Source organism: Sceloporus occidentalis, unplaced genomic scaffold (genome assembly GCF_023333645.1).
Source record: "Sceloporus occidentalis isolate IW3139 unplaced genomic scaffold, rSceOcc1.0.p SCAF_4, whole genome shotgun sequence".
Taxonomy (NCBI): domain Eukaryota; kingdom Metazoa; phylum Chordata; class Lepidosauria; order Squamata; family Phrynosomatidae; genus Sceloporus; species Sceloporus occidentalis.
Genome location: NW_028316984.1, coordinates 177,378,660 through 177,522,838, shown reverse-complemented (window position 1 = coordinate 177,522,838; position 144,179 = coordinate 177,378,660). Strand labels below are relative to the sequence as shown.

Here is a 144,179-nt window from a genome sequence, read left to right as displayed (position 1 = left end):
TATACCTGGGAGAGTGATTTACCTCAAACCAGGTCACACAATGTGTTAACTAGTTCAGTGTTATGTCCTCACTTGTAATGGCTCTCCAAAATTGCTGGTGGAGAAGGAGTCATTCACATCACCTACTACATGAGGCCCACATGTGACACTAATGTGGAGGGTGCAGGGTACCCTTATATACACTCACACACCCCTGAGCTATCCTGTTTCCTCACTGGGTTGGAATGGGTTATTTTCTCTGCACAGCCACCTGCAGTGATTATGATACACTTTTCTCCCCACTGGAGCAGTGGGGGACCCAGACTGTATGGGAGGTGAAAGGATTCTGATGGAATGTAGAGTTGTAGGGCATTTTTGAAAGGTAGCATGGTGTAGTGGTTTGAGTGTTGGGCTAGAACTCCAGGAGAACAGGTTTCAAATCCCTACTTAGACATGGAAACTCACTGGGTGACTCTCTCAACTGAACAAGAAGGCCACCCCCAATTCTGTGGGGTCCTGCTATAACTCTTCATTGCATTGTCACTTGCTGCAGGACTGGGACTGGGGATATCATCCTGCAGGGCCCCACTCACTAGTGCCATTCCATCACTTCAGAGAGTTGACTGGTGTTTAAGGTGGGTTTCAAGGGCAGGAGCAGGAAATGGAACATGACTACAATATTGTAACTATGCCTCTTATATAGGATCTTAGCCATTATTCATCATCCTCACTCAGATGCCCACTGAGCCCTGCTTGGCCCCACTGGCCTTTTCCATTTGTGGGCCTACATGAAATTAACCCTTTCAAAGGGTGCTCAACCTGAGGATAATGGAGCAGAGGACAGAATAGGGGAATTTCAGCACAGAATAAGTAAAGAGATAGTAGAGGAACACCTTGTTAACCTAAATGAATTTAAGTCTCCGGGACCAGATGAACTCCATCCAAGGGTATTAAAAGAACTGGCAAAAGTAATATCGGAGCCATTGGCAATCATATTTGAAAACTCCTGGAGAACAGGAGAGATCCCAGCCGACTGGCGAAGGGCAAACGTTGTCCCCATCTTCAAAAAGGGGAAAAAAGAGGATCCCAACAATTCTCGTCCAGTTAGTCTGACATCAGTTCTAGGAAAGATTCTGGAGCAGATCATTAAACAGAGAGTCTGTGAACATCTAGAAGGCAATGCCATAATCACAAAAAGTCAACATGGGTTTCAGAGAAACAAGTCATGCCAGACAAATCTAATCTCTTTCTTTGATAAAATTACCAGCTTGGTAGATGAAGGGAATGCTGTGGATATAGTATATCTTGATTTCAGTAAGGCCTTTGACAAGGTTTCCCATGACATTCTTGCAAACAAGCTTGTAAAATGTGGGCTAGACAAAGGAACTGTTAAATGGATCTGTAATTGGTTGACCGGCCGAACCCAAAGGGTGCTCAACAATGGCTCCTTTTCATCCTGGAGAGAAGTGACCAGTGGGGTCCCACAGGGCTCTGTCCTGGGCCCAGTGCTATTCAACATCTTTATCAATGACCTGGAGGACAGAATTGGGAGCATACTTATCAAATTTGCAGATGACACCAAATTAGGGGGAATAGCTAATACCCCAGAGGACAGGATCAAGATTCAAAATGACCTGAATAGTCTAGAAAGCTGGGCCAAAGCTAACAAAATGAAATTCAACACAGAGAAATGTAAGGTATTGCACTTAGGGCGGAAAAATAAAATGCACAAATATAGGATGGGTGACACCTGGCTGAATGAAACTACGTGTGAAAGGGATCTAGGAGTCCAAGTAGACCACAAGTTGAACATGAGTGAACAGTGTGATGCGGCAGCTAAAAAGGCCAATGCTATTTTAGGCTGCATCAATAGAAGTATAGTGTCTAGATCAAGAGAAGTAATAGTGCCACTGTATTCTGCTTTGGTCAGGCCCCACCTAGAATATTGTGTCCAGTTCTGGGCACCACAATTCAGAAAGGACATTGAGAAACTGGAGCGTGTCCAAAGGAGGGCGACAAAAATGGTGATGGGCCTGGAAACCATGCCCTATGAGGAACGACTTAGGGAGCTGGGGATGTTTAGCCTGGAGAAAAGAAGGTTAAGAGGTGATATGATAGCCCTGTTTAAATATTTGAAAGGATGTCATATTGAGGAGGGAGCAAGCTTGTTTTCTGCTGCTCCAGAGAACAGGACCCGGAACAATGGATGCAAGCTACAGGAAAAGAGATTCCACCTGAACATTAGGAGGAACTTCCTGACAGTAAGGGCTGTTCGACAGTGGAATGCACTCCCTCGGAGGGTGATAGAGTCTCCTTCCTTGGAGGTCTTTAAACAGAGGCTGGATGGCCATCTGTCAGGGATACTTTGATTTGGATTTCCTGCATGGCAGGGGGTTGGACTGGATGGCCCTAGTGGTCTCTTCCAACTCTACGATTCTATGATTCTATGATTCTAACCCAAAGGGGTCTTTGTTTCTGAAAGGAATTTGGCAGCTTTAATCCCATGACAGATGACATTTAGCCAATCCTCCTTTGGATCTGGTCACTCCCTAGGCTACCATTAAGTAACTGGAGCTGGTTTACCCTTTGAAAAATGCTTGCATTAATATTGCCTCGTGGTCTCTGAGCAAAGAGGTGAGGGAATAAACATTTGTGACCTACCACCATGCAATGAGTCAGTGAGGTCAACACTGACTAAGTACGACCAGAGTGATTTATTTACACCACAGTGCAATTTATAGGATGGCAAGGTGGGGGCAGGGGGAGAGAAGCATTAAGCATGTGGTGTACTGCAAACCTCTTACAGGCAACTGAGAGCATAACACTACCCAAGGAAATGAGGAAGCAAAGTGCCCCCAAAAAATGCAGCACAGAACAAATTGTACTACTGTCCATGAACAAGCATCTTTCCCAAGGTGAAGCTGCACTCATCTTCCCCCTCTATTTTGAAATATATCTCAAAATGTTTTGTTCAGTGCACATTATATTGTTATTATTTATAACTGCAGTTCTCTATTTATATAGAATTGTCAACATAAAAGGCATTTCACAAAGCACTTGCCAATCTTAGAGGTCTTCAGAATGGCCCTTTGGGAATGCTCATGCCTGCTTCTAAATGTTGCATGCCTCCACTTGTAATGCAATTGGGGAATCGTGACATACAGTGTATCAATATTACACTGTTATCACACTCTAACAGTAATCTCTCCATCCTATGGAATCTTGGGATTTCTAACTTGATGAGATACTTAGAATCATTTACTTTTTATATCCTGACTTTTTAGCACAACTGGAGCTATTACAACTTACAAAAGTTTATACATACATACAAGTAAAACTTGCAAAAATCACCCTGTTGTTAACATATAATTTTGTTTTCTAGAATATTAAAACCATGTAAACACACCAGATAAAAATAATAAAATCCATGGAATACCACACTATTCATAGCCCTTGCAGTCAGTTTCCAAAAGGTTACTGGAACAGAAAGCTTTTCACCTGTCAATGAATAGTACTAAGGTGAATTCATATTCCCCTGAAATAGAACAAGGGAGGGCTCTACCAGAGAATTCTAATTGCTTCACCAAACTATAAATCCTAAGATTTATAGGATGGCACCATGGCTGTTAAAGTGATATCAGACTGCTGTTAACTGTGCAATGTAGCAGTTTGTATAGTGTAGTATCACACTATAATGAAGTGGACAGGGTATGGAGAGAGTAACCTCCATACATCATCCTCCCCATGTAAATGCAAATTGTACTTGCACCAGTCTTGCTGAGCAAGGATGATATTTTACTGTTGAAGGCAAAATAAAAGATGGCATCTCTGTTAGTCCTGTGTACAGAACCTAGCCTGACTGGATGCTGAATCTCAGATCAACACAGGAGATGGGAAAATACGTGGGTACTGAATGGCACACACACAGTTTTGTTCTCCAGTACATTAATGTTTCTCCCTGCCTCCCATCAACACCTACATGAGCCACTTACCTCACTCTGCCCAACAGGGTCCAAGACATCTTGCTGCCTGAGGAAAAATAGAAAATGGGACACATACCACTACCACCATCCCAAGGCAAGGTGCACAATAATTCTGGCACATGGGAAATGATATCCTACAAATGCCTTTTTCCTTCCCTGACAATAAAAAAAGAGTTAAATCAGTGTCTTTTTATGACACCCACAATCCAGTGCCTGAAATGTTTGCTTTGGTCCACCTAAGGGTAGGGCTGTGATGGGGAGGGGGAGATTCCTGTCCTGGCCCTAGTCACTAGCCCTTAGCCCTTCCCACCTCCAGCCATACCCACTGGTGCCCCTTGTTTTCTGGAGAATAAACAATGGTGTTTGCAAGTGCCACACCCCTGACAAATGGTCATTCAGCCTCTGTTTAAGTATCTCCAGTGATGAAGAGTCTCTCATGCCTCCCAAGGCAATCCATTCCATTGCTGAACATTTCTGCAAAATCTACCTCTGTACCAATTCCACTCATTGGTTTTATTCCCAAACTCTGGGACAACAAATCTTCTCCATCTGTTGTGTGAAAGCCCTTTGGATATTTGAAGACCTTGTCTCCTTCAATCTTCCTGTCTCCAGGCTAAAGATGTATCAGCTTTTTTGGTCATTCTTCAGAGGTCTTTGGAGAGATCCATAATTTAGGGTATTTCAACACTTATTTGTTTGTTTGTTTCCTCCCACTTTTACCCCAGTTTGGTACACAAGGCAGCTTACAACTGATAAAGCAAAGTTTAAATTAACATCATACATAAGTTCTAAAGCCTAGAATTAAGACCAATAAAAAATCAAGAAAACAAAAATAAACAAAAGTCCAGCATACTGTACAAGCTCTGTTTCCCCTGAAAAATCATTTCTGAAAGGCCAGCCAGAATGCAAAGAGGTTTACTTGCTTGTACAAAGATAGTAAGGAAGAGGCCAGTCTAGCCTTTCTGGGAATGGTATTCCAGAGCCTGGGAGCAGCCACTGAGAAGGCCCACTCCCATGTTCCTTTCAAACATGCCTGTGATGGTAGTAGGACAGAGAGCAGGGTCTCCACAGAAAATCTCAAAACATGGGCAAGTCCATATGGGAAAATTTATTGTTAATTGCCCTTGAGTCAGCCCCACTTCAAGGTGACGCTGTGGTTTAGACCTCTCCAAGTCCACTATACTCCACTGCTTTGCTCCCTTATAGAATCACAAAGTTGGAAGAGACCATCCAGTCCTACCTCCTACCATGCAGGAATTCACAATCAAACCACCCCCAACAGATGGCCATCCAGCCTATGTTCAAAGACCTCCAAAAAGGTCTTTCACTGTTCTGCTTAAGTCTTGTAGATTCATGCCTGTGACTTCCATAATTGAGTCTAGCATCTGGTGTGTAGTCTTTTTCTTCAACCCTCCATCTTTCCTAGCGTTATTGTCTTTTCGAGTGAGTCATCCCTTCTCATGATGTGGCCAAAGTACTTAGTTTCATCATCTTGGCTTTCAGGTAGAGTTCTTGTTTGATCTGTTCTAGGACCCATTTGTTTGTCTTTTGGGCTGTCCATGGTATCCTCAGCACTCTTCTCCAGCACCACATCTCAAATCAGTTGATTTTTTTTCTTACCCACTTGTTCACAGTCCAGCTCTCACATCCATACATGGTGATGGAGGAATACTGTAGCTTGCACCATTCTAACTTTAGTACTCAGTGGTATGTCTTTACTCTGGGATCTTACCTAGTTTTTTCATGGCTGCCTTTCCCATTCCTTGTCTTCTGATTTCTTGACTGCAGTTGCCATTGATCACTGTTTTATCCTAGGTACAGGAACTCTTAAATTTTTTTCTATTTCTTCATTGTACCTGAACCTGATCTACATAAGGCTTTATAGGTCACCACCAGCCCAGAAATGTAAATGCCACTCCCTAAACTGCAGTCACTGCAGCTATTGGTGCTATATGCACAGGTCAAATAAAGCATCTTCCCTGGTCTTCTTGGAGGGAAGGCCAGATGATGGACAGTCTGCATGACATCAAACCAGTTCAACACCAAACCTTGAGTATGCCCCTCTTATTTAAATAGCTCACTGTTTTCTTTGGAATTTCCCAGAAGACCAGTAGCCCTCCATTGTAATGCCAGGCAGCTGTTTACAACATGTGCTGCTGTGCTGCCTGGTGTGGCTGCTATTGCAGCAAGTTGCTCACTCTAAGATCAAATGAGGGGGGCAGCCATGTGATCAATGCTGGTTGTCTCATTCCGACCTCAAAGCAAGTGGCTTTCTGCAGTTCCTCCACCAGGCACCACAGCAGGGCTGCCCCACTTTGCAATGGGAGTGCTGAGGTAACTGGTACATCAGGGCAGGTTTGGGGTCAGAAAACTCCAGGCTGCTTCCAGAGCATTCTGGCCCATGAAGACACCACCAAAGTGCTATAATTGTATTTTGTGAGAGGGCCCTTAGAAACTCTGGGACAAAGAGATGGGTTAAGGGATAATGGGCATGTATAGGAGAGACCCAGTGAGGGTTTCCCTGTGCTTATTCTGACCAAAATCCTGTCTCACAATCAACTAGTAAGGAGCATTTCATCTGGGTGTAGACAACTTAATGGAGGCAGATGGCTCAGTGAGAAATGTTAAGTCTTTTGGTCTCATTGGTCCCATCCACTTTTCCTCATGCCCCACACTCTGCTTAATTTCCCCCTCAAACAGGCATCACCTTTTTGATCCAGTCTTGCATCTTCCACAGTCTCATCTGTTTGCATCCTGAGCAACAAAAATGTTTCTGGAGGTATAAAGGATAAACAAATGCACTGCATGCCTAGCATTGAAATTTCTGCAAATTCATCAGTAGTCACTGAGATGTAGAGGTGCTGCCAGACCACCCATAAAATGGAGGGAAGTCTATAAATAAGAACTCTCCCTTCAGTAATTGAGAGAATATAGCTAGTTGGCTCTTGCCAAGCTACCACAGGGTGATATTTTATGGCCTGAAGATGCCATATGGGGTGAGGGGAGTGAGATGGCAATCAGATGAGATAACTTTCAGATTTATAACATCTTATTGCTGCTAGGTTTATGTCCTTTTTTTAAAAAAAAAGTCACATCTTAATTACAGGAGTCTTAATATTCTGTACAAAATGTTATGCTTATCCCTGAAAGGTGTTTATCCTTGTCAAGTTGGCCATTTCACATCTTAAAAATGATCTTGTTGTTCAAGCCAGCAGAGACTATAAATTCTGAACGTGCTGCTAGCTCAGTCAATCCAATTCCAAAATTCCATTTATCAGAAAGAGTCCATCCTTGTCACTGGGAATCCAGCCTGCAGCTAGGACATCAAAATATGAAGTCTGTCAGTGTGACAAGAAGGAGCCATTAGAAGTGCCTTCAGGATGTATGTATTTCTCAACTGATATATATTGCTTCTAGGAGAGCAATGAACTCTGCAGAACTGGGAGGATAAGGGCCCTAGGTCCTAGCCAAACAGTTAGGGGGAAAGGGGGGGGGGGGGGAGAGAGAGAAAGAATGCTCCATAAGTTAGTCTTCTGTCTGTAGGTACTTTGGAAGACATTGGTCTAATCTGCACCACAGAAATAAAGCAGGTTGACACTACCTTAACTGACATGGCTTACCCAGTATAAAACAGCTACATTAGTTCATCTATAACAAGGAGACCCAGAGCTTTCAGTCTTGTGGCTGAGCCACACATGTAGATGCACACACATGCATGCATGAATACAAAGTAACTCACATACATTAGCTATAGTGGAAAAGTGAGCAGGGCTACACCAGGTGTAGCTGAAGAGCTCATGTTTCTTCCAGGCTGAGCACATCAGGCAAACCTGAAATAGCTATAGAAAAGCCATTGTTCCATCTAGCTCACTATTTTTCTCATAAACTGGCTGCAGCTCTCCAAGGCTTCAGGGTGGAATCTTTTTCCAGCCTACCTGGAGATGCTGGGGATTGAACTTGGAATCTTCTGCATCCAAACCAGGTGCTCTTAGCATCATATTATGGCCCTTTCCAAAGAGGCTTTCTCAGCCAGAAGACCATTCCTTTCCTTGAGGAGGCACATAAGCCAAAATCTGGCTAAGTTCACTTAATGCACTCTGGTCTATTGTTGGAAGATCTCCTAGGTCTCCAAGAGTTCAGAAATGTTATTTTTAGGAGAACAACTCATGGAACTTCTCAATAGGATTGGTCCTATTATTAGATGGAAAATAGGAATTGTTTTAGGGTGTAATTACACTGCAGAATTAAAGCAGTTTGATACCACATTAACTACCATGACTTTATCCTGTGGAATCCTAGGATTTGTTTAGTATTCAGCCTGGTCTGTCAGAGGGCTCTGGTGCCTCACCAAAGTACAAATCTGAGGATACCACAGGACAGAGTTGTGGCAGTTGAAATGGTGTCAAACTGCTTTAGAGAGCAGTGTTAGCTCCTCTCCCCAGCCATTGCTCCTGCACCAAGTACCCAGTTCCTTCTGCTGGAAGGAAAACCTGTGCCCAGGATCCCATTCTGGGGCATGATGCTTATAGAACCTACATTCAACAAACAGTCCAGGTTTCTAAAAGCTTGCACAAGGAGACACTGAATACCTCCTTGTTCAAGCACAGGAGCTCAATCTCCTTGTCACTGCTGTCATTGCCACAATCTCATTTTCACTGCATCATGCCAGTGGTTCATCTCTCCTTTCCAAAGCTGACTTTTCAGGAGTGTGAGTGAAACACCCACAATGGCAGGAGCAATAGGAGAAGACTGTTTAGTGTACTGCCAGCATGCCATTGGGAGAATGAGGGCCATTATTGCCTCTATCACCACTGCACACCCTCCAACTGTCCTGATTTAGTAAGGCCAGGGCCAGTTAATTCTCTGCTGTCCCACTTTCTCAGCCCTGGTTTCTCTTTCCTCCAGCTTTCCTCTTTTTTCCTCCGCTTACTTCAATCACCTGGAACTGAATTCAAAAGTAGTTTGCATTCTGTTAACTCAGCAAGAGGGAAAGAAGAGGAGTGGATGGAGTCTTACCTGTTCCAGTAGGCTTGGGCTGTTTGTTTTTTCAAGCTTTCCTAAATACTGGTTTCCTAATCAGTGGAACACACTGCCTCAGAGTGTGGTAGAGTCCCCTTCTTTGGAGGTTTTTAAACAGAGGCTGGATGCCCATCTGTTGGGGGTGCTTTGATTGTGTATTCCTGCATGGCCAGAGGTTTGACTGGATGTCCATTGAGGTCTCTTTAAACACTATGACTCTATGATTCCATGAACTCAGCACATGCATGCTAATGATCCTCTGCTTAAATAGTAGTCTTTCTGTGTTCTTCTTCAATAGCAGCTTTCACCTCCCTGTTGCCTGGCTACACCCTTTGGACTACATGCTGATGTTTCTTGACTATGTGTATTCGAATTTTCATATGTGAAATGTTGGCAGGTATGCCTACTGCTCTTGACACACCTGATCTCAGGGCCTTCCATAATCTAGAGTAGCCATGCTGATGGGAATTCCCTCAGGCCAAATTTTGCATCCCTAGTTAAAGTCAAGTCAGTTCACTTTTGAGAGAATCCACAGCCCTGAAAAATCTGGAAACAAACCTTGGTTAATCCATGAAAGCTGCAGTAAATCTAGAAATGCCTGGCAAAGCTGGAAGTTCCTCATTGCATCTGAGCTTTTGGTAGATTTTAAGGTATTTTATGCCATTTGAACTAACCCTGGTAGAAGAGGCTGCAGCAGTTTGATGCTGCCTGAGCCTAGAGGGAAGAACAAGATTCTGCCCCCTCCTGTCCTCTTGCCTCCCACTGAATTAACTGATTAAATGCATTCTACTTTTGTACTTTGAACTCAGTTGGTAGCAATTTAGATAAGCTAAAGACAAATGGAGAATGTGAGAGGAGAGAAAAACTGGGACATTTTAAAAACAGCGGAAAGTGGGATACCAGAGGATCAATTTGGACCCTCCCTGTCAAATAAGAACAGTTGGATTGGTATGCCAACTTGGTATTAAATAAGTGCTATGCTCCGTATGTCTTTTTATTTGGAGCTTTCATAAGTTTTCAGCAGACTGAAGGGTTCCTCAGACTGCAGTTGGAAATGCTTTACAATTAAATATTTATTAATAAGAATTATAATAATAGCCTTCTAAAAATGCAGGACTAACGTATTTTAAAATGCAAAGCATTAAGAAAAGATGGATTCATAGCTTGGTTCCTGCATTTCCTCCATCAGAATGTGATACATTTTTAAAATAATGGTTGAAAGAAATATTTAATGTTTTTTTTTTTTTTAAAGAAAGTGTCAGATCCTGTTTAACAGATAGCTAGTGGTTTTGTTTTGAAAGTGAGGGGGAAGATGGCTCCATGAGATGTCACTGAACCAATAAATATATCTGTGAACTTTGTATCTATCCATAAAATAAAGACCATGTAAATCATGAACTAAGGAGACTACTGTAAAACAAATGGAAGTGAATTAGAACAAGGAGACAGGGGGAAATGACTGCACAGTATAATACATGTGCCTAGTCAAAAGGTCACAGCAATGTGGCACTTGCTGAGACAAGAATGGTCTAGAATGTATTCACATTTGACTCGTAAAGCCCAGTATTTCAGATTCCACTGGAACAGTGTCTGATCAAGTGGAGACTATATATCAATACTTCCCACCCACTCCCCACTCTTGGAAAGATTAATAGTGAAGCAAAGTTCTGTTTGATTTTTTTCCTGGTCATTTCAGTGCAAAAAGCTAAGCCATTCCAGGAAGATGAGTGAGACAAGGAAAATGGAGCAACGGCTTTAAATTTTAAGAGAAGGTAACTGGAGGTCCTTATAGGTCACTAAAACCCAATGAATCTAGTCTCCCTCTCTGCTTGATGTGCATGAGTCATAGGTGTGCAGAAGGTTGGTATCTATGAGTTATGCTTGCTTTATCGCCATGCTGTCAGCCTTTGGGAGAATTACATTATTTAAGTCATCTATAAATAACCAAGACTAAGTCGCCTTTATTGGGCAAGAGGTCAATAATGTTCTTTTCTAGCAGAATCCTTAGTTCACTATAGCAAAACAAGAAAATCTAAAACTCTTCTAAACTGCTGCAGTCTTAGTACAATAACAGCAACAATAATTTGATTTGGCAAAATGGAAAGCCAAAGATATGTAAGTGAATAAGGAGAAATATAGAGCAAGTGGGTGTCTCTAAATTATCTGGCATAAAGTGACATTCCAGAGGTGATGGAATATATTACTTGATCTCTACTTGTTTATTCAACAGTTAAAGATTAGCAACGCTTATTACTAGGAAACAGCAATGAAATAGCAATGGAAGCCTAAAATCTTGCAACAATTGCAACTTCCTGCCTCCAGGGCTGATTTCCCTTGACTGACTCCCAGCAGAAAGGTCTGGAAGGTGTTTTATTTTTTGCATAGAACTGGGTAACTGTAAAAGATCCCAATGACCAGCTAGTCCAGTGGTGGAGAACTGCACAACACAAGGGCTGTCGTACCTCCCAGTACCTGCCTGGTGGGCTGCACCACTGAGCTTTGGCATGCTTGAAGTGATATCCTGTCATTTCCAGTTGCCATTTTGGCCAACTTTCAGCTGATTTCTCCCTCTTTTTTGTGTGTTTTTGGGATGTTTGAGGGGCTTTTCAGGGTTAGTGGAAGAAAAACTCTGCATATTTAGGCAGTTATGGTCATTTAGGGACCAAAAACTTGCCCAAAAATCAGCCCCCAATTATTAAAAAAATATATTGGTGGGGAATGCAGCTGGAGTGGTCTTCTCAGGGGTCATAAGGACAACATTTAGGGGCCCCAAGGTCTGCATGTGACTCCCAGGCCACACTTTGCCCACCCCTCATCTAGTTTAATCCCCTACCAGTGCAGAAATCCACACATAAGGCACCCCTAAAAGATGATCATATAAAATTGGGTTTTAGTGAATGTGCAGGGTTTTGTCAATTCTCACTCAAAACACACTGAAAATTCTCACATACTCCTATTTTGAGCAATAGACTACAGACTGAACAAAATATTTGCTATGGACACAGGAAGACTATATTCAGCTTTATCCACAGTTTGCATGAGAATACAGTATCTATTGGTTTACTAGAGAAAAATGGTTAGAACACACAAAAAATGATTGGCTACTCACCTTCATCAGATATTTCACAAACACTTAAATTCAAGCTTGACCATCTGCAGTAGGAACAGGCAACTGTGGAAGTTTAGAGGGCTACATTGGCCCCTGAGGAGATCTTGAAAGGCTGTAATGTTGTACTCACATCTGTAAAAAGAAAGAAAAAAAGAGAAAAGAAAAGAGAAAATGGCATTTCTAGGCCATTTTATGCCCAGTAGAGGCCTTATCTTAACATCAGTAAGTGGAAAAAAATCACTTACTGTTCATCTTCTGTATCAGGAATAGCTCCTTCAAGATCTAAATTGGTCTGCACTCTCCCAAAACACAGTGGAAATACTCCATGGCCCCATAGAGGGCATTTGTGTGTGGAGGGGGGTTGAAGAATCTTGCACAGTTTTTCTTCTTCTTATACCTAAGCCCCAGGGAACTTCCAAAGATGGTCAAAATGCACACTCCAGAGAGCATTTGGGAGTATGTTTGGGAGTATGTCTCCCAATACAGGGAGAGGCGGGATACAAATAATAATAATAATAATTATAATTATAATTATAATTATAATTATTATTAAAAGAATATTTTTGGAAAACCCATGAGGGTCCTGGGCCCCCCAGAAACAGCCTCAGAGTGCCACATACAGGCAGTAGACCACACTTTGCCCACTCCTGGTCAACAGTAACAGCAGCTTTAATCAACTGCCACATAGTTTACATTGATGGTGGGAGGCAGTAGTAAGAAACAGTATATATCGATTGTATTGTATGATTCATGACTGAGTAAAAAAACCCACCACCTACTGAAATTCCAAACCTGATCTTTCCCCCATGATTTAAAGTTCTTGTACTGTATTAAAATACTTTGCATTTACAAAACGCTTATCATTAAAAGACCTTAAAATGCTTTGGATACCCTGGGATAAATGCCAGCATCAAAGGGATGCTTCAAGACATGTTTTGCAAATTCAGGGTGAAATCTTTTGCTGTTGACTTCAGTTCAGCAAGGATTTCATACTCAAACATTAAACTTGCAGTGGAGGAGGTGACAAATTTAGGAATCAGACAGAGGGCTAGCTGAATATAAGCTGACATCTAGTAATCATTGAAGAGGAGTACAGAGAGTCGTTTTCTGAGAGGAAAAAAGTTGTTCTCTTTTTAAGTATATATATTATGTAACAACCAAGATTACAGTCCTATTTCCTGAGGCTCTGTCAGATACTTCCAGGCAAACTGAGCCCTAAATGAAAATCTTAAGTATAGTGGCATCACTGAGAGCATGTAGGAAGAAAGTTTACAGTCTGCTGAGACAAAACTGTTACAAACAATTTTATTATGGATGTGCATGAAGCCTGAACAAGAAATACCATCTCTAGTTCTGTTTGCCTAATTGTGAACTCTGCAGAAAACCCATCTTTCTTTCTCTGAATCTTTGATTGTGTGCCAATTTCTTGACTATTCCTGTCAGTTTAAAAGTCACCCTGGATTGCCTATTTGTCCTTGGCCTTGTTTCCACTACATTTAAATCAGGATCTGGATTAAGCGTGCATGGTTCCCACTGAATCCGATTTTAGAAATCGATTCAGAAAGAGGGGGCATGCTTTTTGCCCATTTAAACCATGTCAAAGAGACACTGGTAAAATAGGGTTGTTTTTCGGATGAATCCATTTATTGGATTCAGCTCAAGTGGGAACCAGGCAGATTTGAATCTGCCCTGGTTCCCACTGGCAGCCCTGCCCCCGGAGGGGGGGGGGCAGCTGGCATGGCATGGCCTCTCCTGGCCCCGATGTCCCCGGCGCAGCCTCCTTACCAGTTTCATTGGCTGCTGACAGGCTTCCCTGCACCTTTTTAAAAATTTCCCACTGCCGGGGAAGCTAGAAGGAGGTTGCAGAGAAGCCGGAAGCCTTGCAACCTCCTTCCTTGATTTTTCCTGGCTTCTCTGCAACCTCCTTCATTTTATGACAGTAGCCACTTTAAATTTTCCAAAAATCAAAAAGTATCTGTGAAGATGGCTTACTGGAGACAATAAAATGACAGTATTTCAGTTCTCTTCCCTCTAAAAAAAAATCTTACCCCTGAAATGTGGCTGAAATAACTGTATCATTTAATTACTTATCCACTTGTTCCACTTGAATCCTGACTTTTCTCCAGCCCAATGTAAGAAAATGTGCATAGTTCTTCTTTCTTCATTTTATTTTCACAACTGTCCTGTAAGGCAGTTAGGCTGAAAGGGAGTAATGTAAGGTAATGCAAGGAGCACAGAGCTTAGAGAGGATATGAACTTTGGTCTTTCCACTTCTAGATCAGAATGATAACTATAGCTTTAAAACGGAAAGGAAAGGAAGCATAACAAGGGAATGATGCATGAATCCCCTTGCCTTGGTATTTCTCCTTTTGCTGTAAAGAAGAGCACAGAATATCTGTAAAAATACACTCTTGACATGGTGACTGTGGCCAACTCAATTGCAATATGTTGTGTTGTGTCAGCATCAGTATCTCCAAACATAGATCACACAGTAACTTGTAGCGAGGTAACACCTTCTGGCAGCTTGCATTACTAACAACTGGGAAACAGATGGGTCTTCCTTCTGGGCAACAAACAGAAGTGTAATTTATTTTCTAAATGGAACAGAAAGGCTTAATATTTCAGAGGCATCACAACAAGCAACTCTAATGATGACAGAATGCTAAGTCACAGTACTGGGTTGAAGATGACTAATACAAATGCATGAAGTTGCTCTTCATATTTCTTCCAAAGGTAGGGTGTAGTACCACTAATGGTTTCTAGTACTGTTGTGCTTCTGGGATTGTTGTGACTTTTTCAAGTAAAAATATTACAACAGCTGACACTGTGAATATTTGACTAAGGTTGACCTGGTTCATACTTCTGTGATCATATTCATGGTAGAAAAGATGTGTCCTTTGTTGAATTTTGACCATTGATCCAGGCTCCATAGATACGTTGCTGAAGAAGCACTTCTGTTAATATGGATTCTATATGTCTCCATGTTAGTGCAGGCAACAGAACAAGCAAGATGGAGCGTAGAGATTGGGGTGTATTTAATTAGCTTACAGGGCCAGAATACAAACTGGTAGAGGCCTAAACTACAATAGACACCTAATTTGGGGACATAATCTGAGAATGAATGCAATGAAGAACATATAGCACATGTGGTAAGATTTCAGTCTTGTGGGTCAACTTTATTTTAACTAAAAGCCTCCTGTGGTCTACCAACACAAAATACTATTTGAGAATGGGCACACAGAATCGCAGAACTAGGGGCCTTTAAGTACATGGTCAGCTGACCCTCACACAAAAAATAATTTCACTCACAAATCTACTCTAATTCTCACTCTATCAAGATTTTTTTTTTTATTTCAGCAACATAATTTAGGAATATGGGAAATAGCTTTTGTTGTTACCATTGTTAAACCATTGGCATCAGAAATTCTTGGATATGTGCCACAAATCTACTAGATATCTGCCAGCATTTGTGGCTCATAGCTGTCATGTTGGTGGGACACTGAACCCAGGAACTATAAAGGAGCTCTCCAAGGTACTGACCTATTCAACAACTTAAATAGAACTTTTAAAGTCAAAGTAAAGGACCAAGTAGATTCCTCACCTCACTCACATGGAAGAACTCAGCTGTCACTGTCTGCTAATACAGGCTAATGTTATTTGTCCCAACTCAAGTGTTTTTTTAAAAAAAATTGTAAGGACTTCAGTAGGGGTATACAGAATCATTCTGAACATTTTTACTAACCATCAAAACTATATTCTTCAGATGTTTCATTTGGGAAGAAGTTCCAAATTACCTAGATCATAGAAAGGTGGAGAAAAAAGGAACTCAAAAAACTCTATTGTTGTGTTATCTTAGCAACCATCTGTCCCCCCCCCCCCCCAATTCCTTTGCAGCTGTCTGAACACCTGCTGTAGAGGATTTCCTAGCTCTCTGGAGCAGATTTTGAGGAAATCTTGTGGTTGTAGAAAGCAGGAGGAAGAAGGAAAATCCCCTTCCTAGGTTGTTATCACACTGCATGATTAAAGCAGTTTGATTCCATTTTAGATACCTTAAATCCTATTTCAGGTGCTTCCATGCTTCAGAATCCCAGGATTTTTAGTTTTGTGGTCCTTAGAATTCTCTTCTGCTAGGCATCTCTAGTGCACTCTCTAGAACAATCACATTAGAGGTCTCTCGAAGCTAATTCTAAATACTGGAGCCATGTCAATTAAAATGGAATCAGTGTGGATACCCCCAGGTTCTATTGAAAGAAGCAGTTTTATCAGAAAATGGCACTTACCGGAATTTGGTGTGCTGCTTCCTCCTACACCCCTTCTCCAAACAGGCAATCAGCATTTGCAAGAAATTTGTCTTTTCCTATTATATCCCTAGTATTCCTAATAAACACATAGGAACAAATTTCAAAATATGTGTAACATTGGTTGGATCAGGATGAAGGTGTAACCTTGAGCAAGTCTCTTCTTTGTCCTATTAATGAAGGGTTTATCTGGGCTGGGCTTAAGGCAATCCACCCTTTTCATCCCCATTTCTTGGTGCTCTCATAAAGGGACACATGAATCTTAACTTCATCTGGGAATGCTGCCCTCACTCAGGTTCTTTCACTGCATCTCCCATCATCCCTGAATACAGGCCTCACTAGCTGAATTTGCAGTCGTGCAACAAGTAGGTAATCATGGTTTCTCCATGTCTGACAGCCTTAATGCTCTATTTGTAATTAGGGGATGATAGCAACCAAGGGATTTTGTAGCACATTTTAGACTAACTGAAAGAAAGATGGTAGTATGAGGTTTCATAGATTTGAATCTGCTTCCCCAGATGCATGGAATGGGTGTGTGTGAGAATAGCAACAGAAATGCAAAACATGTGGGCATGGAGGCGAGGTTATAAGTTCACTTTTAACTATGGTCACTGGGAGGCAAAGGCCGGATGTTGCCCAAAGCCAAGATAACCATATAAATGATGGTGGGAGTGTTGAAATGTAGTTTGGGTATCAGAAAGGAGATGTGATGATCTGGCCAAGAGAACTAGGGGGTTAGCTAGGGTTTTGTGTGTAGTGTGCCAGGAAATCATTGTCTCTGGTATCATACGTATTTCTGTACTAATCTTCCAGACTAACTCAGCTATGCATTTATTTATTTATTTATTTATTTATTTAGAGGCTTTCAGTCTTTGAATTCTACCAAAGGATTTGTGAAGGTGAGGAAATTAAGAATGTCAAACAGTCTTTCAAATTAAGAGTACATCAGTGAAAAGCAGAAATAAAAACAGATTTGCCTGAGAGGTGATTCACTAAACAATGTTTTCCCCTCCAGAAGAAACTAAAAAGAATTCTAAGAGCATAACTATCTGGTCTGGTATAATTGTTTAAACACATAAACAAAACAGCCAACTAACTGTTGCTGTTGTTCCTACCTAGTCCTCATTCACTCCGAAAAGACCACAACAACCTCAGGATGATTAATGAGAAGCTTGACAGATTCATAACAAAAGCAAACACTTGAACTGCAAAAGGCACAGAGGCGCAACATTTTCTATTTGTGTTCTCCTTGGGTGAAATGTTTTGGAACTGGCATGCATGACACTAAAATATTTATATGAGAAAATACACTGCCTGTTATCTTCCACAATCAGCTGCCAACTAAAGTAGAAAAGCTTCAGGCACTTCATGGTCCAATCCAGTTCACAATTAGCAAGATTTGGCTAAGTGACATGATCGTGAAATAACAAGTGTTGCAAGATGGAAGAGCAAGGCTGTCTTTTAGAGCAGCCTTCTTGGGGATTATAGTGTCTATAAATCACATTTTTAATATTAACTTTTCCATCCATCTTCTTCTTATCTTTGTACTCCAAGGCTTGTTTGCAGTGATAAAGCTCTAATCTAATAAAGGACAAGCTCCCACAGATTCAAGAAGGAAAGAATGTAGCTCAAATGTGAGAGCACATACTCTGCATGCAAAATACTTCAGGTCCAGTTGGTCTCATCAGATAGAGCTGGTAAAGTCGCTGCAGTCCTGGAGAGCTATTGCCAGTCCTGGTAACACAGTATTGGGCTAAATTGACCAGTTATCTGAACTAGTAAAAAAGCAATGTCCTGCTTTCCTAAATACCATACAGAATGCTTAGCAATAAGAACTTGGAAGTTACCTTTTTGACCCATTCACAAAAAAAATGCACCCACTGACCATCCTTGGTAGGATTCTGAGAGTTATAATTTGAAGAGTAACTTTCCTGCGGTCTGAGCATTCCCACTCCACAGAATCACAGTTTCTCCAGTTATCATCTTGACTTATTTCTCATGCAAACTTCACTGTCTCAGATTTGCTTCAGAAAAAAGTACAGTTTATTTAAATATTTGTCGTTATATGCAAATATGATTTTTAACCAAATGCCTGCAATGTGTGTGTGTGTTGGGTTTTTTTCCAAATGGAAAAGGCCATTTATTTTCTTAGGCTATCACATCTGTTCTTATTAAATTTTGCAATGATAAATATCAAAATATCTTTACCATTTCTTTTTAAGCATCATATTTACACATGAATTATTTTTTTCATTGAACACCTGCATGTGTACACGCAACCATACACTTTTATAGATTTAAGACTACAACACCAATATATGATTTTCCAACAATAGTTAACAGAAAAAGCTTAGCCCAAGGAATCACCTTATTTAGGACTGATCCTCAGTATATTTAGTTTTGATTTTCCATATTTGCTTCATTGTTTAATTTTGCACTATTTTGCTTAGGGTCAGAAAATGTCTAATATTGTAGAGTAGCCTGCCTCTCCCCAGTATGCTCATGCTGTCTGTCTGTCTGTCTGCCTGCCTGCCTGCCTGCCTGCCTGCCTGCCTGCCTGCCTGCCTGCCTGCCTGCCTGCCTGCCTGCCTGCCTGCCTGCCTGTCTATCTATCTATCTATCTATCTATCTATCTATCTATTGTATAGCTCTGTAAATTTTCCCACCAAAATGGAAATCGTAAGCAGAGGGTGGCGAAAGGGAGGAGAACAATCCCTGAATGTGTTTTGGAAGAAGCTTTTAAGTAGTCTCTAGAAAAGTCAAAATATTTCTGTTTACTAATGAAAGGTTTACCTAATCTGGTTATTTCATTTCATATATCCACATTGTCAATTTGGGATTTAAAAAAATGCTGGGAAATGTTGAACTCTCTTCATTTTTTATTTATTTATTTATTTATTTATTTATTTTTTGGTGGTATAGGAACCTATCCCTGTTCTTTCCACATTATTTCTGCCTCTGGCACCACATTTTCTGCTAAAGGTATAATGCCTAGGAACACAACTACTTTGTCAACTGAGGTAGACCTGTAGCTTCATGAAATTAATGCTATAGTCACAAAATACTGAACAACATCTAAAGAAATCATGGCTATAAAGGCACACAGATCCACCACACAGATGGCCATACCATGGGAATTCATATAACCTATTTAAATTTGATTTTCATGTTGCTTTTGCCCAGTGATTTGGAAAGAGGCTGGTGGCTGAACTGTACTCTCATTTTCTCCCTGCAAAGGCACACCTTGATATAGCAATACCATTGGCATAAGTACAAGGATGTGAATCATTTCACACATGCAGGGAAAAAGTGGGGATCATTTTGGCTTCTCTTTTCCTTGCCTCTGCTGCAACACAGGAAGCATGTCTTAACAAGTCTCACCATCTGTTCTGAAGCCATCTGTGGCTCCATGGGGAATATACCATTTCCCATATTTAGCTGCCAGGGAGAGCCAGTGTGGTATAATGGTTTAAGTATTGGATGCGGACTTTGGAAGTCCAGGGTTTGAATGCAGATTTGGCCATGGAAACCCACTATGTGGCCTTGGGCAAGACACACTTAGGCTCACAGAAAGGCAAAGACAAACCTCCTCCAAATAAATCTTGCCAAGAATGATCTGTAATAGGTCCTCCCTAGCATCATCCAAAGTTAGACTTAACTTGAAGAGACACAACAACAGTAACAAATACTGGCCAGGACCTAATGAGAACTCAACCTTTGGCATGCCCAGTGGGATTTCGAATGCATGTGAGGTTTTTTTCCTCTGACAGTCAGTGCTCTGTGTCATAATCTAGACTCTTCCAGAAGATTCCCTAAGTGAACACAGATGGCTTATTATGTGGTGACTTTTTAAGAAACACACAAACATAAGACTCTTTGAACGACAAGACATTCCTAACCACTGTAACCAATACTTACCTTCTCAGGGCCATACCATGAGGAAGGGCTCAAGCAGACGGGGCAGTAGGAGCTGCAAGAGGCTGCTCCCACCCCAATCACCCCAGGACCATACCAACCAGATTCCATGGTCCCGAGGGCACTATCTACCGCAGTCCTCAATGGACCACAAAAAGGAGTGGTAAGAAACCAGTTTTGGGATGCATTCAGTGGCCCCAGCACGGCCTCTGCGTGGCCTCTGAGCAATCCAGGGACATGTATCATGTCTACACCCCCAGATCAGCCTAACAGTAGCTGTCTGAGGCAACTGCTGCAGACAGCTGATTTGGCGTGTAAAAATGGGGGCAGGCAATTGTTAGTTATTTCATTTGTTATTTTACTGCCAGCAAGTGTTTGTGAGAAATGTTTGGGTATTGTCTGCTTATGTGCCCAAATAAGTACTTTTGCTGGAATCCTGTTCAACCCTTATGTTCTTTGTAAGTGGGCTTACGTTTGCAGGAATTAAAATTGGGCAGTTCCGTAATATCTCTACTTAGTAAAGGGTTGCTGTTACATTACTACAGTGGTCCCTTCCCTCATGCAGGGGATCTGGTCTGAAACCCCCCGCGTAAGGGAAATTCCGTTATGCTCAAGTCCCATTAAAGCCAATGGGGCTTGTGCTTGCGGCGGCGCAGCAGTGCCCACCATGGACACGCACCCCATTCCTCTTTTCAGAGCATGGTCTCGCTTCTTCCAGTGCAGCTTCCAGCATATGCGCCCGCGTAAGATGCGCCCACGTATGATGCGGGTGCACTGTATATACAGGAACCAGTGAAGTGACTGATGCTCATTGTTATTTTTAATTATTCTTTTTTTTCAAAACATCTCATAAAAAGAATTTTACAACAATCATGAAATAAACAATTTCATACTTGTCTCTATCCCTCCCCCCCTTATTTCACTTAACATCATTATTCCACCCCCACCCCTTATTACTTCTATATTTTGGGCGATGCAACCTTTCCTTTAATACATTCAGCCTGATTGCTACATCATCTAAACTAATTTACAATCATTATCTATTTACAGTCTATTTACAATCAATATCTTCATTAAGTTTATGCTTAATTATTATTTCCATTGTAATACCATCTCCTCTGCATATCACCCTTTTAATTCAATGTCTTTATCCACAATATTCATTGTTAATTTATTTGTTTTAATTAATTTTACTTGATTTAATTTACGACCATATCTCAGCACAATATCTCAACAGCAGATTCCATATATCTTCCTGTTCATTCATTGTCTTATCCTTAATCAATGTGGTCAATCTGTCCATTTCTATTATGTCTAAAGCTTTCTAAAGCCAATCATCGATTGAGGGGATCTCTGGTTGTTTTGCAAAAACTATTCTGGCCATTGTTTGTAGGTATAACTTTTAGATGATTTCACTCCTCCTTGTCTTCAACCATATTTAAGAGAAACAATTCCAGTTCCAATCTGATTTGAATTTGATAATTTATTGTATTATTTTGTGGATTTCTTACCAAAATCTTTTTGTTTTTCAACATATCCACCATATATAATATAGTGAACCACTTTTCGCCTCTACATTGCCAACAGTTCCCTTCTCCATTCTTATATATTTTGGCTAATTTAGATGGTGTCATATACCAACTATGGATCATCTTTGTCAAACTGAAACTTAAAGAGCCTTTCCCAAGGCTCTTTACCAACTCTCTAATTGTATATTATGCCCTATATTCTGAAACCATTTAATTATACACGATTTTATTCTTTCAGCTTCCAACTCAAGTTTTAAACATAGTTTATAAATTTTTGATATTAAACCTTTTTTATTTTCCATTATTAAATCATCTAATTCTGTTTTCACATTTGTAATTCCATTTAATTTAAGGTCCATTTTCACTCTTCCCATTAGCTGTCTGTAAGAGAACCACTGACAGTTTATTTTTTCACCTATCAATTCTTCTGCGCACTGACCAAATTCATTTTTTTAAAAACAGTTTTGAAATATTTTCTAATGGCTCCTCTATAAATGTCATCAGCATTGCACTGTACTGGTGCTCATTGGAACCAATGGGAAGAATGCACATTGGTCCCATTGTGCCTCAGGACACCAGCTAGGGAGTGCTGAAGTGCATTTGCAGATCCCAGTGCACAGTGGGACAATCTTGCTGATGTCCCATTATGCATTTTCCACAATTCAGCACTAGGGTTTCTTAGCACCTCTGCTACATAGCTGAGTATACGTAAAGTTACAGAATGTATGCTGTGATATATAGTTATTGCCTATATACTTTGAGTACTCTGTACCCTGACCTGGATTGGTAGGGCATCACTTGCTGCTTCTTTAGATTCACCCAACTGCCTTCCACTAGGCCTATGTCCTTTACAGATGGTTAGCTAAGCCTTTAGGTGCGCTAGTAGCAGTTATTATTATTATATTTATTTGTACCCTGCTTTTCCCCCAAAATTGAATTTCATAAACTAATTTTAAATGTTTGCAATGGTGTACTGTCTCTTCTGTGGACTAACTGATTGCGTTCAAGTTACCTTGTTTTAAGAGAAAATGATTCCAAAGTGTGTAATGAATTTTTTATATCTCCTTTTACGCTTTCTTCAAAGGATGAGCAAATACAAATAAACACAAGTATTAAAAACAGTCCTGATAGATCCTGCTGATGATGCTGTAGCTCAGCTGAGAGTTTCTGATGACTGTTATTAATTATTGAATCATTTCATATATTATTAAAGGTTTCCTTGCCATTTAAAATAACATAAAACTCTTTAAGAGGTAGAATCAATCAGTTACCACACTGCAGTTCTGCCTCCCACTCAAAAGCCCATGAGACAGGATTTGTATTTTGGTCTACTATTTTTTCTACATTCTAGCTGGTAAGCTGATGGTTAGTTCCAGCCATCTGGATGGACCCATGCAACTAGCTGTTTAATTGTGTGTCAGTGTGTAAAAATAAATTTAGTGGATTCAATTGGTCTGCTCTAGACAACTAAAAGAAGATTTGATCTATTGTTTCCCATACTTTTGTTCCTTTGGCCATTGCTCTTGCCTTCCAGTGATTTGCATCTGTTCAAGACCCAAATTTATAGGGCTCCTTGGCGTCTTACCATCTGATTTGTCCATTCTTGTTAGAGTTCAGGGGTGGAGCTGTGTTTTATCAGCAACAGGGATGCTTCCAAGATATTTCCATGCTTGTCTATGGTAGTGCTGCCTGAGGTTTAGCTCCTGAAGTTTAGATCCATCTACCCCATGCCACTCACTACCTTGATATTGCTCCTCATATCCAATGGCAAAGAGAGAATCAATGCTGCTATGTATCCAGCATGCTGGGTTCATTATACAGGTCTCACTTCAGCCTCTCTTATGAGATACAGTTGAAGCATCAGTGATTTAATTTCTCTTCCATTTATTTTTGAGAGCTCAGCCCTGACCAAAGAAGATCTTCTTGGATAATGTATAGTTGTACTGCTTCCATTGGAAAGCAAAATAAAGTCCTCAATCACTGAAGTCTGAAGATGAAACACAGAAATATGATTCTAACAGCTTTAATTACAGACATGACTTCTCTCTCTCTCTCTCTCTCTCTTATTGGTTCTTTCTCCAAGCCCAATCTACTCAGCAAAAATATGTGCATATTTTTTTTGCTTAACTACCAGTGCAAAATCTCCTCCTCCCTACATTATTTGTTTCTCTGAAATCCTGTTGCAGTGGCCTTCAGTTGTTCCAGACTCTGGAATTTTCTAAGCATGAGGTCCATTTTTATTTCTTTCCTTATATATTATTTCCCTACACATTGACTCTGTATTCATATCCCTGTTTTTCTCCCTTCCTCCCCTTTTCTATATTTTTCCTTTGCTCTCTTCCTTGGACTCTGTGTCACAACCCACCAGATTAAAAACAAAGACCTTTTGTGTTCTTCAAACGAGTTCCTTGCCTCTTCTGATACACAAGATTGCACATGTTCTAGTAAAATGTTTCTACTAGAGGTTGAAACTGAATGATAGAAGATTCAGTACAGATAAAGAGGATGATGGAATGAGTAACTACAAGAAATAGTGATGGCTGCCAACTTATAGAGCTTCATGGAGGATGGAGTTCTCAGTAGCTACTATTCATGATGTGACAGAGGCAATAGGCCACCCTGCCCACACTCTGATGTTGCTTGGCCACACGTGTACAATTTTTTGTGTTGGTGGTAATTTCAAAGGAAATCTAAACAGTAGCCTGTGTATTGCATTCAAAATCTGACATTCTTTATATAACAGGCTTCCTTTTTCAATTAATTCAAGAATAGAACTTTCTTTGGGAACACTTACGTAACATTACAAAATATCTTAAACTGTGGTTGAGAAAAATAGCCATACAGGCATCCAAAAGATAAAGAAGAAACATGTAAACTACACAGATGTAATGCAGTATACTTTTATCAAGCAATCGCACTTTACGATCTCATATTTTAAAAATATAAATGACCAGGCAGCCACAGTATTTGGGCAACTGTACTCAAGAGTCATTTTGCAATGTATTTCACATATCAATTCCTAACTCATCCCAAAAGGGGTATGCCTTTAGAGTTTTTTGTTTTGTTTTTCACTTTTTTCACATAATTCCAGAGCTCTGCTACTACAATTGAAGCAAACAACAACAAAAACAGAAAAAACCCCATAAATAAAGCCAATTAAGGAATAGTGAGGGGGAACGGGGAAGGAAGGGATACTGACACCATGTGACTCACAACTGCATAATTGCTCTGGGAGCAATGTTTCACCCCTGGGGACTTGTGCACTTGCCAAGTCATTAACAAGTTTCCCTTCTCAATGAATATGGACAGGTAGGGGAAAGAGCAGCTATGGTTCAGAGACATCATCATACAATGAGTATGGCCAATGTTGCTTCTTTCCTGGTACATTCACAGTTTAAAAGCCATGTGTAGTAACATCCTAGATGCACCTAATGTCCTTGGTATATATTTACACTTGCATCTGCTTAGCTTTCTACACAATACAACAGTTATTCCCAAGATGGTACTTTATAATAGCCATGCTGTCTGGAGATGATGGGACCAAACCATCTCGTGAATACAAATTAGAAGATGCTGATATAGATTAATTATTGTAGGTTGCATTTTTCTATAAAACTAATTTTTAAAAATGAAATATTTTATGCATGTTTTGCATGCTCCTGCTTTAATTTGAAAACAAGTGTGGGGTTAGTACTTAGGGCTAAAGAAGGTTTTCTTCCTGAGCCTTTTAAAAATTTTTTACTGTGACTACACAGTTACAACAATTTTGTACCATTTTGTCACATTCCCATGTCTAAAGAAACTGTTACCAGAAGAATGGATAGGAGTGAGAAATGAGCTGACACCATGCATCATACAGCATGCTTCATCATGCTTACAACAGCCAAGAAGTTTTCTAGCCATAGGTAGTGTGTATTCTTAACTTGAAAAGTAGACCTTTTATTCTGCTTAGCTAGGGACAGATAAGCACAGTTTAAATTGCCTTGCAAATGTCAGGTACTGACTCCCACTTACCTTATCCCCTGATGAAACTTGTTATAGTTGTCATATGTCCCATGAGAAGAATGTTGCCCATGCTCTCTGAAGGGATGAAGAGACCCTGTTCTCCCAGAGAAAGAAATTTGTTTCCCAGCCGGCAACTAGAGTGAAACCAGTATGAGATTTTAGCAAGAGTACATGCCTTAGTTTTTGCCTTGGGGAAAGGAAAAATTCTGCCTTCCCAAGTTTTGATTTTTTTTCTCTCCCCCCCCCTTTCCCCCCCTTTTGGCCAGCCTGCAGGAAAATAGTGTTTATCACATGGAGGTTTTTGCAGCTTTCTGCAGCTCAGTTCCGAGGTGACTATGGGTCCAACGATGCGAATTCACATTATAACGTGAATGTGTTATCAGACGCGATTCCTTTCTATGGGCGCTCCTTCTGTGGCGTTTCCGCAGTGAATCCAAAGTGACTCCGCATTTTGATGAATTCGGGAAAAAGTGAATTCACCGAATTCGCTTTCAAGCTCACTTCAATTTCACTCCGAATTGGTCTGGTGTGGAATGCAACTTTGCTTCTGCTCTGGTACACCACCTCAAACTCCCCAGGTTGGAAATTTCCCATGATGCATCACTGCAATTTCCTCCCCCCCATTTCCTTTCAGTGGTCCTTTCACTTTCAGGGCAACTCATTTTTTGTATGTGTGTATGTGCGTGAATGTGAATACACAGATATGTCTGTCTGTCTATCTATCTATCTATCTATCTATCTATCTATCTATCTATGTGTTGAAATTGCTGAAATGGAAGGGAAAATAAAAAAGGGGGATGAAGAAGACACATAAATATTCACGAGGTAAATATTCACGCAATCACGCAATTACACGAAACAAGGAACAAGAACTTGCGCCCCTTTTCACCCCAGAAATGTACAAGGTCATGATGCGTTCAGACCCCCACTGAGAATGTGCAAGGGTGCCAATTTGAATAGTTGAATCCCACCGGTGTGGTAATTCAATTTGCACTCACTCCGCTTTGCTTGAATCCGCATCACGTGACTTGCCTTGGATTCGATTCCCCCTCAATTCGGAAGGGCAATGGAAGGGCAACCAGGTGTGATAAAACATTCATGTTATAACGTGAATTCACATCGCTGAACCAGGAGTCACCCTGGATCTGAGCTGCAAAAACCACTGTGTGATAAACACCAATGCCTGAGACATTATTGGGCATCTAGAGCCATCATCAGCTGCAAGGAATTTCAGCTAAGTGGCATATGTATGATTTCTTTGCATTTCTTGGTCATTTCCTTCATTGATCTGACAGATGTGCATAATCAATCAATAAGCTGTATGTTATCTTGTTACACAAATGGCTTTGGCCTGTTACAGACAGCCAAAATAAAGCTGCTTCGAGTCACAGTGGAGGTATGGTGTTTCAATGATGCATGCGTCCTAAGAGTCCAGAAGTCACACCAAAGCCACACTCCAGCCCTAAGGACTGGAGCATGACTTTGGTGTAGCTTCTGGACTCTTAGGACGCATGCATCATTGAAACACCATATCTCCACTGTGACTCGAAGCAGCTTTATTTTGGCTGTCTGTAACAGGCCTTTGTTTCATTTTGAAAATCTCAGAATCTGGTTAGTTTCAGACTTGGATAGATCAGATCCCCAGAGTTGTGCAAACATGGGAATTGCAGTTTGGTAAGCCAGTTAGAATTCAGTGCTTAGAGCACCTTTATGTACTGGTAATAACTGAGGATGACTTCAGGTTTGGGTGAATTAGGAGGGTTTTATTTAGAAAAAATCAGCATGCCTTCACATACACATGATAGTAATTTAGATACACACAGCATTCATTGTTAACCAAAATGGAAATATGGAAACAGTTCAGCAGAATTTGAGGAGTTTAAAGAGGGCAATATTTACCTGTGCATAGTAGACCACAGAAAACAGGAGTGGCTCAGACTGAAGACTGAGGGCAACACAGTTTATACATGGAATGCAGCCTGGGACAACTGTATGCATACTCTATGCACAGAGGCTAGATTTTTGAGATCAATATTTGTACTTGAAATCTAGCCTCAAGAGGTCAACTATCTTGTGAGGGTACAAGGATTTGGTGCTGTTTCCCAGGAATCGACAATGGGATCCTGAACTGGTTGTGCTCAAGTCCTGGAAGAAATTGATCACACACCAAAACAAGATACTGAAGCACATAATCCCATCCCTGCAGAAAGGTAGTGCCATTGGTAGGACAGGGATGTGGCCACACTAAACGACAAAGAAAGAGTATCTTATGGTTCAGACGCTCATTCCTGCTGTTCTTCACACTGCTGTCTCATGCTGTGTTTTGGACAGTGAGATGACAACATGGTCAACAGGAGGAGAATGAGTTTTGTAACACAGACCAGAGACTTAAAGTTTTCCTTTTCTTAAAGAAGCTAAAACCATTTATTTAAATTTCTTCTGAGAAACAGAAAAGCATTTTAAAATGTAACAATAAAGATTTTCTTTCATTACTTTGCTTTTGGATACAACTCTGCCAGTTGTTTTCTAAAGCTCTGAAGCTCTCCTGTGCACTTTGTTGGCATTATCTTATAGTTTGGATGTGATGTGTGGGTTACTTGGCATGAGGTTGGCCACCATTTATTGATATAAGCAAACTGTACCCTCTCTCTCCATCTCTTCACCACCACATTACTCTGTTATCTGAAAAGACACTTTGAGACCTTCATTCTGTTGCAATTTTGTAAAAATGAAAACATTAGGAGTATTTAACAGTGCTTGCAGAGAAGCAAATAGCAGTCTTTTGTTGCTAAAGTGCCACCATGGTCTTGCCTCATTACAAACATAGAAGCAGAGCAAATGTAGAAAAGGAAAACAAGCTGAGTTTTTAGCAAGTGTGCTAATGAGGAAATTGCAGGGAAGGCTGCCTTGTGTGAATGGGGGTTGCGCCTGTAGAAGTTAAATTTATCTCCCGTTACAAATTGCTAGCAGACAGCCTGCAATGTTGATAGCTGGAGTCACAGTTTGCATGTCACTCTCTTTGTTCATATTAAACATATGAACAATGTTGTGGGAACCTCTTTATTTTTGATTGAAAATAAGTCCCATTCAGTTCAGTGGGTTTACTTCTCATAGTATGTACAGAAGTGCAGCTTCTGCCACATCATCCTAAATCCAAACCTGGACCAGTATTTAGAGGATAGCTGTCACTGCGGTCTCTCTGTAGCTTGTAATTTGCTTCTGTCTTGGGTTCCCATAGGCATACATTTGGCCACTGTGTGAAAGGAATGCTGGGCAAGATGGGTCTTTGATCTCACCCATTAAGGCTCTTGTTTTGTTTTTATGAGTTCAGTGTTCATATGCTTTTGGTTTTGGATCAAAGACATGGTGCCTGACTTCTATAATGTTTCCAATGCATAATCTTGAAAAATGGAGTGTGGGATTATTGAATTTCATCAGCCTGGCACACATTTTACTGAGTTGTGGAATCACTGATACTTCATCAATCCTCTGGAAAGGAATAATGACTGGCAAAGGCAACAGCATTGAAAAACTAGCCTTGCTTCAAATTTGATCTTGGTTCCACTGACATAACAGAGGAGTGATATATAGTCATTGTTCCCCTCAAAACTGTAATATCTATCTTCTGTCTGTCTCTCTCTGTCTAGATATCTAGTGATAAATCATCTATCTTTCCACCATCTTGAAGTGAATGATCCAAGTTCTGATCCTTTAAATAAAAAAGCTTTTTAGACCTTAAACTACATTCAGTCTGGCAAAAACTGTTGCTTGGGGTATACTGAGCTCCATTATGCCTTTTGAAAGAAAGAAACTGTCTGATTCAAATAAATGCTGGCAATATGATGCAGGCATTACTCCTTTTGAGTTAGATGTGTTACAACATACTAATGTTGTATTTTAAACATTATTTAGCATTTGTAGATGCATGTGGTGATTTAAATTACATTCTTGTGACATAGAATTTAACCAATGGTCAGTGTTGTTATATCCTGAGTACTTTTACTGCTACAAAAAGATTTATACTCCAAGGTTTGTAAGACTCACTGTCATTTGTTCAATGGGCAGAAGATCTTACTGTTTTAGCTGTCTATGAACATAGATTATGTAGATGTTAACTTCTAGAAAAGGTATTTTTAGAAATCAGCTAAGATCAATGTATATGCCTAGGTGTTCCTAATATCCTATGTATTTCCCTTCCCACCTCTCTCTCTCTCTCTCTCTCTCTCTCTCTCGCTCTCTTATTCTTTTCAGTTTCTTTCCTTTGAATTCAAACTTTTAAAATCTGGTATGTGTGCGTGTGTGTGTGCATACACATGCACACTCATACATAAATAAACATTTAAGGACTGAACTTCAGCCCTTCTGCCTAAAAAGCATGTGTTCTACCACTGAGCTATGCCCACATCTTGGAAAGAAACTGCTCACTATTTGATAAATTTAACTACACCTTTGAGACATTGTATAGTTAACACATTCAGTAGGGATGTGTGTGCATGTCAGTGCCGTCATGTCACCTGTTGACTTATGCTGACCCCATGAATTCTCATATGATTTTCTTAGGCAAGCAATACTCAGAGTGGTTTTGCCAGTTCCTTCCTCTAATATACAGCTTACAGTATCTGGTATTCCATAGTGGTCTCCCTTCCAAGTACTAACCAGGGCTGACCCTGCTTAGCTTCAAATATCAGCCAGGATCTACCCCTAGGATAATCTCATCAAATAACAAAATAAAACCAACCTCAAACACCCCTCATTCTTCTTGTTGTTACTGCTGTCTGGAAGCACCCCTGGTATAAGAATAAAACTAAAGGTTATCATCTTTCACCAGACTAGCAAGTAGACAGGATTGCAAAGATGAAAGCAATGAAGATGTCTAAAATGTTATACAGTACAAAGGGTGGCAATGAAAGAAGACAAATATTCACCACACTGTGTTTCGTAGAGGAGGGAGAGAAGAAATCCTATTGGTTAAATACAAAATTATTTTTAAGCAAATGACTTCAGCATGAGCTTAGAACAAAAGGCCATAGGCACAATGACCTGAGTTACAAACACTGATTGCAGTGCATAATGATTTTGAAAAAAGCAATGGAACTCCCCACCCCTTCCCTGCACTGCCACTTCTTTCCCACAAGTTTACCCTGTAACTCATAGCACTTAATAGATTGTGGCTGATGCAGCTAAAGTCTTTCTGAACCAGAGACTTGGCTTTTTAGGCTCTCTGGTGATTTCCTGAAGGTATTTCTGCACTTGGTCACAGAAATAATAAACTGCACTCTGTGTACAATCACTCTTCATTCTTGACAGAATGAGAGATAAACCTTTAGGCACTGTAAGTCAAAGACTATGGCTATGATGTTTTTCTTCTCCTTCTTCCAACATTCACTGTGACTTACCACACAGTTCTAGAAATTGAGCCTGCTAATATCAATAGACCTCCCTGATAAGTGTAAGATAAGTGACCATGAGACTACAGCAGTAATATGAAAAAGCTGTATACCCTCCCATGGTTAGCAGTTGTCCACCTCTTGTTTAGGACTCTGAAATGTTGCTTCTATGTGTATAAAAAGCACCAGCAGGAACAGGGCTAACTCTCCTGTTAAGAAGATTGAGAAAGCAGATTCTGAGTACTGATAATTTCAATGGCTATTATTGCCTTTTTTGTTGCCAAGAATGTGGAGAAAAGTTATAGGAAGGGGGGAATCTCAGAATCCTCCAACCAAAATGGCCACTGGGAGTTACAGTAAAAAAGGTAACTTTTTCAAAAGCTGGAGTTCAGTTTATATACTGTGCATCTTGATTTCCATAGTCATGGAGGAATGTCACTTGCAGCTCTGTCTCAGATAGAAAAATGGCTTAGATCAGCTGTGGCCAGGGGCCTTTTCTCAATAAAAGGAGCTATGGCTCTGGGGACAGGCCATCCCCTTTCCCTACACTGCTGAGTGTGGGGAAGGAGGAATGGCTTGCCATCCAGTGTGCAAATAGCAGACAGGCCCAATTTTGGCTCATTCTAGCTGTCCACATGCGACAAACCCCCATGCTAGCCTTGGGGTTTGGGGAAAATATGAGGGTTTCCTGTGACTTTGCCAACTCCAAGGCAAGGTTGGGTTAAAAGGAAAACCCTGCAGTCTCCCACCAGAAGTTGCTGTGCATTGTGCAAACAGGCAGCACCACCCCTGCAGACAAGCCCAAGGACAGAAACAAAGCAGACATAGGGTACAGAAACAGGGTTAAAATCCTGAACAACAGTTTTCTGCAATTTGTGTTCATGGACAAAGAGAATTACTATATTAATCAATGCAGATAAATAAAAGACAACAACAACAAAATGTAGAACAAGGGACCTCTTCCACAAAATTCAAGAAATCAAAGGAAATTTTAACCAAGAATGGGGGTGCTATATGACCAACATTTACAATTTTACAACAAAAAAGACATTTACCATTTATGGAATGAGAAATGCCAGATGTTCTGGGTTAAGGAAAGAAAGAGGCACTAGGGACCATATTGCAGACATATGTTGGATAATGAAGTGAACCAAAGAATGTCAAAAGGAAATCAGTCTGTGTTTTATAGGTTACAGCAAAGCCTTTGATTGTGTATATCATGAAAAACAATTTATTACTCTTAAAGAAAGAGGTGTGCCACAACATTTGATTGTCCTGATGCGTAACCTGTACTCAGGACAAAAAACTACCATCATGAAAGATATAGAAAAGCTAAATGGTTTCCAATTGGCAAGGAGGTCAAGCAAAGCTGTATTTTATTACTCTACCTGTTTACTTTGTTTTCAAAATGATCCTGCGCGATCCGGATTCATCCAGTAGTGAGTTCTCATGACTGAAGATACAGATCTCTGTGGCGCTGCGAAAAAGACATGGTAGTGATCCGGTGTCAAATGCACCAGATCAAGTGAGGTTTTTCTGGCAGCTCCCTCCCCCTCGCAAACTGCACCAAGTGTAATCAGGGGGAGTGTGAATGCCTATGAAATAACCTGGGTTCCACACCAGGTTATTTCATAGTGTGAATGACCCCTTCGATTCAGAGGAAGGAGGGATGAAAACTGGAGGAAGGAACATCAGCAATTTAAGGTATGGAGATGACACCATACTATTAGCAGAAAATAGCAGGGACTTGGATGTTTACTGCAGTCAAGTAGTCAGAAGAGATTAGAACTTGGAAAAGACAGCTATGAAGGAGCAAGACAAGATTGTGAAGTGTAAAGATGTATAATAGAATACTAAGGGTAGGATTGTCCATGCCATTGTATTTCCCTTTTCTATGTATGATTGTGAAAGCTGGACAGTAAAGAAAGCTGATAGGAAGAAAATCAACTCATTTGAAATGTGGTGCCAGAGAAGAGCCCTAGGGATACCATGGATTGCCCAAAAAGACAAACAAATGGGTCCTGGAGTAAATCAAGCCTGAACTCTCCCTTAAAAACCAAGGTGACTACACTGAGGCTATTGTACTTTGGAAATATCTTGAGGTGACATGATTCACTGGAAAAGATAATAATGCTGGGAAAGGTGGGAGGCAGTAGGGAAAGAGGAAGACCACATTCCAGATGAATTGATTCAGTCAAGGAAACCATAGTTGCCCTGAGTTTGCAAGACCTGAGCAAGGCTGTTGTTGGCCTGAGTTCTTGAAATTCTACTTTTCACTGGGCTGCTGCACATCAGAGCCAACTTGATGGCAAATAATAACGAGAAGAAGCAAATCACCACCCACTCATTAATAACATTTTCCACATTCATTGTTTATTATTATTATATATGCTGTATTTACATAAAAATTTATGCCCAAAAATTGACCCCAAAATCCTAGGTCAACTTATTTACGAATACGAGTCAGTATGATAATGTGATAGCAGTTCTTTCAGATTTCCCCATGCAGCTTCTTTCTGCCCTGAGCCAAGCAGGTAGATTCCTTTGTGATTGATTGATTGATTGATTGAGTGAGTGATTGACTGACTGACTGATTGCTGTTTCTTTAACAGTCCCTCTCCCACCCATGCACTTTGCTGTCTCAGGAGTGAAAGCTGAAACACTGAAGCCTCATATTGATTGCCACTTCCCTCTTGCTGCTCACATACACACACTGAAGGAGCCTCCAAGTTTCACACTCAGCCTATCCATGGGTGATGTCAAAATCCATAATTTTGGCCCCCCCAAAACTTGCTCTCAACTTATAGTTGAGTATATACGTACATATAAATGAGACTTAAATTAATTTTAATATGATACTGGCTACAATACTGGCTATGGAATATTACATCAACTATTTTCAAGTTGTGTGCCTTCAGGTCATTTCCAATTCATGGGAACTCTAAGGCAAACCTATCACGAGATTTTCTTGGCAAGATTTGTTCAAAGTGGGGTTGCCTTTGCCTCTTCTGTAGCTGCGAGTACATGACTTGTCCAAAGTCACCCAGTGTGTTTCCATGATCAACCTCCAGAGCCATTCAAAGACCTAGCTGACCTAATCTGAAAAATCAGTGTATAGCATCTTTGAGAGTCTACTTCCTCAGATGTCCAGTAATATAATAATAATAATAATATCCCACCTCTCCAATTTGATTGAGGCGGCTTCAATGCTACATTTAAACAGCATTAAAATACATTAAAATACAAAAAATACAAAATAATAATAATTAATACCATAAAAGCCCAAAGGCCAACCCACCCTTAAATTTAAAATGACAATTTCAGACAAATATTGATAAATAGGAAATAATAATAAATGTTCTTATAGTTCAACACTCATACAACTACACCACATTACATGTCATAGTAACTATAATCAGTGTATAAAAGTAAATATTATTTCTTTTGTCATTGACTATAAGTGCATTTTGCCAGTAAACCACAGGATTAATTTTGTTCGGAAGAAAAACTGGGGGCTTTCTGGAAAATTTGATCATATTGGAGAAGAGGGGTAGAAATAAATTCTATTATTTTATTATTATTAAAATTGCAAAAAAGGAAAAACATGGGGGGGGGGGGTGGGCATTACATGCAATCCACAAGCCAAACTTTGCCCACCCTAAATTAGAAGATGCATTTCAAATATTTTTACAGTGCTGCTCCCCCAAGTGGTGAAATGCATGTGTTTGTAACAGCACATGATTTTTCTCATCCACCTATGTTGCATTTAGCATTTTGCAGTGTGCGCGCATGTGTGTGCATGCATGTAATTGGCCACTCTCAATCCCAAAAAAACCCTGTGATAGGGTTCACCTTAATATTCCCATAAGTCAGAAACAACTTGAAGGCATACAAAAACAAACAACAAAATTGGCCACTGGAAAATAAACACAAGCTTTATGTACACAATCCCCTAAGGTTCAATTAATTTTGGCCCCTGAAACAAACTCAAACATAAGCATCTTTTCTCTTCCTTCTGTGCAGTAAGAATACCACAATAACAAACCATCTGCTTAACTATTTGCTAAAGAGCCCTTCACCTAATTCTTTGTACTCACCTGAAAAGTATATACTTCAGATAAGGTGCTGGTGGCAGCAAACCACTGAAGAGAAAAACTGAAGGTGGCTACTCAGACTGGTGAAGAAGCGCAGTAATCATTCCTAAAGGGAAAAGTGAGATTGTACTGACCACAGGGTAAGGCAAGGGCAAGGAATGTCATGAAACCAAATGTATGTAGTCTGCATCCCTTTCACACACACTGCATGGTTATAGCACTTTGATTACTCTCTCACTGCCATGATCTCATCCTATTGAAACCAGGGTTTGTACTTTAGGGAAGGGTGTGTAGGATTTTCTGCCAGAGAGCTTTATGCCTTACCAAGCTACAAACCCCAGGTTTCCAAAGGATGTTGCCATGGGTGGCATCATGAGCTGTTTTTATACTGCAAAATTAATGCAGTTTGGCACCATTTTAAGTGTCATGGCTCAGTACTATGCAGTTCTGGGATTTGTAGGCCTGTGAGATATTTAGCTCTCTGTTTCAGAGCATTCTGGTGCCCCAACTAGAATTCCCAGGATTCCATAAGGTGGACCCATGATAGTTAAAGCAGTGTCAAACTGCATTACATCTGCAATGTGACAGCAGCCATGTGCTACAATTGTGTGGTGTGTGTCAGAATGTCCCAGTGCCAGAATGTCAGACATTTTCATTGTCCATCTTGTTTCTTTAAGCTGCTTGCTGTTACACAGAACTGCAATCAAGAGTTTTAATTCTGACTGTTTCTCCCATCTAAATTCATTAAAGCAATGCTTGTCAGGCTATCTGATGTGGGGTGTGTGTGTGTGTGTGTGTGTCACAATTATTGTTGTTTTCCTAGTGCGCCAGAGACCAGCACCATATTTGTTCCCACTGACTACAATTGTTTCTTTCTTTCCTGGCAACTCACTAGGGATGGGCAGCTAATGCCTCAGGGGCCAAAACAAAGCAGCTTTCTATTAGGAAAAAAAAGACCCTTGTTATTCATTCACTAAAGGTGTGTTCACACATTGCACTGTACATATGTTGCACACAGTATGTATACTCATCAGGATGCTTGTGATAATCTCTGTAGCTATGTTCATTCCTGATTTCTAGCTCAGAATCCTGTTAAATCTGGAGTACAAATCAAAGGACGCAGAAACAGAATATAACACAATTGATTTGTGTGAACTGACGAAAGCTTGTAGCCTTGCAAAGACAATTGGACTGTGTCTTGTTTACAGGCAAGACATGATGTTTTAGCATGGCAAGTTGGTCTGTTGAGGATTCCCCAAACCCTGGAAGTTTCTGCCTCCATCGTGTCAGTGAGACAATAATTGCTGGGAGGCAGATACCCAGCAAGCGAAAAAAGAGGGGCCGATTGCTCACAAGGGGGCAATGAACGCATTTTACATTTCTGCTTTTGAACTGTCCATGCAACAAAACAGTAGCCCCCATAGTTTTGAATTCTATGTATTTGCAGGTGCATAGTTAAGTGAGAGGGGCACAATGAGAGCAGTGTCCTCAAATAAGAATTCTGTTCCTCATAACTTTTTTCTTCAGTTGGCCAAAATTTCTAGCATTACAGTCATTTAAAACTTCAGTTGAGCCTTTAGAAATATCTTCCAGCTGTCCCAGTTGAGCAAGGACATTCCCAGTTAATCCTTTGACATTCTACTTCTTCATAAGCTTTCATAGGACCTTATCACACTAGACGAATCCCACGCAGAAACGGGATTTAAAAGTAGAAAACCACTCAAATGCGGGATGTTTTCCAGATGTGTTTGTGCCAAAGAGCAATAACGCAAAAATAAAGTGAATGGAAAGTCAACAAAAACAACATCTCTTTATTCTCGGAAACTTCCCAAAAGTAAAAATGTGTTGTTTTTGTCGACTTTCCATTTGCTTTATTTTCGCATTATTGTTCTTTGGCACAAACACATCTGAAAAAATCCCGCATTTGTGGGTGTTTTCTACTTTTAAAATCCCATTTCTGCATGAGATTCATCTAGTGTGATAAGATCCAGAGACTTGGTCTACTTCCTCAGGAGCATGGAGGGAACTGTTGCCCAGGAAGGACATTTACAATTGGATTGAATGAACAGCCATAAAAATACACTTCATCAACATGCCCATAAGTAGCTTATGCTACAACTTTGTTCACTCAGTTTGGTAGTCTCAAAGATGCTACAAGATCCCTCTGCATATAGATATTGCAGACTAACACAGCCATTATATCCCTAACACCTGTTCACTTTATGTAACCATGCAAAGCAGAATCTCCTACAGCATGACTGGAGCACCTTTTTTTATTTTGTCCCTGAAAAGCTGCCGTAAGAAATTCAGGGGAGGGAAATTTTGAGAACCTAACTCTGAGGTGGAAATGGGAGATCTGAAAGAAGAAAATGGCTGTAGAGACCACAGAGAGAGTGTGTGAATATAAAAACATCAACTAGCTAAGGCAGTGGAGGATAAAACTGATGCTAATACTTTGACAAAGCATTCAGCAGTAGCAGCTTTGAGGTCAGAGAATCACAAGATGAGTCTTATTTCTAGCCCAGGGATGTGCAGGTCTTGAGATCCATTCTCTCCTATTTTTGTTGTATTTTGAATCTTAAAGAGTACACTCATCCAAATAGTTGATACTGGTTCCTTCTTGCTTTTTTCCCTTCTTTATTAAATACATTACTTTCAGTATTTTCTTTACATTAATTAGCATTTTTATTCCATTTAAACGTTTTAGAGATAACATTTTTACAAAACACTCAACATAACTGGACAATTTATATTTTAATCATTAAAATAAAATTAACAACATGTATAGAAATTGAACAGTCCTGTGGCTTACAGTACATTCTAGAAATTATCTCTGCATAAAGAAGCAACAGAAATTTTGTGAATATTTTTTTAAAATCCATTTACATCAAGTCCCCAAATTCTTACTTCTACTGTTTCTTGATCCAGACACTGGAATACAATAGCAATGTATAGCCACCCCCATGAATGATACATGTACACTAGAGTACATATAAATAACAGCACAAGTGTACAGATCAGCAGTCTGGTACATTGTACACAGATAGTATCTATGTTGAATGTACTGTAATGTGAAGTTAAGACCCTTAAGAATCTAATATACCATTTCCCTGTCAAGGGAGAATTTCAAAAGGTGGATTCTGTGATGATTTTTTTAAAAAAATAACAATATTTAGTATTTTTATACAGTGTATTTAAAGTATAACAACATCCAAAATCCACAAAACAGTGATACCTTTATTGGACCAAACAAAATGCACAAAATACACAATGAAAGCTTTCAAAGCTGGACTGGCGTCTTCATCAAGCAAAGATGTTAAAATCACACAGAAGAAAGCAAAATATGACGATGCTAGAGTCACAGGCCTACATTTTGTTCAAATGCTGTTGTTCATGGGCTATCCATGTAGGCAGAGGCCACTCCTTCCTTTCAGCCATGTAGACTCTTTTTAAAGTTAAATCCCAGTGTCATTATTGTTGTGCCAGGTTGTTTCCCTTAGGTGAACCTATCATGGGGTTTTTTTGGCAAGATTTGTTCAGAGGAGATTTGCCATTGCCTTCCCCTGAGGCTGAGAGTCTGTGACTTCCCCAAGGTGACCCAGTGGGTTTCATGGCTGAGATGGGAATCGAAGCCTTGTCTCCAGACTCCTAGTCCAATGCTCAAAGCAATTCACTGTGCTGACTCCCAGTACCAAAATATACAGTGGGATCCGAGCACAGTACAAGGTGTTGGTCATTACCTTTAAAGCCCTCCGTGGCTTGGGCCCAACCTACTTAAGGGATTGCCTCCTTCTGTACAATCCGCCCCGTACCCTCAGATCCTCTGGGAGGAATCTGTTGCATTCCACAAAGACCAGATTGACAACGACCTCCCAGAGGACTTTTTCCGCGATCGCTCTCACTTTATGGAATGGCCTGTCAGACGAGATCCGTCAAATTGCCAACCTAAAGAGCTTCAACAAACCTGTCAAGACGGATCTCTTCTGGCAGGCCTTCCCGGAATAGAACCCGGCCATGTAACGCTCCCCCCCACAGACATATACAAGTGAAGACTCTGCCCACCATTATTTTATTATTGTACTGTTTTTAGATTTTATCATTTGTAATTTTAATGCATAGAATTGTTTAATCCTTTTTTAAGGGGGGGAATTGTATATATTGTATTTTTTAGAAAGGTTGTACGCCGCTTTGATTGTGGTAACAAAAAGCGGGATATAAATTAAAGTATTATTATTATTATTATTATTATTATTATTATTATCTTGTTATCTGCTGGGGTTTGGTTCCAGGATCCCCAGCTGATAACAAAATCTGTGGATGCTCAAATCCCATTACATATAATGGCAGAGCAAAAAGGTGTCCCTTTTATAAAATGGAAAATCAGGGTTTGCCATTTGGAATTTAGACTTTTTTGGAATATTTTCAAGCTGTGGATACTTGAATCTGTGGATAAAAAAATCTGTGGATAAGGAGGGCTGACTGTACTTTCTTTCTAATTCAGGCTGCTTCTGTCCAATGCAAAACTACCCATATTTGAAGTATGCTAAGTACTTCACAAGCATTATGTCAATAATCTATATACGAATAGACTCTGCGTATTGCAGAACAGGATAGGGGTATGAATCCACAAGGATAATGGAGGCAGGTGTGAGGTGGTGGGGCTCCCTCTCCTTAACATGCTTCATGTGCAAACATGATTGCTACAGTGGCCTGCTGGACACCTATGGAAAAGGCACAGCACTTGCCTGCTCATGCTTCACCATAAATTATATAACTGGGCCCATACTACTTGTGGCACTAAAAGAATATATATATGTATCCATAGTAGCCATGTCTAGCCTTATTCTTTAAAGCCATAGAAGTTGGTAGCCATCAGGACCTTGGAAAAGTTACTTTTTGATTCCCAGATTCCCCAGCCAGCATGACAGTCATTGTGACTGAGAGATTCTGGGTACTATAAACCAAAACTTGTCCATACTCTGGCTATGAATATATCTGTCTGTGCTGAATCTTCACCATTCAGATGTAGGGAATGGCCCTGAGTTTTAGAACACGAGAAATTAAAATGTACTCCTTATACACTTCCACTGCTGCATAATTTTATACATATCTATCATACTTTCCTCTTTTTAATTTCCCCCCTGCAGCCCTACATTGTATCATAGCATAGAGTTGGAAGGGGCCACAGGGCAATCTAGTCTCAATCCCCTGCCTTCGAGGAATAAACTAAAGTACCCCAGAAGGATGCCCATCCTGAAGACCTCCAAAGATGGAGAATCCACCACCCTTTAAGGCAATCTATTCCACTGTCAGAAAAGCTCTTACAGTAAAGAAGTTCTTTCGAATGTATAGGTGGAATCGCCTTTCTTGTAATATGAATCCATTGGGGCAGCAGAAACCAAGCCTGCAGAAACCAAACCCCTTCAGATATTTAAAAAGTTGATTGTAACCTTTCCCTATTTCCTTATTCATCCTCTAATAGTACCCCATACTATCAGATGTCTACTTTGGTCTTGTAGTGTGTGTGTGTGTGTGTGTATACACACAGACACCCACAAGAAATGTGAGGATGTGGTGGGAGAAAATGGATTAGAAAGAAAATTGAAAGACGCATCCCTCAGCAAAAGAAAACCTTCATGGTCAGGGACAGTATCTCAAACGGAGGGGACAAAGAACAGGAGGCCACCACTATCTTCATCGTAAATACTCAAATGCTAGCGCCTGGCTACTGTTTGAAGCAGAAGCTTTGACTAGTTGGATTTTGGCCAGATCCAGCAAGGCAATTCCTATGTTGTGTCCAGTTCTGGGTGCCACAATTCAGAAAGAACATTGAGAAACTGGAGCGTGTCCAAAGGAGGGCGGCTAAAATGGTGAAGGGTCTGGAAACCTTGCCCTATGAAGAACGACTTAGGGAGCTGGGGATGTTTAGCCGGGAGAAAAGAAGGTTAAGAGGTGATATGATAGCCCTGTTTAAATATTTGAAGGGATGTCATATTGAGGAGGGAGCAAGCTTGTTTTCTGCTGCTCCAGAGAACAGGACCCGGAACAATGGATGCAAGCTACAGGAAAAGAGATTCCACCTGAACATTAGGAGGAACTTTCTGACAGTAAGGGCTGTTCGGCAGTGGAATGCACTTCCTCGGAAGGTGATAGAGTCTCCTTCCTTGGAGGTCTTTAAACAGAGGCTGGATGGCCATCTGTCAGGGATGCTTTGATTTGGATTTCCTGCATGGCAGAATGGGGTTGGACTGGATGGCCCTTGCAGTCTCTCCCAACTCTATGATTCTATGTCCTATCCATCTATCCTCTTGTAACTTGGGGAGTACCATAGTTAAGTAAAACGATCACTGAGCTGGAAGGGAACCTTTGCCAGCACCACCATCCCTCCAGCCAGCTCCTCCTCACTTTCTCCCTACAACAACCCTCTGAAGTAGGCCAGGCTGTGATCACCCTGTGAGTCTCTTAGCTCAACAGGAACCTTGCCCTGGATCTCCCAAGTCCCAGCAGAACCTTGAACCTGGAACAGCCAAATCCCGGCAGGACCACGAAGCCGGCTCTCCCAAGTCCCAGGCCGACCCTTGAACCCTTCCCTCCCTCTCCAGCAGGTGACCGATGGGAAAAGAAGAGGAGCCTCTGGCTCTGGCTGGGAATCCCCTTCGGGGGAGAAAGGCGGCATGTTAGAAAGCCCCGAAAGCAAGAAAGGGGACTAGGCGCAGCGGCGCGGAGTTTCCCAGCTCCAGAGTCCCAGCTTCTGGGGAAAGGCCCTCCCTGGAGGCGGGGGCTGGGTCTGGTGCCCCCCAAAGCCCCGCCGTCACCGGCTCGGGATGAGAAAGCTCTGCAGGAGCGGCGGGGAAGGAGCCCACTCCAGGGGCAGCTGCCTGGCGCCCCGTCCTCCTCCTCCTTCTTCCTCCTCCTCCATCCCTGGCTGCTGCCCACTCTCCGCCTGGAGTTCTCCTCCTTCCTCTGGGGCTCTCCCTGCCTCCTCCTCCTCCGAAAGAGCCTCTGCAGAGTGAGCGCCAGGAGGGCTCCTCTCCCTCTCCCTCCTCCAGCAAACACTTTGAGAGGCAAGGAAACCTCGGCGAGAGAGAGAGAGAGAGAGAGAGAGAGAGAGAGAGAGAGAGAGAGGCGCCCTTGCCGGCCCTCGCCCTCTTTGGGCTGGAGAAGAGTTCGTGCTTTGCTTGGGTCTTCTTCCTCCTCAAAGCCCAGAGCGGGAGGCTAAGCAGGGTGAGTTGGGACTTGGAGGGGAGACCGACACCAAAGACGCCCTATCGGCTCGTTTTTCAGAAGAAGGACCCTCGGGGCAGCAGAGAGAAGGGTTGTATTTTTTTGGGGGGGGGGTGTTTTTGTCCCCTCAGATATCCCCCTAAAAGCACCAGAGCTGCCCTCGGAAGCTAAGCAGGTCTCGGCCCCGGTTGGGACTTGGGTGGGAGGCCGCCCCCGGAGAGCAGGCGCCCTCGTCGGCTGCCTGGTTTCGGAAGACTCCCTCAGCAGCCCTCCTTGGCTGAAGAAAGCCCCGCGGAGCTCCGGGGCCCTCGCCATAGGACCCAGCCCTGGCCCTGCTGGCCCTTGCCTCCCTCCCTCCCTCCCTCTTGGGGCTTTGGGGCAGACCCTCCGGCGGGAGAGAAGGGGGCTTCCCGCCTGGAGGGCCTTGAGCCGCCCTTCCCCTCGGCGCCAGAGACTCGCTTTCTCCTCCCCCCCCCCGCCCTTTGGCTGGCCCTCCCTGTCCCTCTCTTTGCATCTTCCTCTTCTCCTCCTCCTCCCTTCTTCTCCTCTTCCTCTTCTACTCCCCCTCATTCTTCTTCGTCACTCTTCCTCTTCTTCCCCTCTTCCTACTCCTCCTCTTCTTCTTCCTCCTCCTCCTCGCCTCTTCTTCTCCTCCTCCTCTTCTTCTCCACTTTCTTCTTCTTCGTCTCTCCTCCTCTTCTTCCACCCCTTTTCCTCCTCCTCCTCTTTCCTCCCCTTCTTCTTCTTCGTCTCTCCTCCTCTTTCTCTCTTCCTCCTCTTCTCGCCGCCTTCTATTTGGGGCCAGCCTCCCCTACCCTCCTCCTCCTCCTCCCTGGGGCTCCGCGGCCACAGACTCCCAGCAGGAGCCCAGCACCGGCCTCGCCTCCCAAACTTTCCCCCCTTTTTTCGGGGGCCAGAAGAAGGAGAAGCAGCAGCAGAAGCAGCCCCTGCTCCCTTGGCGCCGGAGGGGAAAGAGGGCGCCCCAGGAAAGGGAGGGAGAGAGAAGACGACGACGCAGCCCCTCCGTCCCCAGGGTGAGGAAGCCAAGGCTCCAGATCAGAGAGAGAGAGAGAGAGCGCGAGGGGGCGGCGGAGGGGCTTCAGGGGGGACCAGACTCGGGAGACAGCAGGCTTTGCTTTGGGAGGTTTTTATCTGTACCGTATTGTCTCTTTTTTTTAAAAAAAATAATTGTAAGCTACTTTGTATTCCAATTTTGGGGGAAAGCGGGCTTTTAAAAATACTTATTATTATTATTATTATTATTTAAGCCCCACATTTCCAATTAGAGTAATTATATTTAGTGATATAATTATATTTCTGTTATTATTCTTATTATTGGGCGAGTCACACTCTCTCAGCCTCAGGGGAAGGCCCTGGCTGTAACCCACTCAGAAGCAACTTGCCCAGAAAAAAATCTCACGAGAGGGTCACACATCATCATCATCATCATCAACAACAACAACAAGAAGAAAGAAGCTAATGATTTTGTAGCAGCCCTCCTTTCTAGTATTGCTCTGAAACTGCCTCTGCAGCAGCAGCAGCAGCAATAATCCCCGGGCTCCTGGCTGGCTCTCTCTGAATGGCGCGCGGGCCCCCTCTGCAGCAGCAGCAGCAGCAGCATCCCTCCCTCCGCTCCATCCATCTATCCCTCCCCTCCATCCCTCCTTCCCTTCTGGTTCCAGCAGGAGACTCTCTCCAGTCGCCTCCAGTCCTGGGTGAGGAATAGGAGCCCTCGCTCTTTGCCCAATAGATAGAGTTTTATGGGGAGGGGGGGGCAGAGGTCTAGGGCATGGCAGATTTATTTTAGTTTTATTGTTTTTTGGGGGGGAGTTGGGGCATAGGGCTTTTTGGGGGGAGACGATGGTGCAGGTCCAGTAGGAAGTTTCCTTTTGCGTCAGGGCTGCCCCTAAGCTCCCTCCCACAGCAAAAGAGCCCCCCCCCCAAACTACTTGAGGCACCTCCTGCTTTCCCAGCCATCTTCACAACCCCCTTGAAGAGAAGAAGAAGCAGAAGAAGCAGCAGCAGCAGCAGCAAGGCAGCGCTTGGATTCTCATTCCTGCAGGAGGACTCCTTTCCCTGCTGTCAGTCTCTCCCTCTCTCTCTCTCTCTCTCTCTCTTTTTCTTATTTTATTTCTCTCTCTCTTTCTTCTCCCTCCCACCCAGCCTTTACTGTCCTGTGCTTTTCTGGAAAAAACATTCCCAGGGTTGGCCCATATAGCAAAGCACAGTGACCGTGATCCCAAATCCACACAAACAGGGACATTAAGCCAACCAAAATGCACATTATACACACTGCAAGCTTCCAAAGCTCCACTGGCTTCTTCATCAGGCTTCGGAACCTTGCGACATGTATAAGGTGCATTTCGGTTGGCCCCATAATGGTATCACTGTTTTGCAGGTTTTGGATGTTACCATCCTGTGCTTTTCTGAAGAGACATCCTTTCTAGCCCCGTCTTCTTCCCCTCCCTCCACCAGATCCCTTTGGGGCTTGCATCCCTTGGGAAGAAAAAGAGGGTTACGTGAGGGAGGCAGTTTTTAAGTCCCAAGGCCACCAAACCCCAGCACCGTCCAATCTCTTTCTTTCTTTTCTGATTCCCTGCAGTTGGCCAGGCTGCAAGGAGAAGACGTCCCCCTCTTCCCCCCAGAAGAGTGATGCTCATCCGAGAAGTCCTGCTGCTTCTCCAGTGCTGTTGGCCATCGCTGCTGCTGCACTGGACACTTCATCCCATATGGGGCTTCATTCAGGTAAAAATCACCCTTCTCCTTTTCTTTGGCCACAGAGCATGTTCACACCTGCCCTTTCCCATCCGGCACTAACTTCTGCGGAAACATAAATCCACCAGATAGTGATTCCTTTATTGGCCAACTGAAGTGCACAATATACTTGTGCAAGCTTTCGAAGCTTCACTGGCTTTTTCCTCAGGCAAGATGTTTACATACGAAACAGGATTAAAATTAGAGATGTTAGTAAGATGTTCTGCAGAAATCTGTGTACTTCATTTCTGGACTGGGAAGCAGACCAGAGAGTGAACCAAAGTTGGTGGTTTGTGTAGAGCAGAAATACATTACTGTTATTTGTGCAGCAAAGTACTGTTTGTTGAGAGGATAGTTAAAAATATCTCCTTAGGGTAATCAGCAGTCAAGTGAATGAACACCAAAGTTTGGAAAAGTTACTTTTTTGGATAGCAACCTGCAGAATCCCCAAGCTATATGATTACAATTATGATTGTGGCTTATCTTCTTCAGTTATCTCTTCTAAACAGGACAAATGGAAGTAGGGAGAGCTGCCCTTGTGTGTCAGAAGCAACTGCAGTATGCAGTGTTAGGATGATTTTACAGTAGGCCCTTGGTATGCGCTGGGGTTTGGTTCCCGGACCCCCTGTGGATACAAAAATCCACGGATGCTCAAGTCCCATTATATAGAATGGTATAGTAAGATGATGTTCCTTATATAAAATGGCAAAAACAAAATTTGCTTTTTGGAATTTATGTATTTTAAAAATATTTTCAAACTGTAGATGCTTGAATCTGTGGATAAAAAAATCCATGGATATGGAGGTGTGACTGTATTATTGTCAGTTACTATCATTGAGTGGTCACTTGGTCTGTCCTAAGCTTCAACTTAACTTTAGGTTTGCACAGACCTATCCTAGGCTGCACGTTCCTTGCCACTTGACCTCACTATCCGTGCCAAGTGAAGCTCCATGTCATGTATTTGATGAAGTACTGTACAGGGAAACTCCAGTCTATGAAACTTACACTATAATAAATCTTTTAGTTTTTAAATTGCCACAAAATCTCTGGACTGTCTTTTTAGAAGTTGTATGATTTTGATGACATCTGTTTAGATAGATAGATAGACAGACAGACAGACAGACAGACAGACAGACAGATAGATAGATAGATAGATAGGGCTTGTTTTGGGGTATGATCCCTCATTGTGTTTGGTGTTTTTCTGAAGTTAGTACAAACAGGATCAGAGCCGCTTGCTGTCCTTTGGGGTGTATCCAGGATCTTGGGTTCTCCGGTGATATAATTCTCCATCACTTCCACTGTAATTTAAGTTTTGTGTAGAACTAAGCTCCCTGCTTTCACTCTGTACTTTATATATCAGGTGAAGTCGGTCGTTTGTTACCAACATTAATGCCACGATAAATATGTTAGTCTTTAAGGCACAAGCCACACTGGACAGCTCCAGACTCAATATTTTTCAGTTAGTTTGGAGTTCAGTTTAGGCTAAGTGAATAGGATGTTTTTAGTTTGGAAAAGTGACAATCTGCAGCATGAAACCTCACCACATTTATTCACTAGTAAGCGTAATTGGTTTCAGTGACATGTTTAAGTAGGTATGCTTAGGTTTACTGCCTATGCGGGAATCTGAATGCAGGTTTCTGGAATTTAAAGTTGTGGATTTACAAAAATTTGCATGGGAGTATGTTTTATGGAACTGAATAGGATTTGCTTCCAGGTCCATAGAAATATACTGCAAAAGGTCCTTGTAAAGAAAGGAGAGTCGAACTATACACAGAGCCCACTGAAGAGACCACAAAATGTAAGACCAACAATGTAGAGCAACACAAATTTATGTCAATTGTTGAAAAACTTTGTCTGACACTTGGACTGTGAAGCAAGGGACCCTCTGGAGTAGTGGAAGGGCAATCTTCATTTCTTGTATTTTCATGGGATTTTTTTAAAAAAACCCTGAAAGATCTTGATTTTGCAAGCCACTGAATGGAATAATTTATTAATATGCTTTGCTATCTGTGGTCTAGAAAGGTTTTTGGAGTTCTTTGTTTAAACAGACTGTGTTTCAGAGATTGAAATGTTGTGGCTAGATATATAGAAACTCTTTTCTTTAATTATCTGTCTGTGTACTGCTGTTTCTTCTCTTGCACTTCTTGGTATATCTCCAATAGAATAGTCAGTGTGATTTAAAAGTTACATTCACCTTAGGGGACAAGCACTGATGTAATACGGCCAGGGCTTGTAGAGTTAAAGCACTGGGTCTTTTGAATTAGCAGGGATGATAGTCTCATCTGCCACATCTGCCCTCTCTCATACTCCTCTATTTCCTCTGAGTTTAGCTCCAATCTCCTGAATAGCTGAAGAGAAAATAGATTTCCCCAGTGATAATATATTGTTGTCAGATTTCCCTATTGTCATGCAATTTGTTTTCACTTGGCTTAGTCTAGAATGGCAACTGAGCCATTTATTTGCTTCACAAAAGACCCACTTCTGGAAGAGAGGAGAGGTGGAAGAAATAGTTTGTTGACAGTGATCAATGGTAGCTGTCTTAAGTTTTTAGAATACCTGTGAGTGCCTGTACTTCAGCATATGCCATTACACCACTGGGACAGGTTATTGGTTGAAGATCTTATGTCCATATTTCATAACAAAATTAATATTTGTCAAGTACCTGTCTATATAATGAAGGAGACACACAACTGTAACAAGAGCCTGCCCACCCACCCCCAAACCCTCAGCAAATATTTGGATTGCACATTACAGTTATGCTCCTTCCAAACAAATATTTCATTGATAGTTTACTTAGGTGTGAACAGCTTTGGGTCCATCCCAGGATAAAGGTGGGATAATATATATAGGTGTATATCTGTCTACCAACATTTTAGCCCTCAGAAATGTAACAAACCAATCCAGTTATTTTGGGGGGAGAGATAATATGATGCATGAACTCGATGCATTGATAATTGCAATTGATCATTGATTTGTGAAGTTTCAGCATGCCTGTGTGTGATTATTTTAGGGCCCCTCATGCACTTCACATTTGTACACAATATATTCATTTTCTTTCCCTTCCCCCTGAAAGGACCATCTTCCTCACTTAATCAAATGGTTTTCTAAATAGAACTGAGACACAATAACCATAGTAACAGTGCTGTAGTGGTTTGAGTATTGGACTAGGACTCTAGAAGACCAGGGTTCAAATCCCCGTTCAGTCATGGAAACCTGCTGAGTGGCCTTGGACAGGTTACACTAAAGGAAGGCAACGGCAAATCTCTGAATAAATTTTGCCAAGAAAACCCTAGGAAAGGGGATCACCATAAATTGGAGTCACATAACAACTTAAGTTGCTATGTGGAAAGCACATAACAACAAGAAATTGTGGTAAAGAGCAGTGGCTGCCCAGTTGTCAATGATTCTTGCCGTTTATGTGCTAAACAATTTGAATCTTTCTCAGTACATGTTTCACTGATCAACACTGTTGAACTTGATGCCTGTAAAATTCGATTTGTTAATTCTGTGCAGGAATTTCATTCTCCTTAAATATGCTGCCGGGGAAGCGGGTTTTCCAAGTCTCATGACTGTAGGTGGCATTGTGTGCAAAACACGGTCTCTCCAAATAGCCTCATTTTATTAGCAGTTTGGCACAGCATCTGATGTGACTATAAACCAGGCACCCACTGAGTACAGCCTGAGTCAGCATTGCCAGCTCTCTGGTTCTGATTTGCCATGTGGTTTGACCTTGATAGTTATGTCTGGTGATAGTTGAACAGACCCAGAAGCTGTAATTACACTGTTATCTTGTTTCAGTTGTAGTGATTTCAGTGGGATTTAGGTATACAGGAATACGCATATAGAAAGTAGGACAATGATCATCTAGCTCAAGCAGCCAAAGTAATAAAGACTAAATAACATGCATGCATCCTTTTGTGAGTTAATGTTTATAACTCAGGTCTTGAGAGAGTCCTTGATAACCTGAGTACTGCAAGTACCAAGAAAATGCTGTTCTTTCCTTTCTGATCTAAACTTGGCATATTCCACATTTTGTTGTTGATGCTGCTTGGCTTAACTTTTTGCCTCCCTTGCTTTAAGATCTGTCAGCTGTCCAACTGCAAAATTATTCTCTCATTCTGCCAGCTGACATGCTCTTGAATCCAAGTGCCTAAACTAGCTTGGGTAATTGAAACTGTGTATGTTAAAAGGCAAATGTAATTATGTGAAAAGAACTGCCTCTTTTTTTCAATTTTTTGGGGGAAACCAACACTTTCCAATCAATCAGCCAATCACCATGGCTTACATAAGCATCCTTTGAGCAAGTTTAGTAGGTTATAAATCTATGATACAGTATGTTAAATTAGTTAGTTGAATTACATCATTTTAAAATGCAGACATCTTCATTCATCAGTCCAGAGACTTTATTTTTTTAAAATTTGTTCCACAGATTTTCCAAATTCATAGGATTTATACGTCATAAGAATACAGAGGTGTATTCCTGGAAGATGAGCCCTAATAATAAAAGTGTTTTGGTCTTGCTTTTCATTAGACTTAATATTTCACATATCCTGGCCTTTTGATTAGCATGGCTCTCTGTTTCATTGCACTTGAGACTCTTAGGACCGAATAACCCCCAAATACAAATGGATTAAGCAAAAACTCATTTCTGCAGTGTTTTAATGATAACATACTCTAGTAGGAATGTAACTAAAAACGTACACCAGACTGTCACATAGAACTGTCAGAGTCCATACCGCACCATTTCTCATTCTATCTGATGTGAGGAAGTGGCAATAACTTTTTCCTCCCAGGGTACCAGGGACTGACATTAAGTTTGTGCCCTTTCTTGGAAACTTGCCATGGACCCATAGTCACACCATCTCTTTAGCATTTTAAAAGGAACACAGGCAAATGCCACAGCCCCTTTCAGCCAAAAATCAAATGTTTGGGGAACAGTGGTGTCACCACCACCCCTAGGGTGTCACATGGTGCAGATTGCACCCCACCACACCACCTAGTGATGCCCCTGAGTGTAGATTTGTAGTTTAACAGAATCATTTGAACTTTTTTTCCTGATTAAGGAACTTGAACTTGAACTTCTGTTGCAATTCATAAATTATGTAAATTAAGAGGACCATTTTCAGAGTACCATCTCTATAAAATCAGTCTTCTGCCAAGAATAATCCAGCATACTGTAGCCTAGAGTGCTGCACTAGGATTGGGAAGGTTTGGGTTCAAATTCTCATTTAATCATAAAGCATATGGAGCGACGGTTTGATGACACTCACGGTCTCTGAGCCACACATAGTTTTTAATTAACTACCCACACATTGGGATGAACGTCATGATGGTAAGAGCTATTCAACAGTGGAGTAGACTTGCTCAGAAAGTGTGGACTCTCCTTCTTTGAAGGTCTTTACATAGAGGTGGCATGGACTTCTCTTGGGAGTGCTTTAGTATTCCTGTATGGGAGAAGTTGGACTTCAGTCCCCTTTGCATTCTCTTGTAATTGTATGTCTGGAACTTTTGAGAAGAACAAAGAGCCTCCCAGTTGAATGGAAGGCTATTCAGCTGTCAAATGCCATACTACAAATGAGATACTACTTGCCACTGGACCAATTATTTTGTTGTCCCTGTTGTGTCCCTTCAAGTCACTTCCAGTTTATGACAACCCTAAGGCATGAGTTTTTTCATGGGGTTTTCTTGGAAAGATTTGTTCAGAGAGGGATTCCCTTTGCATTCCTCTGAGGCTGAGAGAGTGTGACTTGACCAAGATCACCCAGTCGATTTCCACAGCTGAGCTGGGATTTGAATCTTGGTCTCCAGAGTTGTAGTTCAGTATTCAAACCACTAATAAAATAATAAAACTTTTATTTGTATCCCGCTTTTCTGTGACGAGACAATCAAAGCGGCTCACAATACATTAAAATCCACATTTACAAAATTATGTCCCAAATCCCCCCCCCCTTAAAACAGGATTAAACATGTTACAATTAAAATATCTATTAAAAACACAGTAAAAATACGAGGACAGAGCGGTGGGCTAATACATGATGTGGGGGGCAGTCATTCTGTGGCCGGGCACTTTTATTCAGGAAAGGCCTGCCGGAAGAGATCCGTCTTGACAGCTTTTTTAAAGCTGTCTAAGCTGGCAATTTGACAGATCTCATCTGGCAGACCGTTCCATAGTATGGGAGCAATTGCAGAGAAGGCCCTCTGGGAGGTAGCAGTTAGTCTGGTTTTTAAAGGCTGCAATAGATTCCTCCCAGAGGACCTGAGGGTGCGGGGCGGATTATGTGGGAGTAGGCGATCCCTCAAATAGGCTCATGTTAACTTGCACTAGTATAACTTGGTAACTTTTCCAGCACATAGAAGACCTATAGTCCCTCCTCTGTTCTTTTCACCATTTGGTGTGATTGGGCTCGAACTTGGGTGATTACAAGTTCTGGCTCATAGGACACTTGGTAGGTGTTGCTACAGTCACTCTTTCTGTCAGCCTGACCTATCTCACAGATTTGTTGTGAGAATGAAGTGAAGTAGAATAGAGTTATATACATGGCCTTGAACTCAATGCAGAAAACTGAAAATAGAAATACAACTAGGAAATAAAAATGTACACTTTCCACATCTCAAAAAACAAAACAAAAAACACAAAACAAAACCCAACAACAACAACCCTACAGTGGAAATCAGAATATCGTAAATATCATTGCTTTGTTTCTCAGGGCCATGTACAACATTAAATAGCATTTGCACACATCTTTAAAAATTTGTGTATAGCAGCTGCTGAAGAGTGGGGCTGATGCTTATCTGGATAGCAGCAGAAAGGGTGGCTGATTCCTCCATTCATGAAAATTGCTCTTGTTTGTATCAGAAAAAAATCTCCTGTTGATACCAAAATAGCAGCTTCAAAGCACTAGTCTTCAGCAGGATTATATCAGCTATTGTTGGTGGGTGGTGGGTGAGGGTTAAGTTAATATTTTATGCAAAGATGCATTTAGCATTGCAGCTAGTTTGGCCTTCATACACAGCCAGGAGAGAGTATGTATAGTAGTTTGATAAATATGTCATTTTCACCAAGATTGAAAAGTAATGGTTACCTTTCCCTTAAGGACCAAGTTAGCCTTAATGGCACAGTTTAGCACTGAGGTAAAAGAATTAGAATCCCAATGTAGTTATGTTAGCCAACATTGCTTGCTGTTATTTGCAGCCATCAGTTGCTGCACACACATTGCCCTTCAATAAGTCAATCTGTTTTTGAATTATTTGTCCTGTCTTTTTGTCTAAATGTGTTAACGCCAAGCAAGTTTTAGACATCTCTGTGTGCTTTGGGGCATAGAAGCTTATTTACTAGCTCAGATTTTCTTTTGTTTACTTTTCTTTTGTTCCTTTACAAAAAAAAACCCCATAAGATAACAATAATGGAAAACTATCCTAAAATAATTACATATCACAAGAATGGCTTCAAATGCCACAGACTGTGTAGATGAGCTGTTAAAAGGATTTACCATAATTGTAAAGATGCTGAAATGGGTTGTCAAATTGTTATGGGATTTACTATTTCTGCAGAAAAGCTTTAAAAAAATAGCTGTTTTCCTCCACCCACCCATCCAAAAGGCACTGGAGGTTTAAAAACAAAACAAATAAAATCTAAGGGAAGTACAGGCCTGCTGTGTTAAAGACTTTGCCACACTCTTGCCTGAGCTACTGTGATGACCCACAGCTTGTAGGTCACTGCTGCCTGGAGTGTTTTCACTTTTGAAAAATGTGCCCTACTGCCCCAGCCATTTGCTGAACTGTTCCATTATTCTAAAATGTTTGAGAACATTCTAAATGTTAAAGACTTAATGTGTCAACACCAAGCCTTGGGGACAGTGGTATGGTGGAACCAAGTCTCACAGGTTGAGACTGGGACTTTTTAACTGTCAGGGATGATAACATAATCTGCCACTTCCTTCAGATATCTCTGTCTTCTCTGAGCATAGCTGCAGTTTCCACAATGACCGGGTAGTGGAGGAGAAGTCAAAGATATAGCCATGTTAGTCTGTAAAATCAGTATGTAAAGAGATCTTGTAGCACCTTTGAGATGAACTGAAAGAAAGAAGTTGGAAGCATGAGCTTTTGTAGAATTAAGCCCACTTTCTCAGATGGGTTTGGAATAGGATGGGGATTTTCTCATTAACAGTATACTGTTGTGAGATAACCTTTTCATAATGTAGAGTATTTAGTACTGACTTGTTGATGGGTAAGCAATTAAGACCCATTAACTTCACAAAAACTTATTACAGTACTGTGAAAATGAAAACTGCTTGAACTCATTTATAGAATCATAGAGGTGGAAGAGACTTCAAGGACTATTCAGTCCAGCCCCCTGCCATGTAGGAATATACAATGGAAACACACATCCACAGATAACCATCCATCTTGTTTGCTGACTTGCTCAGCAAACCTTGAACCTAATCCTGGGGGAAATAATACCTAGAAAAAGTCTTGGGCTGATGACTTTTACATTGTTTATGGACCTCTCTTTTCCATTCTTTTGCAATCTCCTGCCTTTCTAGCTGAAGCGCAACATGGTAACCTCCATTCCACACTTTCCCAGCAGAGTATTCTATTACCATCAGTTGACAGTAATAAATTGGAGATTATCCTGGATACTACTGTTCTTTGCTCTGTATGTATGTGTGTAAAATAAACACATATACAGTGTGCCCATGCTGTACACGGGATCACCATATGCGGATTCGAGGTCTCACAGATGGCAAGCCATAATACAATGAATGGGGCTTGAGTATACATATGATTTGCCTTATGCAGGGGGGTCCAGAACGGATACCCTGTGTAAGGCAAGGGCAGACTGTACATATTTAGATATGGATGAACATAGTGATACATGCACTGTTTGACTCTTTCTGGGGACATGGCTTTAAGAACTGCCATAGTGAGTGCCTGCATTTGAAAAAATTACCATTGCAACTTTGCTGAGGGACAGAAATACTATTGGTGAGGAAGAGTGAAGAGAAGTGAAGAGGCATGTAAACACAGAAAAGTGCCTTATAGTCAGTGAGACTGCTTATCCAACTAGCTCACATGGAGATGGTCTTGGGCAGAATCATCACCTCTTTTAACTGGAGATGGTCAATATTGGAACTAACCAGTACTGGAATGTTACCAAACTGGCTGCTGTCATTGAGCTATGGTTCCTTCCCTATGGGAGCACTACCACAGCAGTGATCAACTAGAAGGCTGCCTCTATGAAAGGTTTAAGTGAATAGTATATATAGGTATGAATGGCATTTGAGAATCATTGTGTATATTCAGGGTGGGCAAAGTGTGGCCTGCCAGACATTATTTGCCTGCAGCTCCAGCCTTCCTCATCACTGGTTACACTAGATGAGGTGGATAGAAGTTCAGCAACTTCAGTAACATCTGGAGGAGTACACTTTGCCCTCCCTGAAGGAATGGGGGATGTATGCAGAAAAGGTGTGGCAAATATACACTTCCCCAATCTGTGAATGCTGGCAAATCTCATGGCAATAATAATGGTAAAGATGCAGTAGGTTCAGCTCACAGAGAGAGAGAGAGAGAGAGAGAGAGACATATGTGTTGAACCAACAAAGTTGAGATGTCAGTGCAAGTGCTGTGGTTTTACTTATTGTATGTAAAAACCTAACCAAATTTTGTTCTCATAGATACAGATTATAACACCAGGTTTTGTTACATCCAGAGACGGATATAGGACCTATTGGTAGATACTAAACCTGTGAATTTATCTCGTGTAAAATTTGAATTATTATATCAAGGCCATTAATGTTCTTTAGTTGTATAGTTGTTCATTCCTGCATGGTGGGGGTCTATGATTCTGTAATTTCATGAATGTGGATTACTGAATAAGTGCTCCCATACACATATACTGTACAAAGACGCCAATCTATAAAGTCATCACATGGTTGTAGTTTGAGGGAGGGCATAATGAGGCCATTGCCCCCTAAGTAGGAATTCTGTGCTCTGATGCAATTTTCCTTCAGTCCCCCAATTTTTAGCACTGTAGTAATTTAATATTATAGTTGAACATTTAAAAATACAGTACCATTTAGGCATCCAAAGAAAAGGGGCAGACAAAGTTGCCAAGGCAATGTGAAGGCAGCAAATAGAAGAGTTCTAGGTGCAATCAATTTCCAACATCTCACTCTGCAAAACAAGAAATGTGGGAGATGATGGAAAATGTTATTCTTTTTGCAGGGAAGGGAGGAAATATTCACATTTTGCCCTCATAGCTACACTCCGGAGCTTTGTTGTTGTTGTTAACTGTCCTTGAGTTGACCCTGACTTATGGTCACCCCACAGATAAGAGATCTCCAATCCCCCCTATCATCAACTGCTCTGCTCAAGTCTTCTAGATTCATGCCCATGACCTCCATAATTGAGTCAAGCCATCTGGTGTGCAGTCTTTTTCTGCTACCTCCATCTTTCCTAGCATTATTGTCTTTTTGAGTGAGTCATGCCTTCTCATGATGTGGCCAAAGTACAGCCTCAGTATCGTCATCTTGGCTTCCAGGGAGAGTAAAGGCTTGATCTGTTCTAGGATCCATTTGGCCTGTTACAGGCCTGTTACAGACTGCCAAAATAAAGCTGCTTCGGGTCTCTTTGGAGGTATGCTATTTAAATGATGCATGGGTCCTAAGAGTCCGGAGGTCGCGCCAAAGCCACACTCCATTCCTAAGCACTGGAGTGCAGCTTTGGAGCATGGGAAAGCATGGGAAATAAGCAAGATGAACTCGAACTCCTAGTACAACAAAGCAAATATGATATAATAGGCATCACTGAAACCTGGTGGGATGAGTCTCATGATTGGAATGTGGAAATAGAGGGGTATAACCTTATTAAGAGAAATAGGCCAAACAGGAAAGGAGGAGGAATAGCACTATATGTCAGAGATATTTACACCAGTGAAGAGATCCTGGACATCAATCATGGAAGCCAGGTGGAGAGCATCTGGATAAAAATTAAAGGGGAGGGAAACAACAAGGATGTTACGGTGGGAGTCTACTACAGACCCCCAAGTCAGACTGAGGAATTGGATGATATCTTTCTAGAACAGATGACCACACAGTCAGAAAGGAGAGATGTAGTAGTGATGGGCGACTTCAACTATCCTGATATTTGCTGTAAGTCAAACTCAGCAAAATCCTCAAGGCCTAGGAAATTCCTCACTTGCCTGGAAGACAATTTCAAGGTCCAAAAGGTGGAAGAGGCAACAAGGGGGTCAGCTATTTTAGATCTGATCCTAACCAACAAGGATGACTTGGTTAATGGGGTGCAAGTGGTGGGATCCTTAGGTGGAAGTGACCATGTTCTCCTGGAGTTTGTAATACAGTGGAAAGGAGAAGCCAGGCATAGTCAGACACACATCCTAGACCAGGGGTAGGCAACCTTTTTGAGCCGGGGGCTGGGTTGCTGTCCCTCAGGCGACTGGGGGGCCGAAGCTGGGGGGTGGAGCTTCGACCCTCCGGGGCGGGGCCACGTGCCAGGGGTGGAGCTTCCACCCTCTGGGGTGGGGCCACATGCCGGGGGTGGAGCTTCCACCCTCCGGGGTGGGGCTGTGTGCTGGGGGGTGGAGCTTCCACCCTCCAGGGGCGGGGCCGCATGCCGGGGGCGGAGCTTCCACCCTCCGGGGGCCAGGCCTCCCCATTTTTGCTGGCCCCTGACGGGGCCCTAGGCCCCGTCAGAGACCAGCAAAAAAGCTGGGGGCTCCCAGGGCGGCAGGGGGCCCTGCAGGAGGGCTCCCAGGGTGGCAGGGGGCCTCTGCAGGGCCCCAGGGATGGCAGAGGGCCCTGCAGAGGCCCCCTGCCACCCTGGGAGCCCTAAAGCAGGGCCCCAGGGATGGCAGCGGGCCCCGCAGAGGCCCCCTGCCACCCTGGGAGCCCTAAAGCAGGGCCCCAGGGATGGCAGCGGGCCCCGCAGAGGCCCCCTGCTGCCCTGGGAGCCCTCCTGCAGGGCCCCAGGGATGGCAGAGGGCCCTGCAGAGGCCCCCTGCCACCCTGGTAGCCCTAAAGCAGGGCCCCAGGGATGGCAGAGGGCCCCGCAGAGGCCCCCTGCCACCCTGGGAGCCCTAAAGCAGGGCCCCAGGGATGGCAGCGGGCCCCGCAGAGGCCCCCTGCCGCCCTGGGAGCCCTAAAGCAGGGCCCCAAGGATGGCACCGGCCCCGCAGAGGCCCCCTGCCGCCCTGGGAGCCCTCCTGCAGGGCCCCAGGGATGGCAGAGGGCCCTGCAGAGGCCCCCTGCCACCCTGGGAGCCCTAAAGCAGGGCCCCAGGGATGGCAGCGGGCCCTGCAGAGGCCCCCTGCCACCCTGGGAGCCCTCCTGCAGGGCCCCAGGGATGGCAGAGGGCCCTGCAGAGGCCCCCTGCCACCCTGGGAGCCCTAAAGCAGGGCCCCAGGGATGGCAGAGGGCCCTGCAGAGGCCCCCTGCCGCCCTGGGAGCCCTCCTGCAGGGCCCCAGGGATGGCAGAGGGCCCTGCAGAGGCCCCCTGCCACCCTGGGAGCCCTAAAGCAGGGCCCCAGCGATGGCAGAGGGCCCCGCAGAGGCCCCCTGCCGCCCTGGGAGCCCTAAAGCAGGGCCCCAGGGATGGCAGCGGGCCCCGCAGAGGCCCCCTGCCGCCCTGGGAGCCCTCCTGCAGGGCCCCAGGGATGGCAGAGGGCCCTGCAGAGGCCCCCTGCCACCCTGGGAGCCCTAAAGCAGGGCCCCAGGGATGGCAGCGGGCCCCGCAGAGGCCCCCTGCCACCCTGGGAGCCCTCCTGCAGGGCCCCAGGGATGGCAGAGGGCCCTGCAGAGGTCCCCTGCCACCCTGGGAGCCCTAAAGCAGGGCCCCAGGGATGGCAGCGGGCCCCGCAGAGGCCCCCTGCCACCCTGGGAGCCCTCCTGCAGGGCCCCAGGGATGGCAGAGGGCCCTGCAGAGGTCCCCCGACACCCTGGGAGCCCTAAAGCAGGGCCCCAGGGATGGCAGCGGGCCCTGCAGAGGCCCCCTGACACCCTGGGAGCCCTAAAGCAGGGCCCCAGGGATGGCAGCGGGCCCCGCAGAGGCCCCCTGCCACCCTGGGAGCCCTCCTGCAGGGCCCCAGGGATGGCAGAGGGCCCCGCAGAGGCCCCCTGCCGCCCTGGGAGCTCTCCTGCAGGGCCCCAGGGATGGCAGCGGGCCCTGCAGAGGCCCCCTGCCGCCCTGGGAGCCCTCCTGCAGGGCCCCAGGGATGGCAGAGGGCCCTGCAGAGGCCCCCTGCCGCCCTGGGAGCCCTCCTGCAGGGCCCCAGGGATGGCAGCGGGCCCTGCAGAGGCCCCCTGCCACCCTGGGAGCCCTAAAGCAGGGCCCCAGGGATGGCAGAGGGCCCAGCAGAGGCCCCCTGCCACCCTGGGAGCCCTAAAGCAGGGCCCCAGGGATGGCAGTGGGCCCCGCAGAGGCCCCCTGCCACCCTGGGAGCCCTAAAGCAGGGCCCCAGGGATGGCAGCGGGCCCCACAGAGGCCCTCTGCCATCCCTGGGGCCCTGCAGGAGGGCTCCCAGGGTGGCAGGGGGCCCTGCAGAGGCCCCCTGCCACCCTGGAAGCCCTAAAGCAGGGCCCCAGGGATGGCAGAGGGCCCTGCAGAGGCCCCCTGCCGCCCTGGGAGCCCGCCTGGAGGGTCCCAGAGACGGCAGCGGGCCTCCCAGAGGCCCCCTGCCGCCCTGGGAGCCCTCCTGGAGGGTCCCAGAGATGGTAGCGGGCCTCCTAGAGGCCCGCCGCCATTGCTGCTGCTGCCGCGGCGGCCACTCTGGGCGCCGCCATTTTGGGCGGCAAAATGGCGGCGCCCATAGCCCCAGAGGCCGCTATGGGCGCCGGCATTTTTTCGCCCAAAATGGCGGCGAAGTCTCGCGCGACCTCAGGGAAGGTCGCGCGAGACTTCACCGCCATTTTGCCGCCCAAAATGGCGGCGCCCAGAGCGGCGGCAGGGGTCCTAGACTTTAGGAGAGCGAATTTCAGTAAACTTAGAGAAGTAAAAGATAAAGGAGTTCAGGATGGATGGGAGTTTCTCAAAAGAGAGATACTGAAGGCACAATTTCAAACAGTTCCAGTGAGAAAGAAAAACGGGAGGTGTCTCATGAAACGAGGATGGATGACTAAGGAACTTTCAACTGAGCTAAGTTTGAAACGGAACATGTATAAGAAATGGAAAAAGGGGGAAATCACAAAAAAGGAATTCAAAGAAATAGCAGGCATGTGTAGGGGTAAAGTCAGAAAAGCTAAAGCGCAGAATGAACTCAGGATTGCTAGAGAGGTTAAGAACAATAAAAAGGGCTTTTTTGGATATGTCCGCAGCAAGAGGAAGAAGAAGGAAACAGTAGGGCCACTGCGTGGAGAAGATGGCAAAATGCTAACAGGAGATAGAGAAAAGGCAGAATTTCTCAACACCTTCTTTGCCTCAGTCTTCTCAGAAAAGGCAAAGGGTGCTCAACCTGAGGATAATGGAGCAGAGGACAGAATAGGGGAATTTCAGCACAGAATAAGTAAAGAGATAGTAGAGGATCACCTTATTAATCTAAATGATTTTAAGTCTCCGGGACCAGATGAACTCCATCCAAGGGTATTAAAAGAACTGGCAAATGTAATATCGGAGCCATTGGCAATAATCTTTTAAAACTCCTGGAGAACAGGAGAGATCCCAGCCGACTGGAGGAGGGCAAACGTTGTCCCCATCTTCAAAAAGGGGAAAAAAGAGGATCCCAACAATTTTCGTCCAGTTAGTCTGACATCAATACCAGGAAAGATTCTGGAGCAGATCATTAAACAGAGAGTCTGTGAACATCTAGAAGGCAATGCCATAATCACAAAAAGTCAACATGGGTTTCAGAGAAACAAGTCATGCCAGACAAACCTAATCTCTTTCTTTGATAAAATTACCAGCTTGGTAGATGAAGGGAATGCTGTGGATATAGTATATCTTGATTTCAGTAAGGCCTTTGACAAGGTTTCCCATGACATTCTTGCAAACAAGCTTGTAAAATGTGGGCTAGACAAAGGAACTGTTAAATGGATCTGTAATTGGTTGACCGGCCGAACCCAAAGGGTGCTCAACAATGGCTCCTTTTCATCCTGGAGAGAAGTGACCAGTGGGGTCCCACAGGGCTCTGTCCTGGGCCCAGTGCTATTCAACATCTTTATCAATGACCTGGAGGACAGAATTGGGAGCATACTTATCAAATTTGCAGATGACACCAAATTAGGGGGAATAGCTAATACCCCAGAGGACAGGATCAAGATTCAAAATGACCTGAATAGTCTAGAAAGCTGGGCGAAAGCTAACAAAATGAAATTCAACACAGAGAAATGTAAGGTATTGCACTTAGGGCGGAAAAATAAAATGCACAGATATAGGATGGGTGACACCTGGCTGAATGAAACTACGTGTGAAAGGGATCTAGGAGTCCAAGTAGACCACAAGTTGAACATGAGTGAACAGTGTGATGCGGCAGCTAAAAAGGCCAATGCTATTTTAGGCTGCATCAATAGAAGTATAGTGTCTAGATCAAGAAAAGTAATAATGCCACTGTATTCTGCTTTGGTCAGGCCCCACCTAGAATATTGTGTCCAGTTCTGGGCACCACAATTCAGAAAGGACATTGAGAAACTGGAGCGTGTCCAAAGGAGGGCGACAAAAATGGTGAAGGGTCTGGAAACCATGCCCTATGAGGAACACCTTAGGGAGCTGGGGATGTTTAGCCTGGAGAAAAGAAGGTTAAGAGGTGATATGATAGCCCTGTTTAAATATTTGAAAGGATGTCATATTGAAGAGGGAGCAAGCTTGTTTTCTTCTGCTCCAGAGAACAGGACCCGGAACAATGGATGCAAGCTACAGGAAAAGAGATTCCACCTGAACATTAGGAGGAACTTCCTGACAGTAAGGGCTGTTCGACAGTGGAATGCACTCCCTCGGAGGGTGATAGAGTCTCCTTCCTTGGAGGTCTTTAAACAGAGGCTGGATGGCCATCTGTCAGGGATGCTTTGAATTGGATTTCCTGCATGGCAGGGGGTTGGACTGGATGGCCGTAGTGGTCTCTTCCAACTCTACGATTCTATGATTCTATGATTCTATCTCCTCTGTTGTAAACCGCTCGGATTCCCAGTGATTGGGCGGTATATAAATAAAACCTATTATTATTATTATTATTATTATTATTATATTGCAGCTTGTTTGTATTTAATTTTACCATGCATTTTAAATATATTATTTCAGCTGTTTGTAATATGTGATTTTAACTGTATGTTTGTATGCAGATGGTTGTCTAACGTGAACTCCTCAGGGTATATATTGAAATGGTGGTAATATTCACAGTGTATTCCAAAGTGTGTTAGTGAAGTGATGGCTCATATTTAGGAGTCTCTGTGTTGAAATCATAATTTGTATGGTTCATTAGTAACAAGAGCCAGTGGTTTGACCGCTGGACTAAGATTCTGGGATACTGGGTTCAAATCCCCAATCTGCCATGGAAACCCACTGGGTGACTTTAGGCAGGTCACGCTCTCTCAGCATCAGTTTTGCTGTGGATCCTATTCTGTCCTTCAGCTTCTCTAGAACTCATATCCTTGTGCTTAGAACTTTCCTTTGGGCTGCTGTTTGAGCTATCATCATCACCCACTACCTCCAGGATTTAGTTTAAAGTCCTCTTGATCAGACTTACCATACTACAACCAAAGACATTCTTCCCAGTCTTCACAAGGTAAAGCCCATCTGTATTTAGGGGATTAGACAAAACTGATCCTGGATAGTAGATTTATAAATTGCTTAGTGGCATTGTTGTCAGATTGACTCTTGAGTTATGGTAACTGTATCCTAGAATTTTCTTGGTAAGAAGTATCTGGAGGAGGTTTGCCATTGTCATCCTCTTGGACTGAGGATATGACTTGCCCAGGGTCACATCGTGGGTTTCCATGGTCAAATGGAAATTCATATTCTTGTCTCCCAGAATCTTAGTCCAGCACTCTGACTACTACATCACACTAGCTTTTCAGGATGTTACATAGGGTTGAACTCGGCCTCCCTTGAGTCAGTGTGACGTAGTGGTTTGAGCAGTGGACTATGACTCTGGAGACCAGGGTTTGCATCATAAGTCGGAAATTACTTGAAGGCACAAAATATGCTTGTAACATGTACCTTCAAAAAGGATGACAAGAAGAACTGTAAAACCTAAAAATAAAAATCCAATTTGCATCTTTCTACATGTTTCCTACATGATAGCTCCTAATTTCCCAACTGTTTTTTTATAAAGCAACTTGTGGTAGTGTGCCTTCAAGTTGCTTCTGACTTATGCATACCCTAAAGGGAAACTATCACAGGGTTTTCTGTATTTGAGAGTATGTGACTGACTTAAGGGCAGCTGGTGGGTTTCCATGGCTGAGCAGAAAATTGAACCCTGATCTTCAGAGCCATAGTCCAACACTCAAACCATTACACCACACTGGCTTTCAAAACAACTTATACTGGTTATTTTTATAGACATACTTTTAAAGTTTGTTTTAAGTGGTAGATTCATTGTTTATTAGTTCACATATTTCATTGACACCCTACTCTCTGGCTCATAGTTATACAATATACAACACCTACATGCACAAAAATAGGATGAGCAAGAAAATACAGACACAAGCATTTAATATTATAAGACTGATAAAATTACCAGGTTTAATGTTAATGCATTGTTATAGTTCAGCCAGAAAATCTTAGTCTTTTCATCATGACCGTCTACTGTTCAAAGTGAGGCAGATCTCTGAATTACTGATTTAGAAGTTCATGGGATAGGATGGTTCTGCTACCTATCTTGTTTCTTCCTCAGCCTGATGGAATAGCTGCTGGATAACAGGGAGAAGCAGTCTGATGCACCTGATTTTTTTTTTTTTCAGTTTACAAATTTCTAAGCAGTGTAGAATGAGACATTTAAAGTCATCTACACATCTCTATATTTACTGTGTTCACATTCCCTTGATAACTTTGTCTGCTCCTTTTCTCTGGATGTTTAAACTGTATTTCTAAATGTCTCAACTGGAGTTTTAAATTAATGCAACTTGGAGACTGAAGGGAAAAATTCATGGGGGCAGAATTCTTATTTGGGTCCAATATCCTCATTTCTCCCTCCCCTGTATTTACACTGCTCCTTCTTGCCCACTTCACAAAACATATTAATATATTGATACATTATTGAAGGCATTTAGTTTCCAAGTGGATTTAAACAAAAGAATTTTGGTATCAGAAAAATTAATGGAAAAAAATCAGTGTCCTTTATACTGACTGACAAGCGTGACAGTGATATCTAAACAACAAAGTCTTGGCATAGGCATGACCTTGTGTTAAAGCAGTCTTTTTTTTCTTTTGAAACAATAAACTGAATGAACACCAGTCACATATTAGTTTAGTAGATTATTAAAAAACAAAATGAGCTGTAAGCTTTGTGACACACCTATATTTAGCTGAATTTTTCATCAGTGGGCAAAACTATGTTGCCTTTTAATCTGCCAACCTGCAGCCAGCTTGTATAGACATTAGACAAAGAAAAGAGCAATTACACATCAAATGAGTCATCATGCTTCGTGAGAGCAGCACTTTTCCCCATGTTTCTCCTCCATATTTTCTAGTAATACCATATGTTCAGTTTTGTACAAAGAAACCCACAGAAAATCTTTTTCACTGTCAAAGAATGAACAGGAGCTTTTACTGCATGTTCAGAGGATGCATGTTTAGTATTTTGAAGTAACACTGAAATTTGGAAATTAAAGTTTTGGCCAGATTTCACTTTTTAAAATTTTAAATATAAGTACGGGATTTCAAAATTCTCACCAAGACCCAATCTGCACTGCAGCATTAAGGCAATTTTACACTACTTTAACTGCCATGGCTCAGCCTGGGATTTGTAATTATGTGAGATATTTAGCATTCTCTGTCAGAGAGCTCTAATGCTAAAACTACAAATCCCAGGATTCCTTATCATTGAGCTATAGCAGTCAAAGCAGTGCCAAACTGCATTATTTCTGCAGTGCAGATGCAGTTTTAGTAATATCCTTCAGTTCCGGTGTTTTCCCTTTTGATAAATTTTGCACCTTTTTTTAAAGTCCTTCATCAATTTCATCACCTTGGTGAAAAGCCTTTAGTTGTATTGCGTTCTGAGCTTTGCATTTATAAAGATATTATGTGGTGAGGCTTTAGATTATTACTTTTTTACTCTCTAAATGGACAGAGCAATGGCACTATATATATAGCACTATAAGTGAAGAGTTTCCATGGGCCTCAAGGTTTGGGCCTAGATGTAATCCCATTGCATTCTATGTGTGATTAAACCTATCAGCTTCATACATCCCGACATGTGTAATTGACTAGAATACTGAAATCTAAAACCTTGAGCATAATCTGTAGAAACAGGTTTCCAGTCAAAAATTTCAAATACAGTAATTTAAATCCCATTAATTCTCATTACATTGAGATGATCACTTTCGTATACTTGCAGTGGCTACTTTTTCTTTTCCTATGAGTAAGGAGTCTTGCAGAGCATTCCCTTGTTCAAGAGTAGGGCACCCTGCACAAATGGACATCTATGCCTGCTTTAGACTTGTTTGTCTGAAGACAGTGTAGCAAAGATGAGGGTGTTAATCTTCTTTTCGAAGACAACCTTCCACTTGCCCAGGTTTATGGACTGAATGTACAGGTTGCCTCTCCTTTATCTAGAATTCCAAAATCCCAAACACTTTACATGAGTGGCTGAGATGGTGACACCTTTGATTTCTGATGAGGTCAGTGTATGCAAATTTTGTTTCATAGCTAATTATTATTAAAAATACAGTTGGCCTTCCATATCCATAGATTCTTTATCCGTGGATTCAAGCATCCACGGTTTGAAAATATATTTATTTTTATGTATGAATTCCAAATAGCAAACCTTGATTTTGCCATTTTATATAAGAGATACCATTTCACTATGCCATTGTATTTAATGGTATTTTGGTATCCACAGATGGGGCCTGGAACCAAACCTTAGCAGATAACAAGGGCCCACCGTATTGTATAAAATTACCTTCGGACTATGTGTATAAGTTGTATATGAAACATAAACGAATTTTGTGTTTAGACATGGGTCCTATCTCCAATATATCTCATTATGTACATATATGGAAATACAGGTATTCCAGAATTCAAACAAACAAACAAACAAACAAAAACCAGAACTCCAAAACACCTTTGGTCCCAAGCATTTCAGATAAGGGAGACTCAACCTGAATTTATATCCCTGATTTTAGGGCAAATGCTTCATGAGACAGCCTATGGAAATTAATACATATACAGTGCGCCCGCATTATACGTGGCTTCTAGCGTATGCTGTGCCAGAAGAAGCCTCAGTGCGCCAGGAAGAAATAATGGGGCGCACCTGTGGTGTACCTCTCCCCGTGGCGTGCCACATGCACTAGCTTAAGCATATGCATTTTTTCCCTTATGTGGGGGAAGGGCGCACTGTAATATACCAAACAATGGCCCTCAACAGACCAGCAAAATACGCCGGTGTGAGGGCAGAATGGGGGCATGGTGACCGCTTGCTCCCCCTGTCGGCATCACACCACCAAACCAACCACACAACAGGTGGTGTCACGCTGCGTCTTTGGCACAGTATGTAAACAATGTGCCAAAGAGTCATGAAAAATCTGCGGCACCTATGGTGCCCTTTCCATGGTGCAAAAAGAAACTGCTTTTTGAGGCTTCTTTTTGTGCCACGGACATGCTGGGTTGGGAGCATGGTGTGTGGTTGCCGCATTCCCAACCCAGCACTTCCAGGGGTGCTGTGGCACCGCCTCTTAACAGCAGTCTGCCAAGCCCCAATGTTTCTTTAAAATTTGCAGCAGCAGTAATTGAAACATGAAGGAGAAAAAGACTGAGCAAAATTTAAAGTGTTTAAAAAATCTTCATATCTGCCACCAGTGAGTGACCAGATGCGACTTCTGCAGGAGGAAGTTCCAAAGATATGGCAACACCACTGGAAATGCTCTGTCTATGGGAGTTGCCTGTCTGATGATTATTTGTGATGAACCAGAAAGTAAAGCTCCTGAGCTTGAACTCAGGGTTCAGACAGGTTCAAGGAGATTCTGGTAGTCCTTCAAGTAAGCTGAATTCAAACCCTTAAATACTTTGAATGTCAAAACTACACTTTAAATTGAGCCCGGGCACGAACAAGCAACTGGCTGCAAGAACACAACATCCACAACATCTGAAGTTTCTAAACAATAATTTGCATTTCAGGAAACAAGTCTGGTTGTAATTAGAGCACAAGCAGCTGAAGTCACATAGATGTTTTTAGGGAAATAAAATAAAGGAAGTTAATTATATTTTAAATCAAAATAACTAATAATAAACAAGGTTCTGTTCTGGATTTTTCATAGTTGCCTTTGTTTATTTTTGTCAATGTATTTATAAACTGTTTTCCTGCTTTAAATATTTAAAGCAATCATACACGGCATTCCTACAACATTAACAAGCATTAACCCAATTCCTTTTGTTATATAAGCTGCTATCCTATTCATGCTTATATAGAAGCAACTCTCATTGAGCTCACTGAGAGAGATGAGTAAATATGCATTAAACAGGCAGTTCCTTAGTTAAACAGGGCAGGAACAAAACTGAAGAGAATGCAGCTAGACTAACAGAATGCTGTTACCTTCCCCGCTTTTCTCCATGGCAGATGCTCCACACACTGAAAATACTACACAGGAGTGAGACCCAATTTGCCATTGGGTCTGGCTCTGTGGTCATGATGTAGTCCTGTACATATTTGCTTGTTGCAATCCTACACATAATATTTCTTATTGATCCGGCTACAAATCTAGTGATTTGATTCCTTGGGACTTCCTAATCAACATCCGTGTTTAGTTTCCATGTTGCCTAAATTATCACAGTTTATCTCATATCAAGCAATTACACACTTGCATTAGAGAGATGATAAGGTCATTTTCACTCTTGGCTGTATTATTGTGTTGTGTTATTGTGTGACTTTTAGGTTATCAGATGTGGGGGACCAGCAATTATCCTTTTCCAGTATTTGTGCCCACTGACAAGCGTTGTTTCTATCTATCCAGGAAACGTATCAGGGACCGGCTTGAGTCCAAGGACTACCACTTTGAGTAGCACTAAACTAGATTAGTGTGGATCATGGATTGGCAAGCTCTGTAGTAAGCTTTTTATTTTAAGCCTTTGAGCTATTATGAAAGTTAACTGAGAAGAGTAATTAATTATTTTTATAACGATTCAGATTACTTACTTGCACTCTCCTTTGCCTGAAACGGATGAGTTATTTTAAAAGGAAATTTAAGAAAGTCTGCGTGGCAGATTTATTACTACATGGTTTGCAACACAGATATATGAGATAGCTCTTGTAACAATGAAAGACTGGCATTTGCCCATGAAATGTGTAAGTTATGTGAAAGGGAAATTTAAGAAACTCTGTGGCAACCAATTTTATTACTTATAGATATTTGCAACCTAGAGCTGATTTGATGAGATAAGTCTTATACTAATGCAAGGCTGCCATTCTTATTGCAACCATTAAAATATTTGAAGCAAACTGACAATTGATGTTTTTTGTGGGGGTTTTTGGGCTATGTGGCCATATTCTAGAAGAGTTTCTTCCTGACGTTTCACCAGCATCTGTGGCTGGCATCTTCTGAAGGTGCCAGCCACAGATGATGGCGAAAGGTCAAGAAGAAACTTCTAGATCATGGCCACATAGCCCAAAAAACCCACAAAAAACTATGTATGCCGGCCATGAAAGCCTTCGACCTGACAATTCACATGCTTGCTTCCTTTTCTGCTGTGATTTGTTCCTTCCTTCCTCACTTCAGTTTTACAGGTGGCTGCTCACCAGAGTTGCTCACCAGCATTTCCATCGTAACAAGACTTCAAACTGGGCTTGGAGGCAAACCTTGGTTAAAGAGACTCTGCTTTAGTGTCTACTCAACCTGTGGATCACCAAGCTGACTATCACCAAGTTAACTATATACAATTCCCCCCTCCCCCCACTGACCTGATAAAGCCTGTTTTCACTTTCTGTCTGAGACTGCAAAACCAGAGGCTTTGTCAAATACTTGTAGGCCACCTTACTTGATGAGTCAGTCACAATAGTGCCACTGTATTCTGCTTTGGTCAGGCCCCACCTAGAATATTGTGTCCAGTTCTGGGCGCCACAATTCAGAAAGGACATTGAGAAACTGGAGCGTGTCCAAAGGAGGGCGACAAAAATGGTGAAGGGTCTGGAAACCATGCCCTATGAGGAACGACTTAGGGAGCTGGGGATGTTTAGCCTGGAGAAAAGAAGGTTAAGAGGTGATATGATAGCCCTATTTAAATATTTGAAAGGATGTCATATTGAGGAGGGAACAAGCTTGTTTTCTGCTGCTCCAGAGAACAGGACCCGGAACAATGGATGCAAGCTACAGGAAAAGAGATTCCACCTGAACATTAGGAAGAACTTTCTTACAGTAAGGGCTGTTCGACAGTGGAATGCACTTCCTTGGAAGGTGATAGAGTCTCCTTCCTTGGAGGTCTTTAAACAGAGGCTGGATGGCCATCTGTCAGGGATGCTTTGATTTGGACTTCCTGCATGGCAGGGGGTTGGACTGGATGGCCCTAGTGGTCTCTTCCAACTCTACGATTCTATGATTCTATGAAGTTGTTTGGAACACTACTTGTGCCTTGCCAAAATAGGACTATTGTCACCAAAAAGAGACAAGGAGGATACAGATTTGCATGAGCTGATTTGTATGGATGGGTGTGAATTTAGATATAAGTACTTTGATTTAAATAGAAATGCACATATCTGGAAATCTGTGACCAGGTGTACCTGTTGGGTTGCTATCGTAGTGCTATGCTTCCTATTGATGGGGAACTTCAAAGCCCCTGCAGCCCATTCTTATGGTTCTTTATTTTTAAAATTAACTTGGGGTAGGCAGTCCTTCGGGTAGTAGATGCCTTCAAACAAAGGGCTGTCTTCTGAATGGTCATGAAATAAGGGGCTCTCCTAAACAAAATATGACACATGGCAACCATACAGGCTGTGTAGACATGCTTTAGTGTTAAACCCTTTGTGTAGATGAAACCTTTAACCCACTAGTTGAAAGTCTCAAGGAAATGGATTATTACTATTGTTGTTGTTGTTATCCTGAGGCAGGGTACAGCATGGATTAAAACACACAAAATCATTTAAATGCTATTAAAACACATAAACCTAGGACACATTAAAATAGTCATATCCTACCATATATAAATCTAAACTTTTATAACCAAAAATTGACCCCAAAATCCAAGGTTGTCTTATTTACTGGTCAGTATGGTAATGTGATAGCAGCTCTTTCAGATTTCCCATGCAGCTTCTTTCTGTCTTGAACCAGAGTCCTTAGTGATTGATTGATTGATTGACTGCTGTTTCTTTAACAGTCCCTCTCCCACCCAGGTGCTTCGCTGTCTCAGGAGTGAAGGCTGAAACACTGAAGCTTCATATTGATTGCTGCTTCCCTCTTGCTGCTCAAATACACACACTGAAGAAGCCTCCAAGTTTTACACTCGACCGATCCATGGGTCATGTCAAATTCCATAATTTTGGCCCCAAAACTTGCCCTTGACTTATACTTATAGTCGAGTATATACAGTAATTTAAAATTCATAGTTTAAAATCAGCTGGGTAGGCCTGCTAGAAGAGATAGGTCTTTAATACTCTTTTAAATGCAGACAGCCTATTTAGTTGTTGAATCTCTCCTGGCAGGTCATTCCACAGTCTAATGAAAATAGGTGACAGTTGCCGGTCTAGAAGGCGATCCCATAGGCAAATCATGGACCCAAACCATGTTGGGAACCAAACCATGATGGGCTTTAAAGATAATAACCAACACTTTTATTTTGCTCAGAAACTAACTGGCAGCCAGTGGAGTGATTTTAATATAGGTGTGATATGATCACTCCTAGATGTACCAGCAATCAATCAGGTTGCCATGTTTTGAACTAATGTGTCCTCGTGTTTTGGATGAGATTGAAGTGTATGTACTTAAGTTATTTATTTTATCCATATTTAGCAACATTATGTCAGCATTCAAGAAATCCTTCAAAGTTCTTGAAAACCTGTAATACTATTACTTTTTACAGTATTTTCCTTTAACCATAAGGGGAAGTTTGGCTTGGTTTGTGTGCATACACTTGATCTTTCTGATGTTTGGTAATAGCCTTTGACAAGCTATTTAAGGTACTTAAAGTTTTTTTTTTTACATCTTTGCAGTTCAGCTAAGCATAGCATTTTTCTAAAATAAATAATAATCTTTTCCCTCGGGTGTTTGAGGTACAAAATGCTATCTCCAAGGCATCAGACAAAGAATTCTTTACATTTCTGCATCTGGGCATGTGATGATCTACATTGTGATGTACATGGGGAGTGGTTTTGTTAGGCTTTCTTTCTTATTTTTTACTTGACTGGAGTGAGAGTTTATATGCCATGTATGTAATTTTGATGCTGTTAGCAAGGAGGTCACAAAAACAACACTGGTTCCTTCTCAAAGGATTAACATTATATAATAATCACATGAATGTTCAACTAAAAGGACCGTAGAAGTAACCATTAATACCACTCTTCACATATTCTGGGCTGAGTTCTTTGGAACTCAGTTAATTTCGTTTTAGACTCCTGTTAAGAAGAACTATTAATTTTTCATTTTAGCTGAGTAACACACTGATGTGCTGCTCACAGGACAAGTCATGTATGTGCATAAACAATTCAGTGATTGGTGCAATCCATAGTAAAATAAGTATACTTCTAGCCAACTCAAATTAATGGGAATTATAGCATGAACCTATGTATGTCAACACAGAAATAGGTTTCATTGAGTTCAGTTGGGTTGGCTCCTAAATAAGTGGGTATAAGATGACAGCCTTAAGTATTGAATTGTACAGTTAAGTTCTGTCTGTTTTAATGGAATTTAGAAACTTCTTTTCTGTCAAGCATCATGGGGTTCTTTCAGGAAAAATAGCAGAAAATTACTTGTCAATTGCTGGAGTCCTTGTGAAATCCATTTCTTCCCCAACTCTTAAGATTTGGGAAGGAGGCATTGGCTAAGATGCTTTTGATGAATGTGGCCTGTGGGGCTGCCACATGTGGCCCCTTTGATAGTGATCCCCAGATGAGAAACACGCTCATGGCAGACACCCAGTTCTTATTTGAGCTGCTGTTGCTTAGGTTTTGTTGTTGCTGCTTTTTTTTAACATATAAAGCCCTATATCCACCATCTTGAGGGAGAGGAAGGCAAGCCAGCTCCAACAGGCCTCCAGGGGACAGCAGATCCGCTTGACTTTTCCCCTTCCCACTGTCATTCCCTTCTCCTTTTGTGTCTTGTCTTTTTTAGATTGTAAGCCTGAGGGCAGGGAAATGTCTAATTAACAAACTGTAAACCACTCTGATAGGCTTGGCTGAAAAGCGGGGTATAAATAAATAAATAAATAAATAAATAAATAAATAAATAATTATTATTATTATTATTATTATATGGTTCAGGACCAGGTTATTTGAAATACTGCATTTTCCCTTATAAATCACCCTGGGCTTTGAGATCTGCTGGGGTTCTCTCTGTCCCAGGACTCTCACAGGTACATCTGGGTGTGACATTGGAAGAGAGCCTTCTCAGTTACTGTTCCCAGGTTCTGGAACTCATGTCCCAGAGATGTTAAACTAGCACCCCCCACCCCCACTTTTTTTTGTAAACAAGTAAAGATTTTTTTTTTTGTTTAGATTGGTAATTGATTGTATAAGGTCCGTCCCACCAGAATAATGTGCTGGATCTTGTTCATTGTTGTGGTGGTGTCTGTGTGCTTTAATGATACATGTTTTAATTTGTTTAAATTTTTTTATTGTTTAATCACATTTTAACTTTTATGTTTCTGGATTTTTAACAATAAGGTTTTTTAAGTGTTGTAAGCCACTAATAATAATAATATAGTTTATTTATACCTCTTGCCTCTCCCACGGATCGAGGTGGGATTACAACCTTAAAAGACACTTAGTACAATTTACAATCAATACAACAATAAAATACCAACACTGAATTTACCAAGAATTCCTATTAGTTCTCTAAAAATTACAATTTGTCCATTAGCCAATAGTCAGAGTCAAGGAAGAGCAGTCGTCATAACCTTTTTATATGGAATTCAGTGGATAAGCCCACTGGAAGAGATCCATTTTGAGTGCCTTCTTAAAGGCCTCTAGGGTAGTAATGAGACGGATCTCTTCCAGTAGGACATTCCATAATGACCGTGGCAGTGAATGCCTTATGTGAAGTTGTCAGTAGCCTGGTATTATAATATTCTAGCAAGAACTTCCCAGATGTTCTAAGAGTGCAGGGTGGATTATGTAGGGAGACGCGCTTTGAGTTCCAAACAAGGAAAAAGTCAGAATAGAAATAAATATAATCATAATTGGCATTACTTTAAAATTTCTTTATTCTTATAGAGAGGCAATAAAAGCAACGAGGAGATCCTTCTCGTCTGCTTGTATTGCATCTGCAAAGTCTCGTCCGGCAGAACTGTTTAGGGTGGTGAGAGAACTGACAGTGATGCCATCTACCCAGAACCCTCTACTTAACCCGACAACAGTCTGCTGTGATGCATTTAACAACTACTTTGCAGGTAAAATCTCTCAGATAAGAGCCCACCTGGACGCCAATGTTGAGGCAAAATCAACTGATGAGGTGTCTAGTCAATCCGTTTATGAGATTAGACTGGTTTAATTTGAGCTTGTGAGTACTGATGACGTGGACAAGATCCTTGGAAAGGTGAGGAAGACGACATGCCCTCTCGACCCCTGCCCATCATGGCTGGCCATCCAGGGGGGTGATGCCTTGATGGCATTTCTTAGACGTGTCATCAATGCATCCCTTAGGGAAGGTTGTGTACCATCTGCCTTAAAGGAAGCAGTTGTTAGACCGCTTCTGAAAAAACCTTCCCTGGACCCCCTGGACATGAAAAATTATAGGCCTGTTTCCCATCTGCCATTCTTGAGTAAGGTGATCGAGAGGGCTGTCGCTCTTCAGCTCCAAGTGGTCTTGGATGAAGCTGATTTTCTAGAGCCATTTCAAACGGGCTTCAGGACAGGATATGGGGTGGAGACTGCCATGGTCTCCTTAACTGATGACCTTCGTCTAAGCATCAACAGAGGAAGCGTGACCCTGCTGGTGCTATTAGACCTCTCAGTGGCATTTAACACAATAGACCACAACATCCTCTTGGATGAGAGAGTTAGGAATTGGAGGCACTGCTTTGCAGTGGTTCCGTTCCTTCCTCTCAGGTAGATTCCAGAGGGTGATGCTGGGGGACAGCTGCTCTTCAAAAACAGACCTTAATTGCGGTGCCCCTCAGGGCGCCATTCTGTCCCCGATGTTATTCAACATCTATATGAAGCCTCTGGGAGAAATCATCCATAGACATGGAGCGGGGTGTTATCAGTATGCTGATGACACCCAAATATACTTCTCCATGTCTCGGTCATCAGCAATGATGACAGATGACATTTCTCCCCTCAATCAATGTCTTGTGGCAATAATGGACTGGATGAGGGAAAACAAGCTCAAGCTGAACCCAGACAAAACGGAAGTACTTATGGTAGGGGTCCCCAAACCAGATATGGGGCCGCAACCTCCAGTCCTAGAGGGGTTCACGCTCCCCTCAAAGGACTGTGTGCAGCTTAGGGATGCTTCTTGACTCGTCGCTTCAGATGAGAAATCAGCTGAATGCAACGGTCAAGAGTGCCTGTTATCAGCTCCGGCTGATCCGTCAGCTGGGCCCTTTCCTGGAACGGGGTGACCTTGAAACTGTAGTACATGCACTGGTAACCTCAAGACTTGATTTTTGCAATGCACTCTACATGGGGCTACTCTTGTGTCTAGTCCGGAAACTTCAACTGGTGCAGAATATGGCAGCCAGAATGATTACAGGAACAACTAGGAGTGACCATATTACACCTATATTGAAATCACTCCACTGGCTGCCTATTTGTTTCTGGGCACAGTACAAGGTGTTGGTTATTACCTTTAAAGCCCTCCATGGCTTGGGCCCAACCTACTTAAGGTATTGTCTCCTTCCGTACAATCCGCCCCGTACCCGCAGATCCTCTGGGAGGAATTTGTTGCAGTCCACAAAGACCAGATTGACGACGACCTCCCAGAGGACTTTTTCCGCGATCGCTCCCACTTTATGGAATGGCCTGCCAGACGAGATCCGTCAAATTGCCAACCTAGAGAGCTTCAAGAAAGCTGTCAAGATGGATCTCTTCCGGCAGGCCTTCCCGGAATAGATCCCAGCCATGTAACGCTCACCCCACAGACATATACAAATTAAGACTCTGCCCACCATTATTTTATTATTGTAGTATTGTTTTTAGATTTTTATCGTCTGTAATTTTAATGGATGGAATTGTTTAATCCTTTTTAAGGGGGGGGGGGAGAATTGTATATATTGTATTTTTTAAAGGTTGTATGCCGCTTTGATTATGGAAACAAAAAGCGGGATATAAATTAAAGTTTTATTTATTTATTTTATTATTAAAATGCATTTAGTGGTACAATCTTTGGGGGTATAGGGAAATGCTTTATGGTTATCTATTTGTTGATGTTCTTATTCTGTTAAGACTATTTGTGATTTTAGAATTATTAATATATAAATATTAATTATATTGGCTTGCTCTTTAGTGTTTTAGTGATATTGTTAGCTACTCTGGGCTTGTGATGAAGTGCAGGATATAAATAAAAAATAAATATGACACAAATTGTCAGCACCATCAGTTCTGAAAGAGTTATTAGTTGTATGCCTTTATTTCTACAAACTGATTAATTTTCCACTTAGGCCCTGTCTGCATGGGTCAGATAAAACGTCATTGTCTTGGTGGAGAGTCCATATGACCTAAAGCCCAATCCCCAGTTCTGGTGCAACTCTGGACAACATCATATCCCCCCCCCCCCTTAAAATGCCCTTTTAAAACTGACATTTTGCTCTGGATCATTTAGGAAGATCCCCATTGCAATGCTGGGCAGCTGTTTACCATGTGCCCCACTGTGCCACTTGGCACAGCTGATGTTGTGGTGAGTCACTCACTCCGAGGTCAGAACGAAGTAGCTAGCCGTGTGATTAGGGTTGCCATAGCTGAGGACCTCCAAACCGGGACAAATGTAGGACAAGGTTCAAAAATGTAGGACCTTTTTTTTTTTTTTATTTCCTGGCCAGGAAATTAAAAAAAAAAAGGTCCCACATTTTTTAACCTTGTCCTCCTTCTCCTTCCCGGCTTGGGATGAAGCCTCGGGCTGCTCCCAGGCCGGGAAGGAGCGTGGGGGCCGCCTGCCATCACGGCCATCGCCGCGGTGGCAAGCGGCCTCCTCCTCGGCCTCGAAGAGGTCTTGGAGGACCCCACAGCCGGAGCTCCGACCACGGAGCCGCTTCCAGGGCCTCCAAAGGGGCCTGGGGAGAGCTTCTCCCAAGCCCCAGAGGCCTTGGAGGAGTGCTCCGCGATAGCGGAGCTGCTTCCAGGGCCTCCAAAGGGGCCTGGGGAGAGCTTCTCCCAAGCCCCAGAGGCCTTGGAGGAGTGCTCCGCGATTGCGGAGCCGCTTCCAAGGCCTACCTGGGGCCTGGGGAGAGCTTCTCCCAAGCCCCAGCCTCCAGGCCCTCGCTGGGAGGAGGGTGTCCCGGGGGCGGGGCCAAACTGGGGCAGGACCGTGTGGACCCACCCCAAACCGGTAAAGTCCCGCCCCCAGGTGGGATATGGCAAGCCTACATGTGATTGAGACTGGGTGCTTCCTTCTGTCTGAGTGAGCAACTTGCCATGGACATGGCCATGCCAGGCGGCACAGCGGGAAGCATGTGTGAACAGTCACCCAGTGTCACTGTGGAGGGTGACAGGTAATAGGGGAACATCAGGTCAGCTCTAGGGCTAGAATATTTTGAGCTGCTCCTGGCTTATTCTGGCCCATGTTGACCCACCTTTAGTTGCTTTGGAAATGTACCCAAATGGACCTTTGAAACATATTTTTAATACAGTGTACAGATTTTTTTTAGTACTTGATCTCATCACCATCAGACATTACAGAATTATATCTTCCTTTCTCTCTATATTTTCAGTCAACCTATGAGTTCCTACCTTAAACTCACTAAGTATGTAGAGAAATTAATGAGTTTAATATTGGTGTACTAAAGTTGTAATACTTAGTGTGTTTAATTCAAAGATATAGCTGTGTTAGTCTGTAGAATCCATATGTAGAGAGATCTTGCAGCACTTTTGAGACTAACTGAAAGAAAGAAATTGGCAGCATGAGGCAGCATTAGAGGAAGTAATGCATCTGAGGAAGTAGACTGAAGTCTACTAAAGTTCATGCTGCCCATTTCTTTCTATCAGTTAGACTTTCAGAGTTTTCAGTCAGAAAAGTAGCTTGTCAAAGCTCTGGGAAGTGTCACAAGCAGGCCCACAATATCCTAAGCAAGCTAAACGCTATTTAGGAAAGGGATGACTAGGAAACAAACATCCTGTAACTTTAAAGAGAAAAGAATAAAAATACTGGACAGGGGAAGAAAAATGTAGTAGCAACTTTGATTTATTTTAGGTTGAGCTTTAATGTATATCAACACATTTTTTCAGGTGCACTGACAGAGTGATATTGAAGCCACAGGCGATATTAAATTCCAAAACATCCTTTTTTATATTATTTATTTTATGGTTATTTGTGGAGGGGGGGCAGTAATTAGAGCAGGGATAGGCAATTGCTCCAAGTCCAGGGGCTTACCCTCTGCCAGATTTGGGTGGGCTATACCTTCCCACCATGTCATCTGTATATCTATTTCCTCTTCTTTTTAGGATACTGAAAATGTTCACTAGCATGCTCTTGGTGCATGGTTTAGGAGTTCTCCCTAGCTTGTTTTATACTTATTTCCCAATAAGCAGATGACCAAAAATCACTTCTGATGTTGGAAAAAGGCACCTTCTAGCATAGAGTAGCTCAAATGTATGGATTAAAGCTGGTGAAATGCCCCCCTTGATTTCCAGAGGACCGTTTTTCCAGTTTAAAAAATTGAGAGTCAGGGATGGACCATACCTGGGCATCTGTTTAGCTCCAGGCTATACTTTCTCCATTCTTGAGTTAGAGTGTTGGACTATGAAAAGCCCAAGTTACAATGCCCCGTTCACATGGCTTAATTATAGTACTATGATTCCACTTTAACTGTCGGGATTCAACCTATGGAATTCTGGGATTTGCAGTTTAGGAATGGGTATTTAGAATTTTCAGCCAGAGAGCTTTCATGTCTCACCGAACTGCAAACCCCAGGATTTCATAAGACGCAGCCATGGAAACTGAAGTGCAGTGATAGTGCTAGAATTAGGTAATGTGACAGGGTTCTTTCTGTGAGCCTCCAGCTTTCAGACAAACTACTTCAAAGTCACTTTATGCCCAGACTGGCTGACCCAGTCTGCAGTGTCTCTCGTGTGTCCTTGATTTGTGTTTTAACACTGAGATTGGTGGTCCCTATGTAGACTTGTCCGTAGCTGCACGGTATGCAATAAACTCCTGCAGGCTGTCCTCCTGTCCTTTGCTGAGCACAGCATTTGCTGGATTTTTTTGGTTTGTAGATCATTTGGAGGTTGTGCTTCCTCACCAGTTTCCCTATTCTGTCTGTCACAACCGCCAAAAGATCTACAAACCATGTAGATGTAGACTAGTCTACATAGGGACCACCAAACTCAGTGTTCAGACACAAATCAAGAAACACAAGAGACACAGCAGGCTGGGTCAGCCAGAAAAATCAGCAGTAGCAGAATATGTTATAAACTATCCTGGGCATAAAATGCTGTTTGAAAACACTGAAATTCTGGACCGTGCCAACAACTATCAGGTCAGAATGCACAGTGAAGCCACTGAAATCCAAAAACACCTAGACAATTTCAATAGGAAAGAAGAAATCCTTAAAGTAAACAAAGTTTGGCTACCAGTCCTGAAAAACACAACTATCAAGACCCAGCGAGGGCAAATGAAAGTCACCTAGGGTCAGGGAGGTTTCTCAGCAGACAATGGATCACTAATTAAATAAATACTCTGAGACCTTACCACTCAACAACAGACCAATACACCGATTAACATGTAAATCACTTTCTCTCAACCAAGAGTCACACAGTATATACTGTATACTCACTCCACTCTCTTTCATGCCAGCATTCTCTGAAGATGCCAGCCCAGATGCTGGCAAAACATCAGGAATAAACTCTTCCAGAACACAACCACATAGCCCAAAAAATCCACAAAACACTACAGATGCCGGGCGTGAAAGCCTTCAGCTTCACAAACTATAATTTGCTTAACATAAAACATGCTCTGAACCTGAGACTGCCCACAAACTTTGGTGCATTTTGTGGCCAACCAAGCAATATAAGGATGGTTTGCAAACCGCAGTTTGTGCTAATTGTGCTGTTGTATCTGAATCTCCAGGCCATTGGCAAACCACAGTTAATGGCATTACTGCAGTTGAAGAAGATACTGTAATATGGAGACTAGAAGGAATTTATTAATTTTTAAGCTGAGTCAGGAGTGGAAACAAAAGCATTCTGGAAGCTCATCATTTCCAGGATGTTAGGTCAGTGTTGTAACAGACAATTGGCATACAAAGGTTCCCATGCAGAATCTCCAGCATGTACATCAGGAATAAAGTGTGGTCATGAGCCCCACTTTTATGGCTCCTGAAGCTTCCCTTGTGACCCAAAGCCCCCCCAACCTAGCACCACCAGGCCTGCCTGGAAGAAGATAAGCCCTCCCTTCAGCCACCATCTTGAGGGAGAGAGAGGCAGGCTAGCTCCACCAGGCCTGCCTGGAAGAAGAAAAGACCTCCCTTCAGCCACCATCTTGAGGGAGAGAGATTGTATTGCATTTTTGTACTGTACACCGCTATGATCATTGCGGAATAGCGGTCTATAAATAAAAAATATTATTATTATTATTATTATTATTGATATTTTTTTTTAAATCCTCTCGATTTTGGGGCAGTTTTTCACTGCAAAAACAGCCAAATCAACTAAAAACTGCCTGCAAATGCAACATTTTAGTACCCTCACCACCCTGGATTCTCCTGACTCACCAAGCCCTTCACCAAACAAACAAAAAAACATTAGCCAAAATGGCATCCAGAAGTGATGCAATGTTACCTCTAGCATACCAAAATGTAATGTGCAGCCTGCCAGAAGGGTGCAAGGATGAAAACTGCCGCCTGATACCTATGCAGTTGCCCATCCCAATGTACATGCAAGACCAGGACCACACTGTAGAAATAAAGCAGTTTGACACCTCTTTAACTGTCCTGACACTATCCTGTAGAATTCTATGATTCTATCATTCTATAGTTTAGTGAAGCAACAGAGTACTCTGACAGACCATGCAGAATACCTCACCAAACTACAAATCCCAGGATTCCACAGGGTGGGGCCATGACAGTTGACGTGGTGTCAAACTGCTTTATTTCTGCACTATGGATACTTCCCAGGAAAGATCCCTCTTTGGCATCCATGAGATCAATGGCCTGTTACAGACTGCCAAAATAAAGCTGCTTCGGGTCTCTTTGGAGGTATGCTGTTTAAATGATGCATGCATCCTAAGAATCCAGAAGCTGCACCAAAAGCTGCACTCCGGTGCTTAGGAATGGAGTGTGGCTTTGGTGCGACCTCCAGACTCTTAGGACCCATGCATCATTTAAACAGCATACCTCCAAAGAGACCCGAAGCAGCTTTATTTTGGCAGTCTGTAACAGGCCAAAGTTAGTCTTTATTGGCTAGTTCTGAGCTAGATGGAGTCAGCTTTCCTTGTTCTAACTAGGGTGTGGGTTCTTAACAGTGGTTAATACAAACTTGAGTTTAGCTGACATGAGCAAATGTAATTAAATATGCTTGGAGAATGAAGATTAAAGCATGGTTCAAAAAGGGGGAAATTATTTTAAAGCAAAAAAGAAAAAGAAGAAAAGATTTGAACTATACTTCCAAATCCAAGAAAATTCAGACTACAGGTCAAGCCCCTTGATGGACTCTTCTTATAATTTAACTTCCATCCCAATAATTATTCTGTTATTGCATATTCTCACTGCCCACCTAATTTCCTACATAGCTCATTACTAGTGACAATGTCTTTGACAGTGTCAGGATATGCAAACAGCAGATTTGAGGCATAGTCCTATGCATAGGTGCACTATCTTTACTGCACTGACTAGTACAGTCAATCTGTATTTGATGGAAGGTGATGTCATCGTGTTTAATCGGCTTTATCCCAAGTGATCTAGATAAGTAAGATTCCACTTGTATACATACTTGTATAACTGACAGATAGGATTGCACCTGTAAATAAAAAGGTTCTTTCCTACAGTTTCTTCTAAATGGCAACCCTTCTCAACCAAGCCTGCTTTCAAAAAAGCAATTCCATTATATGTTCAACAAGGCAAATGAAATCTGAGCTGTACAGTGTGCTGTCCCACTCTGCAAAGGAAATAATCATGCATTCCAGTTCTTAAGCAAATAGGAATTGTAAAGGAATAAAATATCAGAGACTGGGGTATGCCTTTTCTCTTTACCCAGGACTGGAGTTCAGGCAGAGCTGGGGATTGTGAATATGTACACATTCAGGATTTGCAGCAAAGAGTGAGTGGTATGTCATCCAGATTTCCTTGTTTTAGTATAATTACACAACCTAGCTTTAGAGTAGAATTTTAATCTCTTTGGGGGAATCAAAGACTGGAGCACACCTCTTGATTTTACTTGGGAAGGAGGTTAAAGTACAAGAGGAGCAAATATATGTGTCCACGTTTTGAGTCCAGTGGTAGAGGGTTGATCTACAGTCCTTGCTTTGGGGTACACTCCAATAATTTTTTTTTTCTTTAAGCAGGAGGCTGTGTGTGAGGGAGTGTATGTGTTGTGTCTATCAAGAATTTCCCTCTCTTTTGAAACATAAAAAGTCAAAGGAAAAACTGCAACTATATGATGACTAGATTCATAACAATAAATGCAGCAAAATTGGGAAATTCTGCAATATAAAGTAGCTTAGACTCACTTTATAATGAAAACCAATTTCTCCCAATCAGTTCTAACCAAATCTGCAAGGAAACAATGCCATTAAGAAAGAAGAGGGAGTTGCAGTTGCCATATAAGATCATCTCTTTAAAAAACAGGTCCTTGATTATTATCTGATGCTACTTGTAAATGAGCCCTTCATAAAATGTTCGTCTGCTGCTCACAGTTTGCCTTGGAAAATACATTATGCGATTAGAAGTGTTACACTGAAGTTAGTCCAGGGGGGTGCGGTATTCATGAATCACAATTTTCACTCCATAACTGCCATTTTAAATTGTCCATTTGGGTAAAGGGCACAAGAACAAACTTAAAGCTTTCAGAAGGTGGCAGGATTAAAAGCATTTATGAATCATAACAGTAAATAAAAGTGACCAGAAAGAAGAGCCACCGCATCCACCATTATTTCTGTGGGGAAGATAATCGTGAGGCATAATTGTATGGTGCCGTAGTCACCATATTAATGGGAAATGGGGATTTTGTGGTGATTGGGGGCACCATCTCTGCTATCTAGTTTTAGAAGGTATGCCATCACTTATTTTTGGATGAATGAATAGCCTCTTTTCTAGTTTGCCCCTAAAGGGAACATAATAGGAAATAAGAGAATAAAGATAGGGTGGTCAAAGCTGTGGAGAACCATGAATATAGCCAAGAAGGTAAAGCTGTGGAGAGACATGAATATAACAAATATTGAATATAATCGCAGATGAAGATGGAAGGCCAGTGTGGAGATTTAGGCCATGTCTACACAAGCCAATTAAACTGGTATTCTCCTGCCTTCAACAAAACCTGCCTATATGATGCAGGGCTGAATCCCAAATTCAAGTGTGGACTGTCCTCCCCTATCCCTGTGCAAATCAGTTTTAAAAACACACCTTTTGTTCTGGATTTTGCAGGAAAATCTGAAGCACTCCACAGTGGTGCCAAACAGCTTTGTACACATGGGTCTCACTGTGTTGCCTGGTGGCATCACTGTTCATGTGAGTTGCTCTCTCTGAGGCCACAATGAGGCACCCAGCCTTATGCTCTATGCTGAGCCTCTAATTTCTGACCTCAAAGGGAGCAACCCATGCCATTGTCTACAGCATTGTACAGCACAGTGGGATGCATGTGTAGACAGCTGCTCCACATTGCTACAGAGTGCGGAGGTAATGGGGGGCAATCCGGACCAGTTCTGGAACCAGAATACTCTAGGAGCAGCCTAGAGTATTCTGGCTAGTGTTGACAACCCCTTGAGGTCAAGGAACACCACAAGCCCTGTCCCTAGACATTATCTGCCAAAAAATAAAATGCTATTTTTGGTATCAGGTACTTACGCTATTGATCGATGTTTTGAAACTGGAAATGTGGACTCAAAATAATTTCTGCTCTTTTTCCTTTGCAGATCACTCAGGGTGAACCTCAGAAAACATGCTCCAAGCCTGCAGCAAAAGTTACAGACAGTTGTCAACAGATCTGTCAATGTAGACCACCTCCATTACCACCCCCACCACCTCCTCCACCGCCGCCAAGGTTACTTGGAGTCTCATGTAAGTAAAGATTGCTAGAAAAATCCCCTGTATAAAATGAGTAGGTGGGAGCTGAATTCACTTAACCTGCATTTCTATAAAGGATAATGGGGAAATATTCTAACCAAAGATGAGATATGTTTGGCTCACTGAACAGGGATTGCTTCAGAAGAGCTGGACAAATTCCTTCTGTTCTAAACCATATGGTTCTTTTCTCAAATCAGCTCATTAACACTGAAACCCTAAAGTGGTTTCTTTCCTAATGTTGTTTTATGATTTGCATTAGCATGAATGAAATATCTGATGACTCAGACTAGCATTTAAATGGATTAGTGTTTTTCTCTAGATGCATTCTAACAAACTCACCTCCATGTATTGTATATATTCTACGTGATTGTGTTTTGGATTTCTGTCAAAGTAAAAAGGGCAATATTAGAATGAAGTTTGCTTCTATCATTTTAACTTTACCTTTGTATAAATAATGTAAGTACAGTAGTTAACATCTGCAGATGTGGAGTGCACAACTTCAGAACCTTGTTCGTGGCTGCTCTGCCACAAGGTATAGTAGATGACTATAATGTTACATGGTTGTGGTATCCTTCTACAGTGGTGGTGACAAGTTTTGGTGATATCTGGCACCCTTCAGTGCTAGGCACCTGTGGCCCTCCAAATATTTTTGGGTAGCAACTCACACATCCCAGCAAGGCCCCAGAGTGCAGTTATTCATTTTAATGCTATTTTGGGATCCCCTCCACCAGGGAAGTAGCCAAGGGGGGGTTCTTGGGGTCCGGACCCCCCCCCCCTTCCATTAGAAAAATGAATGGTGTGTGCTGCTGCGCCGCTGCACTCAAGCCCCATTATAATGGTGGCACTTAGTCTGGACCCCCCCCCCTTCCTAAAATCCTAGCTACGTCCCTGCCTCCACACACACATTTTGGAATCTAAAATGACACTTCTATCCAAATTCCGAGGTGAACTTCATTCAGTTCTGGCTTGGAAAAAAGGAGTCCATTCTAGAGATCTAGGTATGGGAGAGAGGGCAAAGGTAGTCTCTGGACCCTCACTATTACTCCTCCCATTATAAAAGGACACAAAAGTCATTGTTACCTAAGCCCCTTCCTTTCAATACCAATAGCTCCAGATGAACTTTCCTTAGAAGAGAATTCCAAACCTAGAGTGCCAATACAGAAAGACTCTGGCAGCCACTTGTCTGGTTTCTTGATAGTGTGGAATTTTGGAGAAAGGAATCAGTCATAACCAAGCTGGATTTTATAAGAGAAGACAGCCCTTTACTGTAAAATAGGAGTAAAGCTTTTCTTTCTTTTTTTATTGCTTATGTCTTTATGCCTTCCATTATGCAAGGTATAGTTAGCTATCCTATTTTTATTAGAATTCTCCTAAAAAGCCAACAGCATAATGCACAGAATCTTGAAGGTATTTCCTTCAGGGCTAGAAATTCTGAATGCTTACATTATATGCCAGAAGAAAAAGAGGAAGAAGAAAAAAGAAACACTCATTGTCTGAAGACTTTAAAAACATGAACTTTTCTTGACCGGAACACACTTCATTAGTCTCTACATAAAATAATAAATTGCCATGAATCTGATATGTGCAATGACGATCTTGAAAACCAAGGAGACAATATTTCATCCTCCCAGAACACTCAGATGCTCACCCTACAGTCCCCACATTTGAAGAAACAGTTTTCTAAGGGGGAATCCTGTGTGAAACTGCTAAACTAGAATGTATTACTAAATTCAGTTGTGTTGAATTCTGTATTACATGAGCATTAGATGGGAGTCATCTTTCCCACTACAGAAAATATCTTGTTCCTCTTTATGTGTCAGATTAGCATAAGAAAGACAGCATTGTTATCAGTGACAATTGTTTTGAATAGACCACTGTGTTCTTATCTCTGTACATTTTGCTCTGAATGCAAATATTGCTATGCTTTGCATTTTGGGCACCACTGTTTACAAACCTTAAGAGTGTGTGTGTGTGTGTGTGTGAGAGAGAGAGAGAGAGAGAGAGCGAGCAATTTGACTAGACTTAAATGGATTTGGAGGCCACTCTCTGGCCCCAAAGTCTTTGTTCGGCCTTCCTAGGCTTTGCTGGGTCCAGTCCCAATCTTTCCTCTCTGGGAGAGATACGGCATCTCAGGAGTATCAGCAGCTCTGTCAGTCTTTGAGCTATGGATGCATGTGGAGGCCAGACCAGTATTCTGTTGCACATGCTCACAGCCCAGCTGTACCTGTGGGTATGTTTCCCCTGCACTTGCATGGATGCCACCACTTCTGGACTCCATCACTGATGTATACAAATAGACCCCCTTTTTTTGAACTGTCCCAGTGCTGCAACCACCTTAATCCCATTGTGTATGTGTGCGTGCCTCTAGTTTTCCTGTTGACTTATGATGACTCCATGGATTTCATAGGGTTTTCTTAGGCAAGAAATACTCAAGAGGTGGTTTGCCAGTACCTTCCTCTGAAATATAGCCTACAGCACCTGGTATTCATTGGCGGTCTTGTTAGGGCATGGAAAGACATGCTGTGTCCACCACGACCACCTACAGAGTTGAACCACGTCAACAGGACCCCAGGGAGAAGGAATCTGAAGAGATGTCTGCAAAGGTATTCAGGCCAAGAAGGAAAATATTCCTTCACCACTGCAAACGGCCTTAAGCTCCCGGCTTGAGAAATAACGACAAGAGCACTTCAAGCTTTCACTCTACATGAGGGCTTTAATAAAATAAGTTACTTTACCAACCAAACAACCATAACAACAAAACAGAGACGCAGTTACTCTAACACCAACTGTCATAACTGACACACTCTCTCTCAGAAGGACTGACAGCATCAACATTCCATAATTCAAGTATCAACTGTCAACTGCCACTGAAACTGTAATAGGTTCTGCTACAGCTCTATCTTGTGGTCACATACATGTCATTTCCTAACAGGTCTCCCATCCAAGTACTAACCAGACAAGATCTGATGCCTTTAGACTATTTTTGCCTAATCCTATTTTATACTGAAGATAAAATGTCATTCACCTAGAGACTTGAATTCCCTTTCTTTAAAGCTGACAGATTTAATTGGTTAGTTACAACACTCAGTATAATAATAATAATAATAATAATAATAATAATAATAATAATAGGTTTTATTTATATACCGCCCAATCACTGGGAATCCGAGCGGTTTACAATAGAGGGGATAACAGACAGTTCCCTGCCCACAGGCTTACAATCTAAAAGACACGACACAAAAGGAGAAGGGAATGGTGAGGGTGGGAGGGAATCAGGTCCAGCATTCTTCTCTCCCTCTGAGGCCTGGACCAAGGCAGATGGACCGGAGGGAGGGCTCTTCTTCTTCAGGCTAGCCCCTGATGGAACTGGGCCAGCCTTTTCTCTCCCTCAGAGGCCAAAAGATGACAGTTAGGGAGGGAGGAGCCTCTTTCTTCAGGCTAGCCCCTGATGGAACTGGGCCAGCCTTCTCTCTCCCTCAGAGGCTGAAAGATGACAGTTAGGGAGGGAGGAGCCTCTTTCTTCAGGCTAAACCGATGGAACTGGGCCAGCCTTCTCTCTCCCTCAGAGGCCGAAAGATGACAGTTAGGGAGGGAGGAGCCTCTTTCTTCAGGCCAGCCCTTGATGGTACTGGGCCAGCCTTCTCTCTCCCTCAGAGGCCGAAAGTATTGTTTTGGGTTGTTGTTATTGTTTTTGCTAAGGCTCAGATGGCATGGATTTCTACCTTGCAATATCAATACAGTCAGTGAGGCTGTGAAGTGGTGGTAATGGTAGTGTTTATGTTGCTTATTTTCAACAGGACAAGAAGCAATTGAGGTTATGGTTAGTTAGTGGCAAAGGACTTTGGAGGGTCTCAGGGTCTAACTGCCCCATCTTTCCCTGGAGCACTAGAGTAAAATGTAGAAGTATTGCTCTCTTTCAGTTCTTGGCTTTTGGTGATGCTTCAATAATAGTGCTATCAGCAAGTCAGTCAAAGTCAGGTCACTGCTACACTGTAGCCCCATTGTTTGGGGTGGGGAGGAATGGTGGCTCTTTACTGCTCAGACTTCTCTGAGCGTGTCCAAAGGACGGTGACTAAAATGGTGAAAGGTCTGGAAACCATGCCCTATGAGGAACGACTTAGGGAGCTGGGGATGTTTAGCCTGGAGAAGAGAAGGTTAAGAGGTGATATGATAGCCCTGTTTAAATATTTGAAGGGATGTCATATTGATGAGGGAGCAAGCTTGTTTTCTCCTGCTCCAGAGACTAGGACCCAGAGCAATGGATGCAAGCTCCAGGAAAAGAGATTCCACCTCAACATTAGGAGGAACTTCCTGATAGTAAGGGCTGTTCGACAGTGGAACAAACTCCCTCGGAGTGTAGTGGAGTCTCCTTCCTTAGAGGCTAGATGGCCATCTGTTGGGGATGCTTTGATTTAGATTTCCTGCATGGCAGGGGGTTGGACTGGATGGCCCTTGCAGTCTCTTCCAACTCTACGATTGTATGATTATATGAGTACCATCCATGCTAGAGTTTGGGGGGAAATTATTTTCCTGGCCTACAGATCCCATAATCAACCCAAATTATATATTCCAAGATCTGAGTTACTTACTCCCTCCCTGACTGTCAAACATTTCACCATGAAGAAAGGTTAGCAGGGAGGAGAAGGAAATGGCTTTATCCCAACTGCTGATTGCACAATGTTCTCCAAATGAATTTCATCCAAAGAAGTTCTGGTAGCCATAGATTTGCCAGCTACTGCCATTCCACAGTAAGAAGCATACACTGTCCAGTGCAGATGGAAGTACATGTGCTATTCCTGACTGTATGGAAGCATTTATAGGTATTGATATATAGCTGTGCATAGCTATATATTTACACAGATCTATATATTTATATTTAAGCACTATTTGTCTAATGTTCCTAGAATTTCTGAGACTCACATGGCATGCCACAACTCTTATTTTCCATGTCCATTGTATAACTAATGCTATGTACATATTGTAAATGAGGAAACATGTGTTCTGCAGGAACAGCTTGTATACACTGTATTCATAGTGGCTGTCACCAGTAAGAATTACTTTTGATCTTAATTCACTCTGTCATCATCGAGGTCTGTGGCATATCTTCTCATTGTACACCGAGAGAGGAGCCTATTAGGTCAGATGTGCTGTCTAATAATGGAAGACCTTCATGGGAAAACATTTTGCTATTACAGAAAATTGCTAAGTTGCTAACACCTCTACAGTTCAGTCACTTGAACAGAGAGTTTGTGCCATTTATTTCTGGGCCATGGTGGCACAGTGGTTAAATGCCTGTACTACAGCCAGTCACTCACAAACCATAAGGTGGTGAGTTCAGTACCAGCCAGGGCTCAGGCTCGACTCAGGCTTGCATCCTTCCGAGGCCACTAAAATGAGTACCCAGATTGTTGGGGGCAATTAGCTTACAGTAAACTTGAGTATTCATTCTCTGAAGATGCCAGCCACAGATTCTGGCGAAACATCAGGAAGAACCTCTTCTAAAACATGGCCACATAGCCTGAAAAACCGACAAAAAATTATGGATGCTGGCCATGAAAGCCTTCGACTTCACATTTGTAAACCGCTTAGAGACAGCTTAGGTGATATGAAGCAATATACAAATGAAGCTGCTATCGCTATTGCCTTTTTGATACATTGTTCTGGGAATTTAATACTTACAGATATAAACTGTGCCTGCTTATGCTGAAGCTGTGCAACAATTAAATTTATGGCGTGTATACCCATGGTGCGCACACCGCACGCCACCACAAACACATGCCCCATTATTTTCAATGGGACATGAGCATATGTGGAATTCCCCTCATGCAGGGAGATCCAGAACGGATCCCCCACATAAGGGAAAGGCCCACTGTATTTAAAACATGCATTTTATTACATTTGCCCATTTTTTAACTTCAGTTTTCTCCCAAAATGGTGAGCCTATTGTTCTTACATACTATAAAAAGAAAGTCCACTCCTAACATTTAAATTACTGCAATGTGCTCTAAATGAGATTGCTGTTGAAAAGTGTTTGCAAATGACAGCTAGTATAAAAAGTGGTATTCAATTTTTTTTCAGGCATAGCAAGTCATTCCTGCATTCATTGAATTGGCTGCTAGTTTGATTCTTGTCAAGGATGCTAGTTCTTAGCTTGTTGTCTGTCTGCAAGTTGCCCCTGTCAGTAGGCTCAGGGAAAAGCAAATTGCTGCAGCCCCTCCTAGCTTGTGTATGTTCCTTTTCATTAATAATTTTTGCCATTATGACCACATTCTGATGTTGCTTCGTGACACATGTCCAAGCTTTCATCTGCAAAATGTTGGTCAGTATGCATCTGTCCTTTTTTGGATTGATCTTTTGTTTTTTCCTCCTTTTCTCTCAGTTTTCTTATTTTTGTGAGTTAGTGTGTGTGTGTGTGTGTGAAGGAATACTTGCAAAAATCTGCATCACACCACAGGGTGTAAAACCAGAAACAAAATTACAGCATTTGGCAAAGAGACTGTATATCTATATTTTTAAAAAACAGAAGTCAGTCAATTTACTTTCAGAAAGAAAACTTTCTAATGCCCTCCCCACAATGCCCCTGCTATTTATTTATTTAATCTTATTTTATTTTTTATTTTGGGGTCTGTTTCAGTTTGACAGCACTGTTCCCAGAGAGCAGAAGGTGCATCTACCCTTTTTCAGGTCGTATGTACAATAGCAATTTGTATATGGACATTTCTCTGACAAGTAGTGGTTTGAGTGGTTTGACAAGTAGTGGCTATGACTCTGGAGACCAGGTTTGATTCCTGCTCAGCCATGAAACCCATTGGATGACATTGGGCAAGTCACATGCTCTCAGCCTCAAAGGAAGACAATGTCCAACCTCCTCTAAACAAATCTTGTAAAAAAAAAACCATGATAGGTCCACCTTAGAGTTGCCCTAAGTTGGAAATAACTTGTGTGCCTTCACAGACACACACACACACACACACACACAGGATGGTGCTTGCTCATGCTGAGCATTGTGTGTGCTTTGCAGTTGTCACCCAATAAAAGTAATTATTGCTGATTAGTCTGTGAATTGATGTATTCATTCATTTATTTTTTCATTTATTAAAACATTTATTTGATTGATTGATTGATTGATTGTCTGCCTTTTTCCCAAAATGGGATTCAATGTGGATTCAAAGTATATACATGAGTATATACTTTGTATATTCTTTGTATGTACATTTTTAGCTTTCCATAGGCCTGTTAAATCAGCAGACGTGATCTTGCACTCTCAGTTAATACAATAAAACAATTCCTATCCAAAGGGGGTTACATCATCCGTTAAGGTTTCCTCATCTACAAGCTGTAACTCTGCTGTCTTGTTCTCCCCACAAGAAGGAAATTGTTTTTATCTCTGGAACTCAAGGTCCTTGAGTCTCAGCCACAATAATGAACACAATTTTTTACTCTATCCACTGCACAAATGCCAACTTTAAAAAAATCAGTAAAGCAGGAGTAACATAATATCTATTTGGCATCTGCTCAGCACATAGTGTACACTTCAGTTTGTGGAACTTGAAATGTTTATATGGACAGCTTCAAAGGAAGGTTAAATGGCACAGCCCTTTCAAGACAGTCATTATAACCATTTAATCTTGGGGAGGGGGGATATTTTGAGCTACATGTGGTTTTATTTTTACTTGTTTTGATTGGTCAGCCATTCTGAGTCCCACTTGTGGGAAAAATCATTGATTGGTTGGTTGATTGAAGCCTATTGATCAAGCCCTATGAGTTTCAATCTTGTTGTTGTTAACCAACTCATGGTGAACCTGTGAATGAGACAGCACCAGTCCTCAACTTTTCTGCTCAGGTCCTGCAATCCCAGAGCTGTGGCTTCCCTGATTGAGTCCATCCTGGACTGTGGTCTTCCTGTCCTTCTATCACCCTCCTAACATTATTGTCCTTTCTAGAGAGTCATGTCTTCTCATGATGTGTCTTAAGTGTGACAGGCTCAGTTTAGTCGTCTTTTACACTTTGCAAAAGTTTCTTCCTGTTGGCTCATCTTAAATTTAGAGGGGCCTGTCATGTTATGAACTTGTGAAATTGATATCTCCTGGCCTATTACTACTCCAGCTTCTTTGCATGTCCATTTACTGCTGAACAGATCCTGAGTCTTCACAGTTGCAGTTCATCATTCCTAACTACACCACACGCTGTCCGCTTACAGCATTTCCTGCCTCTAGGCTTATGTGAAGCTTTGCTTTTACAGTCATCCCTTCCAATTTATGGGGGATCCGTTCTGGACCCACCCCACCCCCATCCCCCATGAATTGGGAAAATCACCAATATTGGAGTCTCATTGATTACAATGGGGGAGTGCTCCTGCATGCAGCGCTGTGTGTGCTCCTCAGACACATGCACCATTATGTCCCTCCCAGCCTGCCATCCATGAAAGATTGAGAGATGTGAACGGCAAGACCATGAATCAGGAGAGACGACTGTATATCGTTTCCACTTTTGATAGGCCCACACACATCCTTACCACTTCACCTGATGTAGGCTGATGTAGTAAAAATGTTTACTGCAGTACATAATAAACCCAGGGTGTTTTAGTTTATAGACTTCTTTCACAACGCAACCTGATGCAAGATGTTGCTGTATAATAGTATGAGAATGTATTTTTATAAATTGACAAAACATTAAGTTGGTCCACACTGAGAAGATGGAAGTCAAGTTTGGTGTAATGGTTTGAGTGTTGGACTATGATTCTGGCGACCAGGTTTGATTCCCATCTCCACCATGAAACCCACTGGGTGTTCCTGGGTAAGTCACATGCTCTCAGCCTCTGGAGAAGGTAATGGCAAACCTCTTCTGAACAAATTTTGCCAAGGAAACCCCCAATAGGGTTATCTTAGGGGTGCAATAAGGCGGAAAAGACTTGAAGTAATAACAACAGCAACATTGAGTACATAGCTGAACATCACCTGGAGTTCTTAGTCTCACTTTTTGTTCTGTTGAGGATTCTCCTCTGCTGATGATATCATAGAACACTTGTGCACTGAGGCCACGTTATCACAAAATGGAAGATGTTATAATTTTGTGTTAGACCCTCCCAATGAGAACCTGTCCTCCTCACTTCCTCATTTAATGCATATGCATGGATTCCATACATTTTGGCAGCCCACGGCCACTTCCCACTATGCCTTTACAACATTATGATTCCACTCTATGTACCATGGTTACATCCTACAGAGTCCAGGGTCTTGTAGTTGGATGAGACACTAGAACCCTTTAGCAAAGAGGGCTCCTAATAACCCTCCCTAATCTGCGAATCCCTAGTATTCCATGGGATGGAGCCATAGTAGTTAAAGTAGAATCACAGTGCTATAACTGTGCAGTGTGCAAAGGCTTCTGGACATGTCCTTTTGACACTCTGCACCCAGCCACCATGAATATAGAGACTTCCTATTCTCATAGGGGAGCGAAACAAACAAAGGGAACCAGGGTACTTGAAGGACCGCATCTCCCCATATAATCCGCCCCACGCTCTCAGGATGGTCGAGAAGCAATTATTAAGGGTTCCTAAAATGAGATATACTTCATCCTCACGAAGGGCATTTTCTGTCTCGGCCCCACAGATTTGGAACTCTCTTCCCGACGAGCTCCACTCTGTTACCTCCCTTGACCTGTTTAGGAAGAGACTTAAGACCTATCTCTTCCAACAGGCTTTCCCCCATGTGTCTTGACATCTGTTCCCCATCATATATGCTGCTTTCCTGCTAGTTCTGTCTTGTGGCCATGGTTTTTATTCTCTGTGGTTTTATTGTGTTTTTAATTTTGGAATGTTTTTATGATGTTTATATACTGTTGTTCAAATTGTATAATGTTTTATATCCTTGTTGTAACTCGCTTTGATCTCTTTTGGAAAAGCGGGCTATAAATAAACAGTATTATTATTATTATAAGAGATTGAGTTGGATGCATGAAGAGGGAGCAACAAGCTTGATTCCCCATTGCATGTTTAGTATTCATGGGAGGAACATGGATAAGTTAGTGGAACATGATTCAGAGTTCAGGGAGATATAGACTATGACTCCCATAATGCCCCAGCCACTAATAGTCATAGTAGCTAGTAGATTCTGGGAACTGTACTCCAAAATTAACTTGTTCAAGCTCTGGCTTTTTTTGTTGTTGTTGTTATGTCCATAGCAAAAGGAAGAAAGAAATGGTTCTGGCTTTGTTGTACACATTCAGTCTCCATTATCTGGAATTCCAAATCTAAAATATTCCAAAAACCCAAACTTTTTTCATGGGTGGCTGAGACAGTGACACCTTTACTTTCTGATAATTCAGTGTACAGAAACTTTGTTTCATGCACATTATTGAAAATATTGTATAAAATTACCTTCAGGCTATGTGTATAAGGTGCATATGAAACATTATTAAATTTTATGTTTAGATGTGGATTCCATGTCCAAGATCTCTCACTGTATACTTTTATTTATTTATTTATTTATTTGTATCCTGCTCTTTTCCTAGGACTGGGACTCAGAGTGGCTTTCCAGCATTAAAAAACAGTACAATAATAATATTTTTTTAAAAAAAAGTACATTGAAAAGGATTTTTAAACTGGTCCAACACCCCAGCCTGTCCTTATAGTGATTCCCTAAGCTCCTGTGTGAACAGGTAGGTCTTCACCTGCCAGCGGAAGGCCATCAAGGAGGTAACCATTCTGATCTCCCTGGCAGGGAGTTACAGAGTCTAGGGGCAGTCACCGAGAAGGTCCTCTCTCACGTCCCCACCAACCATGTTTGTGATGGTGTTGGGACGAAGGGCTCCTCCAGAGGATCTCAGAGTCCGGGCCATTTCATACCAAGAGAAACGGTTTGCCAAATAGTGTATGCAATATATATATATATATATATATATATATATATATATATGCAAATACGGGTATTCCAAAATAATTTTTAAAATCCTGAAATTCTAAATACCTCTGGTCTCAAGAATTTCTGATAAGGAACATTCAACCTGTACTGTTTGTTCATTAGAATTCATCACCCCCTCTCTCCCACATCCCCCCCTTCTTCTCTTTTAAAAATGGAAAGAATTCTTTTGCTATCTTGTTTTGAGTCACTCCCCAGTTTTATTTTGTTTGGATATAAAAAGTTTTAAGAGAGAGAAATTGTAGTTCACGCATCCATACCCTTTATTCTTCTGATAGAAAGCTCAAATGTTTCAGATAAAGTTATCTTGATGAGTCAGATGCTGCCAATTTCCATCCAAAGCAATCTTTAGGCTCTCCTGGCAGTGGCAGGAAGAGAGCCTCGCCTCACTCTGACAATTCAGTAAATGTATCTCAATTGGCACAGGCCTAACCTCTTAAAAACAAGATTAAGCTATCATCCTGGTTGCCCCCTAGCATAAACACATAGCTCTGGTTTAGATTCATTACTATTTCAAGCATTAAAAAATACATATTGCCTTCAGATACTGCCTACAGAGTTAAGCAATATGATTAAATTGTCTCTCTAGCAAGTTGTTGCATGGCAAAATAACAGATATACTGTATATACTCATGTATAAGTCTAGAAATTTAGGTTAAAAATTGACCCAAAAAACCCTAAGTTGACTTATCCATGGGTCAATGTAAGTACTGTACTTATATATATATGGTTTAAAGTACAGCATTTACATTGACCTGTGGATAAGGTGACTCAGATAGATAGATAGATAGATAGATAGATAGATAGATAGATAGATAGATGCATGCTAGATGGATGGATGGACTCTGCTGGAATTTTGTAAGTTCTTTGGTAACATTTTCCTTTGCTTCATCCTTTACATCCTTTGCTACATGCCCCTAAATTTTGTACTCAACTTATCCACGGGTCGTACCACAATCCATAATTTTTGCTCCAAAACCTGCCCTCGACTTATACATGAGGTTGACTTATAGTCGAGTATATACGGTAGACCTGAATCCTGTTGTTAAGTCTCAACTAGAGTAGATCTGTTGAGTATATGGGACTTACCTACATGTTGAGTCATCACTCAACAATTGATGCAATGACTCGATTCTTCATTCACATTGGGACTAACCAATAAGATTCAGCCTATATCTACTATTTTGTCATTTAACTATTTCCCAACTAGGTGTGCCCATTCAGAGCCTGAGATTTGTGAACCAAAACATGAAACAAAGGGATGGCCTCTGGTGATGCTGTTAAGCATTACAGATTAAATAACCAATCACAATTGCTTGCAGCTTGTCATTGGAACAGATATAACACACAAACACTCAAAATATGTATGTTCCTGTTTGGAAATTAAAACGGAAGTTTTGGGTGCAACTACACTGTAGTAATGCTATTCAGCATATATATGTCCCCAATGCTATTCAACATATATATGAAGCAGCTGGGAGGGATCATCCGGAGACATGGGGCGAGGTGTTATCAGTACACTGATGACACCCAAATATATCTCTGTATGCCTCAGATCACAATTCAGACCAAACACAGTATCTCTACCCTCAGTTAATGTCTCAAAGTGGTAATGGACTGGATGAGGAAAAACAGATAAGACAGGTAGTCATTGTTGGGCCCACGAACCCAGGTATAAGGATGGATCATCCGATCCTAGATGGAGTCACACTTCCCTTAAAGGACTGTGTTCGCAGTCTGGGAGTACTCCTAAACTTATCACTTCAGATGTCAGATCAGATAAATGCAACAGTCAAGAGTGCTTGCTATCTGTTTCTCCTCCAGACATTGCTTGTTGCTGGGGCTCATGAGAGATGAAATGAGTATATGGCACTTTGGAGTATCAAAAGCTGAGAACCACTGTTGTAAGTTCTTCAAACTGTTTACAGTCCAGTTTACAATAAAAGCTGCATGTTAGAAACAACAGTCTAAAAACATCAGCTTAAAACCATGCATTCTGATAAACATAACTAGAAGCAGCATTAAAATAGAAGCAGTGACATTACTGCTCATTAAAGATAGGAGAAAATTAAAGGTGTTTTTTTTAAGCAGGCAAGTGTCTGCTGGATGTTTCTGGGAAAGGTATTCCATTCTTGTCAGAAGGGAAATCATATGCCTCCTGCTGCTTCAAACCATGTAGTCCAAACCATGTCTATTTCAACTGGTAGTGGCCTCCCCAGAAGGCCAAAGTGAACTGCCTTTTTAAAAAACCTCAAATAACAGTCATGGACAGCAGTGCTGGTGCAGCTTACTAAGATGGCAACTATTGAGGAGGGGGAATTTAAAACCCTTCCTCTTCCTCCTCTAATGTTGGTAAAAATGGCTCCATTGAAACTATATCCACTGTAAGGTAATTCATTATTGATGCTAATGGCTATGTTTGTTATGAGAAATCACGCATGGTAACTTAACTTCATACTTAATTTGGTAGTGATTTCTCAACTGTATTGTTCCAAAATCATGAATTTTGGGATTGAAACCTGGACCTGATACATCTTTCTCTTTTTCCCATTCTCTGTGAGATTTCAAATACAATCTAGGGATTACTGCTTTGGGCTGCAATCTGATACATATTTACCTGGCTCTCCCATTGAACTCAGTGAATTTGTAATAAGATTACATGACTAGAGATTAATTTAAGAGGCAGTGTGATTCCGTATTTATAGTAGCTATACTGTAAGTTGAGATCTTTATGTTGTCATGAAGTGAACCTAAATGGTCTGTTAGCTTAATCTAACTCACAGGTTTGCTGTGAGGATCTGACAGGTAGAAAGAAGATTGTACGTACTACCCTACACTTCTTGAATGATCAGAAGTTAGGATAAACTGCAGTTAATAAACAAAATGTAATTTGTTGAGCATAACAATATGCTAGTGGTAGGGAATTGACAAATTTGTTCAGAATGATCATGCCTTTAAATAAAAGAGCTATTAGAGAACCTGGTTCTGGACTTGACATTGTTGGGGGGGGGGGGGGAGAAATTATGGTTTATACTATCACTTCTAAAAATCTGGGGTCTTTGCAGTGGCATACTTAGTCCTCCTGCCCTTGTATTATTGAGACAGAAAAAGAAAGCTTATCTCAGAGAAACTGACATTGTCCTTGCATCCCCATTAGTCTGCTTTCTGAATGTACTGAACATTTAGTGTACATTGTAGAGGGCACAGGAAGATTTTGTTCAGTTTATTTTGCAGGAATGGGAATGTTATAGCACACTGCTGTTATAATTTAGGCATTTACCCTGTTACAGACTAGAGTGAATAACTATTTCCCAAACAGAAAGATGACAGCTTACATCATCCATCTCTTAAACTGGACAAAATGAGCTTGCCTCAGCATGTTGAGAATAGGAAGCCTGCTCAATGTCTTCAGCTCATACAGATTGTCAGCCTCAATATCTTTCCATGCATTTCTAAACAATTAGTGTAAAGATGTTCCCCATTTTGGCACATGACTGGAAATGCATTGATAATACATGACTGAAAGTACCTGGGATCATGGAGAGCTATTCCATTTACCATATAATGAGACTAAGAGTTGGTAATATATGTATTTTAAGATATCTATATCACCCTAACCTCTGTTTCTGAGGGAGCTTTCAGCATTATTGAAATCCATAGTTAACAAATAAAACAATAACACAGTATAAATAACAGTGAAAACAGTAACTAAATTTCCCCCAGCACTTAGAAAAGTTACAGTGCTAGAATCTGCCAGACAGCACGGCTACACCATATCTGTGTTGGTGTATTTGTCAAAATTGTCACCACTTCCTTTTTAGCTGTCTTCTCCATTAATTAGAAACTATGAAGAAGATTGGACTTTGTAGAGTATGCTTCTTGGAGATATTAGGACTTGAGGAGGTTTGACCGCAATACCTTCGGATTCCCATAAACATCTTAGAACAAAACTTCCCATTGTTTTCCATAACTGGAGATGTTCACTTTAGAAATCAGACTGATTGTTAACATTCTGTGACATCAGTGCAGCTCAGCCAGTGTCTAAGGAAATGACTGGCAAACTGCAGAAGTTAACAGCCTGGTTTTTTACTGACATCGAAGGCTTTCATGGCCAGTATCCATAGTATTCTGTGGTTTTTTCAGACTGTGTTCTGGAAGAATTTATTCCTGACATTTCACCTGCAATTGTGCCTGACATCTTCAGAAGGTGGTGGCATGGAAGCGTGTGGAGTATATATACCTGTGGGACCCTTGTTTAGAAGGAAATGTTTTTTACATGTTAATGGTGGAGTTAGTTTGTGTGTTGTACTGTGTTGAATGGCGCAGCCTGAAGGTGTGTTGTGTGGAGGATATGCGAGGAGGATTTGGGTCTATTTAACTGGTAATCCATTGTCTGTGGGGAAATTAGTCTGCTGCCTGGGTGGTGTTCATTTGCTTGTTTTGAATCTTAATTTTGGTGTTTTTCGGAACTGGTAGCCAAACCTTGTTTACTTTCAGCATTTCTTCATCCTCCCAAACAAGGTCCCACAGGTACAGTATATATATTCTGCACACTTCCATGCCACCAACCTCTGAAGGTGCCAGAGTTGCAGTTGCAGGCAAAACGTCAGGAATAAATTCTTCCAGAATGCAGCTACACAGCCCAAAAAACCTACAGAAAACTAGCATGTTTTTAATCTGCAAAATAAGATTTGCATTTTGTGACTCGAAAACCATTTGAAAGTTTTGGTGTGTGGTTTACAGGATTAAGAACTGATTTCTAATATTAGGATATAAACATAGAAGTAAAAAATCTTAGAGTTGTTTGGTCTCTGCTTACCTCTGGTTGTGTTGTTCTTCTTTACAAGGAAGTGTCCCTTGTGAATAATGAGTTTTTTTCTCGAAGGCTGTCAGTCTGGCACCTTTTGCTAGCATAACATTTACCCATTTGAAATGATGAGTGCAACTCCATGTATCATTTGTTATATTTATTTTTAGATCCTATCATGGGGGTATGCTGACAAAAGAAACAGAGAAATAGAAACAGTACACCTCTTTTGTAGCAATATTGCAGCATTATAATTCTACACATTTGGAAGCCAAGGTGCCAAAATTAATGTCATGGTTTTTTGAAAGAATGTATAGTTTAATGCTTTCCAGGGTTATTTCCTTTGGTACTATGGAATGAATGGTACCCATAGTATACTAAGCATTCAACAGGATAATACTGTACATTGATTCACACACATGAAGGAATATACATTGTCTAAGGCTTTCTGTTCATTCCAGCATAGCTTTCTGTATCCCTGTTGTCTTCATACACATGCCTATGCATGCAAATATTGCAACATGTCTTGGTACTTGTATGCAGAGATGTCTACACCTGTGAAGAGATCTAGGACTTAAACTCTGGAAGCCAGGTGGAGAGCATCTGGATAAAAATTAAAGGAGGGGGAAACAACAGGGATGTCATTGTGGGAGTCTACTACAGACCCCCAAGTCAGACTGATTTAAGTCCTGGATGATGCATTTCTAGAGCAGATGACCACACACTAAGAAAGGAGAGATGTGGTAATAATGGATGATTTCAACTATCCTGATATTTGTTAGAAATCAAACTCAGCCAAAACATTAAGGTCTAGTAAATTCCTCACTTGCCTGGAAGACAATTTAATTGTCCAAAAGGTGGAAGGGGCAACAAGGGGATCAGCCATTTAGATCTGATCCTAACCAACAGGGATGACCTGGTGAAAGTGGTGGGATCATTAGGTGGAAGTAATCATGTTCTCCTGGAGTTTGTTATACAGTGGAAAGGAGAAGCCAAGCATAGTCAGACACGCATTCTAGACTTTAGGAAAGCTGATTTCACTAAATACCGCCAAACTGGGTTTGCTGAGAGGGGTAAAGGCTTTCGATGCTGCCCCAGAAGTCACATCCTCACATCTCAGTGGGCAGGGGGAGCGGGTGTTTTTTTGAGTGTGCAAGTGATTATGTAGAGGTGTATGTATGGCACCTGATACAGTAGTGCAGCAACATGGGGGACAAAATAAGGGCATTTCCCCTCCTGGTAAGAATTTAACCTCCAATGAAATTTTCCTTCATTTCCTTAATTTCTACCTCTACAGAGAGATACTGAAAATAGTTCACACTTAGAACTCTTCCATTTGCTGAGTTTGTGTTCCCTTGGTAGCTTTGCCTGCCCTTTTCTCCTTCATGCCTAAACTGGGAAGCAAAGAAAAAAATTCAGTGTTTGTAGGGGGGAGGGGCTGAGTTCCTATTTAAGGGCAATTTGTCCCCCTCCATAGCCACAGTCCATCCCGACCCACCATCTGGAATTGTATACAGGCCCTGGGAACATAAAGTTTGCCTCTCCCTGATACATAAGGTGCCACAAGTGTGTAGAGAATACAAGAAAGCAGGTGCCTGTTCAGTTTATAGTAATTCCACACAAATGAACAAGCAGAAGAAGAGGAGGCCTGGGCTAAATATGCTCTCGGGTCTTCTTTCACCAGCAAGCAGAGACATTTTCATTCACACGGGCTTCCACCTGGGAACCTGTTGCTGCAGGATAGTCTTTTAATGGGGATGAGAGTTGGCCAGGGGTGTATGTGTGTTTGAAAATTGAAGGCATTATCCTCCAAGAAAGAATTCTATCCTCCCCATATTCTTGTAAAAAAAGAAGACACTGCTCAGAATTTGACCAGTAGAAATCCCATGGAAATGAGAACATGTGTTTGCTAAAACTGTTGCTCAGTGCTACTGCCTTTGCACCGCACCTACTTTTTAGTTAAGGCTGAAAAAGCAGTTTCAGATACAATGGGATATAAACTTAATGGAGAAAAATTCTGGATTTATGTTGTTTCTTCACCTTAGGCATATGGAATTATTTCAAAGGGTAGATGGCAGTCACTGTTTTGTCCCAAGAGCGATGCTATGGACTTTGGGTGTAGTAAGGCCTCTGGCTCTTAGGAACACAGCCTGAACAAAAGACTTGTCCACAGATTTCTTAAGTTTTCAAAAGCTTTACTGGTTATAAACACAAAAACATGAAACTGATCTCCTTTTTCTCAATAGTCCTTCTTAAATACCTTGCTCTCTCTTCTTGGTGGGTTTTATCTTACTTCTTCTGTGGACTTTATCTTTTTTCTTCTGTGGACTTATCTTTACTCTTCTGTGGACTTATCTTTGTCAAAGGAAAATACTCTCTCCAGGTCTGACTTGGCTGAAATCTTACTACACAACTGAAACTAGCTAGAGGGAGACAGTATAAGACCCTGGGATTTCCCACAATCCTTGTCTTTCTTAAAGCTGTAGAACTCTATTTCCCTCCTAAACTAATACATAGAAAGTCTAATATAATCTCAACTAAATATATGTCTCAAGAGCATCAAAGATGATCAAAGATGCTCTGGAGGCATGACAGTCACTGTGAAACAGAGACAGTCCTCTGTTTTGTTGTACAAAATGGTACATATAAGAAATTTCTTCATTACTTTGAGTACAGAATTCATGACACAGTCCATCACTTCCTGTACAAAATTAATTGGTCTAAAATACCTTTTTCTGATGCCCTTCCCCTTTATGTTTTAAAATACAACTCCCATGCATTTGGGTTGGGGACACACTGGTAAATGGGGATAAATCACTTCCCCTATTGACTATAATCCAAGAAAGAATTAAGCTTGAACAGTAATCAGAATTTTTGCAAACTATACCCTTCCTCCTGTGTCCTGTTAAGCATTTTGGATTCTGACACAGCTCTCCAAGAACTGCTTGCTATTATCAGAATCTCTTCTTGCTGCAAGCTTTGATTCAATTTTCCATGTTGCTCATGGCTGATCAAGCGTTGTCAGATGCATTTCTAAGGGTCAAGAACTGTGAAGCGAAGCTGATGTGGTGACACTCTAGATATGCCAAAGAGTGCTGAAGTACCTTCATGAATACTGTATAAGATAGATGGATGGATGGATATATAGATAAATAGATCATAGAATCATAGAGTTGGAAGAGACGGCAAGGGCCATCCAGTCCAACCCCCTGCCATGCAAGAAATCCAAATCAAAGCATCCCCAGCAGATGGCCATCCAGCCTCCGTTTGAAGACCTCCAAGGAGGGAGACTCCACTACACTCCGAGGGACTGTGTTCCACTGTCGAACAGCCCTTACTGTCAGGAAGTTCCTCCTAATGTTGAGGTGGAATCTCTTTTCCTGGAGCTTGGATCTATTGTTCCTGGTCCTGTTCTCTGGAGCAGGAGAAAACAAGCTTGCTCCCTCCTCAATATGACATCCCCTCAGATATTTAAACAGGGCTATCATATCACCTCTTAACCTTCTTTTCTCCAGGCTAAACATACCCAGCTCCCTAAGGCGTTCCTCATAGGGCTTGGTTTCTAGACCCTTCACCATTTTAGTCGCCCTCCTTTGGACACGCTCCAGTTTCTCAGTGTGCTTTTTGAATTGTGGCACCCAGAACTGGACACAATATTCCAGGTGGGGCCTGACCAGAGCAGAATAGAGTGGCACTATTACTTCCCTTGATCTAGACACTATACTTCTATTGATGCAGCCTAAAATCGCATTGGCCTTATTAGCTGCCGCATCGCACTGTTGACTCATGTTCAATTTGTGGTCTACTTGGACTCCTAGATCCCTTTCACATGTTGTCTCCTTAAGCCAGGTGTCCCCCATCCTATATCTGTGCATTTCATTTTTTCGCCCTAAGTGCAGTACCTTACATTTCTCCCTGTTGAAGTTCATTTTGTTAGCTGTGGCCCAGCTTTCTAGTCTATTCAGGTCATTTTGAATTTTGATCCTGTCCTCTGGAGTATTAGCTATTCCTCCTAATTTGGTGTCATCTGCAAATTTGATAAGTTTCCCCCCAATTTTGTCCTCCAAGTCATTGATAAAGATGTTGAACAGTACTGGGACCAGGAAAGACCCCTGTGGGACTCCACTGGTTACTTCTCTCTAGGATGAAAAGGAGCCATTGTTGAGCACCCTTTGGGTTCGGCCGGTCAACCAATTACAAATCCACGTAACAGTTACCTTGTCTAGCCCACATTTTACAAGCTTGTTTGCAAGAATGTCATGGGGAACCCTGTCAAAGGCCTTACTGAAATCAAGATATACTATATCCACAGCATTCTCTTCATCTACCAAGCTGGTAATTTTATCAAAAAAAGAGATCAGGTTTGTCTGGCATGATTTGTTTCTTTGAAACCCATGTTGACTTTTTGTGATTATGGAATTGCCTTCTAGATGTTCACAGACTCTCTGTTTAATGATCTGCTCTAGAATCTTTCCTGGTATTGATGTCAGACTAACTGGACGATAATTGTTTGGATCCTCTTTCTTCCCCTTTTTGAAGATAGGGACAACGTTTGCCCTCCTCCAGTCTGCTGGGACTTCTCCTGTTCTCCAGGAGTTTTCAAAGATTATTGCCAATGGCTCCGATATTACATTTGCCAGTTCTTTTAATACCCTTGGATGTAGTTCATCTGGTCCTGGAGACTTAAATTCATTTAGGTTAAACAGGTATTCCTATACTATCTCTTTAATTATTCTGTGCTGAAATTCCCCTACTCTGTCCTCTGCTCCATTATCCTCAGGTTGAGCACCCTTTGCCTTTTCTGAGAACACAGAGGCAATGAAGGTGTTGAGTAATTCTGCCTTTTCTCTGTCCCCTGTTAGCATTTTGCCATCTTCTGCACGCAGTGGCCCTACCGTTTCCTTCTTCTTCCTTTTGCTGCGGACATATCCATAAAAGCCCTTTTTGTTGTTCTTAACCTCTCTAGCAAGCCTGAGTTCATTCTGTGCTTTAGCTTTTCTGACCTTATCTCTACACAGGCTCGCTATATGTTTGAATTCCTCTTTGGTGATTTCCCCATTTTTCCATTTCTTATACATGTCCATTTTTAATCTTAGTTCAGTTGAAAGTTCTTTAGTCATCCATCCTGATTTCTTGAGACATCTCCCATTTTTCTTCCTCATTGGAACTGTTTTAATTTGTGCCTTCAGTATCTCCCTTTTGGGAAACTCCCATCCATCTTGAACTGCCTTCTCTTTTAGTATTCCTGACCATGGGATCACCCCCAGTATTTCTCTAAGTTTACTGAAATCAGCTTTCCTAAAGTCTAGGATGCATGTCTGACTATGCCTGGCTTCTCCTTTCCACTGTATAACAAACTCCAGGAGAACATGGTCACTTCCACCTAAGGATCCCACCACTTACACTTCATTAACCAAGTCATCCTTGTTGGTTAGGATCAGATCTAAAATAGCTGACCCCCTTGTTGCCTCTTCCACCTTTTGGACAATGAAATTGTCTTTGAGGCAAGTGAGGAATTTGCTAGACCTTGAGGATTTGGCTGAGTTTGACTTCCAACAAATATCAGGGTAGTTGAAGTCACCCATCACTACTATATCTCTCCTTTCTGAGTGTGTGGTCATCTGTTCTAGAAAGGCATCATCCAATTCCTCCGTCTGACTTGGGGGTCTGTAGTAGACTCCCACCATAACATCCTTGTTGTTTCTCTCCCCTAATTTTTTATCCAGATGCTCTCCACCTGGCTTCCAGGATAGATGTCCTGGATCTCTTCACTGGTGTAAATTTCCCTGATATATAGGGCTATTCCTCCTCCTTTCCTATTTGGGCCTGTTTCTCTTAAAAAGGTTATATCCTTCTATTTCTACATTCCAATTATGAGACTCATCCCACCAGGTTTCAGTGAGGCCAATTATATAATATTTACTTTGTTGCACTAGGATTTCGAGTTCATCTTGCTTATTTCCCATGCTCTGTGCATTAGTGTAGAGACATTTAAGACCATTTGTTCCCTTTACTTGCTACCTGTGCAAGTTTTTTTGCCTCCTACTTTTGGGTCCTTGCACTGTTTGCCTTATTCCCTCTATGACAGTTTGACTATTTTCTCCAGCCTTTTTGCCTTCCAGAATACTGTCTCCCTCCCCCACATAATTCAGTTTAAAGCCCTCATGATCAAATTCTTGAGACTATTGGCAAAAACGTTTCTGCCAACTGGTGTGAGATGCAACCCATCCCTTACCAGAAGTCCCTCCTCATGGAACCACAGCCCATGGTCCAAGAATCCAAATCGTTCTTGGAGGCACCATCTACGGAGCCAGTTATTTACATCCGCTATTTTCTTCTCCCTTCCTGGACCATGCCCTTCGACTGGAAGAAGAGAGGAGATGACAACCTGTGCATCCACCTCTTTTGACTGATAAAAGGTTACTTGATGACAAAAATTTTAAAAGCCCAAATCTGAAATATTTTTTTGTTTTTCGAATACTGAGAGAATGTTGGCTGAGGTGTTTTGACTTCTTTTCTTAAACTGTGAGAATTCAGGTAAGGCCAAATGTTTTTAGTTGTCTTGTGAAATATGTAGTATATGAAGTACTGAATAATGATAGCCAGTTGTTTGAGTGCTGGATTAGAACAGTGGGAGAACAGGGTTCAAATTCCCACTTGGCATGGAAGCCTACTACGTGACCTTGGGCAAGTCATACTCCCAGAGGAAGGCAAGGGCAAATTCTGCCAAGAAAACCCCATTATAGGGTTACCTTAAGGCAGTGGTTCCCAACCTTCCTAATGCCGCGACCCCTTAATACAGTTCCTCATGTTGTGGTGATCCAAACCCATGAAATTATTTTCATTGCTACTTCATAACTGTAATTGAATAGGTGTTTTCCAATGGTCTTAGGCGACCCCCATGAAAGAGTCATTCGACCCCCAAAGGGGTCCCAACCCACAGGTTGGGAACCACTGCCTTAAGGCCTCTGTAAGTTAGAAATGAGTTGAAGTCACACAACAGAAACAACTGAATGAGAATTATAACCGAAGACCCAAAGAAAAAGAAATCCTAGCTTTTTAAAGAAATGTAATTACAGTCATAAAAACTCCACATTTGCGGGTTAAGCATTTGCAGGTTTGATTATTTGCAGATTACTGTATTTGCCTCCTCCTCCACTAATGTGCTATGCCACTTTTAACTTGGTGGGAGGAACGCAAACTGGTGGCGTGGCTGGGCCTGGCCACATAAGCATCCCCTTAACTTGTTCACTCAAATGGCAAACACAAGGGACCATATGCACCCTCCCTCACTAACTCATGCGGGTGACCAAAGGTAAGGGGATGGGGGAGCACGAGGAGGGAAAGCACACATGTTTTCTCGCTCATTTGCATGGGTGAGCAAGGGGAAGGGGTTTGAAGAAGGAAGGTGTATACATTTCCTTACTCACATGTGCAGGCAGGTGAGGAGAAGATGGGTGTCCCCTTTCTCACTTCTTCCCCCCTGCCCTGCCCCCCACACAAGCAAGTCAGTGAGGGAGCAGGAGAACAACCATCAGTACAGGTACTTTTTTGTATATTAAATATGGTTTGGGGACTTAGAGGTAGTTGTAGTTTTTCTACTGTCACAGGGTCTTGTGTCCCTAACCCCTGTGAAAGTTGATGGCTGACTGGTAAAGAAATATACATTTGGAATGCTAAATCAGAAATCTTTTATAGTACATTCATACCAGCTTTCTAATTTGCCAATACTTTTGCCCTTCACATTATTTATTTAATACATTTTTTGGCTGTCCATCATGACTTCAGTCTTTCCAAAAATCACAGATGGAGAATATTTCACCTTCCAAATATCATAGAACTACAATGTCCATCATCCCTCAGCATTCCTCCTCTGAATACATCTTGCCAAGAAAATGCCATGATAGTATCACCTTAGGGACAGAGTCAGCTTGAAGTCACAATAACAACATTATATTTTATGCTAGTTTAACATTGCTTTATTTTATTTTTTTGTATACCATTATGAGAGGTTTACCAAAAACACAGTAAGAGCAGGTGCATACAGACACCAAAAAGCTAGAATCCACATGCAAAAAGCCTTGATATCTTTGGTTAAATGGACCAAAGACCAGGTGATAAGAAAGACATTAATCTGATACCTTGGGGGCTGCCAGTTTGGGTAGACATATTAGACTAAATGGACATATAGTTTGGCCTGCTATCAGATTCCTGTGTTCTCCCACTGCAAAATTAACTGGAGCTGGATATAGTAGAATCAGATACAGAAGCAGCCCTTCCACATGCATTTTCAGAATATTTCCAAACATCTGTGGCCAAGATGAGTTATTGAAGGAGCAGTGGGGTTTGATGTGGAGTGGGTGTGCATTGCTGCTGTCATATAACACAAAGATATAAATTTAAAAGCACCTTTATTTTCTATTAGCTCTACCATGTGCTAATGAAGGGTTGTTAAAAAAAACAATTTAATTCAGGTTTTCCTTGTGATGATAAGACATAGGAAGTCTCTGGTGCATGTTGTAGAAAAGTGAAAGTACCATATATCTGTTCTGCTTTTTGTACAACTGTTTCAGAAGGTCCATCTGCTGCTTCCAGGATTTATCACCCTCTCCTAAATTACATCTAAACATATCATCTGAGTTTTTAACTGTGTAGTTTCTAAAATGGTGAAGGGTCTGGAAACCATGCCCTATGAGGAAAGACTCAGGGAGCTGGGGATGTTTAGCCTGAAGAAGAGATGGTTAAGAGGTGATATGATAACCCTGTTTAAATATCTGAAGGGATGTCATATTGAGGAAGGAGCAAGCTTGTTTGCTGCTGCTCCAGAGACTAGAACGTGGAACGATGGATGCAAACTGCAGGAAAAGAGATTCCACCTCAACATTAGGAGGAACTTCCTGACAGTAAGGGCTGTTCAACAGTGGAGCACACTTCCTCAAAGTGTAGTGGAGTCTCCTTGGAGGTCTTTAAGCAGAGGCTGCATGGCCATCTGTTGGGAATGCTTTGATTATGATTTCCTGCATGGCAAGGGAGTTGGACTGGATGGCCCTTGTGGTCTCTTCCAACTCTATGATTCTTCAGTGCAATACAGGTTGAGTATCCCTTATCTGGAATTCTGGAATTCAAAATACTCCTAAATCCACATGGTGGCTGAGATAGTGACAATTTTGCTTTTTGATGCAGAATTAATGCATTTTGTCACCATTTAACTGCCATGGATCAATGTTATGGAATTCTAGGGTTTGTAGTTTTGTGTTTAGCCTTCTCTGCCATAGAGCTCTGGTGTCACAAACTACAAATACCATGATTCCATTGGATGGAGACATGACAGTTAAAGCAGTAGCAGTAGTGGTCTAGCTGAGTAGCATGAAAGGGCTTGGGGGAAGAAGCACTTGTCTTTTCACTCTCACACAAGAAACCAAAAATTGGCATCTACCAATATTTATTTGCATCAGTACTTGATATATTGATGTAAATATTGGTGGATGCCAATTTTTTAACTTCAACAAAAATGCAAATATCCTTTATATTCTTAACTGGATACAGTACTTCAAGTGGAATCTGACCAGCCACCTAATACAATAGACCTGTAACTCTGCAAACATGACACATCTCAGCATTCTGTTGATTAAGGTGGTGACAGTTAGTCCTATCCTTGAGTTTGTGCAGCCAAATTAGCAGTTTTTCCTAGTACTGATACATGCTAGGCAAAGACCAATCATGCCAGGTGTCAGAATAATAACTTTTGAGATGCATGCATGAAGACTCCTGCTATGCAGACATTCATCTAATACACTAGACCCCTGGTATCCCCTGGGGTTTTATTCTAGGACCCCCTGTGGATGCCAAAATCTGTGGATGCTCAAATCCCATTATATCTAATGGCATAGTAAAATTCTGTCCCTTATATAAATTGGCAAAACTAAGGTTTCATTTTGTAGTGTGTGTGTGCGTATACAGTCGTCCCCCCCAATTCGCGGACTTGGAGTCTGTGGTTTTGCCCGTTCCATGGACAGCAAGCAGGGAGGGACAAAATGGTGTGCACGCAGGAGTGCACTGCTATTGAAACCAATGGTGACTCCAATATTGGTGTTTTTCTGGATTTGCTGGGGGGGGTCGGAACGTATCCCCTGCAAATCGGGAGGGACTCTGCACGCGCGCACGTGCGCGCACACACACACACTATATTCAAACCATGGATGGTTGAATCTGTGGATATGGTGGGTCAACTGTATGCATGAAGGTTTGGGCAGCAGTAGTCCACAGACATTTCGTCTTTACTTACACATTGCTGGAACATGCAAGTTGAGTTGCCTGAATCTTATGAACAGCTTCATTATATTGATGGCTCATAGTCTGCTTGTGCTGAGCTAGGACATGTAGACCCTTCCACCATGTATTTCCGTCAAGCCAGGTCCTTCCATCCCATGCTTTCATTCCTGCCCGCCTTTTGGTATGTAAATACAAGCTTTTTCATTTCTTTCAGTGCATTTCACTGTATCTTTTTGAGAATAATGTTCCAGCCTGTCAAGATCACTTTGAATCTGGGTTTGGTCTTCTGTAACCCCTCCTTGCTTTGTGTCATCTGTAATCTGATAAGCAGTCCCTCCATGCCATCATTCATGTCAACTGAAATCCCAAATTATGGTAACCTGCATTAATATGTCTTTACCAAATAAAGGAGGAAAAGAATTTGCAAGCAACCCTCCCAATATACAACTCAGTGTCCCAAACCAGTCTTGTAAATAATCTTGAGCATAAAAAATATAAATTCATGTTCCAAGAATGAAATAATTAAAGATATGTAAACTTGAAAACCAATTAGCTATATGTAATTAAAGTCCAACCTAGACTTTCACACTATGAAGTTTATCACACAAAGGCTCAGGGAACAGTCAGAGAATGGAATGGAAGGGGCCAGGAACGGGTGTGGGATGAGTGGGGGACGCATTTTACTGCACACAGAAGTCCCTTGCTCATTCCGTTCAGTTCCCCATCCATTCCCCATCCATCCCAGAGGGAGTGATTTTTGAGAACTGTTCAAAACAGTTCTCAAAAATCTCCTCCTCTGGGATGGACTAGGAACGGAAGGGCAGGGAATGGAACAAGTGAGGGACTTTCTTGTGTGCAGTAAAATGCATCCCCCGCTCGTTTCATTCCCTTTCCAGCTTCTTTTGGACCATTCTCCAACGGTGCCAGGAACCTGTGTGATAAACTCCTCTGTGTTTTCTGGGCCAACCTTACTCTGTTGTTTTTACTTAAGGAGAACTAGGAAGCATCATGCCAGTAAGACCCAAGAAGCCTATTTAAAGTGAAGCCACACTCCTGGCATTAGCTTGTTGACTTCAGGCATATGAAGGTGTTGGAGAAGGATGTGCTGTCTTAGTGTTGGATCAAGATATGGGGGTTGCCAATGTTCTTAAGGACTAGAATTTGATAGTAATGTGGTATAGGTAACAACACTAATCTGTAAAGTAGTATTAAACTACTAAAAACACACATTAAAAAGCCTTTGCCTCTAATGAAGCCACGGGAGATAGAAATGAACCTCTCAATAAATTTTTGTTTGGCTGTCTTTGATGATCCTTTATTCAAGAATGTCCATTTCAGTGTCAGAGAGAGTGTTCTGGAAGACTGACTGACTTTTATTGTTTTTTAATATTACCTTTCCTGATGTCAGATGTATGCCCATTTAACATTTTGTGTAGATACTGGATAGACTAGTTTGACTTGGTGCATCGTCTGTGTATGTGGAATTCTACACGCCATTATCCGCAGACCACACAGCTATTGCATGATGTCTGAAGACAAAGGGATTTATAATTTCACACATCTGGAAGTAGCCCAGGATTGGAAAAGGCTGTATTAAAATGTGCTTAGAACCACATGATGTGTTCCTGATCTCACTCTGTTACAAGATTATCTGCCCAAATCGGTTCCATTTCCTTTAATTTTTACAAAAGACTTGCAGCTCAACATTATCCATGTCTGCTTAAAATTAAACCCAATTAGACCTAATGGGATTTACTCCAAATAAGTGCACTGGATTATAATCTTAGCCAGCAATTTTAAAGGCATAAAACAATACTGCTGGATAAGATAAAACTGTTATTTACTCCAGCAGTTCTGTTTCCTTCCATGGCCAAACAGATACTTTTAGGAAGATCACAGGCAGGACATGAGAACCAGAGTATCTTTTCAGCATTGTTCTTTAGCAACAGAAATGCAAAGACATATCACCTTTAATCCTGGAGTTAATATATAGCAGTGATTCTCAAAATGGGTGTTATTGCCCCCTAGAGCCAGTGGAAAGATCCAGGAGGGCAGTGAGAGAAAAGGAGGCAGCAGGAGGGTCTTCAGTCAAAGTACTGGCACATAGGAAGACGAGGGGAACCAGCAGACTTTAGGACCACTGTGAAACTGGTTTTCAGGATCTCTTAAAACTACCATGCAGCCTCACTAATCACTTTGTATGGTGCGCCTCCACTTTGCTTGCCCCCATGAGTTCACTCCCTTAGCCACATCTTTTGCTAGTTGTGGCAGTGACGGTTGAGAAACTCTTGCAAGGCTTAGGTGCAGGGCATTGCTTCTGTGGCTCAGAGCAGTGCCATTTGGGAACAGACTGACTGGAACAAGGAGTCAGAACACACATCAGTGGGAAAGAAGTAGCAGCAAAAAGAAGCTTTCAAATTTGGGGCCCCACTTAAGTTTTACAAGCTTTGCCAGGACTTGGCTGGCAGTTGGAGCTGCACTCCTTCTCCTGCTTTCTTTCATTGAACAGATCAGGAGAAGAGATAGCAGAAGAAACAATGTTTATGTGTGGTGGGGGAATGACTTGAAGCTGTTTGGGGAAGTCACATATCTTAGGAGAAGGCTAAGGAGTATCCAGGAAAGAGTTGTTCATTCACTTTGGAGTGGCTCCTGTAGTTAAAATCTGTTCCTCTCCCTGTCCACACCAATCTTCAATCCAGAGCATGTGGCCTCTGTAAGTCCCATACACACACACACCATCTGTGCTCCTCCACCCTGGAGAAGGATTTAGAGTCCTTCCTCACCAGGGAGAAATGTGGGAAGGCGGCTGCACCCCACTCCGTCTTGGTGAAGAAGGATTTAGAGTCCTTCCTCGCTGGTGAAAAGTTTCTTCCTTTGTACCCAGTCACCTTGGGAGCAGTAACCAAGTAATTGGCCAGTTGGTCTTCCTTTTGCTGTGAGGCTAGCATGGGTGAGAGGAAGGAGCAGTCCTGGGCCGCTGCTATATTCACACATGAGAGGCTGAGCAGTGGCAAGCTGGACATGAGTGAGGTAGATGCTGCTGGTTGTCTGGCTGCTGCACAAAGCGGGGCCGGTGGCAGTGAGGGGGCACCCTCTTTTTCTGAAATAGGCATGGGGGGGGGTTGTTAGGGTTGTTGCCAAAGAGGAACGGGGGCAGTAGCCTGAAAACAAATTTGGGCTAATGGTGTATAGCTTCTGTGCTTTATAGGAAATGATAGCTTCATTATTTATCTGTAGATTATAGATAATTCATAGATGTCTTTATTATTTATAATATTATTATAGATAATTTATAGATATCTTTAAAGATGAAGACCATCATCACATACTTTGGCAGCAAAACCTCTGGCTTAATAATGTTCTGTGTTAAGAAATTCTGCATGGACCTACCTGGGAGTAAACTCCATTGAACAATGTTGGATTTTCTTTTTGAGTAAACATTCATAGGATTCCTTATCTGTTTGACTTGAATTGGGCAGTCCTACATTGAGATCTCTGCTTAGTCATGAATATCAGTGGACATTTCTCAGACAAGGCATTTTTTTATCTATCACTCTATGTTAGACAGGATAGGATGGGTTCTGTAGCCTTGTGCATGTCACCTTGATTTTGATGGTAAGATTGAACAAAAATCCCTGGTGGAATGCATTATATACTTTCAATGCACAATAGGAAAATAACCCTTAAAAAATAAAGGGACATGGCAAGAGAAGGACTGTTCTTAGTCTTCTTTTAAAAATGTACTCCTTATTCTCCACCCAAGGGCGGTATTATAGTAGCTCTAACTGTGGTTACGGATTTTGTCATTTGTGCTAGATAAATGTTTCTTAATTGAATTGAAAAGTCTGGCACAGAAGCACAGCAGTTCCTCGGTAAAAACGAGTATTGTAAATCTGAGAGGCAACCACTAAGAGATGGTGACTACCAAGCATATGGAGTTATTTCCATTTTTAATCTACATCTCAATGACCTAATGTTTAGAGAGGAGCTTGCGGCTTAGTAGTAGGCTACCAGTCTCCAGTTAGGGTAGGCAGTTTGATGCCTATGTGATATTTTGCACTAAAAATCTCATCATCCCTTGAAGCCCTAATTCCATGATCCTGCTCATGTTTGCTAAGGCTGATGGGAGTTGTGGTTTAAACATCTGAAATGTAATGACTTGTTTGCTCCTGTCCCTTGTATCTCCAGGTAGGGCAAGCAGGAGGACTTTGCATGCAGAAGGTCTTTGCTGAAACCTCCAGCATCTCAAAATGTATCTTGGAAAGACACCTGTGTAAAACTTTGGAGAAGTGTTGCCATGCATTGTAGGCAACACTGAACAACTTCATGTAAACTTATGCAGCTGAAAAACACATCTGCTGTTGTGTTTAGTGAGAAAGCACAGCAGAGTTCATTTCTGGCCTGGGTTGTGGGGAAAACATGCCACTGTGTGTAGAACAACTTCCTTGGTAACCTCCCCAACTAATTCTGGGTGAATGGAGCTCCTCAGATCATAAATGTCTTACTTGGCAGGACTCAACTGAGTGTATTTGTTTTTTCCACCTTATCTTTTACAGCTCCCACTGTTCCTATTTGTCCTCCTCCAGAGACCTGGTGGCCAGGCCCAGTTATAATTATTGCAGCATGCTGCACCACACCAGTGTTCCTCTTTCTAGTTTTCATCATTTGCTACAAAGCCATAAAAAGGTAAGACTGTGTGAGCATATTGAGAGCCACAAGATAAGCTGTCATGTGGAAGAATAACCATACAGATACTGCGCTGTTGCAGATCCTACGAACCCCTAAAAAGGAGAGCAGTTTTCTAAACTCAATTTCTGAACCTCTAACTAATGCATAGAAACTCCTATTAGTGTTTGAGAATTGGTAATTTTTCTGCTTCTTGTCCTCTGTCTTTTGCTTTTCTTGCTTAATAAATCCCTTAGAAGCTCCCCCTTTAGTACACTTGTTTTTCTGACACTGCTGCCTATGGGCAGGCCTATCCTGTGCTACTTCCACCACAGTCAGTCACCACTGATTTCACAAAGAACCTTATTGCATTATTAAACAAACCTGGCAGACAGACAAAAAGACATGTCCCCCCCCCCCCCACACACACACACACCTCTGCAGGACATCGTTCTCTTTCATTCTCTTCTGGTTGTAAAACCATAGTAGAGGATTGTAAAAATGTCGTAAAAGTGTCCCATTTGACAAGCTAAAATAATCCATTTGGCAAAAATGATGCTTTTACAATGCTCTCACATGCTTTTACAACCTGAAGAGAATGAGAGTCATATGAAGGGAGAGAAAAAACACCCATCTTTTTGTTTGCCTTCCAAGTTTGTTTAATAAAGCGATAAGGTTCTTAGATGTAGCATCTTAAGAAAGGTGAAACCTTATAAACAATTGTTAAAACAATTGGTAATGTACCATTTCACATTGCAGCTGTGAGATCGAGTGTCTGGACTTGAATACATAAAATACTTTTCCCACACACACACTAAATTATATGTCCATGAAGCTAGGAGCCCAAGTTCTGAAGTGGATGCAAAATCCCTTTTGGCCATTACACTGGATATACACACACTAAAAACGCAAGTCACTAGTGATATTTCATGAAGCAAGTTGTGTCCAAGTAAAGATGCATTGAATTGCAGCCTCAGTTTGGACCATATAAGTTTAAATGGCTGGGTTTTAGGAGACTTCCAATATTTTATCGATTCTGCATTTCTCACCAGCTCTTAGAATTCCATGTAATCTAGCAGTGTTTGTAAAATGAGTAATCTTAACTTGTGAACAAAATTAATAATCTTCCTTTTGCACAACCTAATCTTCATTTTGCGCAAAATGAGTACTTTTGCATGAAATGCTATCTAGATTTACTGTGAATACTGGCTTATCAGTAATGAACAAGTGTTCTTTCTCACACTGACATTTCACTATTACTGCCTGACTCCTTCTGCAAGTACTGGTAACCAACAATTTGCCATCAATATCATGCTTAGCATTTTATCTGGACCCTGCCTTGTTGCTCCACTAAAAAGCCAGGATCCAGAAGCCAACTATAAACCTTGGCTTCAAACAGAGTATGTTTGGAGGAGGGGAAGCCAGGAATCCAAATCTGAACATAAAAAAGTTTGTAGTTTCTAATGTGAAGTCGAAGGCTTTCATGGCTGGCATCCATAGTTTTTTGTGGGTTTTTTGGGCTATGTGGCCATGTTCTAGCAGAGTTTCTTCCTGATGTTTCGCTAGCATCTGTGGCTGGCATCTTCAGAGAATGCTTGCCTGGAAAAAAGTGGGTCTATATATACTGTGTGAGCCTGGGAATGCAGGAGTGATTTGCATATGTATTGTTCTGTGCTGATGGCAGACCTCAGGCTTGAAGGCTAATGCAAAAGAAGATTAGTGTCTGCTAATTGGTGATGATTATCTGCTGGGAAACCACTCAAAGTCAGGGGCTTTCCCAGCAGATAATGATCACCAATTAGCAAACACTAATCCTCTTTTGCATTAGCCTTCCAGCCTGAGGTCTGCCATCAGCACAGAACAATACACATTCAAATCACTCCTGCATTCCCAGGCTCACACAGTATATATAGACCCACTTTTTTCCAGGCAAGCATTCTCTGAAGATGCCAGCCACAGATGCTGGTGAAACATCAGGAAGAAGCTCTACTAGAACATGGCCACATAGCCCAAAAAACCCACAAAAAACTTGGTAGTTTCTGTTCCCAGTTAAAAGGAAGGATAGTGATGTTGATCATAGTTAAAATTCTAAAGTCCTTTATTAAATCAACTCACAGTTATAAGATAATATGCAACCTTTCAGATTCTCCAGAACTTTTCATCATACAAAATATTTAGTAAGCAATTGAAAGTGGCTGATGTTCAGTTTATGGAGACTACATTTAGTTATAGTTGTAAGGTAGAACATTTCCAGAAGGTGGTGATGTGGACTCCATTCAATTAACATGGATTTAAGTTGTTTGAGTTCAAGTCACTTCAGTGGTTCAACTTGGACGCAAGTCGGCAATTAATGACACTCTGGCTCGACTTGTCTCACAACTTGTATATTTTTAGCAACCAACTTGCTGGCCTAATGTCATAAGAAACAGCAAACATGTTAGGGAATGAGCTAGAGGCAGGGCTTGAAGTCTACTCAGCAGCCTGCCCTGCTGCACATTGAGGAGCTTTCTAAAGCTTTTGACTCACACTTGTTGCCTAACGTGTTTGCCATTCCCCTTTGAGCAATGTGATGCACCATCCCACACTATGGGGGTGAGTTTTGCTTGCTGCTCCTAGAAAAAGGCTTCAGAAGGTTCCTCTGATGTGTAGTGGGGACAGGCTGCTGAGTAGATATCAAGCCCATTACCTAACACATTTGCTGTTCCCCTCTGAGAAATGTGCCCTATGGTATGGAGGTGAGTCTCACCTGCTGCTCCTAGGAAAAGCTGTAGAGGGGTCCTCTAATATTCAGTGGGAACAGGTTGCAAAGCAGACCTCATTTTTCTAAATTGCAATCTTGATAAATTGCCTGATAATTTATTTTTACCTATTTTTGTACACATCTTGGTTTTCTAATTGTTTAAATTCTCCACGCATGCACACATGCATGTGCACACATGCACACTCACACACATTCCACCACCACTTCCTTTTTTCTGTTAAAGTTGGCTCCCAAACTTGAGACTTGACTTGAAAATATCTCGCATGGACATGAGACTCAACTTGAGACTTGAAACTAGAGCATTAAGATTTGACTTGAGACTTGATGTAAAAGACTTGAATCTATCACTGTCAGAAGACATGTCCTAGGAGGGTTTCAGGACTACTGTGATGAAAAAAATTAATCAATGATTGATTCTCCTGTTTTATGGAATAATCTAAGAACAATTGTAGAAGGTTTATTAAATAACAAATAGCCAATAGATATGAGTTCTAGTGGCATGCACTCTCAGAGGGGAAAGTCCCAGCTTTATCTGGTTATTTTTACAATTCTTCTTTGCTTGAAGAAAAAAAACAGTAGTTTTTTGTGAAGCAATGTGCTTACTCTATTTATTTATTTAATGTATATCCTGCTTTTCTCCCAATATGGAACACAAGGCAGAACACAATCAGCCAGAACAATTCTGGTTTACCATTTTGTGAATATGTAACTAGTGAATGCATTTGTGCTATGCTGCCATTGTCTCTTAATTTCATTTTTTTTCCATTCCTTCTTCTGCATTACTGTTATCCCTGTGCACCTTGATAATGAAAAAAAGGAAGACAATGTTGGATGTGATTTGTAAAGGTGAAGGCTTTCATGGCCGGCATCCATAGTTTTTTGTGTGTTTTTCAGGCTATGTGGCCACATGGCCCCAAAACCCCACAAAAAACGTTGGATGTTATTGTTTGTATGACAGTATTCATATTCTTTTCATTGCCTTACCAGTGCACCTCCTACATAAGTAGCATATTAAACATAAAGTATTTTAGTGCAATCATACATCCAAACTGCTTTTATTATTTTTTGTGGGAATATATCTATATATAGATATAGATATATAGTGTACCTTTTCCAAGAAGGAAGGAAGGACCAGCCCCCACAGAAACAAGGAAAGTTATTATACAAGACTATCTCAGTTTCATTCAACAATATTTGTGCGGTGGTAAATTCTGTACTAGATGCATAGATTTGACGCAAAGGTAGATCTACATTGTACTCTTTCTCTGATATCTGAATAGGATTAGGTTATGCCCCTAAATTTCAGCAATGTACCCTTTGTAGTTTTCTTTCTGTACATGAGGGGTGGTAATTTGAGATATGTCAGACACATATAGTTTCTAATTATGTCTTTGTGGCCATTGAGACACCCAGATTCCTCGGGAAAAGCTGAGAGAAAACAGTGGAATGCCATTCCTGGAAGCTACTAGGAATGGCAGTACACCTTATAAATAAATTCTAGTTCTAGGAATGACAGTACACCTTATAAATAAATTCTAGTTCTCCACACATATTTAATTTTTTTACAAAACCCTCAAACTAGAAGTGGGCCTTTGATTCATTTTAGGTTTTTTCCCTTGTGTGTGTGCGTGTGTGTGTGTGTGTGTGAGAGAGAGAGAGAGAGAGAGAGAGACCGACCTGATCTGCAATCCTGCATAGTAGATCCACAAGCAGACCAATGCTAGGCTAAGGCATGTGCCACACCACCCCTCACAAAGAAACCTCACTGTATATCCTCTGAAACAACCATGCATGGCCATTTCATGCCTTGTAGGGAGCATGCAGGATTGGAGCAGTATCTGACTATGTTCCCATAGCCAGATGCAAAACAATTATATCAGTAATGAGATCCACCAGGATGTCTCAGCGCTGCTGTAATCATTCCATGCCTGGATACAGGGACCTAGCCAAACACTTCTCCAATTCTTCCCATTCCCCATAACACAGAATGGCCACAAAGGACATGGGTTCAGAGGCTGTATGGTACGTCAGGAAGGGGGGGGGGGGTCCTTTGGGCACTGTAGAGGAAGCAAGGGAAACTTACAGATGAATATGTTAGCCCTGGTTATTTTCAACAACAACATTGGCCCTGGTGGTGCAGTGGTTAAATTCCTGTACTGCAGCCACTCACTCACAAACCACAAGTTTGTGAGTTCAATACCAGCCAGGGACTCCAGGTCAATTCAGTCTGGCATCCTTCCAAAGTCACTAAAATGAATATCCAGCTTGTTACGGGCAATTAGCTTACATTTTGTAAACCGCTTAGGGAGTGTGGTGATAAGCAGTATAGAAATGTACTTGCTATTGCTATATAGATCATCATATTGAATTTTCTTTCTGAGAGATGAAGAATATGGGGCAAAATATACCCTCATGAAGCATCTCTCCCCCAAACAATGAAGAGTATTATGGTTTTTAAATGTTCCATTAACATAAACATGAGCAATCTGGAGGCTGTGTATGGCTCCCAGGGCTATTTTGTACCTCTCAGACCATCCTAAAATACACTGTTGAAATTTGGCAGTGTACTGCATCACTGAATTCATTGGTTCATTTTCTAGTCTCTAAAGTGGCAGAAAACAAGTTCATTCCATCTTCTACATGACATCCTTTCAGATATTTAAAAGATTGCTGTCTTCACCTCTCAGTCTTGTCTTCTCCAAACAAAACATACCCAGCTTCCTAAGCCATTTCTCATTAGATGACCTTTGATCAACTTAGTTGTTCTTCTCTGGACACATTCCAGCTTGTCAATATCCTTCTTAATTGTAATGCCCAGAACTGGACACAGTGTTCTAAGTGATATCAAAATAGAGAGGCACTACTTCTTCCATTGATCTGCAATTGCATTTTTTGGCTGCTGCATCACACTCTTGACTCATGTTTAGCTTGTAGTTTACCAAGACCATATATCCTTTGCACATGTACTGCTTTCAAGCCAGGCTTCACCCATCCTCTATTTGTATATCAATTTTCCTGCCTTGGTGTAGTACTTTAAATCTGTCTCTGTTGAAATTAATTTTGTTAGATTTAGCCCAGAAGGTGGTTGGTTAGTATAGTCAGGCCAGAGAAGAGATTAAGAGGCATGAAGACACCTACACCCTGTGTAAATTCCAGGATCAGGAGAGGATCTGGTACCTTTAGGTATTTTGGCATGTTATATAGTATAGTTTGGTGACACTGCTGTAGTTATGCAACTCTGATGACACTGTCATGGTTCTGTCATATGGAATCCCAGGATTTAGTAGTTTAGTGAGCTGCTTAATATTCTCTGCTAGATAGTTTCATTGTACACATGGAATTAACAGAAGATGCTAAGTATCTTGAAAAGCCTTTTACTTGTTTAATCTAGGACCATTAAACATGATTTTTTCCCTCATGTTTGTGCAGGGAAAAGCGCAAACTTCTACCATAGGGCATCATATAAATGCAGGCATATGAAAAGTTTCACCTTTCATTGTGGTATGGTTAAAAACATAGACACACAGTCTAATTTAGTTGTCCCCCCAACCTGTGATCAGATATATTGAATGCCTGCCAATATGGCTGGGTATTCACTACCTCTGATACCCAAATTGACATCCCCATCTGCCAATTTAATGCTAAAAATGAAGGTTGAAGGGACATGTAGTCAGCTTCAGACCTCCAAGCTGTTCTCTGCATCATCAGGAAAAACTAGGAAGCTGGAACGTATCCATAGAATTGGATAAAAAAATGCCAGAAGAATGGCACTTGCTCATTATTATTCAACCAGTTTGAGAATAGCATCAATAAAGTGTAATACACTATAGGATATGACTTAGAAAAGTTGCATTTTGGACTACAGCTCCCAACTCCCACCCAATCCCAGCCTCGCCAACATGGCCACCTGCATGGTGGTACAGAGTTTCTGGGAGATGTACTCCAAAAGGTAACTTCTTAGGGCTAAGGTAGCTAGTATGATATAGTGGTCTGAATGTTGGACTATGATTTTGGACACCAAGGTTTGGTTTTCATCTCAGCCATGAAACCCACTGAGTGACCTTGGGCAAGTTGCATGCTCTTAGCCTCAGGGAAGGCAATGGCAAACCTCCTTTGAACAAATCTTACCAGGAAAACCCATGATAGGTTGGCCTTATGGTCACCATAAGTTGGAAATGACTTGAAGGCACACAACAACAACTAGGATTAACTGCTGGATTTAGGGCAACAGTCTGTAAATTCATCATATGCTAAACAGCACTTTCTTAACAAATACAGTGCAACAAGTTAGAGCAGAAGCTGATCTTGTTGCCTCTTAATATATGGTTGCCCCTCCATTTTCACAGACTTGGAGTCCGCACACCTTTGCCCGTTCGCAGGCAGCAAACAGGGGGACAAAATGGGGGTGCTCCCACGGTATGTACTCGCAAATGCCTCTGGGCTCACACCATCATTCAAGCCAATGGGGCTTGAATATTGGCGATTTTTCATTTTTGCGGGGGGGGGGGAGGGGGAGGATTCCCCGAGAAAACAGAGGAGCAACTGCATTTTCTAAAAAAAATTGACAGTGTTGAGTCCTTAGCTCAAAACAAGATGAAAAATATTTAAGAGGAAAGTCTGGGAAAGGCTAAGTATTTTAGTTAAAATAATATATGGGGCAAGAGGACAAGGGACTGCATTATGTAACTCTCTTTTTAAATATTTTGGTGGCTCCTTGGAATCTCATTTTGATAAGATCCTTATATAAAAGCAAAAGGAACACAAACCCATCTCTTGTTATGTAAAGTCAAGAGATAGTAGCTGTCTCCAGAGCTATAAAAAAAAAAATAGCAAGTGCTGTTCTTCCTAAGCCTTGTGCCACTTAATCCTGCAAGTGATTAGAAGAACTGATGGGAGATGTTCCAAATTAATTTCATCTTAGCAGGGGAAAGGTGCTATTAAGATTCAGCAGTACCAGAATAACACTACCAAGGGTGAATTTTCTCAGCAGCCTGTTCTACCTGGGGAAGCAACTTCTTCACCCTGCTGTTTTGTAGTGGATCAAAGGCTTTGCCAACAAAGAACACTGTTGCTGAGTCAGCAGGAGAATGTGGGCATTAATGGTCCCTCATCGGGGACTTGTCACTCATCAGTGTAACTTTTTGCTAGGCTGCAGAGCATCCTTGAGCATATCTTGGCACAGAGGGGAAATACTGTCAGTTCCTTGGTATGCATGTCCTTGGATCTAATGGTAGGTTTTAGCTCTAGGTGATAGTTGAGAACACTCCAGCATCCTTTAAAGAAAACCACAGAACACAGAACAATAACATTCATAATCCACATTTCAATTATCCTTTTATTGTCCAACCAAAATACTGTCCTGTGCTCCTAACCCCAGCGAATGTGGAGAGATGAGTGTACTTTCTGTTACTTTTTTGAAGGAAAAAAAGGCCTTACAGTTGATAACTGAATGGCATGAAACTGCTATTCATTACATCAGTTAAGTAATTTGCTCTTGTTGCATTGATTTTAAATTGTCATTTTTTGTCCAAATCCATGATACTACCCCTGCCAAAGTAATTTGTTACTGGTATCACTGCCTCCTTATTTTCAGGCTGTGCTGCATGTGAGCTTGGCATGCATTTTGAAATCCCCAGCATGGTCATAGAATCATAGAATTGGAAGAGACCACAAGGACCACCCAGTCCAAGCCCCTGCCATGTAGAAATACATTATCAAAGCACACCTGACAAATGGACATCACCCTCTATTTAAAAACCTCCAGAGAAGGAGACTCCATCCCACTCCTATGTGTTTTAATGCTGAGCAGCTCTTACTGTCACAAAGTTCTTCCTAAGATTGAGGTGGAATATCTTTTCCTGTAGCTTGAATCCATTGCTCCTTGTTTCAGGAGCAGTAGGAAACAAGTTTGTTTCATCCTCAGTATGTCATCCCTTCAAATTTTAAACATAGCTATCATGTCACCTCTTAACCTTCTCTTTCCCAGGCTAAACACACCATAAGCTGCTCCTCATAGAGCATGGTTTCCAGATTTTTTTACCATTTTAGTCACTCTCCTCTGGATGCGTTCTAGCTTGTCACTATCCTCCTTGAATTGTGGTGCCCAGAACTGGACACAGTATTCCAGGTGAGGTCTGACCAAAGCAGAATAAAGTTTTAGGTTCCATTCAAATGTAATTTTGTTAAGCCAGGTGTCACCCATCCTATATCTGTATTTCATTTTTCTCCCTAAGTGTAGTGCTTTACAGTACAGGAGAAGCTGACACTACTTCCAGGCTAGTTCATCCAGCTTAAATAGTAAACAATGGAGACAGCAGGATGACAGTACATCAAGAGAAAACCACAGTTTTCTCAGTAAAGCAGTTTCTTATATTTCAGATTGAGGTGGCTAATGAATGAAAAGACAATAGCATCAGATCAAAGATCTGATTCACACTTTACATGGCAGTTGTGTTGGACAAGATTTCCAATTGTTAATTAACTTTATCAGTACCAGAGCTTGTTAACATTCAGAGTTCCAAGCTTGCAGAATTCAACGATATAGCTGTGTTAGTCTGTCGAATCAGTACGTAGAGATATCTTGTAGCACCTTTGAGACTCACTGAAAGAGTTCCATGCTCTGGCAGAAAAAAAATATTTTAGGTTACCACTGTCAGAATTCTCTAGCCAACATGGTCAGTATCTGTGAAGGCTCTGGGATTCTGAGGACTGTGGATTTAAAAAGCAACTTCTCCAATCTCTGATCAATATTTCCTTGGTCAGTATGCGGGAGGGGGAGGGGTGTTGAAAAGCCGATTTAAACCGGTGCATTTGACACCAGATCCTGCAGCAGTTCTTTTTTTAAGAATTAAAATTCCACTGAATTAGAATTAGAATTAGAATTTTAAGATTAATTCGGATCACGCAGCCACCATTCAGGAAATGGAGGCACCTCCATTTTGATCAGACCAGATTTAAATGCCATGGAAGGATTCGCTGCCTCAAAATGTAGTGGGAACTATGAATCAGTTTTGAATCATTCACAGATGCAAATCTCTTTGTGCAAAAAATGTGTGATTGGCCCCATAGATATAGATAGATATAGCTATATCCAGAGTAACCATGTTGGCCCTGCACCTGTTTTGGGCTAACTAAAAAAAGCAAAATATATCATGCACACCCAAAAACTGTATTGCCATTTTGTGGATTTTGGATTTTGTTCTATTTCTCTTCAAAAAGAATCTTCAGCCTCATAAAGTGAATCTTTGGGCCCTGCAGCAAACTCTTATGAGTTCATACAGAATGCAGTGAGTTCTTTTAATTAATTTAAGCAGAGCTGGTTACAGGGCATTACATAAAAATGTTCTCCCCCCCCCCCTCCTCAGAAAGCTTGGAATGCACACTACTTGAGCCCCTTACTCTCATCTGGAAGAATGATGAAGGGCTCTGAAGGGCTTTGGGGTTTTTTAAATGTGTGTGTGCTCTCCTCCTGTAAATCCAGTCTGTCACGTAAACAGTGAAAGGTTGTTTGAGGTCAGGGCACCAAAAGGCCAGCTGAAAGTAAATGTGTCTTGAAACCAATTGCAGAATTGGTATAGACCAGTGGTTTTCAATCTTTTTCTTCTCACAGCACACTAACAAGGTACTAAAATTGTCAAGGCACACCATCAGATTTTTAAAGGACCTGTTTATCATTTTTAAACAATTGAAAATCACCATCTACCTTTTGTTCACCCTTGCTTCACTGCAAGGATAAAAATTGTGCAGTGCTCCATGTGCAGTTGACTGCAGCTCCCAGTATCCCTTAGCACTGTGTATGCTGCCCATGGTTGTGGGAGTTGTAGTCCAACCATTTCTGGAGGAACACACAATTCCTACCCATGTTCTACTGAGTTTCCTTTTGGATAGGGTAAACCACAGAAAGTGAGTATTGAGACATGTAAAAGCAAATACTGAGTACTGGGCGCTGCAATCCAAGTCCTTCTGGAGTGCTGCACAGTTGCAAGAGTTGGCAAAAGGTAGGATGTGCTCTACTGACAGATCTGGAGTCAACTCACAGAGATTCCCCACTGTTTAACAACAGCAACATATACATTGCTAAATACACTGCTAAAACAAAGAAAGCTTGCCAAGAAAGAGTGGGTTCTGTTGCTTGAAACAGAGCCCAGAATTTTTTCATTTAAGTGTTTGAGTTTTGTACTTGAGTGTATCTTGGATTCCTAATAAATCTTAAAATCTCAGGTAATTCTCTGCCCATTCCTGCAGTACAGTATTAAACACCGCCCTCCTACTCCACAGACACATACTCTGCCAGGATGCTTCACGTTCACCCCACTTTTATGTGGGGAAGCATAAACAGCTAAGCCTCAAAGCCTATCCTGTACCCACATCTCAATTAAGCACTGCCCCCATTACAACACCTGTGAGGCCAAATCAGTTCACCTGATGAGAAAGAGGTGAAAAAAGGGAGAGAAAACATTGACACCTTCTTTCCACCCATACCCTTGTCACTCAGTGCATCCTGGCCACAGAAAGAGGTTCTCCCCCACTTTACTTTTCCCCGCCCCTCTTTGACAATGACAACAATAACTTATTATTATTATTATTATTATTATTATTATTATTATCTTACCCACTTTTCCCTAGGGATCGAGGTGGGGAAGAACAACAAAAGAACACATTAATTAAAACATGCAACAGTTTAAAAGGACAAATAAGACACACAATTTAAAAACAGTCCACATTTAAAATTCAGCATCTAAAGCCACAGTTTAAAAATAGTCTGGATAAGTTTCTCAGAAGAGACTTGTCATCAATGCTGTTTTAAATTTGGACAGTGTATTCAGCTGTCAAATCTTTTTGGGCAGATTATTCCACAGTATAGGGGTGGCTGAAGAAAAAGTGCTCTGGCTAACTGGGGTAAATGTCCGCCAGAAGACCTGGGGAGGGTTATACGGAAGGAGGTAATCCTGTAAGTAACCTGGACAAGTGGAACAGGAGCCACCAGGCACTCAGTAAGAGCAGCAGCTGCAACAGCTCCACCTCACATGACGAAGGCACCATGGTTCAGATATCATTTTCCTGTGACAAGGCCTCTAAAGTGACAAGCAGGGAGGGAGAAGGAGGAAAGGAAGCTACTGGGAGCTGAAGTTCAAAACATATGGAGGACCAAAGTTTGGGGAGCACTGTCTTTGGAGAATATATTTATAAATATCCAAAATGATACTCGTCTCTCTCTTAGTAGGATATGCATGAACTTTTTCCCCATGAGGACAACATACATTTGCTCCACTGCCATAAGTTTCCCAACACTACAAAAGGCATCAAAATTGCTTAAATGGCTGAAACTTCCCACTGCTATGGGCCCAGTTTCTCTATATTGGATGACATTATTCTGTATAAGTATATATTATTGTTAAATTTCACTATTGCAAGGTACTGCAAGGAAAGAAAAAGGTGTGCATAATAATAAAGAAAGCAAAAAATGGTGGCACAGACCAGTAAAAGTACTTACAACCACTTTCCATTCCACTGCTTTCAGTGACTTTGGTAGCCAGTTTCACCAATAACTGATTCTGTGTTAGGAATGAATCTTATATAAGAGTGAGATAAATTTAATTAAAATGCCTTCTGAATTATATTCTTTTGATTTTAGGATACATGAAAATTCATGCATGAGTGATGGAGAGGTTATGGATGATGAAGTCCTATTTCATACCTTTGCTGGACACCATAAAGTTTCATTTAGCTAGCACCCAAATACACTGTTCATTTGAAAATGATTTGTACAAAGAGTTCAATCAGTGTTTTACTGTTTAGCAAAAATAACTTCATGTAGAAAATTGCATAATGGATGGAAGAAATGCCTTTTAAGGAATTGCCCATTTTTCCAGGCATGGAGTGAGTATTATGAATTTAAAGTTCCCTTAACACTCACTGGTACTAATTATAAAACAACAGCTAATTTTAAAAAGAAATTACTGGAGTGGGCAATAAAGCAGATTAGCAAAATTGGAGTGCAGAAAAGAAAGAATGCAATAGGTAAAAAAGAAGACAGAAAAGAAAAGAGCCATTGAAAATAGACTTAACTTGGTATCCATATTACAGAATTAGGTAATTAAAAGACTACTGCAACCTTCCAAATGGTTAGGTGTTTTGCTGAACATAGAATTTATGTATACATTTTGGTGCTAAGAAATTTTCCTTTAAAAATTAATATTTTCCAATATTTAGATCTTTGAATATTTTAAAACATATGTAATAGCAAGGAGTGAAAAAAAGCTATATTCTTTTAATTAGAAAAAAATGTTTGGTGCATATGTTTTAAATGTGAAATCAAACCTAAGAGAGACAATGCTTTATTGCCAATATGTAGCATGCTTTATAATTAGCCTTCTCCAGTACTGTTCAAATTCACTAGAAATCAAACTAACATTAACAACCCGTGATTCCTATTTGCCCGGAAAAACTAACAAGGTTTTGTCAAGGTAGATTTTTTTTCTGAATATATAAGGGTGGGGTTTGATTAATTGCCATGAACTTAATTGTAAATCCTTCACTTCACCAAAACGACTATATTTATAATACATGTCTAGTCAGAATTAAATCCTCCTGATTTCAGTCAGGCCTAATCATATGACAGTGGAATTATTCTTTGCATTATTATTATTTGTTACCTATTATATGTTTGATTTGTAGTTTATCCTTCTTCATAAGAGCACAGGCCAGCTAACATAAAAATACAAACTGCAAGCATCTAAAATAATGAATCATAAATACCTGCTAAAATAAAATACAAATAACCAACAGGAAAAGACAAAACAAATATTTGGTTTTCTAATTCTCCCCAAACTGGTATGAATAGATTTAATTGTACCTGTATGGGAATCAACTGAATGTATGAGGAAGTTCCACAGTCATTTTAAATTCTGGACACAGGTCATAAGTATTTGGATTTTTGAAATTTCTGCACAGACCCATAATCCCAAGCTCATGAATTGACTTTGAAACCAAGGGGTAAAATGAGGTTGATGGCTTGATTAGTTCTGCTATGTAGTTTGGAAGAGTTCTCCATGAGCTTTCTGTATTTTATATCTATGTTCACCTTAACAGAAATTTTCAGTATACACATTGTAGTGGAGGTCTGTAAATTGAAGTCATGACAGATAAACTAGTATACAAGTATAGTTAGAATATAGATATACACCCACTGGGCATGCAAAGTCTTCCAGCACTCCATTTATAAGTGGCAAGTGCTTTCAGAAAAGGAATCCAGCAGGGAAGTGGTGATTATGGGTACACCTGTTGAGGATCTAATTAATGCATCCTTCAACTGCTGCTTGAAGATTTGTCTTCTTTTTTTGTTGCTAAAGTAAACAGAAATGATTTGCTGTAAGCTACATAAATGGTTCCTTAATTTTTCTAAGTGTGGCTTTCTTCCACAATCCCTTTCACTAGAATTCTCCATTAGAGTTCAACCTTTAAAAATAGTTTGAATGCACAATCTTACTGATCTATTAGAATTGCACAAAGATCTAATAGTGCAAGAGATGGTATTTTTTAATCCTCAAGGCATTGTTTTCTAACTACTTTACCAGAATGCTTTTGAAATATTGCATAGTACTAATTATTCTGCTTTTTTGTCTTCATGTCCCTCCTTTCTTCTCTTCCTTCATTTCAAAATGCTACTATGGCTGGGCCTCAACAAAGGAAACCATTGAGAAAAGAAGAGAATGGAACAAGTCGAGGTGAATATGCAATGACCTCCTCCCAAAACAACAAGACAGTTGATTCTAACAATGCAGTGGTATAATTTCTGAGACCACCTCTTGAGAAGTAAACATTAAAAGCACATGCAGCATATGCAAGATGGATGAAATGCAGCAGCAAAAGAAGTTGTGGCCAAAGGACTTGATTTCCGAAACAGTGTGTGCATCAGTTATTCCGAGAAGAAAAGCAGATGACTCCTCTTCAGCTTGCTGATTGTCAAAGGGAGGTATAAACTTGCCAATCAGGGCTGCTCTGAGAAAAGACCTCACAAAGGCATACTTACTGCATGCCATGACAGTTGAAAGCAACATAATGATACCCCCAGAAATTTTCTTTTCTTTTCTTTTCTTTTTTCTTTCTTTTCTTCTTCCCTCCCTCCCTTATTTTTGATTGACTGTTCATTTTGGGGGGGGAATGCTTCAGTGGGGATCCTTTGATGGTGAAGTTGATCTGACATTGAGTCTGAAACATTGTAATTGGATCTGAAAATTCAAGCTTTACTAGCATGGCTTTGCATTTGTCTTTTTCATTAACAAGCCATTGCCATTCCCACTCTTTATTATAATTATATTGTTAAGTGGAAAAGTTTCCATTGACACCAAGACAACTTCCCCTACCCCCATTGCATGATATTATGAAATAGACACCTACAGCCTGGTGACTGCAATTTCCACAGCTGGTGACTTTTCAAGGAGAAAGTAGTCACAGTATGACCTGTAGCAATTAGCATTGCAAATCAAAGAGGAAAATATACTGACAATAATAATGTTTAAAGGTGCTTTGAATACTGCTGATCGTCTTTTTCCCTGTTTGTTATTATGTAGCATTTTTGCCTTAGGTTTAAGATGTTTTACATGTGTGTTTCTCATGTATTTTTACCACACAGATCTGTAGGTGGGATCTTTCTAAAATGGCTTTAAAATGTTTGGGTTTGAACCTGGGGAAAGACAAGCTGCAGTGAAAACTGAAGTCCTTGTTACACTCTCTGCAAGCTCAGATATCTCTCAAAACTTTCCTGTTCCTTCATGGGACTTCTTTTGAAAAAAAGAACTCTCCACTTCAGGGAGAAAGCTGTGATAGCTTAGTCCTGTCTGTTGACAAAGGACTGCCAACTGTGCCAAATTCTATGTGATAGCTCTATGTTGTACTATTTTGTGATAAGGACTGCAAATGACTTGAAAAACTGAACCCATTTTCTTGTGATCTCTTATTAGGCTGAGTCACTTTAGTATCTTAAAAGAAAAGTCCATTGGTCAGACACTGTTATTGCCCACACCTGGATTAAGATGTTTAAAACATTTCTGCCTTTCCCATCCTATGTCTTTGTCATTGGTCCAAGACCCTGCCATGCTCTGGCTTCTTGTCTTGTTGTCAAGCTTTAGTGAGATACTATCTCTGTGTCTTCAAGCAATCCCAAAGAAGTTGTTGCAGTGCTCTTGCATAGAACTACGTTGTCTTGTCAATACAGCCCATTATTGCTAAGAAGCTGGTGCCTGGAATCATTTTATCTTAAGGGTACACCTGGCCTACAAAATCTGCTTTGAGACTCCAGAGAGTCCAGCATCTTCACCAAGGCGCAGCTAAAATATGTGTGGATTCACACACCCATATGAAGGAATCGGGCATTCTTGTAAACCTGCTTCAACATTGCTCTCAGGTGAGGTCACTGAGCTGTCAAAGTGAATGGTCAAGCACTTGCTATACAGTATAGCTCTTGAAAGAAATAGGAAGTAACCATGAAATTGGGGGTCATCATTGTTTATCTGTAGAAAAATTCAAGTAAAAGCAGCAAAAGTGCTGAATGTGTATAGCCCACTCTGCAGGTGATATTTCTGCCATGGATATACGTGGGGTATCTCTCACAGAATTTGAAAAAGTTATATTTTGAATACTAATTCCCAGAATGCCCCTACTAGCATGATTAGAAGTCATCCTAGCTGGAGGAATTCTGAGAGGAGTAGTGCCCTAAAAGGAACTTCTCCAAGTTCTACATTCGTTTTATGATTTTCTCAGTATTTTGCTCAGAAGATAAAAAGTAGCAGTGAAAAAGGGCACACAAGTGCCCCAAACTTAACAGCCTCTGTTACAACACTGAATTCCTCTGTTGAAAAGGGATGGTCTTGAGTTCCATTGTCCATAAAATTCTGTAGATGTTCATAGTGGGATTTGTTTCAATCTTTGGTTAAATCCATTTAATGTAACTAAAGTAGGATGTGTGTCAATATACGTGTTCTCCAACAGGGAAAACCAAAGTTTACCCTTAATGGAAAAGGAAATTGTAGCACTTTGGACACTAACTATGAGAATGAAGATGGTAGCATAGGTTTTCGTAGACTAAGTTTGCTTCATCAGATGAAAGCTACCAAAGATCACTTTGCATACTGATCCAGAGTAACATATCTGTGTTTTTGAATTCTGTTTTAATGGAGAAATCTATTGAATTGTAGGTTTATCCACTTTTCTGTCTTGTCTTTCTTCCTTCTAAGAATGTAGCAAGGAAGGCTTTTTGTAACCTTTTAAATATCAAGACTTGCTGAAGGTGGAGTGAAAAAACGCCACTGACCCTTTCCTTAGAGATGGAGCAAAGCATTCTCTTCCACTCACTTTGGTGCATTATTTTGCACTTTATTAACTGGAAGAAAAGTATTTGGTTTCTCAGAGCACAAAGTTGCTCTAAGCCAATTGTCATTTTTGACACTGGGGCGGGATACAAACCGCCGCTTTGCAGCGCTTCCCCGCCACCGCCATTTGCTCCGTGCGGGAGCTGCAGCAGCCAAACCGTGCGGCTCCCGCGTGGAGCAAAAAAGAAGCTCCATTTCGGAACTTCTTCTTGCGGTGCTCTGATGACGTCGCAAAGCGCCGCTGGCGCATTCGCGACGTCATAGGTGCTGCGACACGTCTGGACGCTATGCGTCCAGTACGTAAAGATGGCAGTGCCCATGTGGAAGGGGCGCAGCCATCTTGTACGTATAGGATACGTACTAGGGTTAGGGGGGGTGCGGAAGCACCGCCTCTTCCTAACCCTAGTACGTATCCTATACGTACTATATGGCGGTTTGTATCCCGCCAAAATTGTGTCAACCAATAAGCTTCAGATGGAATCCACCATCTCTTATATTTAGAATTGCACTTTCCCCTCAGTGCTGCAACACATGTGTTCCCCCCCCCCCAGGTTGTTTTGGGGGGTTTTCCTAACATGAGAAATTATTTTGATGAAGTTGTTTGCCCTGGAACTCTGTTTTATAAAACTGCAGGTAGACACTGGAATCATACAAACATGATGTAAAGTATGACATAGTGCAAACTTCGAAATGATTGTCTTCTTTTAAAAGATGTGTATTTTCATTTGCTATGTGTATTTTCATTTCCTCAACATGGCACCCTTTGAAGTGTTGCACTACAACTCTCAAAATTCCCTGCCAACACATTGGTGGTGTTAGTCCAGTGCATTTAGAGAGCACAATGCAGCCACAATTTCTGCCATGTGATACCATGAAAGCATCATCACTTATTCCCAAGCAAGTAGGACTCTCCTCTTCCTCCATAGCAGAATCCAACTCCCATCTGTCCTAGCCAGTATAGCCAGTGGTGAGGGATGATGGGAGATGTACTCCAACAACATCTGGATGGTTGCTAGTTACCCATCCCTGATTTAAACCTACTAAAACGTCTGTTTACAGCAGGGTTGGAAATCATGAATCTACCTAAATGTTATTTAACTGCAACTCACAGCAGCCCTGATCAGCATAGCCAAGGCAAAAGGATCATGGGAGCTGTAGTTCAACAGCATTTGGGAGCCTGAGGGCAGGGAACCGTCTAATTAAAAAGATTGTATGTACAGTGCTGTGTAAATTTACAGCGCTTTATAAATAAAGGTTAATAATAATAATAATCGGGAGGCTTCACAGTTTCCATCCTTGTCTATAGACAGAGAAGACTGCGGTGCATTCTCAGCTGGGACTGCTGCAGTTTATACTTCATCCACTGAAAGGAGATTGTATTATAGTTTTCATATGAAACTTCAGCTGAATTTGATAGCTATTAATGACACCCTGTCATTGCCCTCTTACATATATGCTGCATTTCTACTTGTAGAGGCCAAGTTCCCATTAACTCAAAATGCCCATTGAAATTATTGTCTTATAAGTTGATCTTAACCTTGAAAGCCCCCTTTGAATTGCACACAAACAAAAAAAACCCCTATGATTAACAATGAAATTACTGTTGTTATCACTTGCTGGCCTGAATCTGGTTGGTTAGTCCCAACTAGAGTAGACTTGTGGAATCAATTGGTGAGTCAACACTTAGGTAAATCCAACTGAATCAATGGCTCTACTCTCATCAGGGCTAATAACAGGATTTGGGCTCACTGTGTCTTTCAGATATTTATGAAGATATAGTAGCTATTTAACTACTATAGAAATACACTTATGTTTGTAACTTCAACTCCAAGCAGCTCTGGCCTGCATAACCCAAGTCAAGAGGAGACAGGAATTGTAGTCCAGACCATCAAGAAAGTTAAAGGTTCTGCAACCATGATACAGACAAGTACTTGCAGTCTGTATTGTTGTACTCATTATAACAGTGTTTATTACAAACTGCTGAGCTTATGCTATACATACTAATAAGCAGTTCTAAATAATTTTAAAAACACTTTTTTTTTCTATTTTTGAATTACAAACAACAAATCTCAATGACATTTTAGACAGTTAAAACATAACTCTTGTTCCCACTTTGCCCAGAACTGGGAAGAATGGGCTGTGAAATGTTTCCATTAGTCTTTTTCAGTCTCCCCCAACCCAAAGTTAGGTAGACTACTTCGCAGACACCATAGCTTGTAAAACTAGGTAGGATGAGGACCTCAGTGTTGATGTGAGGATCACATTGTGGGCCCTTTGTGGGGTTTGGTTCTAGGGCCCTCCATGGATACCAAATTCCATGGATGCTCAGTTGTCCACTTCTACCGGGAAGCATATGAAATATCTAAGGAATAATATCAGGAAGACCACAGTTGTCCACTGTTGCTGGAAAATGTGTGAAATATCTGGGAAATAATACACTAAAAGAAGAGCTCAGCACAAATCTACAGATTCAGAAGAGCGTGGTATAGTGGAAATGAACCACTTCAGGGAGCAAGTAAAGGAGTATAGCTCTGCATGAACTTAACAAAACAAAAGCAGGTAACAATGAAAAGCCAGCATGTCAGCTGTCCGGTGACTGTCTGTCTGACATCTGTTTTATGGGTAGGAAGATTTGTTTAAATTTTTTTTTAATTTTAAGAAATATTCAATAGTGCAGTTTTCCGCTCCAGAATCATGTAGTGGTACAGTCAGAATGTGGTGTCACTTGATTTTTCTGTATGTGTAGCTTGGCTTTCAGTCTTCAGAACTAGGGAGAGATTGAAGTGATGCCTTCAGGAGGAATATATTCCTAGAGCTTTGGAATATAGCTAGGATTTTGTTTGAAATTGTACCGATTAGTAGCAAAGCTTACATAAAAGGAGTATGTGTGCTCTTTAATACATTTAATTAAATAGCAATGATATATACAAGTCTTGACAGATAAAAGCTTCTTCACAATGGGGACCCATTACACAGAAAATTGGTAATTCAAGTTAGCAATTCACAGGGATTTAAAGTTTATTTTTATACTCTAAAATTAGATGCTGAAAGGCTTTACATACCTAGGGGCATGTTGTGAGCAAGCTTTTCAGTTGGTAGCTGATTGTGAACCACAATGTGACCCAAAGAGCCAAGAGAATTTCTCAGTTAGCAACTTCGTTACTGGTGTAAGAGATTTATGGTATAAATAATACACAGAGGGCATGATCCCACCAGAATTGAATACTTTTGAATCCCATTGAATTCAATGGGAGAGTAGAACAAAACCTATGCTTAAATTATCCTGTTGCAATAGAGCTTAAAAGTGTTTCATCTGGCTGGATCATAGCCATATATTATATAGGTATGGACCTGAATTTCCATTGCCTCGCACTTTGCAATTTGCTTTGTACCATGAAAAATGGGTGTAAACCCATCCTACTTGTATTTTGCTTTGCACAGGTATATACAATAACTCATAGTCCAAGGCAATGGAGAATCATGACTGTTATAAATATATTTTTATATATTCTTTACGACCTTCCCTGCATCTCTGCAAACAAAAATATATGATTTTTAAACTGCAAAGATAGTGTGTTAAAAAAACTAATGCATGAATGTAAATACTCTTTAAGATCTGCCTTCTTGACTGTGCACCACATGTACAGATTAAAACAGCCATTGTTCATAGAAAATCTGTACCAGTGGTTCAATGACTAAAGCTAATGGCCATGATCCAAAGGGTTTGTTTAGATAACACACAAGAGCCTCATGCATGCACCAAGATGCTTTTAGAAGGAGAGGCCCAGAAATCTCACTGTGTGTTTGGAGCTCATTGGATCATGTCCAAAATCCATTTCAAAATTAATGTTGTCATGTTTCTAAGACAAGCCATTAATGTATATTTAGCATTTAAGGATATTGCTCAATACCTATGTTCTGTACCAAAAACAAAACAAAAATTACCTGTGTTACATATACAAATTGTGCAGTACCTTAAAAAGACACCATAACTGATTTTTATTTTAAATAAAAATGTACTTATAAAATGTTTCCTGTTTCATTCTTTGCATAACTCAAATCCTAAAGTTAAGATTGCCAAGTAATTGTAGCTGATTAACAGCTCAATCCAAAGCATTACTTATGCAGAGTTTTTGGAAGCTGCCTTGAGTTCCACTTTGGGAGAAAGGCGGCATATAAGTGAAGTAAATAAATAAATGATTAACAGAACCTGTTCTGAAGCACGTGTGCATCCCTTCACCTGCACCTAGAGCCCTAGGAGTACAATAAGCTTCCAATTAACAACTTTTCAACTTGGTACCGATTACACCCATGTATACCTCACTGCATAAAAGGGAGCAGTGCAAGGGAGAATATCATCTCCATCCATCAAACTGCATTGTGCAGACCATTCTGGTTTCAGCCAACAGAAATGGGAGAGATCCCTTCATTATTTGCTTCACTTGGAGATTCTTCCACAAGCATCCTTGCTTCTTCATTGAGAGGAAAGCAGTGGAGCTGCTATTCAGATGCTTGGGAAAGTTTCATGCCTTAAAGCAAGGGTGGCATAGTGTGGTCCACATCCCCCTGGACTCCACTTTTATGATGCCTGAAGCTTTCCACAAGACCTCCCAAAGCCCTCCACCCTGCCTCATTTTTTAATTGATGTTAGATTTGGGGCCAATATTTTCCCCCAAACCACAGAGAAAGTCCCACCCCAAATGTGTGAAAATGTATGAAAATACCCACATAAACACCACAAGCTCCCCTAAATTCCATACTACCCTCAGTTTTCCTTTGCAGGCCCTCTCAACTGTGGCCATTTTGTGAGAGACAGCAGAAGAAAATGGAGATATTTGGACTTGCTGTGGGCAGGTGCAGCCTTTGGCTTCTGGCCCGCTCCCACCCTAAAGCAAGAGCAGGGACAGTGTGGTCTCCAGATGTTGCTGGCCTGTTGCTCCCATCATTCTTCACCATTGTCTGTGCCAGCAAGTGCTCAATATACAACCTTATCTTGCCTGCCACATCTTAGAGTAGCACTATAGAGTCAGGGATCTTTTACAGGGGTATTACCTGTGGGTTGTGGACCCCACCAGGTGACACCATGGGGAGTGCTGTTGCTCCCTAAACATCTGCCTTTTGACAGAAACAAGCTGTGGCATTCATCCACATCCCTTTAAAATGCTGGAGCTCAGGGGAAGAGATGGGGTGAACGGGATGAGGTTCAGCGGCAAAAGAAAGGAGAGACCTCTGGATTATTTATTTTTTATTTTTTTACTCTAAATTTTCTTTAAAAACATCACATCTTAACCAGATTTTCACTTTAGTCACATGAGACTGTGCAGTGCACCCATGCTGAAAGCCGCGCAGGGAGAAAGGGCAGTGTGTCCCATAGGGAACAACGGGGCGTGCACCCATGGCGTGCGCTGCCACATCACACCACCACATGCACAAGCTCCATTCATTTAAATGGGGCTCGCGCATAGGCGGAACTTGCTTTACACGGGGGAGTCCAGAACGGAACCCCTGCGTAAAGTAAGGGCACACTACATGTAAATATATTTAGGCTGTGTGTACGATATTGCAGTTAAGAGGTACTTTAATTTTGCTTGGTTATGTCACAACTATTGCCACATTCAGCGATACATGACAATTAACATGTATGAGTAATCTTAATACTGAAAACATTACTAAGGATTCTGTATGGTGTGGTATGGGAGGAGATCAATGAGGGTTATGCTATGAGTTACCACACCAGGTGACACAAACCCTAGTGATGCCACTGGATCTTGACAAGTTCTTCCTGGAGATTACAGGAGATGCAACTTGTGTGATCAACCTCCCCTTCCCTACCCTTGTACTGCTCTCCTACATCTTCTGAAATGATCACCCTGAACTAATTTGTAAATGGTCAGAAATCAGCATTGCTCCCCCCTCCCCCCAAGAAATGCTTTTAGTACAGTCTTTGCAGGAAAGCAAAGAGGAGAGAAGCAAGGACAACATCACCACAACAGAGAGGCATCCAAGTGACTGAGCCTGTGAGCCAGAGAGAGCCCTTCCCATTTTTGATTCGCAATTTGAAGGTAATTCAATTAGACATTTTCAGCAATTTAAACATCCATGCATTGTCCAGCGCCAAAGCATGAACAGTTCCGCAGCAAACAAGACTTGACAGCCTTAGTAAGCAAAGTAAAATCCCAATGGTTGAGGCATTGGGACTTGAAATATATTCCTATGTGTGTCTACTCAAAATCAACCCCCAAATATACAATGGGGCAAGTCTAAGTGATGAATGCATTGAATTTCAGCTTTCATCTGCAGTCCTATGCACATTTATTTTGGATCAAGTCCTCCTAAATTCAATGAACATAGCCACTGGGAAAGAATTCAGGGACAAGTGAAATATCACACACACAAGCACAGAGAGAGTGTGTATAAGAATGTTTACAAATTACTGCAGTCCATGGCTTTAAAATACCAGGGGAAAATTTTTAAGAATATATGAAGAGACATTAAGAATATATGAAGTAATTTAAAATATCCAACATAACCATGACATTTAGCAACAACTTAGATCACACATGCATTTGGCAAAACTATTGACTCTTTGCTGCAAAGGCAAAATGGGCTACATTATAAGAAACCCTACCATTAATATCTCTTGGACAATAATCACATTTATTGTAATAAATTACTCATCAAAATTTACAAATAGTGGGCAGAAATATCTCTCTGGGGAACTGTTAAAAGTAATCATGTTTTTACAAAATAATAATGAGGAAAGTCCTTTACTATAACAAGCCCCTTACACAATATGCATGAAGACATATGCATGCAAACATAGACTCCATCTGAAATGGGGCATCCATCTGCCAGTTACCAGTGCTGATAGTATGGTCTGGTAAATACATTTCTAAACAGTAGAAAGGTTATAGTCTCTAAACAACTGGGGACAAGATTCTTCATTGCATTTGTAGCTCCATAAACTTAACTACAAATAACCTAAGGAGATGACCCCCTCAAATGCACCTTAACCTCCAAGGAACTGTTCCAAGCAATAAAGATCTGTAGCATGAGTGAATGGAGCTCCTCAGGATGATGCTGATAACATTATCTGGAAGCACCCTACCCACTCCCACCGCAGAGCTCTGTTACTTGGAGCAGCTCCCTGTTTAAGGTGGGTTTCTGGGACATTTACAATCATAACAATAATGCCGTGATCATGAACATGGAGCATGTCTAAATACAGAGCAGTTATGGATCTGTAACTCTAGGCACATGGTGTAGTTATGGATCCATAACTGCAATGTAATATGCCAGCCCTTAAGCAGGCTGTATCGGCAACAACAGCAACAACAACTTTTTTGAGAGAATGGAATGATTGTCAATGAATTAGTTGTCAATGATCACTTGATCCCTAAATTAATTCCCTGGAACTAGGTTGATAAATTTATCAGAAGAGAGTTTGTATGTGGACATTCTTGAAACACAGTCCTGAGAACCATCCCTCCTTATCTCATTATTCCACTGAGAAAAATCAAATTTAATTAGAGGAAGGTAATATGAATGGGTTGAATGTGAAATAGTAAACACTGAAGAAAAGTACTTTGGGCTAATCTGTCTAGAGTACTGCAATAAGTAATATTATAACTCTCTCAACACAATGAGAAATTGTGTGTTTGGCCCATAGTGTGAAACTGCTGTGAAACATGCTAAGATGAGCATGAAACATACCAAGAGTAGCAAGATACTGAGGATGGAATAAGTTTATATTCCGATACTCAAGAAATTAGGATCTGAACAATGGATTTAGCCCTCAATAAGTACTTTCAAAACCCACTGATATCTATCCTTAAGGGTTAAACTAGATGGGATTAAGAATGTAGAAATGTATTGAGTTTCTCAGATTCTGACTTGCATTTTCATTTTGTCCCATTTATACATAGGGCTGAGCAATTCTTGTCTCCATATATGGAAATTTATGCATATTTTAAAAACAAGAAGAACATTTTATATTCTTCTATGCAATTTTTGCATTGACTAAAACATGCCCTGATGCATTTTATTAAATGTACATACATTTTTGTTGTGTGCATTTTCAAAATATAGCATGGGTTTGTGGGCATACAGACAGAACCTCACATGCAAAACACAACACAAACTTTTCAGATATAGGGATTTCTACTGGAATACTTGTTCCCTTCTATTGGAAGACTTGGAATATGTAGAATGAGCTTTTCTATTCAAAACGATGAATCCAATACATTTCTTTCCTGTTCCAAGATGACAGTTGGACTTCAGAAAGGATTTAATCATTGGCCCTTTTAAATATTACATCAGCCATTCATTCAAATTATTGTGAATATTACACATTTGTGTTCATTCCAAGGGTACAGAAATTATGGCTGCCGGAATGTTGGGCCTCATGCCCCATCAACTCCATTTTGAGGTGAAATACCTCTCCATGCTTAGGCCCTGCATGTGGACTGAATAGATCAACAATATTGTTTAGACATAAACCAAGCTAGATGTAATCTGTTAAACACCTTCAGATGTTCAGAATCCCACAGAACAGCCATTTGTTTCTAGCCTATAGTGATAGACTGCAGCTATCAAAACAGAGAGGCAGCTTTTGGGGGCATCCTACATCATTCTTCATTATGGCACTGGGCCAGACAGCTTGAAGAGATGATACCATATTTAAGTCAAATACCTATCAAAGTATCTTCAGGCTATTCAACAAGCTTGCTATACATTCAATGGAGTTGGAGGCTGTTGTTAAAGCTTTTTCCCACACTGTACTTGGGATGAAAAAATCACTATAGCTAGATACTGTACTTCTGTTCAGCATGCTAAATTTGCAGTGGGTTTTTCTTACTCTTTTATGCAAACAGAAAACTGTTCATACAAGACATTTTGTCTCAAAATTCATAGAATAATAAGCCACATATTTAATATAGAATTAGAATTTAACCCTGAAATATATTTGTTAAGTATTTTAGATTCTAAAATAGAAAAGTTACACAGTAGAGTGTTGTTCCATTTGATTATTGCAGTAAGAATGACTTTCACTCAACTGGAAGGAAGAGATGCTTCCAGAATAAGAAGAATGGATCAAAAAGATTTATGAAGTAGCAGAAATGGACAGATTAACAAGACTTTTAGAAGAAGGAAACTGAAAAGTTTGGAAAAAAACTGGAAAAGTGTAACATACCTATTCCAGAGAGAGGGATCTTGGGTGATAGAAGGATTTAGAGAGTAGGTATATTAAATAAGGGTTAGAGTAAAATAGGTATCAAAGAATTATGCAGAGAAAGAGAAATATAGAGATGTATTACATTTAACATTTAACATTTGTAACTACAACAGAAAAAGCAAATTGAAGGCTACAAGTTAAAATTAATACCATTCAAAACTGTAAGAAAGGAAGTAATCGTAGATGTAGAATTTTTGTTTTATAGTGTGGCATCTGTTTGTGTGAGTGGTTAGATTAAGTAAAGAATGCAAGGGAGAAAGTAAATAAAGTTAAAAAGTAAAGAGAGGATAGTAAGGGAAAGAAGAGGGGAATAGCACGTGGATAGAAGGTAAGAGTAGGTGAAGAAGGACGAGAAAAAAGTGCAAAGGAAATTGAGAAACAGTAAACTAGATAATTAGAAAGGAAATAGATAATAAAAGGAAAGAAATGGTTAAAGAAGTGAGAAGAGAGGGAAAGAAGGAAATTAGTGAGGGAATTAGGAGAAGAAGAGAGGAAGAATGGTAGCCAGATGACAAGGATTTAGGATGGGGGGAAAGAAAGAATAAGGAAACCAATATCTATTATTATTAAGAGTTTGGAAGATAGGATAGGGCGATAAACTTACTTTTTATATTAAGAAATTAGCATTCTTTTGAATAGTGTATGAATGTTTGTATGTGTATATATGTGTTGTTTGTGTTTGGTATGTAGAGTATTTTATATTTTTAAAATCCAATAAATATTAATTAAAAAAGAAAGAAAACTGTTCCTACATGCAAAATCCACTTGCAGCCAGAGATGATAATATCTACAGACAAATTTATAGTTCTGCTTCATTCTGCTGATTGCAAACTGACTCAATGACTTAGTTTGAATCTCATTGTAATGTTTCACTCAGAGAAATCCAAAGAATGTCAGGAAAAAAACCTTGTAGATAGGGATGCACCAACATTTTTCAGAAAATTCTCCTCCAGAAAAGGAACACTTTGTAGACATGTCTCTGAATATACTCCAGAATTTGGGGGTCGGGGAGGGGCTGAGGCAACTGCCTTTGTCCTGGGGATTATGGTCCAAATGCTGGGCACATAATTACTTCTCCTGTTACTGCTTGCATCAACAGCAAACCAAACTGAGGCCTAAAACACGGGGTGGTGGCATGGGAATCCTTGATCCAGCCAAATATTTGCAAACTCTTTGCCCCATTCATCAGCAGAGAAACTGGAAGATGCTTTCAATGAGTTTCTCCAGGAAGAAAAGAAATACTCCAATTGTTTTTCAGGCAGTGATCATTGGCAGTGATAACAGCACTGATTCTTCCTCCTCCCTCCAAAAAAATTGGGCATAAGCCTACTTGTTAGCCTCGACCAGAGTATAGATCCCGCACTAATGGAACCTGCTGTTGATTTAACCAAGCCTGAATCTAAATAGGGCTGTATCCCGGTTACACTCCATAGTATCCCTGCCCTGGTTCGACCCCTTGGAGTTGGACTGCTATACACACCTGTTTTAATCCAATATGAAATCAGTTTAGAAAGCCACACAGACCCCCATCAGTGGTCCTGACACATCATAGAACCATACAATCACAGAGTTGGAAGAGACCTCAAAGGCCATCCAGTCCAACCCCTTGCCATGCAGGAACTCTCAATCAAAACATACCCAACAGATGGCCATCCAGCCTATGTTTAAAGACCTTCAAAGAAACAAATGAAGTAAACTTGGATGAAGGAGGAAAATGAGAGGAGTACTGCCTTGAAATTTTGTGTGTATTCATTGTGGTGTTCCTTCTAGTTGAGTCTGATTTATAGTGACCCTAAGGCAAACTTATCACAGGTTTTCATTGGCATGACTTGTTTGAGGGTTGCCCATTGCCTTCCTCTGGGGCTGAGAGAGTATGAGTTGCCCAAGGTCACCAAAGTGGTTTCCATGACTGAGTGAGGATTTGAACCCTGATTGCTGGAGTCCCAGTCCAACACTCAAAGCACTGAGTGTTAGCCTCTGTATACTTTGTGCAACTATCAAGTTGATACTTTAGGTATCATACCTAATGACATTGCCAGAGACTGATTTTTCTAATATCACCTCTCACCAGGGCCCAAAAGGGGCCAACCTAGATCTCAAATTTTGGCACTCAACTCTCAGGGCCTGGGATATAGACCTGACCGGGCAGCCTTAACTATTTCTATGAAAAAGCATTGCATGGGAGGTGATGAGGGGTATGACCTGTAGTCTAAGTACAGGTGTTCTTGTTCTTGTTGTTGTTGTTGTGTGCTTTCCAGTTGTTTCCAACTTGTGGTAACCCTAAGGCAAACCTATCATTGGGTTTTCTTGGCAATATTTCTTCAGAAGGGGTTTTGTCTTTGCCTCCCTCTGAGGCTGAGGGAATGGGATTTGCCCAAGGTCACCCACTGGGTTTCCACAGCCAGCAGAGAATTGAACCTTTTTCTCCAGAGTCATAGTCCAATGCTCAAATCACTACACCACACCGGCTCTCAAGTATTAATTTACCCCCGATTGGCCAGGTGATGTGCCCCCAAACAGTTCAGACTACACATTGTAGTGGAGATGATTCCAGCTCTGAGGAAGTAGAGTCCATTTTAGATTTTGAAGTGAGGAACATCAATTCCATCCTCTAGAAAAATACAATTAGACTGTCCCCCCCCCCCCCCCCCGTGCTGCCGCCCCACTTTCACAAGCCATGGTGGCCCCTGCCTAATGCATCAGAGTGGATATTTAAATGAAAACAACTGCAAGATGATGTCAGGGGGAAAGAAAAAGCCAAACCCACAGGAATAAACAAAGCAGTGGAACATAGCTGAACAAGATCACTTGAGGACAGTACATCTAGTGCTGCCTCATGTAAATTCCATTATTTACAGGACTTGGTAAGGGATTGATTTTTAAGGAGAAGCAAGATCCTATGGATAAAGGGGGTTGTTATTACATAAGTGCAGATAAACTGGCGCCCGGGAACCTGTCTGGAGAAAGAGCTTCTCTGCTGTTTGTGTAATAAAAAGACTTGGAGGGCAAAGAGTCAGGTTAAGACTCTTTAAGCTGATGACAAAAAGGCTGTCAGTTTGCAAGATGGTAAGAATGTGTAAATCCCCAACAGTAAGAAATCCTTCTCACATTTTTCTCTCTCCTTCAGGGAGACCCAAAGGCAGCACAGCCTGCAAATGACATCACAGGCTTTTGACTCAGCAGAATGGGTGAGCTTATTATTCAGCCCCTTTTCTTTCATCCACACAGGGGACGATATTACATGACTGAAATTGGAAGTATAATCCAGTGTCATCCTGAATGGAATTATGCGTATTCACATTATTGCACAAAAGGTTACCACACACAATCACTGGCAGTCCGAATGCACTCCAAACACAACCACGCGTCAATCCACAGTTAAATAAATTCGGTGAACTAGCGAAGTCACAAACCTTGTTCCTAGGCAACTTCACACTCAGTGTGCTGTTGTTTGGTGTGATGTGCATGTCTCCTTTGGTCCTGGTTCCCCCCTCAGTCTGGGGGGGGGGGGTCCCATGAAACCACACTGCAATTCCGCTTCAATTTTGCTTCCGCTTCTCCTTCAGAATTGCTGGGGGGGGGGGGGGGGGCTGCTGCCTGCTAATTAAGAGGCATGGACCCGGAGCTATTGGATAACCATTATATTCATGTTTTAACGTGACAAGAGTGAATATATGCTCATTTTAACGCGAATAAAGCATGTTCTTTCAACCATTCTTCCCCCCCGCTCTTTTGTAAATTGTGGGGTTCCTTGGTTCCTCTCTCTCATTCGCCTAAATATGCTATGCTCCAGTCATCTGGAGTCTCACTGAGCATGCGCAAGGGTGCCAATTCGCAATTAAGAACCCACCGATATGATGGCTTACTTTCACAGAATCTGGGTCACGTTCAGGGATGCCATTACAGCAAATTTAAGGTGTGATAAGTAATCACGTAATTGCGTGAATTTTCAAATTGACCTCACTATCTTCTCTTTCGAAATTGAGAGCCTCCTGTCCCGTTTGATAAACTCCAGGCTTAGATTAGGTCTACCCAAACAGCAAATAGGGCTGGCCCTTCTATTGGCAGAGTGAAGCAGCAGCCTTGCGCTACAGACTTGGGGAAATTCTAAAAAGGCAGCTTGTCTACTTATTGCTTCTTTAATTTATCATTACAGTATATACTAGTGTATAAGTCAGTGTCAAGGATAA

At 41.5% G+C, this 144,179-nt stretch overlaps 1 protein-coding gene across 3 annotated transcripts; it reads left to right on the top strand.

Moving 5' to 3' along the window:
• The first annotated feature begins 42,416 nt into the window (after positions 1 to 42,416).
• Positions 42,417 to 134,782, top strand: PRIMA1 (proline rich membrane anchor 1). Of its 3 annotated transcripts, none has more exons than XM_089522443.1 (5): positions 42,417 to 42,542; positions 45,145 to 45,287; positions 82,811 to 82,955; positions 113,516 to 113,645; positions 128,074 to 134,782. In XM_089522443.1, exons 2-5 carry the CDS (start codon positions 45,195 to 45,197, stop codon positions 128,174 to 128,176), a joined length of 471 nt encoding a protein of 156 aa, XP_089378569.1. In that variant the 5' UTR covers positions 42,417 to 42,542; positions 45,145 to 45,194; the 3' UTR covers positions 128,177 to 134,782. The 3 variants fall into 3 exon arrangements, with proteins under 3 accessions (XP_089378569.1, XP_089378570.1, XP_089378571.1); XM_089522444.1 differs by lacking the exon at positions 42,417 to 42,542 and adding an exon at positions 43,377 to 43,576; XM_089522445.1 differs by lacking the exon at positions 42,417 to 42,542 and adding an exon at positions 44,207 to 44,257.
• Positions 134,783 to 144,179: the final 9,397 nt, after the last annotated feature.

Bases quoted from the DNA above. Each gene is read 5' to 3' on its own strand.
- PRIMA1 (XM_089522443.1), top strand. From the start codon at position 45,195: ATGCTCATCCGAGAAGTCCTGCTGCTTCTCCAGTGCTGTTGGCCATCG. The intron at 45,288-82,810 runs GTAAAAATCACC...TTTCCTTTGCAG, and splicing joins CCATATGGGGCTTCATTCAG to ATCACTCAGGGTGAACCTCA. The intron at 113,646-128,073 runs GTAAGACTGTGT...GCCTCAACAAAG, and splicing joins TGCTACAAAGCCATAAAAAG to GAAACCATTGAGAAAAGAAG.